Source organism: Portunus trituberculatus, chromosome 31 (genome assembly GCF_017591435.1).
Source record: "Portunus trituberculatus isolate SZX2019 chromosome 31, ASM1759143v1, whole genome shotgun sequence".
NCBI lineage: Eukaryota > Metazoa > Arthropoda > Malacostraca > Decapoda > Portunidae > Portunus > Portunus trituberculatus.
The window spans coordinates 1,594,122-1,696,621 of record NC_059285.1 but is presented as its reverse complement, the minus strand read 5'-3'; the positions used below and the strand labels follow the sequence as shown (position 1 = coordinate 1,696,621).

At 40.0% G+C, this 102,500-nt stretch overlaps 7 protein-coding genes and 2 long non-coding RNA genes across 18 annotated transcripts in view; 5 read left to right on the top strand and 4 right to left on the bottom strand.

Moving 5' to 3' along the window:
* The first annotated feature begins 2,503 nt into the window (after positions 1–2,503).
* LOC123511527 (glycosylated lysosomal membrane protein-like) lies at positions 2,504–7,510 on the top strand. The gene is made up of 7 exons (XM_045267501.1): positions 2,504–2,764; positions 4,007–4,258; positions 4,435–4,626; positions 4,928–5,043; positions 5,642–5,789; positions 6,521–6,810; positions 7,219–7,510. The coding sequence occupies exons 1-7, from the start codon at positions 2,693–2,695 to the stop codon at positions 7,397–7,399; spliced, it is 1,251 nt and encodes a 416-aa protein (XP_045123436.1). The 5' UTR covers positions 2,504–2,692; the 3' UTR covers positions 7,400–7,510.
* Positions 7,511–8,811: 1,301 nt separating this feature from the next.
* Positions 8,812–19,613, bottom strand: LOC123511526. Its single transcript, XM_045267500.1, has 4 exons — positions 18,455–19,613; positions 17,909–17,977; positions 16,577–16,663; positions 8,812–14,778 (listed from the first exon to the last, which is right to left on the bottom strand). The coding sequence occupies exons 1-4, from the start codon at positions 19,475–19,477 to the stop codon at positions 14,668–14,670; spliced, it is 1,290 nt and encodes a 429-aa protein (XP_045123435.1). The 5' UTR covers positions 19,478–19,613; the 3' UTR covers positions 8,812–14,667.
* Positions 19,614–25,573: 5,960 nt separating this feature from the next.
* Positions 25,574–29,977, top strand: LOC123511530 (oxidoreductase NAD-binding domain-containing protein 1-like). Its single transcript, XM_045267505.1, is given in 8 exon segments — positions 25,574–26,114; positions 26,978–27,193; positions 27,933–28,006; positions 28,009–28,073; positions 28,632–28,833; positions 28,872–28,918; positions 29,014–29,107; positions 29,316–29,977. Coding segments are annotated over 8 exon segments (951 nt in total). The 5' UTR covers positions 25,574–26,031; the 3' UTR covers positions 29,486–29,977.
* On the top strand, positions 25,623–29,977 carry LOC123511531. The gene is made up of 2 exons (XR_006676858.1): positions 25,623–25,656; positions 29,617–29,977. It is a non-coding gene; the product is annotated as an uncharacterized LOC123511531 (long non-coding RNA).
* A 1,987-nt stretch (positions 29,978–31,964) lies between these two features.
* LOC123511597 lies at positions 31,965–55,234 on the top strand. Its single transcript, XM_045267622.1, has 31 exons — positions 31,965–32,119; positions 34,571–34,716; positions 35,272–35,362; positions 36,501–36,573; positions 37,144–37,191; positions 37,451–37,594; positions 37,787–37,980; positions 38,469–38,617; positions 38,982–39,212; positions 39,524–39,653; positions 40,130–40,232; positions 41,880–42,878; positions 42,977–43,098; positions 43,622–43,852; positions 44,171–44,305; positions 44,754–44,907; positions 45,200–45,297; positions 45,486–45,742; positions 46,289–46,568; positions 47,308–47,493; positions 47,738–47,902; positions 48,153–48,388; positions 48,658–48,731; positions 48,891–49,080; positions 49,594–49,759; positions 49,909–50,018; positions 51,163–51,328; positions 51,547–51,678; positions 52,575–52,927; positions 53,960–54,080; positions 54,255–55,234. Exons 2-31 carry the CDS (start codon positions 34,604–34,606, stop codon positions 54,447–54,449), a joined length of 5,646 nt encoding a protein of 1,881 aa, XP_045123557.1. The 5' UTR covers positions 31,965–32,119; positions 34,571–34,603; the 3' UTR covers positions 54,450–55,234.
* Positions 48,077–63,411, bottom strand: LOC123511528 (chitinase-3-like protein 1). Of its 6 annotated transcripts, none has more exons than XR_006676856.1 (11): positions 63,215–63,411; positions 60,903–61,084; positions 60,517–60,626; positions 60,068–60,215; positions 59,442–59,533; positions 58,999–59,214; positions 57,892–58,093; positions 57,568–57,719; positions 52,767–52,898; positions 48,920–49,060; positions 48,077–48,363 (listed from the first exon to the last, which is right to left on the bottom strand). XR_006676856.1 is itself a non-coding variant. In XM_045267504.1 (9 exons), the coding sequence occupies exons 1-8, from the start codon at positions 63,306–63,308 to the stop codon at positions 57,576–57,578; spliced, it is 1,188 nt and encodes a 395-aa protein (XP_045123439.1). In that variant the 5' UTR covers positions 63,309–63,411; the 3' UTR covers positions 51,421–52,898; positions 57,568–57,575. The 6 variants fall into 6 exon arrangements, 3 of the variants coding, with proteins under 3 accessions (XP_045123439.1, XP_045123437.1, XP_045123438.1); XR_006676855.1 differs by having other exon boundaries at positions 48,077–48,359; XR_006676857.1 differs by lacking the exon at positions 52,767–52,898 and having other exon boundaries at positions 48,077–48,359.
* A 1,095-nt stretch (positions 63,412–64,506) lies between these two features.
* LOC123511524 lies at positions 64,507–66,154 on the top strand. The gene is made up of 2 exons (XR_006676853.1): positions 64,507–64,581; positions 65,245–66,154. It is a non-coding gene; the product is annotated as an uncharacterized LOC123511524 (long non-coding RNA).
* LOC123511523 (DNA polymerase delta catalytic subunit-like) lies at positions 65,497–87,371 on the bottom strand. Of its 2 annotated transcripts, XM_045267497.1 has the most exons (25): positions 87,230–87,371; positions 83,645–83,745; positions 83,134–83,233; positions 82,255–82,378; positions 81,612–81,784; positions 80,677–80,942; positions 80,239–80,341; positions 79,781–79,889; positions 79,430–79,459; positions 78,470–78,636; positions 77,783–77,928; positions 77,199–77,298; positions 76,867–77,003; positions 75,960–76,125; positions 75,004–75,212; positions 74,353–74,512; positions 72,122–72,223; positions 71,584–71,679; positions 70,990–71,127; positions 70,657–70,829; positions 69,665–69,920; positions 68,932–69,061; positions 68,075–68,214; positions 67,573–67,700; positions 65,497–67,132 (listed from the first exon to the last, which is right to left on the bottom strand). In XM_045267497.1, the coding sequence occupies exons 2-25, from the start codon at positions 83,698–83,700 to the stop codon at positions 67,036–67,038; spliced, it is 3,306 nt and encodes a 1,101-aa protein (XP_045123432.1). In that variant the 5' UTR covers positions 83,701–83,745; positions 87,230–87,371; the 3' UTR covers positions 65,497–67,035. The 2 variants fall into 2 exon arrangements, with proteins under 2 accessions (XP_045123432.1, XP_045123434.1); XM_045267499.1 differs by lacking the exon at positions 79,430–79,459.
* Positions 87,372–93,005: 5,634 nt separating this feature from the next.
* Positions 93,006–102,500, bottom strand: part of LOC123511521 (apoptosis-resistant E3 ubiquitin protein ligase 1-like) — a 53,365-nt gene continuing 43,870 nt past the window's right edge. For all 4 annotated transcript variants that reach the window (XM_045267493.1, XM_045267494.1, XM_045267492.1 and 1 more), the window contains 3 exons: positions 101,559–101,743; positions 100,880–100,960; positions 93,006–100,411 (listed from right to left, as the gene is read on the bottom strand). In XM_045267493.1, coding sequence (XP_045123428.1) covers positions 98,393–100,411; positions 100,880–100,960; positions 101,559–101,743 — 2,285 coding nt within the window. In that variant the 3' untranslated portion in view covers positions 93,006–98,392. The remainder of the gene's footprint in view (positions 100,412–100,879; positions 100,961–101,558; positions 101,744–102,500) is intronic.

Here is a 102,500-nt window from a genome sequence, read left to right as displayed (position 1 = left end):
ACTGAAAAGAGAGTTTAGCTCGTGAACCATCCTATTGTATGCACTATACAGCCCAGCAGAAGCGGTATACGTACAGCTGGTCATATACTTCCAAAGCATAAAACTTTCCACACCATGCCTTGTGCATACCACTGAGATGATATACCACTCATTGTTAAGCAAGTCACTGTTATATGTGCAATGGTTTGTTTTATAGTTAACAAGTTACAGGGAACAGCGTAGCAGCAGGTTTAGAGTTGTCTTTAAACCCCTGGTGTGCTGTGAGTCCAATTTTATTGCAGGACGATAGTTTTTGGATAGGAGTAGGAATCCCGTATGAATTGATTAAGCCTATGTGAAGGAATGAATATGTGTATATACTGTTAATCTGTTTGAAATAAACATAAATTTTAAAACCTACACTACACAATTAGAAATTAACACAATAAAACATATCAAATAAAAGATAAACAAAATACATACAAACCTGGCCTAATAGGTACTCACACTAGGGTGATGGCAGGAAGGAAAAAAAAAACGCGTTCCCAGCGCAAGCCACTGCCAGTGCCAGCGGTACGTAGTGCCACCTAGCCACCAGCCATCGCCGAAAGAGACACTCAGGGTATGATATCTGCGAAGGACCACAATATATGAACCTTCGACAAAAGATAATTACATAGAATTATTCAGATCTCCTGCGAAAGAAAATTAAGCCCCATGTAGACTTCATGTGAAATATACTTATATAGACCTCCTGCGAAAGAGAATTGCATAGCCATGTGAAATAATTATATGGAGGTCCTGCAAAATAGGTAAGTACCGAGGGTGGACTACCTGAGAGAGAAAATAACATAGACCTTCTGCGAAAGAGAATCATTACATAGACCTCCTGTGAAGGAAAATTATATGAAGATTTTCTGTGAAAGAGAATTATATAGACCTTCCGTGAAAATTATAGACCCACCGCAAACAAATAGACGCACCGTTGGAAAGTTGTAACTCAATCACCACCACCACCACCACTCCACCATATTGCATATTATCACCAACCCTCTTTAGCTTATATACAGAGGAACTGGCTGCTAGATTGAGGAGAATGAATGCAGGTGTAAATGTGGGGAATGATAAGATATGTGTGCTCTTGTATGCAGATGATGTTGTTGTTATGAGTGAGTCGGCAGAAGAGCTTCAGAGTTTGCTTAATGTTGTAGATGGGTATGGAAGAGACTTTGGAGTGAGGTTTAGCAGTGAAAAGAGCAAGGTAATGGTTGTGAATGGGTCAGAGGATGAGAGGAACTCAGTGTGGAGACTAGGTGAGAATGAGATGCAACAGACAGATGAATACAAGTACCTGGGGATGTGGATGAGTCCGGTTGGCTGCGTGAAGACAAAGAATGAAAAGATAAGCATGATGAGTCAGTGTGTAGGTCGGCTAGGAAGTGCAGCAAGGATGAGAGCGAGTAAATAATTATGACGTGCTGCGAGAAGTTTGGAAGAGCGTGGCTGTTCCGAGCATCATGTATGGTATGGATGTGACTGCATGGAATGAAAGTGAACTAGAAAAGTTAGAAATAGGGCAGAATAGAGTTGCAAGAATGGCACTAAATGCACCTAGATATGCAGCAGTAGAGGCCCTTAGGGGAGACATGGGTTGGAGCACTTTTAGAGAGGTATGTAAAAGCGACCCTAAGGTATAAGGCTAGGTTAGAGCGAATGAATGATGCTAGAATAGTGAGAAAAGTGTTTCTGTGGAATGTCAGGAGTAGCAAGTGGGGAAAAAGTGTGTCAGGATGGTGGTGAAGAGTGGTCTAATAGCTAGTTGGGCTTTTCAGCAGGTAGAAGGAAGGCACTTAGAGAAGGACTGGAGTATGATTGTTAGAAATGGAGAGGGTAGAGAATGGGGTGTAAGGAAGTGGAGGAGTGAGATAGACAGAGTAGTGAAAGGTGTGGGACTGAGTGACTGGAGAATAGGATTGAGCAAAAGAGTACCTTGGAATGGTATAGAGAGAAAGAGGCCCCAATGTATGAAAAGTGGTATGAGGGAAGCCTGGGTGGGGATCTTCTCTTCCGAGCTAGGGCACAGTGCATGGATGTGAATGCAAGGAATTATAGATGGTCTGAGTCCCGCAGCAAAGTGTGCCAGATGTGTGACATGGGGAGGATGAGACGGTGGAGCATGTGGTGCTGGAGTGTGTGAAGTATGCCAGAGACAGGTATGACATGATGCAAGTGGTGCTGAGTGAGCTGGGGCATGACAGAGTGGAGATGACAGGAAGGGAATGGATGGTGGTGCTGCTGGGACTCTGTGGGGAGACGAATGGAAGGATGATTGAGGCTGTAAAAGAGTTCCTGGAGAGAATGTGGCGTGCTAGATGCAAGAACTAGTGGTGTGAAAGATGATGATTGTCCTCCTTGTTGTTGTGTTTTTTTTTTTCGTATTTTCCTTACAGGCGCTGCCGATTCAAAGGCCTGAAGCAGAAGTCTTTCTTGCGTCACCTGTAACATCAAGATCAAGATCAAGACCAGTCCAGTCAGCTGATAGTGACAAGAGGCCCAGGAGGGAGTGTAGAGTAGCACGTGAAATCCCACCACTGCCTTCATTACACATGTGGCAGACACTCGCTCGCTGGCCCACACTTCAGCCTTCACTCAGCTCTGTCAGCGGTGCACGTGAAGGATTCTGCTGACGTCCAGGGAAGGTCAGCCAGTCAGTATGAGAGGAGGAGTGGTGGTGGTGATACTGGCGGCGATGGTGGTGGTGGCGTTTGGCCTTCCTCCCAGAAATGTGAGTGTTGTTATCGTTGCTTGGTGTTGCCGGTGGTGGAATTATTGCAGTTTGAACCAATACACCACACGTAACTGTACACTTTCCCACGGTCTAGATAACACTCCTATGAGCATTTCTAGCCACATTTTACCCAATCAGAAATGAGTAATAAGGTTAGGTTAGGTTAGGTTTCCCAGGAGGTCCCCAAGCTTGTTAGACATAGAGAAAAAGAAATATCGTATATCTGCAGGGTTGGACCTCCTCTTTATTCATTAAAAACACATTGCAATGTGATAGAGTACTTACTATAGAACATGTCTGTGATGTTTTTTATGTAAGTTTTTTTTTTTTTAGTTAATTGCTTTTGTTTTATTTGTTTAGTTGGTGTGTATGCAGCTGCCACCAGTCACAGGGTCTTGTGGGTAATTATCAAGACTGGCCACATGGCTCTGTTTACTATTATTACTACTGTAGCTGCTGTTAAGATGGCTGCCCTTTTTTATATACACTACAGAAAAAAAATCTCCAGAAATCTGTAGTCTATATTTCCTTGGAGACACTAACCTAACCTAGGCAAACTAACTTACCTAACCTAGCATTACCTAATCTAATCTAGGTTAGATAATATTAAGTTAGATTAGTGTCCCCAAAGGAGATATAGACTACAGATTTGTTGAGTTTTTTTCTGTAGCATATATCAAAGGTGGCAGCCATTGTAACTACAGCACCAGTAGCTCACACATGTTTTTGGTGGTAGGGGGTGATATTTGGCCATACTTCAGCTTCCCCCCACCTTCCCAACAGCTCCCCAACACTGGAGGGTGTAAGAGCCAAAAACAATAGTAAATATAGCTGTGTGGCCAGTCTTGATATTTGCCTTGGTTCGGTTTAATTTCTTGCGGTTGTGGCAGCTTGTTTTCTAGTTCACTGGTTGTTGCCTCATCACTCCTTTACATGGACATCATTCCTCTATTTACATCAGGACTCATATCCCTTACATCTCACAAATATTCTTTTTAAAGTCTTTTCATCATCTGTTGTTTCTATGTGTCTCTCATCACTTCATCTTTTTAAAGGGACACTTGAAGCAAAAGAACTAAGTAGCAAAGGAAAGGCCTGCTGAGACTACCAGCCCCAGAATGTCCAAAGCACTGTCCAATATTAAAGGATAAGTTTCTTCATGTAGCCACCATCCCTGCATTCACTTTCCTTTTGCCATCATGTCACACAGTACTCCTAAAGCCTGCCCATCACCGTCAGCTCACAGATCCTGAAGTGAACCCTGGGTGTGAGGAGTGTGAGGAGCCATGGCTGATAGTGACGACTGGAGAGGGCACCAATGACACGCTGCATCACTTGTGGGGGGCAAAGGAGGCTCTCAGCTTCCTTGTGGTGACTGGGACAGGAGGACCTAACATCTCCGTGGACTGGGACGCACTCCACAATGGAACTAATAGATCTATCACTTTCCAAAGCCAGCCTTCAAGTGTTTTTGGATTTGTGATTCCCAATGTAAGTCTTGGTTAGTGCAAGTGTGTCACCATCACTGGTTTGCAGGAAATTATGTCCAGCTTTTTAAACATCTTTTGCATTCCTTTTTATATTTTTTTTTCCAGTTTTGTTTTGCCTCAAATGTTTGACAGCTTCTCCTATTGCCAGTCAGTCAGTCAAAATCTTTCTCTGTGCAGCTGATCCTGTACAACGATCCCAAAGATGATGGAGCATTCAAGGGTCAGAATGAGTCATTACGAGTGCCAGTGTCAGACTTCACCTGGAGTGCAGAGGTGCTGCCAAACTCTTCACACCATGTGGCTGTGAAGCTCCAAACTACTCACTTCCAGGACACTCCACTCCCCAATGAAACCAGGATACTGATGCAGGTATGAGCACCTCCAGGGGCAATGAGCAACAGAGGAAAGGAAGAGGTGAATGTAGAGGGTTGGCATTACGTACAGGGAAGGAAACCAATTGACATGTAGAGTATAAAAAGAAGAAAACAGTGATAAGGACTGAAAGACTGAAGGACACAGGAGCTCTCAGGTCAGACAGCAGCCAAAGAAATGCTATGTAGTGCAATGTATGTGAAAAGTTGTGTCACAAGGGACTGGTAGTGCATGAAGCAATCGGAATTTGTGATTGTGTTGTGGTGCATTAATCCAGCATGCCTTTCCTCCCCTGTAGGTGTCAGCCTACGGGGAAGACGGGCGGAGCAGTGTGCTGCCTCACCTTCTGTACACTCCAAACTCAGCACAACTTGACCTTGTCCTGGATCATCTCATGCTTAACCTCACAGAAGAGTAAGTTCCATTCAAGATACTTTGCATCTTGGTGTTGCATCATTAGCATTTTGCAGTGTTTAATGTTACACATTAACAGATACCACCTCTGCTTAACTTAACATCCATTATCATGTACCGGTAAATTTTAGGTAATTGCTGATGTAAAAATCCCAATAGAATTCTTTTTTTATTTGTCAGTCTAATGATATGCATTGAAAAAAGAAGCTCCATTGTCTTATTCTATGGAGATTAATTTTTTGTTAAATGTGTGTCTATTTATATAGTAGTCTGGGATGAGCCTTGAGCCAGTATTATACAGGGAACATCTGTTTGGAAAAGTTGGCTTCTGTGTGATAAACAGCAACTCCTTTGTTGTACTGAGGATGACAGCAATACTGGAAATCTCTTTTTCCTCATGGCAAAATTGAGTTGTACATTTATTCAAAATCGCACTGAAAGTTTCATATCTCCTGGAGTGTGAGTTTAAAAGTTTGTACGTATCCATAATTGTAATAATCTAACTGCAATGTTCACTGTTTTGTTTCATTCAGCAATGGCAAATTTCTTATTATCTCACTTTTAACCTGATGTCAAAGCCTTTGTTGTGATGATGCAGGGCAAACAGCTGGAAGAAGACCCGCTGGGGCATGGATGTGGTGGTGTTCAGCTCAGAGAACAAGGTGGAAGGAGAGGATGGAGACCAAGGCCTAAAGTTTCACACTCAGAAGTCTTTGGACGATGAACACACCCCGGGAGTTTTCAATGTGAGTTTGGCCATAGTCAATGTGTTCTTCTTAGTTCTTACAGCTTACTTTGTTTCACCAATATTTCATTTGATGTGGCAAAAAGATTGCAGCTGACAACAATCAAGTATTGCATACAGAAAGTACCTCATTGCCAATACACCATGCAAATATTTCTTTTTCTTATCTATTTATCTATTATTTTAAAGTAAGAAGAACACTGGACAAGGACAACAAAAATTTAAAGAAAGGCAAAAAAGTCCAACTGAGAGTGCTGGTTTCCAAAGAGAGGTAAAAAAAAAGATGATGCAAAATTAGAGGACAAGTGTCAAAGCCATTTTCTTGAAAGAGTTTTAAGTCATAGGAAGGAGGAAATGTAGAAGCAGGCTAGGAGGTTCAGATTCTGTCATGTTTAGTGGGTCACTCCAGACACTGTACTACTTACATCAGGAGGCTGTACTGTACTCTACTCTGTATACATGTGTGATTGAAACATTAATCATTTCGCAGCTTCTCTCTTATCATAGCATAGTAATTATTTTCTCTCCTTCACCCTCCTAGTTTATTATTATTCGTTTCTTTACTATATGTTCATTACTTCACTATATGTTTATCTATTTATTTATTTTTTTTTTTTTATTTATTTATTATTATTATTTCATTTTTTATTTATTTATTTTATTTTATTTATTTTTTTATTTATTTTTATTTTTTTATTATTTATTTATTTATTTTTTTTTTTACTCGGGCAGCTTGACCAGCTGACTAATGCCGGGGCTTGGGCCGAAGGTGAAGGTGGTGGTTACCTGCAGTGGCGGCCAGTCAGTTACCTCAGCTCAGACAGGGACATCGCTAAAGCCACTGTCCCCAATCTCAACACCTCCCTTCCTGCACTGGTCAACTTGACGGAGCCTCTCAGGAAGTCATTGGCCTATGCCGTGATGGGTGACAACCTAACTTTGTCTGGTGTGGCAGTCACCTCAGTCATCAGCTTTGGCCAGTACAAGGATGGCTTCTATGCAGCAGAGAAGTATACTACCTGGTATGTGGCTGCTGGAATGACTTGTCATGTAAGAGAGGAAACAGCCAAGAGCAAGAATCTGAAAAAAGATCCACTAGTGTGCCAGTCCTCAAACAGTAATGAAAAACGATGGTAGAAAATTAGAATATAAGTGTCTTGAAATCTCCTTCTTGAAAGAGTTCAAGATATAGGAGAGAGGAAATACAGAAGTAGGCAGGGAGTTCCATAGTTTACTAGAGTAAGGGTATCTGAGGACCTTTGAGTAGCTTTCAGTGTGTTTGATGATAGTGTGCTGGTTGGTGTATATAAGCCAGGAACTAATGATGACCTCTTTTTATGGAGCCCACTGTGATTCTTAACTTATCTCTACTATTGATAATCCCACTGCTTATATTCTCCCTTCTCACAACACTCTTATTACTCGTGCAGGACAGTGGCAATAGGTGAGGGAGTGCCCCCCAAGGAGACGTTCTCAACCCTGGTGGTGGTGGTGATCAGTCTTGGTGTGGTGCTCCCAGCTGCCATGTTCCTGGTTGGATGTGTGGTGTTGGCTGTACGCCGGTGGCGTCATCATGGCTCATCAGCCTCCATCCTTATCACCCCAGAGTAGCACATCTGCCCTCAACCAAGCCACCCACCTAGCCAGGCCAGTATAATGGGGCACACACACACACACACACACACACACACACACACACACACACACACACACACACACACACATTGTCCCAATTTATAAATCAGGTAACAAGAGAGACCCATTGAACTATAGACCAGTGTCACTTACAAGTGTGGTAGCTAAGATGTGTGAGAGGGTGGTGAAGAATAGATGGACAGACTTCTTGGAGAAAAATGACATACTTTGTGAGTGTCAATTTGATTTTAGAAAAGGGCGTTCATGCACGACAAACCTGATATGTTACTATTCGAGGGTGATAGATGTAATACAGGAAAGAGATGGTTGGGCTGATGGAATATATCTGGATTTAAAAAAGGCCTTTGATAAGGTACCACACCGGAGACTGATCTGGAAACTTGAAATGGTAGGAGGAGTGCATGGCAGTTTACTAAAATGGATGGAAGACTTTTGGTAGGAAGAGAAATGAGAACAATAATTAAGGACAGACCATCAGAATGGGGCTTGGTGGAGAGTGGAGTTCCACAGGGATCAGTGTTGGCACCAGTAATGTTCGCGGTCTACATAAATGACATGGTGGATGGGGTGTCCAGTTATGTGAGCCTATTTGCAGACGATGCAAAATTGTTAAGAAAAGTGAGATGTGACAAAGATTGCGAACTACTCCAGGAAGACTTGGACAGAATATGGAAATGGAGCTGTACATGGCAAATGGAGTTCAACACGACAAAATGCAAGAAATTAGAGTTTGGCAAGAGTGAAAGAAGAATCAGGAGTATGTACAAGATAGGAAATGAAGACATAAAACCAGTCATGAAGAAAAAGACCTTGGGGTGACAATTACCAATGACCTATCGCCAGAGAGACATATAAACAAAATAATTGGAGAAGTATTGAACTTATTGAGGAACATAAGAGTGGCGTTCGATATTTAGATGAAGAAATGATGAAGAAAATAATTACTGCAATGATAAGACCGAGGCTTGAATATGCAACAATACAGTGGGCTCGAACTTAAAGAAACACATAAGGAAACTAGAGAAAGTACAGAGGGCTGCAACAAAATGGTGCCTGACTTAAGAGATTTGACTTATGAAGACAGACTGAACAGAATGCAACTTCCGACCCTGGAAAACAGAAGAGAAAGGGAGACCTGATAGCAATATACAGAGTGATGATTGGCATGGAAAAATGGATAGGGAAGATCTGTGTATGTGGAATGAAAGAATGTCGAGAGGGCATGGGAAAAACTAAAATGGCCACTTATAGGAGAGATGTGAAAAGATATAGCTTCCCTCATAGAAGGGTGGAAGCATGGAATAGTTTAGACGTGGAAGTGGTCAACGCAAGGAATATTCATGATTTTAAGAAAAAGCTGGACATTAGTAGATATGGAGACGGGACAGTACGAGCATAGCTCTTTTCCCGTATGTTACAATTAGGTAAATACACACACACACACACACACACACACACAAAATAGAAAAATAAAATTTAAAAAAATTTAATAATCCAGCACATGAGATTTTAACATTTTAATTAATTCCTCTTCAATGTATTCCAGCATTCTGCCAGTTACTTTTTTTTAGTTCACATGACCCAAAGTCATTATGGGTTTCATGTAGTATTTTTTATCCATGAATGCTAATAACTCCATATATTGATGTGATATTTTAAAGACTTGTCTGTTATTTATTAATTTGGTGTATTTTTCTAAGCAATATTAGCTAAAGGTATTACATTTATAAAACTAATGCTGTGAATATACTCCTGTTTGATAATGTTATATAGATTTCACATTTGTGAGTCTACATTATATATTTTTGTGGGGACATATTTTTTTAATGTGCGAATTAACAATGATGAGAGCCAAATATTCATAGTGAAGTTAGTCTAGGTATTTTATAATAATGTAGTTACTCCAGTTTGAGTTATGTATTAGTGTTAGTGCCTCCTCATATCTTCCAGACATTGGTATCAGACATCAGTATCAGACATTAATATCAGACATCAGTTGATATTCTTAAACGTGTGGCTCAGAATGCCTCATCTCTCCAAGACTTCCTCTCACTGCACTCATGTTGTGATTTATCTCTTTACCATTTTTCTCATGTTGTGTCTTTACTGACCTTATACTCACCTTATAGTGATCTTGCTCAGGGGATAGAGTACTTGGTTTTTCAGTGAAAGAAGTATTGTAGTTTAGATGCCATGGCTTGAGTGTTTTCTAGCCCAAAGATAAAGACCTCGTCAGTCCTGGCTTATTGATGCATCCTGACACTTGCATGGTCTCTGTGTGGTTGTCACTCATTTGCTGGGCTTTGTGCAGCATCCTATGATGTGGCAGCCCCCTCACCATCATCTGTTTCTTATTGATAAAACAACTGTTTCTGTGATTATTATAACAGATATATGTATTAAATTTTATGTGTAATATTAATTTATCAACTGAGCATATTGATAATGGCTTTAAAAATGATACATTCCTTAGGCTGTTTGAAACTTTTGAGACAAAGATCAATCTTCTGATTCACATTTGTAGTGCCAAGTTTTTCTCAGCATTGTTAAATTCAGTGAATAAACAGTAACTATGCTGAAATGCAAGCTAACTTGTTGAAGAAAATGCAAAATCTCTTTGGTTCTGAAAAAAGCAAGTGTTAAAGTTGCAACACAAATGTTTGGCTCATGATCACGTTATCCCATGCAATGCTCAACTCTTGAGACATGATTCAGTGTTATCATGTTTTTTTACTCTTTATAGTCTTGTCATTTTATAGTTATTATACAGTCAACCCTCAAATTTCCTTACTTCACCTTTCTAGACTTTCAGATTTCCAGACAAAAAAATATGACTATGGGCATATCAATAACCAAGTAACTAGTGTTACAAAATTATGTCCAATAGATGGCAGTACATGTGCCCAATGAAGTTGTTCTGCACCACATTTCACAATATTTCAGCACTCATGTAATTTACCATGCCTGCAAAGCCTACCAAACACCAAAGACTGACTTTGTTGGTGCAACAGAATGTAGTGTGCAGTAGAGTACACTACTGTACAGTACACTATATTGTACAGTATGTACTGTACTGTAGTTTTCTTATCTGCTTTATATTGAAATATAACACAATACAATCAAAGAAATCATAATCAATATTTAATATGTGAGCTCCTTGGGGAAAGTCAAAAATTATTTTTAATATACAGACTTTTTCTAATTCTGGACCATATTCCAACACAATTAGTCTGGAAATCAGAGGATTGACTGTAGTGTTAATTCAGCAACTTTTAGTGAACAATTTTTAATGTTACATTGTGAATTCAGCAACTTATGAGGAACCATTTGAATGAGGCTAGACGAACACCTGCTTAGCACCTCATTTCTGGGTGATGGTCATTTCAGTTCATAATTAAATTTCTAAAATTAGCTGATATGATTATACTGTACTTGAAAATACACACACATACACAGTGAGATATAGGATTACAAACATAGCTGAGTGTAATAAAAAGATTTATCACATTAGCCAATAATTTGATAACAAGAACCTTATTGTCAGTAACTGGTAATCAATAACTGGCAATACTCATAAATATGACCCCTGACAACTGATAACTGATAAATTGATAAATCCTAAATTCTTATACTATAGACCAGTTTATAGTGCCCCATAAGGAGTGGCCAATCCATATGATGTTACCATACCTCCCATTACTTCAAGGAAAATGGAATAACTCTTATGTATTCAATTTAATGCTTATCTCTACAGCTAATTATGAGATTAATAAATTAAACACAGTAAAAATATTGGTTATATCATGTTAACTGTGGCTTTAGATATTCCCACTGCTTCCACTGTTCTCTTTCTTGTTTGATTTGTTGATAGAAGTGGTCCTTAATATGCCTTCTCTCTTTGAGAAATATCTGTTAATTCTGTAGACAAATTCCTTGGTCTGGCTATGCAAGACAGTGTAGGATGGGGCAGTGTCTGAGTGTTCTTCCATTGTGGCAACCAGGTGAGAAACGAGTCGATTGAACTTGAATGTTGACCTGACTCACCCTCCTTCTCCCACGGGGAGAGGAAGCACTCAAGGAAAAGATACATGTCAAGAGGTTCAGTAATATGTTTATTTGCTTATATTGTTAGGAACAGGTTTAGATGTTAAAAAGAAGGTGAAGTATTATGAGGATGTCCCTCACTCACTCAGAGTGGCATGCCACAAACAGGTATATTCACTTCCTCAAACACAAGTCCACAGACTTACTGAAATCTGCAAGTGCAAAGTGTTCATTCATCTAATTTTGTTGTAGGTACTGTAAGAGTTAAAGCCAAGGATATTTTCCTTTATAAGAAAATTATCCATAGTTACTCATTTACTATGAATATGTCATTAGCATTAAGTGGGATGTGTGTGCAAGATTTCATCTACAAGAAAGTATATATTTTCAATATTATAATATAATAGAGTTTTAACTTTAACTTACAAGTAGGTAGATATTCTGATAATAGTCAGACATTATATTCCTGTATGTCAGGTGTTGGGATGTCTAGTATTATTTATGAAATAGTGTTATTTGGCAAATATTTATGTGGTAATTGTGTTTTGATTCTCTGTATCAGTATTTGCTCACTTTTACTTCAACAGGAAGTTTACATCTTCCCAGTGCATTTGTAAACTCTCAATATTTTGTTGTTCAGAGATATTTCTGGTCATGTTGCTGCTTTAATAGCACATTTTGTTTTGAAGAATCCTTCATCATCTGACAGATTGCTCAGGTGTTGTACATGAGGACTGCCTGTGTTGGCAGCAGCTCATTGCCAACACAGTGAGCTTTTGATGACTCAAATCTTTAAGTGCCTCTGATTTATTATTGGAATCTTGTGATATATATACGTATTTACATTTTTATACTGTTCAGAAGGTTATGGTTTCCCTCATAGGATGTACAGTGCTCTGAAGGAATTTTTGTTATTTTAAACAGTGGAACCTCAATTTTTTAACTTGTTAATTCCTCAAGTCTGTTTGCAAACTGAAATGGTCAAGAACCAAAAACTATTTTTTTAATTAGAATTTATGTAAAGTAGATTAATCTGTTCCTGAACCCTGGGGCTACATTTGAGAGAGCATCTCAGCATGCACCGTAGCTGTTGTCCCTGCAGCACAAGTCCTCTATCAAATGCTTCTCAGCAGGAATGAATAAAGGATCTGCATTGCTATAGAAACGGCATCTAACTGATAGCAAGACAGCATAAGCTGATCTTCTTGACAATGTTTATCATGCATTGTTAGCTGTACCAAAATAGGTGAGCTGCTTTTGTGCTGTGATTAGCTGTGATGACATATGGCAGCCCAAACAAACATCTTGCAGAATCTTGTGATTCCCAAGACTTGCCATACCAGCAAAGCATCTTAGAAATTATTTTTTCTAGTGTCCCACAATTGTAAAATAGTTCCTCTCTTTTCTATTTTTATTCATGTGCGTTGAACAATATTATTTCCAAGAGGCTTTGCTGGCATGGCAAGTCTCATGAATCACAAGATTCCACGAGATGTTTGTTTGGGCCGCTATATTTGTCATCACAGCTAATTGCAGCACAGAGGAGCTTCACCTATTCCAGGACAGTTAGTCAGGGAGATAAGTGTATGCTGTCTTGCTATCAGATGCCACTAATGTGGCAATTATGATTTGTCATTTATTCCAGCTGAGAGGCACACAGAAGCATTTGATAGAGGATGCATGCAGCAGGGAGCACAAAGTGCATGCTGCGTCACTCTCTCAAACACGGTTTAGGAACGCATTAATCTTTTTCTTTTGGATTGTTTGCAACCAAGTTATGGTGCAATAACTTTGGCTATTTTGAGCTCAAAATTTTGTTTTGCAACCGATTTGCTCGAAAAGGGAGGTATTCAACAACTCATTTCCTACTATTGTAGCACTCAAAGGAGTCAAGGATTTATCATTTTAACTTGGGAGAGGTAGATGTAAAAAATTTATTTTATCATAGGTTATAACTACTAGAAAGGACTTCCAGTAGTCAGCCATGGTTGTGAGCAAGTTGTGTGAAATTAGTCTTCATGAGGCCTTGGCTTTGTTTAGAAGAGTTAAGACATTATTTATTTGTTTTTCTTATAGTGTCATGTACAATCATCTTAGTAACTAAGTGGATTGTATCTCTTGCAACATGTCTACAAGTATATAGCAAAAATATTGCTATTGAATTCTATTAAATATGACAGAAACTGAATGTTTAAATTACCAACACCAAGTAGTTGACACGAGATATTCAAGGATTGTGGGGAGAATGGACAGTGAAAGTTATGAAAGATGTGTATGGCAGATTTATTACATCAACTAAAAGTACATGAGTGAAAGCACTGTGGAGCAGCTGAAGGAGTCAGGCACTGCATGCTGAGGTGGTGTGATCAAAGAAAGAATGGCAAGAAGTGAGACAGCTAAGAATGGGTATCAGGTACATGATGGATGATACGTACAGTGGATGTGTGCCATGAGAATACTGCTGGAACACAACAAAAGTAGAGACAGGAGGATGAAAGGATTGGAAACTGGGAACTCAAGAATTTAATAAAAAAAAAGTTTATTCTTCCAAGGAACAGGTATCAGATATAGATAAGTAAATATAGAAACAAATAACTAGATGATGTAACATTAAAAAGCTGCCTAAACTGTATACATTAGACTAAGAGCACCACAAAGAGAGATCACAGACAATAGGAGGTGTTATGTATATTAAAATTCTGATTACTTATTATTAGAATTGTATTAGTCTAAATGTAGTTGTAGTACATATGTGCTATTATCCTAGCATACACTGGCACACTGGATGATTATGATGTACTGGCTATGGTTTGCTTTTACTTTGGCCCAGCTCATTGGTATTAAGAGGTACTATAATTATTATTTTTTCTTCGTGATTACTGCTATTCTGTACAGTTATTCACCTGGGGAATTATCAATCTATCATTTGTTGTTGTTATACTTTTCCAATTGATCTGACAGTTTTAACCTAGTGTTTAGTATTGTTCCAGTTAAAATTAAGAAACCATTGTTGCTGGGTGAGAGATAACTTTGTGAAATCTTGCCTAAATCTCACAGGGACCTTGTTGCCCATATTTACAAGTCAGTTTAGAGCCTTTCTTAACTTTCCTCTCGTAATATAAGAAACCCCTGGTCACCTCACATGCCTTGTTTCTTACAATACATACAGAAAACAGAAATCACATCATGGGGAAATCCTTAGTCTGGGGTGACTGAGAAGTGGTACTGTTAGTTTCCCCAACATGAAACTGTAGCAGTACCACCAGATATGTTGCAGAGAAGCCCAGAATCTGAAATGACACATAATTGTGAAGCAATAGCAGGTGGGAATTAAGATGATAATCAGTTTTAGTTTTGAGTGATTATGGTAAAAACAAGTTAACAGTTATGCAAAATAAACTTTAAGATGTATAAATTGATATACTGTTATACGTACAGAAAGCTCCCATATCTTCTTCAAGCCCACTCCAAACCTGTGTGTGTGTGTGTGTGTGTGTGTGTGTGTGTGTGTGTGTGTGTGTGTGTGTGTGTGTGTGTGTGTGTGTGTGTGTGTATTTACCTAATTGTAACATACGGGAAAAGAGCTATGCTCGTGTTGTCCCGTCTCCATATCTATTAATGTCCAGCTTTTTCTTAAAATCATGAATATTCCTTGCGTTGACCACTTCCACGTCTAAACTATTCCATGCTTCCACCCTTCTATGAGGGAAGCTATATTTTTCACATCTCTCCTATAAGTGGCCATTTTAGTTTTTTCCCATGCCCTCTCGACATTCTTTCATTCCACATACACAGATCTTCCCTATCCATTTTTCCATGCCAATCATCACTCTGTATATTGCTATCAGGTCTCCCCTTTCTCTTCTGTTTTCCAGGGTCGGAAGTTGCATTCTTTTCAGTCTGTCTTCATAAGTCAAATCTCTTAAGTCAGGCACCATTTTGTTGCAGCCCTCTGTACTTTCTCTAGTTTCCTTATGTGTTTCTTTAAGTTCGAGCCCACTGTATTGTTGCATATTCAAGCCTCGGTCTTATCATTGCAGTAATTATTTTCTTCATCATTTCTTCATCTAAATATCTGAACGCCACTCTTATGTTCCTCAATAAGTTCAATACTTCTCCAATTATTTTGTTTATATGTCTCTCTGGCGATAGGTCATTGGTAATTGTCACCCCAAGGTCTTTTTCTTCATGACTGGTTTTATGTCTTCATTTCCTATCTTGTACATACTCCTGATTCTTCTTTCACTCTTGCCAAACTCTATTTTCTTGCATTTTGTCGTGTTGAACTCCATTTGCCATGTACAGCTCCATTTCCATATTCTGTCCAAGTCTTCCTGGAGTAGTTCGCAATCTTTGTCACATCTCACTTTTCTTAACAATTTTGCATCGTCTGCAAATAGGCTCACATAACTGGACACCCCATCCACCATGTCATTTATGTAGACCGCGAACATTACTGGTGCCAACACTGATCCCTGTGGAACTCCACTCTCCACCAATCCCCATTCTGATGGTCTGTCCTTAATTATTGTTCTCATTTCTCTTCCTACCAAAAAGTCTTCCATCCATTTTAGTAAACTGCCATGCACTCCTCCTACCATTTCAAGTTTCCAGATCAGTCTCCGGTGTGGTACCTTATCAAAGGCCTTTTTTAAATCCAGATATATTCCATCAGCCCAACCATCTCTTTCCTGTATTACATCTATCACCCTCGAATAGTAACATATCAGGTTTGTCGTGCATGAACGCCCTTTTCTAAAACCAAATTGACACTCACAAAGTATGTCATTTTCTCCAAGAAGTCTGTCCATCTATTCTTCACCACCCTCTCACACATCTTAGCTACCACACTTGTAAGTGACACTGGTCTATAGTTCAATGGGTCTCTCTTGTTACCTGATTTATAGATTGTGTGTGTGTGTGTGTGTGTGTGTGTGTGTGTGTGTGTGTGTGTGTGTGTGTGTGTGTGTGTGTGTGTGTGTGTGTGTGTGTGCACATGTGCATGTGCGTCCATGCGTGCATCTATGCGTGCGTGCATGTATGCATGCATGCTTGTGCGTGTGCATGTGGGCTGTCAGCAACACTTACGTCTACCAGTGTGGCTCGGGACAGTTTGAAGTACCCGCCAATGCTGAAGTTCGGATACGAGTCCACCAGGTCGAGCAGATGCATCAGCTGACGTCAAAGAAATAAGGTTATCTGTTCATATGAAAATAGACCAGGGATGCCACTCTTCTATAAAACAGGAAGGCCATTCTCAAAAATTCCAGCATCCCATATCAATTACTTCTAATGGGAATTAGTTAAAGTTATCAATTCAATGAAGATTTAGTGATTCTTGTGATAATAAGAGTTTCATATCACTCTCTAACTAAATTGTCTGTGCTGTAAACCTCCTATCTAACGTCTCTGACTATAAGAAATTCTTTGACTACTTAACTTCGAAAGTGGAGCACATTCTGTCTCTCTTTCCTTTTGTAGTGACCTTCATTCATGGAAACTTCAATGTTCACCAACAGCTTTAGCTTTCCTCTTCCTTCACTGATCATCTTGATGAACAAGCCTTTAACATTGCTCTCCTCAATGACCTCGAGCAACTGATGCAACACCCTACTCGTATTCCTGACCGTCTTGGAGATACGCCCAACATTCTTGACATTTTCCGTGCCTCTAATTCTTATACTTACGTTGCTACCATGCCTTCTATATTGGGCTCCTCCAATCTCAATCTCACATCTATATCATGCCCTGTTTCTCTAATCCCTCTGCAGGATCCCACAAAGCAGAGGCCCCTGCATCCGTATCAGAGATCCATCTCTGTGTGTTGAGTGCATAACAAAAATGATAGTGTCTGGCATTGGGGCATACATATTCCACACTCTATCTTTTCTTCTAATCCTTAAAACTCTTGGTTTCACACAGCATGTTCTCGTGCTATTGTTCTCTGATACTGTGCCTCCGTGCTTGCACTTTGCTGAGTCAAAATCTTTAAACTATATCTATCGAGTTCTAGCTTCTTTTTCTTGATGGAAGTTTCCGTAAATTCAGCCTGTCCATAAAAACTATGACCATTCTAATCCCTCAAACTACCGTCTTATTGCTTTAATCACTTGATTACCTAGTTTTTCTTTTCTTTTTTTGCCTTCAATAGGAAGGTTTTTAAACATCTATTACTGCACAATCTTCTATCTGATCGCTTTGTTGTCTTACTATAACTATTTTCAAAGGCCACAGGAATTATTAGCCATGTTCTCAAAAGTGGTTCTTCTGTCATTAATGTGGAAATATTGTTAACATGCAGAACCATAATAACACCCTGTAAACCTGCGTAACTTGAACTACTTTTAATAGAGCCTTTTAAATATAGTGGTAGGATTGTTATCTTGCAGAGAATTATATGGAAACACATCCTACTCTCACCTCTTTCTCTGTCTGGCTGTCAGTGGTCTCCAGCCTCCACTTGCTCATCACAAACCGTAGATCCTCCAGCTGCAGGCAAGCAATTATGTAGGAAAATAAGAGGACTTTTAAGTGGAGTCAGACGTATAATCAGAAACAGATAAGGTAAATATTGTATTAAATAATAAAAAATAATAAGAATAGAATACATTAATCATTAGTTGAATTATGAAAGTATGATTAAACACATCAAGATAGTATTTTAATACAGAAACTGAATACATTTCATTTCTTCAAAGTATAATTTTAAATCAGAGTATGTGTTAAAATCTTCCTCTTGAAAGAGTTCATGTCATAGGAATGTGGGAATACATAAGCAGGCAGGGAGGAAAAGATCAAGAATGTTGGGCATATCTCCAAGACGGTCAGGGATACGAATCGAGTAGTTGCTCTTCTAACTGTAGTTATACAGTAGATGAGAACATGGCGAGACAAGGACAAATCAGAGAGAGAGAGAGAGAGAGAGAGAGAGAGAGAGAGAGAACGCAATATAGTAAGTGCCCTTACCTGGTCATGCACCATCCCCGGAGCGCAGCACAAGTATATGAGGTTCAGGAGGTCAGTGAGACCATACACGATGCTATAGGCATTGACTGGTCTTGTTGAGAAAATATCATATATATTTGCGATGGTTACAAGGATCATTACTACCACTATAACCATGATGGGCGGGCCAAAGTAGGTGTTGAGTTGTTTCTGGGCACGCCACAAGCCACACACCACCGGACCAGCCACCTGACGCGCACCCCTCCCATTCCTTTTCTCCCTCATGACTTCCAAGGTGATCCGCAAGTCCCGCATTCGAGCAGCCAACACCACACACATCAGATACAGCAGAACATTATACGTCATCAAAATTATGAAAGCTAACAGCGATTGCCCTAAATATATTACGATTGCAATCAAACGGTTGGTTAAGGATTCCAACTTCACTCTCGGTGGGAGAAGCATCATGGTACAGATAGTGGTTGCCAAGATTGTCATCGGAATTGGAATAACACAAGCAGTGCGGATGGACGCCCAAGTGTGCAGGGACTGTCCTGGTGGCAGGATATCCAAGTGACTCACTAAGGTCACCAAATGATCAGACCTCATCACCAGGTGGAACAGCAAGTATAGCAACACTGCTCCCGTGAGAAATTCTATTGCTTTGTACAATACAGCACTGGAAATCAGATATTGGGGAATGTCAATCTTCAGGAAGCCATAAAGGATACTGGAAGCAATAACCAAATATGTCAGGCTTATGACCACCACCCACACTTTGTGGGCAAGGCCGCGCCTCAGCTTGGGACACAGCTGCTGACACGAGGGTGAGTAGTCCCTCTTTCCCGCCCAGCATCCAGCAGACGTGTTGTCTCCGTGATTAGTTGAACTGCCGGAAGTGATAGATACATCTGAGTGGGCAAGGTCGAATGGAGAGGGTGAAGGGGGAGCGTCGCCCCATGAGTAAGGGAAGCCCCCGAGAACCTTAAAGATATTCAGGACACCGCGCACCACCACCACCACTACTGCCGTCTTAGTGGTCATCCTCGCAGCACGGTGAAGAGCAGAGTGTGGTCACTGTGGTGGCACGTCCTTGCCACCTCTGCTGGGGTGCTTGTGGAAGAATGAAAATGTGTGCTGTTCAATTTCTCGTCAATACTTATCCATAATGTACACCCCACCACTTTGCATTATAGCAAAAACTCGTTAAAAATGTTGCTTATCGCTGTAAAAAAAAATATTGTATTGTATCAAATAATTAATAGAATTGAAAACATCAAATTTACTTATTATGTTTTGTATGGTGTACATATATAATCAATATCTATCTATCTATCTATCTATCTATCTATCTTCCTATCTATCTATCTGTCTATGTCTATCTATCCATCTACCACGGTTTTGCCATCACACGCAGGGCAAGGATGGGAGGAGCAGTCTACACGTGGTATAGGTACAGAATACATATTGACTTGTGAGAAATATGAGGAAGGTCAGGGTGGAGGAATGTGTGCACTGTGCACACTGCACACTGCAGCACATCGTTGTTGTGGCTAGTGTTGTCGGATCTCCCATTCAAACGAGTTCCATCCCAGGATTTATTGTCACCCTTTGACTTATCTATGTATCTATATTAATTTTATTCATTCACCCTATTTATTCATTTTATTATTTGATATGTTATCTATCTTCATTAATGCGTTCGCTGGGATCATGTCTCTCTCTCTCTCTCTCTCTCTCTCTCTCTCTCTCTCTCTCTGAAAAGCGTCAAGTGAGCATTCTGTCACGTTGAAAGTATATGATGATTTCGATAATGGTGATGATAACGTGTGTGCCCAGTCAACAAGGTATTATGGTATTAAGGGCGTGGTGTGCGTTGGCAAACAGACTGGCCAACAACAATAAGAGAGATCGAGTGGATAGGATACTAGAAAGAAGAAAAAAAAAAAACGTAAGTACTACGTAGCAAAGTCGTCCCAGTTCATGGATATCAAGATCAATTATCTTTTGGCAGTCCATGTTCAATTATCGGTTAATAAGCATATGTGTGTGTGTGTGTACGTGTTTCACTGTTTGATCTGCTGCAGTCTCTGACGAGACAGCCAGACGTTACCCTACGGAACGAGCTCAGAGCTCATTATTTCCGATCTTCGGATAGGCCTGAGACCAGGCACACACCACACACCGGGACAACAAGGTCACAACTCCTCGATTTACATCCCGTACCTACTCACTGCTAGGTGAACAGGGGCTACACGTGAAAGGAGACACACCCAAATATCTCCACCCGGCCGGGGAATCGAACCCCGGTCCTCTGGTTTGTGAAGCCAGCGCTCTAACCACTGAGCTACCGGGCGTGTGTGTGTGTGTGTGTGTGTTGGAGTTACTTATCTAGTTATTAACGTAATTTTGATTGTGAAAGTCTAATTAGTTTGCGAGTGAGTGATTGAATAAGTGAGTTCGTTAATTATTTTCAGAAATACCCACAACTTTCTAAAACCAAAATGAGGAGATATAACTTCTGCCTCATAACAAACAGTTCCCAAACACAGACGCAGTGCACTACGTCAAACTTGTCGGAATGTCATCCACCGGTCCTGAACACAATATGGTCGACCTCGATTAAACCTCCGGCCTATAATCTGTCTATTTTCCTCCAACCAGAGGGTTTCACACCACAGTGACCACACCACCCCGCCCACCGTCACACCATAACATACCACCGTCCAAACACAACACCACGCCAGACCACCACCACTACCATCACATACCATAACATATCACACAACACCACGCCAGACCACCACCACTGCCACACAACACCACACCACACCAGACCATCACCACTACCGCCACACTACACCATGCACCACGACCGTCACATCCCTTACCTCACCACAACTAGCACACCACACCACCACCACCACCGCAGCCATATCGCAACGCCTCTACTGTCACACACCATACCATACCACACCACCACTACCATCACACACCATACCACACCACACCACCACTACCATCACACACCATACCACACCACACCACCATTACCATCACACACCAAACCACCGCCACACTACACCACCACTACCATCACACACCATAACACACCACACCACCGCCACACTACACCACCAATACTATCACACACCATAACATACCACACAAGACCACACCAGACCGCCAGTGTCCGGTATCCTGGGCACCGGCAGAATCCCCAGAGTACTCTACATATCCCTGCTGGGTCTATTTTCAGCAAACGTCAAAGAAAGAGAAGTAAGCTCCGCCCTCTGGCTTCACTTTGTATGGACTATAGGGATTACAAGGATGCCATAAGGTCGAATGCACGAAGACTTCTTCATCCCGCTACTGTTCCCATAGAAAGTGAAGCCAGAGGGAGGAGCTTACATTTTCTCTTCTTCTCTGATGTTTGTTGTTATTGGGGACAGCAGGGTTATATATAGAGAGCTCTCTGGGGTTTCTGGTTGACCACATGCTTGTGATTTACTCTTTTTAGGTGGAGGAGTAAGGCGGGTTCACATGTGTCAATATGTGACTGAAATTGCAAGTCACTAGAAGTATCGATTGACCCCTTCTTGTCGGAACACGTTCACACATAGCGATTGGGAAATATCGGCTGGTTGGCAGGAAGTGAATGTAAACAAACAGCCACCCAACAAGATGTCTTTCTCTGGTGACAATGACGATTTTGATCAAATAAAATCATCATAAGTATTCAGTCCTCACCTCCAACAACATCCTGCATAGAGGGAAACAGTTCTTGTAGAGTGGCGGCTATCTCATCGAACGCCGATTTGCCTAGTTTTTTTTTTTTTTTTCTTCTTTTTGTTCTATAGAATTCAGCTCTAGGGTCCCAGATGTGCTCTTTTTCCCTGACCAACTCTAAAATCTTCTCTACTATATCGACACCACATTTTCAAACCTTTCTCCTTGACGTCACAACGTAAACAAAGTCACACACACACACACACGAAGCCTTCACTAATGAGAGCAGAGGAAATACGGCACTGCCATAGTTATAGCGAAATCGTGAACTAGACTGCACCCAAAACTTGGTGTTAAGAGTTGTCGGACTGGTACCTTTCCACTCACCACACACACAAGACGTTAATAACAGTGTGCATCCCTTCACCAAAATACTTCTCTTGGCATTATGACTGATGGCAGCGGACTAGCGGTAGTTTACAGATATACATATATTCAGTGGGGGGGAGAATTAAGGAGGTATAAGAAGCATGGGAAGAGGAACGTAAAGTGGGGATATAGAAGGGATAGAAATAGATATAAACCTAATACACATGTAGCCAATGACAGCTGCCATGAAAAAAAAAATAATAATAATAATAATAAAAAAAAAAAAAAAAAAATATATATATATATATATATATATATATATATATATATATATATATATATATATATATATAATTTTGTTAGAAATATAGGAAAGAAAACAGTTCATGAAGTAGTGAATCGACTGTAGTAAGTACTTCATGAAACACTTCAAACCTGACTCACCAAACTCACTGTATGAGTTCGCCATGGTCCACTGAATTCTTGCCGTGGTCCCCATGTTGAGAACCACTGTTCTAGGCGATCTGTATACAATAATTCTCTCTCTCTCTCTCTCTCTCTCTCTCTCTCTCTCTGACTGACTTTCAGCAAATATCAATCCTTTACTTATGATCAGTGAGCGGACTGACCGTACAAAAGCAATATATAATTATCTACCGCTCTCACCGCCAGGGTTCTCTAATGTTTTGTGAGAGGAGAAACGTTGTTGGGAACTCTGCTAGGCGATCATCTCTGTGGCCTTAGAACAGTCGTGGTGAGAGAGCAGATCGTTTCAGAATACGGCTCTTTAATAGTGCATGACAGGTTTGCAAAGTTTTTTTTTTTTTTTATGGTTCTACTGACATGTTAACGAGAGAGAGAGAGAGAGAGAGAGAGAGAGAGAGAGAGAGAGAGAGAGATTCTACGTTGAGCAGCCCCTCTCCCCCCCTCACACACACACACACACACACACACACACACACACACACACACACATTAACACTCATGATAATGATAATCACGCTGTTGCTGCTGCTACTGGTGTTGCCGTTGCTACTCCTGCTCCTGCTCCTGCTCCCGGTACTACTACTCCTACTACTACTACTCTACACACACACACACACACACACACACACACACACACGATAATAATGCTGCTGCTGCTACTACTACTACTACTACTACTACTACTACTACTACTACTACTATTGTACCTCTACTAATACTACTATACTACCTCACACACTTCTAATCTTCATCTCTTTCTCCTATCACTACACTTTATGTATTTCAGGCAGGCAGCAGCAGGAAACAGTGAGAACTGAAGGAACAGTTGACGAGTTGGCACTGGAAGGGAGGGGGACTGGTGGGGTGGTGTCTGGGTCCGGGTCATGGTGGGCTCCGGGCGGTCTGAACAGGGGGTATACATAACAATCACTTTATTTAACACAGTAATAGGCTATTTATCTATTTTGGTGGTTGGTTGTGGCTTAATTTGATTCACTGTCTGGGTCTGCAAACACAGAGGGAGTGCAGGTAAACATTGGACTGACCTGGGGGGAAGGCACGACTGAGATGCCACTGTGGCCCAATATTTACGTATATACATAATTCATTTTAAAAATCGCCAGAAGAAAAAAGGCACCCAGACTGAAATATACTACGTTTTTAGATGCGATAAATACTTTAATTGATAACCAAAATATAATATCCTTACCGAGTGGTTAGTTTACATAATGCGATCCAGCGAGCGGTTTGAATGACAGAATAACGGGGCCAAAAGACACCATAATGTCGAGATGGAAAGCTCAGCCAAACCTCATTATATTACATATTCTGAATACGAAAAAAAAATTGCTTTCCAGCCAGATAAAGAAAACACGGATTCCTCGTCATATAAAGATCTTCGTTTTCTATTTTGATACCGTTAACATTTTTGAATTTGAAAGTACGAATATTTAGATTAGATTTTACGGGATATTGTTACTTGAGTCATGTTTTTCATATCTTCTAGGTGTCATATCAAGCACCAAAACAACCCAAGCCGTACTAATTAAAAAATGTTATATTTTATGCAGTGACTTTAATGTTATTTTTTTCTTTAAACAAAAACAATCCTAGCCTCGATTCTATTGCGGCTTACAACTTGCTTTACTTTGTTAAAAATATATCAAACATCAAAACAATGCCAGTTCCATTTATAAAAGATATAAATGTTCTTACCCTTATGCCGAGATTTTTTTTTTTTTTTTTTTTTTTACGCGTTTGGTGAGTGACTCCTCCTCCCCTGCCCTCACTCTCACACTCCACTTCTCTCCTCCTCCTCCTTGCCACACACCCAGAGTTCCAAAACACCTAATAACACATGCAAAACCTGAGAAATATGTTTTAAAAAAATCGTTTCAGCTATTCAGTGATAGGCGGCGGAGCAGACTGGGGCGGAGCTGGGTAGGTGCAGGACGGAGCGGCCGGGGCGGTGATTGGTGGAGAGGTTGCTGGACGAAGTAGGAACGGGGCGGTGATTGGTGAAGAGAGTGCGGAACGGAGCAAGAGCGGGGCGGTGATTGGTGGAGCAGGTGCAGGTTCCAGCAAGTCTTTTAGGTCTAAGGTGGAAGAGTATGCGCGCTCCACCAGCTCAATTATTATTCACATAGAAGGTATAGGCCATTCATATAAGATTTTCAAATAGAGGACACTATTGAACATGAAAATACCTCTTTTCCAGCAGAACTGTTGAAGAATGTAGAAACATGCTAATAAAAGTACCTTCCTACCTAGTTATAGCTGAAACTGAATGGTTTTATATAAGGCAAAGTGCGACGCCTTGATAAAAAAGACAAGTGTAAGGTGTAATACATAAGCCATCGCAGCTTTACTGCCTAAATTTTTTAATGGATCGCCTCATGATCATCAACTTATGTTATTTTTTTCTTATGATCATTGTTGTAATTATTTATTAATTCAACAATAAAGGTATCAATCAATCAATCAATCTTATGATCATTAACTCTGAGGTGGAGTTAGGTAAAAGAACAGTCTTGCGACCCGGTTGCGATGGACCTGTTATCGGGACGGTCGCTTTGTTTACATTGTGGTGGTGTTACATCACGTGTGTAGGTGTGGTGTGTGTGTGTGTGTGTGTGTGTGTGTTGCGGGTGCTTATGTGTGGCAGTGTTGGGTAGGACTGGGTTGTGCTGGCGTCTCATACTACTACTGGCCCTGAAGTAGATGTGGGTGGTATTAAGGACGTAGGAGTCTTATTGGCGGGATGAAATTATTGATGGTGGAATGGTTGTACTAGTTTGTGTTTATCGGTCTTACGCAATTGGATGTGGATGAAGTGGAATCCGTTCTAACTTTACCTGACCTTACCTAGCCGACTGTAAACTGTTATAAGCCACTCTTATTCGAGAAAACTAAATCAGTACTCCTTTCTAACTTATTCGACAAAGACCTGTATGAACGTGATCCAATCTCTGCCCTAACTATATCCACGTAACTCAGTGTGTGTCTGTGTGTGTATGTGTGTTCGTTCGTCCATCATGAGGGTGTTAGTTAGAGGTGTGTGGTCACCATTCCGAGTCTTTCACAAGCTTAAGCCAAGGTAAGGATGTGGTTGTAATGTTAGTAGTAAGTAATCTAATGAGAAATCTTTATGTTAAGATTAGAGCTTATTTATGTGCATATTTGTGTGTGTGTGCTTCAAGTAAATGGTAACTTAAAATGTATACGTATACTTTATTTTCATTCTACATGCCTTTGATTCGTAATGTTTTGGCTGCTGAGGACACAGGAGTATGGTATATAATTCTACCATAGACTGATGCTCTCACTTGCTAATCTGTCTGTGTGTTTTCCTCATCTTTCTAATATTCAACAAATTTATTTTTATTTTCTACCTAAGATATTGTATCAGATTATTTTTCCTGGTTTGACAATCCTGTATTATAATCAGCTAAGAGTATTGGGACAGGAAGTCTTAGTTCACCACACACTTCAAAACATAAGTGGAGTACTTAGGGAGACGGTGGCGTAGTGGATAAGGTGGTGAGCGTGGGATCGGGCAGACGTCCACGCGTAGGTTCGAATCCCACCAAGTACAGCCTTAAAACACTTTGCCATTTATCGAGTAGTTTAAAGTTACCTACATGTCACCATGATACCCAGGTTCTAGGTGGTTACACTCAAGATGAGCTTGGGCGGTGATATGGGCCCTAATATGGGTACCACTATAAATAAAATTGCCTGCGCCACTAATGGGCGGAAGCCAAACAGCGCTTCCCATACACTCTTCAAGTGTGCCTACAGGCGCTATAGGTCTTACCATAAAAAAAAAAAAAGACCAATGAAACAAAATTTCAGTGAGTGCCAATGTAACCTTATTATCATGACCTCAGCCACCTAAACTACTGCCACACACTTGCATTACCACAGCACACCTTGTCTCACCCTTCCATGACTCCACAGACTCATGTCCACACTCACCCCAGAGGAACCTGCCCCTGCAGCACCCAACAAAGGGGCGGCAGGGCAGGGCAAGCATCTCATCATCACTGCAGAACAGACCCGTCAGTCTCTAGTGGCGGCGGCAACTGTCACGAGAGTCTGGCAGGCGTCCCCCAGTGTGAGGTGTTTGACCCTGGCTGTGCATGACCCCAGGGTGTCCTTCAAAGGGGGACAGTGGTAGGTGTTTGTTGTTGCTTTAGGGAGGTGACACATAAGCTGGCTATCCTGTATGTCAGAAAAATGTAACATATTTGCCTTATGAGATGCTTTATTATTATTATTGTTATTATTTTTATTCCTTGTTATTATTCCTTGTTATTTTTTCATCCATTTAAGGTCTTTCTTTCATGTGTTTATTGATCATCTATTTAGCTATTTTATTAATGATTATGTAAAGTCTTACTACAAAGTCATGGAGCAAGAATGTGCCCTTTTTCCTACTCAACCTTCCACTTTTTGTGATTCTTGGTGGACTAACTTACTGACAAGTAGAACTTTCCATGTGAAGGGCAGTGGAATCAATTAAAACAATTTTCTCTCTCTCTCTCTCTCTCTCTCTCTCTCTCTCTCTCTCTCTCTCTCTCTCTCTCTCTCTCTCTCTCTCTCTCTCTCTCTCTCTCTCTCTCTCCTTCCTTTCCCACTGATAGTAGGCATAGAATGGTTACACAAACAGCCTAATAAGGACCTGAAGATCTGTTACTGTTTAGACCTCCTTTATATTCCTTTGTAATTTTACTCAGTGTGGAGGGTGGAAAGGAAGAGAAAAGATTGGAAGCATCAAGAAAAAGAGGAGGAGGAGGAGGAAGAAAAGGCAAGAGTAGTGAGAAAAAGGAGAGAGAAAGAGAAAGGATGGTAAAGAAAGATGTACTACTACTACTATTACTACTACTACTACTACTACTGCCTTCTTTTTCAGGGTGGACCTCTTCATTCCTGGGCTGGAGGTAGTGGGTGGGTTCTCCATGTGCTCAGCCCCCCACCAGCTGGCCCAGGGGGAACACTGGATCTGGGGGTGAAGTACTCCAAATGGCCGCCTGCTCTGTGGGTGCATGAGGAGGTGAGGTGGTGGAGTGGTGCTTGGCCCGCCCTTCAGACTTTTAACCTGATGTGACTTGCTACTGTTATTGCTGTTATTATTGCTCTTACCACCGCTACTGTTGTTGTTATTCCTACTGTTATTATTTCTGCTGTTGCTACTACTTTTACTACTACTACTACTACTACTACTACTACTACTACTACTACTACTACTACTACTACTACTACTACTACTACTACTGCTACTACTACTACTACTACTATTCACTTGTAAGGTTATACTGATCTAAATAAAGAATATATTATAGGTAAATTATTGTTATTATTGTTATTGTTATTATTATTATTATTATTATTATTATTATTATTATTATTATTATTATTATTATTACTGTTGTTATTGTTATTATTTTCTTCATAATTACTATAACATTATAGTATATATATATTATTGTCATTGATTAAATTTCTCTCTCTCTCTCTCTCTCTCTCTCTCTCTCTCTCTCTCTCTCTCTCTCTCTCTCTCTCTCTCTCTCTCTCTCTCTCTCTCTCTCTCTCTCTCTCTCTCCAAAAAAAGTGCAAGGTGGGGTCAGAGGTCCATATTCGAGTTGGGGGTGACTTCCACTACCCACCATCACCCCCACCACAGAAGGAGGGGGCCAGAGGGATCAATCTACCTCCCTACCCCTTGCTACTAGTCGGGGGTGGGGTAGGGGTGAATCCGCTGGCCTCCATGTTGTTCCAGATTCACTCCCTTCACCGGCTGGGGGTCGCAGCTGGTAGGGATGTGGAGGGGCTCTGCCTGAAGGAACCAAAGGGGCACTGTTGTATTCTGTAAGGACATATGAAGATATTTTGTATAAGGTGAGATTTGCTACTACTACTACTGTTACTACTACTGCTACTGCTACTCCTACTGCCACTGCTACTGCCGCTACTATTACTACTCTCACACACAGGAGGAGCTGAACCGAGTGGCTGCAGAGATGAGTAACTTCAGTGTGAGATATTTCACCACGAGAGAACCACCACCAAGCTCATCCCTAGCTACCTGTAAGTGAGAGAGAGAGAGAGTGTGTGTGTGTGTGTGTGTGTGTATGTATTTATTTGTTTGTGTGTGTGTACAATTACGTATAAGCTAATCACAGACATTCTCTCTCTCTCTCTCTCTCTCTCTCTCTCTCTCTCTCTCTCTCTCTCTCTCTCTCTCTCTCTCTCTCTCTCTCTCTCTCTCTCTCTCTCTCTCTTCCCTCCCCCACAGATGGCCACATAACTGCCGACATGCTTGCTAAGGCAGTCTCCTCTCTCACCACATCCCACCCTCCACTCTGCTACCTCTGTGGGCCGCCCAGGATGTCAGAGGATGTCAGCCGCCACTTGCAGGATGCCGGGGTGCCTAGGGAGAGGATCCTGTATGAGAAGTGGTGGTGATAGTGTGTGGGTGTGATAGTTATGGGGATGTTAGGTGTCTCTGCGGGTATGTGATGGCATGGTGGATGGTGGGAGGGTCGTCTTGTGTATCATTGATTTTTGTATGATTTGATATTAGTCTTGTGGTTTAGGTGTGTGTGTGTGTGTGTGTGTGTCATGCCTTTCATTTCCTTTTGTTATTTTTATTCTTGTTCATTTTATTCTTCCTCCTCCTCCTCCTCCTAGTCAGTTCTAGCTACCTACTTTCATATCAGGGGACTTATTTTAATTATATATTTATTTTATTTTATTTATATATCTTTCATTTCCCAAGTTTTCTCATGTCCTGGCTAATACTGATAATGATGATGATATAATAATGTAAGAATCTTTATTATTATTATTATTATTATTATTATTATTATTATTATTATTATTATTATGTACAGTATGATGGGTGATGTAAATATTACTAATTTATTGAACAAAAATAATTATTGTTGAAGGAAAATCCAGCTTTCATTTTTATTAACCTCTTTTTGTTATACATATCTGTTTAAGTATTTTTTTTTTATTAAGTGTTAATGCAAATCAGTAGTAATAGCAGCAGTAGCAGTAGTGTGTAACAGATCTCGAAGCCTAACCTACATGCCATTCATTACGATATATATATATATATATATATATATATATATAGATATAGATATATATATATATATATATATATATATTTTTTTTTTTTTTTTTTTCCTACAATTGAGCACAGGTAAGAACGTGTGGAGATTTGCCCTGCATGAGAATCCTCACAGGAAATCCCTTAAACAGACCGGTGCACCTTAAAAGTTTGGGTTCCTTCCCTTTCCCAGCTGCATCAAAATCAAAGCCAACAAAATTCTTGATATACCAGCATTGCGTTTGCATGGGTAAGTTGTAAGCGAACTAAGATGAACATCCTGTGCAAGCAAGCACTGCGTTTTGTCAAGAATTCACGTAACCACGGACAAAGAAGCGGAATTGGGTAAGGTTAGAAGTTATTTCTAGTGTTTCATAATTTGGCAATAAAATTCTCTCTCTTTCTCTCATGATGTGCATTAGCCTCATGACGTAATTACCACTGCTTTCCCAATAGAAACATTATAGCATAGTCTCTCATTCGTTACTTTTCCTGCACCATTCCGTTGGTGTTTAGTTCACTGACCATGGTTCATATGATATACGTACACCCCTTCCCGTGGCGAAGGTTGAATGCACATTGATAACCCAAACAACGAAGCCTATCAGTTTAAAGAAAATTAATTGATCTCTGCCTGAAGCCATTGCAAACACCTTATCCATTGTTCAGTACCAAGGATAAAGAGTTCCTTCTCTGTACATGTACAGTACGTGCCTTGTTAAAATTTGATGAGGATCTATCAGTGCTCAAGCAAGACTTAATCGGCCGTTGTTGTCAAGCTAATATTGTTTGAATTAAGTAAAATAGTTTATTCACTGCTGGAAAGTGGTGCAAGTATAACAAAAAGATGATAGTTTTTACAGGTTGGTTTAAAAAGAAGGCTGAGACGCGGCAGGCGAGGAGCAGTGATACCAACTAAGCGGTGTTCATAACTTCCTGCTGTCTGTGTAAGGTGTGTACGAAAGCCGTTCAGCGGTTAGCAGTGCAATAGCATTAAGATGTGTACAGTACGTTTCTGTTATAGTTGTTCCCAGAAACTTAGAATAATATTGGTATGGTATTCAATTTAACCGATGAATTTCTCCACCAGGCAGGTTAAGTGAAACTGTGTGACGTTTGAATGGTAGTTTGTGGAAAAGATAGAAGACTCACCTCGGTTACTTAGTATATATAGCTTTATTTTCTATTGTATGGGTAGGTGGTACGTGTGCATAATTCATATTGTTTATACAGCATATCTTCACTCGTGTTTTGCGGGGAGCTGTAGTAAGGACTGGTGAAAATTAAGCATAATTCTATAGGCTCAGCATTTCTCAAACTTATATCTTTGTGTCAGCAATCCTCGCCACTGCCAACCCATTATCTGTTTTTTTCTTGTCTTTCTATTTTTTTCCCCTCTCGTATATGGTACGAGTTATGTATCCGTTTCTTTGCTGTATGAATAGGTAATGAAATCTGAAAATTATGCCCTATCCCTGTGTTCGCTCGATCTCATGTTGTGTTGTTTTAAATCTGTTTATCTGTCTCCTTCCTTCGTATGTGACACAAATCACATTATAATTTCTTTGCTTTTACCAGCTTGATAGTCATGAAAGCTAAACCATCTAACTACAGTGGTTAGGTAGTTGGTTTTCTTTCCCTTTCCTACCTACCGTACATTATTATCTTATCTGAAACTTGTTCCTTGTGTTTCCTCAATGTACCTATATTTAAAAACTACATCCCAATAATATTATTTCCCTTTTCTCTGTACCTATGGCTGTTATAAAATTAATTTCCTGTGTTCCTTCCGACAGACACCTTGGTTCATGTAGTGGCATTTCCCCCGAGGTGGCAACAGTGGCGGCGGGGCGATTACTTATTGTTGGCTCGCTGTTCAACTCACCTTGGCGCACGGCTCTTGGTTATGTTCGTATCACCGTTCCCTATTCCATAAACCCCCTATCTTCCAGAGCAGCAGCCTTAGGGAGTAGTCTGGCAAGGTTAGTGATAGCAATTATAAGCGTGACTTTCTCAACAAGTCGCCCTTAGTGAGGTAGTACGTTACGTGGGTGTCAGCTGTTCATGTCCCACACACCTGACTGACTGGTGACCTGTCCTGTGTATGCTGCCCTCCCTGCTATTAAGTGACATTGCTTACCTAACTGCTCTGTGGTCTGGGATTTGTGCTGTCTTCTGTATGAATGAGTATTGGTAACCAGTGGTCTTCGTTGCTGACCAAAACTGCCTTCACTGTTCACATAACGGTTCGTATTTCTGGCCTCGCTGCTCATTGCTCAGTTTTCTTTATGCTTTATGTTTTTGAAAATCTACATATTGTGCCAAAAAGAGAGCTAGATTAAGTTTAAGTTAGGTTAGGTTAGCTTAGATTGTTTTGCAAACGCCCGTGTTTGGTAAAGGAAGGACCTCTTATAAATATTTACCCAAATTGAATGTAAGCTAAGCTAACCCTAATCTAACTGTTTTTTGGCATATGCTCATATTCTTGGTACACCTTAATGAATCTTTATTCATCAAAAACAGCAAATTTGTTCTCTCTCTCTCTCTCTCTCTCTCTCTCTCTCTCTCTATATATATATATATATATATATATATATATATATATATATATATATATATATATATATATATATATATAGTCACGCACCATCCAAATTTTTATATATATTATTTGTGTGCGTAACTACCTGAACCAGACTTTTAGTGGAAGATGGATTGGGTGAAGAGGAGAGGTCCCATGGAGTGGCCACCCCGATTACCAGATCTATCCCCCCCTTGACTATTTCCTTTGGGGACATCTTAAATCTGTTGTGTACCAGAACCGTCCATGCACTCTTGATGATTTGAAAGATGCAGTAACAACTGAGTGTCAAAGGATCATCACTGAATCTCTCAAAAGAGTAAAAGACAGTTTTATAAAGAGAATTGATACATGTATCAATGCAGAGGGTGAACAATTTGGGCATCTGTTATGATTATGTTCAATAAAATTTATATTCATATGTATTTTTATAAAAATTTGGATGGTGCTCGACTTCTAGGACACCCTGTGTATATATATATATATATATATATATATATATATATATATATATATATATATATATATATATATATATAAAGAGTTGACGGGCTTAACGTTGTTGTGAATGATCTTCAGTGCTTTTCTTTGGCTTAAATATATATATATATATATATATATATATATATATATATATATATATATATATATATATATATAGGCTGAAGAAAAGCATTGAAGAAGATAATTCACAACAACGTCAACCCCGTCAACCCTAACTCACAAATTAAGCTCCTAATTTACTTCAAAACTAAATGCACATCCAGCCTCGTACTCATGAACAACTGCTTCCCACCAGCAGCAATGCTTCAAGAGGTGAATGTGGTGTACCAATACACATGCCATGATGGTGACTGCAGTCACTGACCCTCTCCATATATTGGTTCATCTATCACCACCTTATCCAAGCGCATCATAGCCCACCTGCAAGACAGCGCCTTCAAGAAACACCATGTCACTAACTACGCAGACACTCCTTTCAGCCACAAGAAGATAGAAGAGAACACAGTCATCCTGCATAAAGAACCTAGCAAAGCCTGCCTATGGATGAGAGAAGCAGTCTACATTCACACCAGGACTCCCAGCATCAACATCCAGTTAATTTCCGAGTCCTCCCTGCTGTCATCAAGGAGGCAGAATGACGTGCACTGATGTTCTGGTACGGCTCACCAGCCAGCCATGCACACACCACACAGATATATACTGGCACTTTCAGCACCATGAGGTCTTTGGTGATTTAGAAGTACTGACCCAACAGGCTTTAAGGTGTATCCAGCCCACAATAATTGTGGAAGCTGGACTCCTTTCTGCCATGGGGATTGGTATCTTCTCCCGTCTTGCTTGCTCAAGAAGGTGCAACCTTTTATGGGCTCTACATATCCCAGCTGACCTTCGTTTTAGCAAATATAAAACAACAGCAGCAGCACCACAGCTCACTTCTTTCGTGGAGATGGTCTAAGAAGGGCAAAAGGTACCTCGAAAGAGAACAAACAAACACACCAGCCAATCAAGAAAAAGAATATGGACCTCGAAAATCTCTTAAGATATCTTCATGGTAATATCCGTTCACTAGTAAGAAGCATTGAAGAAACATCTTACAAAGTAAACAATGCAATCACTGCTGTAGACTTTAACAGAACATGCATTCAGAATGGCCTCTTACCAAACTATATATGTGTGTATATATATATATATATATATATATATATATATATATATATATATATATATATATATATATATATATATATTGTACTACTGGGAAGGGTGGCAAACTTGAGGCCACAGGCAGCCATGAGCAGCAAAAACAGCTACAACACTGACTGAGTGATATTTTGTTCTTTGTGTGCAGGTTGATGAGTGAGGTGACCAGGAAGGTGTAGACATGGACACCATTTTGGCTGGTCTGGGATGCCAACAGAGGCTAATGGAGGACGAGAGCTCTTTGGATCTCACTGGACCTCAAGCCACCTCTACCGTCGCTCCCAAAGTGACCAGGTATGATAAGTGATGTGCTGGTGTCACGTGCATGCACACACCTACTTGTGTAGCTGGCAGGATATAAAGACATGTATTGTACAGAGAAGTACATGGAATTGGTAACTATAGAAATTGCTTGTAACTGTTGCATGATATGAACACAAGACACCCACATAAAATACTGTTTTACAGGTACATGCAATTATGTGAGCAAGGATTGAGTGATAATTCTCCAGGAAAAATGAGACCAAGAGTACTGGTGGTGGTGGTATTTAGATTTGATTTTAGATCATGTTATTGGAAAAAATAGATTTTTGAGTTATTTGACTCTTTCCCTTAATAAAAGGCTTATAAGAGACCTTGGGCTGATGGTCTTTATTTAGTGAGATCAATTAAATTGATAATAGTAGAAAGGGATTGCATGAGTTGGTCCTCCAAATCAAGGCAGCACTGTAATTGTGTGTTTGTGGGTGACCACGTGGCAGATGTTCTTCATATCTTATATTTGCATTTAGTAGCACATGGTGAAAGGTCACAGGTGTGAAGCCATTACAACATAGCAATACTCCACAGAGACCAGCTCAACAGACACTACCTCCAGACCCTGCAGGAGGCTAGTGAGGGTTCCTCGGAGGAGTTTCGATCCCTGCGCTCCACTTTGAAAGTCAGTGCTTGCTTTGCCTGCTTTGTATAATATATATATATATATATATATATATATATATATATATATATATATATATATATATATATATATATATATATATATATATATATATATATATATATATATATATATATATATATATATATATATATATATATATATATATATATATATATATATATATATATATATATATATATATGGATGCCAATAGAAAGTTTCATATTTCTCGTTTTATTATCAAAGGCTAAACATTGTTAATAAAGCAAGAGAAAAGTGAAGGCTTCTGCTGGTATCCTTGTTGGTTCATATATATATATATATATATATATATATACACACACACACTTGACCCTCGAAACAACGGACCTCCCATCAACGGATTTTGGAAACTACGGACAATTCTGGAGTCCGGTTTAATCTACGGACGAATATTAAAATGCGCACGATTGTCCGGTAGGTGGCGGGTTTGTCGCATCATCAGCTGTTGGCTGCCATGTTTAATCTTCAGTCCATGCGTTTTCAACCAAAAGTGAACATTGTCCAGTGCTTACCACGGCTTTTTTATGCATTTGTACTCTTCCCGCGAGTGCTTAACCTATCCAAAATGTCTCCTAAACCTAGTAAACCAGTGAAGCGTAATCGAAAGGCTCTTCCAGTGGCTGCTAAGCTTGAACTAATAGGAAAATTAGATAATTTTACATACATTTAATGCAGTTTTTTATGTACTTTTGCAAAGAACGGACTTTTGCAATCTACGGACAGGGTCGTGCACGCATTTGTCCGTTGTTTTGAGGGTCGAGTGTATATATAAATATATATATAGTGTGTGGGTATCTTGTTTTTATGGGTTCTCTCTCTCTCTCTCTCTCTCTCTCTCTCTCTCTCTCTCTCTCTCTCTCTCTCTCTCTCTCTCTCTCTCTCTCTCTCTCTCTCTCTCTCTCTCTCTCTCTCTATATATATATATATATATATATATATATATATATATATATATATATATATATATATATATATATATATATATATATATATATATTGTGTGTGTATCTTGTTTTTGTGGATTCACTCTTTGAGTAAATCTGTAGCATGCATCTAAATTACAATCTCAGCTCTTACACCATAATCTTTGCAGGAGGGAACTCAAGGGTCCTCAGGTATGGGCATGATGATGGCCCTGCCCCTCATTGACACTGATGCCATGAGTGGTGAGTCCTTCCTACCCTGTGTTGTATGTGATGAGTGAGCAGTATTGGCTTGACACACACACACACACACACACACTCTCTCTCTCTCTCTCTCTCTCTCTCTCTCTCTCTCTCTCTCTCTCTCTCTCTCTCTCTCTCTCTCTCTCTCTCTCTCTCTCTCTCTCTCTCTCTCTCTCTCTCTCTCTGTGTGTGTGTGTGTGTGTGTGTGTGTGTGTGTGTGTGTGTGTGTGTGTGGAGGCATTGAATAGAATGCGGCAATAAGACCAGATGTGAGAGTGAAGTCTTAAGTGTTTCTTTACAAAGAATGAGACAAGAGAATGATCAGAGTAATGTCTACCCAGAACCATTGATTGAGAGTTTTGTGTTCATTGGCTAGATTGGGGATTGGTTAATGACATGAAGCTATTACTTAGTGAAGTGTGTGCAGCAGTGCTGTTTACTGTCATGTAGATAGTGATGCTTGTTGATTATTTTGGTGGTGCAATAGCACTGCCTATATCTCTCTCTCTTCTGTTTTGGTACTGCCTGTGTCTATCCGTGTCTGAAGTATTGTTTTTCTATGCTGGACAGGTTTGTCATCCAGTAACTTCCTGGTGGAACACACACAATTTACTGCTGGTGAGTTGCTCTTCAGATATCAATGTATGTTTGTATACCAGGCCAGCAGTCCCATACAGACTAGTACTTCTATATAATCAACTTATTTTGCTTGATGTAATAGAACAGAGTTCTCAACTGTTATGTCACCTGTGGAGAGGACACCATGAAGAAAGCATAAAATGATGTAGCATTTAACATCAAAGGAGAATGCCCATGTTTACCCAAATTAGAATCTCATTTAATTAGATGAACATGTATTTTATCTACTTTACCTCAGAGGCAACAAAAGACCAAGAGCAAGAGCAACAGTGTAGGGAAAACCAGAGCCAGGATGTGTCAGATTTGCACTGGGATGTTCTGCGTGAAGAAGAGAAACACCCAGGCTTGGAGGAGGGAGGAGTCAGGGAACTACTTCCTTATGGTGAGGCCTTATTCTATGAGTTTTTCATTAGCCATGTATAGAAGTTGTCTGGGTGGCACTGTTAAATTTATGAAGTTAACGATACAAATTTTACACAATTCATTCTGCTAATGTTTTTCTCCCACTAGAACAATTTCATTATTTTTTTACATACTTAATTTAATTCCACCTTTATTTTTCTGCACCCAAAAGACACCAAAGAGAATGTTAATGAGACTGAGAGTGAACTTGCTACTGGCTTGCCTTCATTCCTGCTGAAGCCTCAAGAGTTAATGGAGGATCAGGACCAGCATTGTCTGGAGGGTGGTGATGCAGCAGACCTTATAGTCCTCACCTCACACCTGGAAGTGGCTGATCTTGGTCATGACGAATTCTCCACCAGTCAGGTAAAGTGGTGTGTGTATGTGTGCATGCATGTGTGTGTGAGCACAGGTATTCATGTGTCCTTTGTAATGCAATGGTTAATCAGTATCTTCACTTTCCCTTTTGTATGCATGGTGAACTCTCCAGTTTTCTGCCTGTTCCTGTTCCTCTGTTTCTCTCCTTTTACAGCTTGAACAGTCTTAACAAGAGGAAGGAATATTAAGACATTTCTTGAATTAAACAGGGAACATTATGAAAATGTTATCACTTACTTTTATTTAAATGTGTTTTTATTTATTATGTGTGTGAGTGAATGTCAGTGGCACATGAGTAGGCTTTTATATATATATATATATATATATATATATATATATATATATATATATATATATATATATATATATATATATATATATATATATATATATACTTTTGTGACCTTGTGCAAGACTTGTTCTCACATTGAAAATACAAGGAAATGTTGATAAGCTAAGCTGTTCTCTCATTACAGGTGCAGTTTGATGCCAGCCAGATCTCTGCACGCTCCACCATCCATGAGGGAAGCCACAAGGCACTGGAGGTATCAAAGCTGCTGTCCAACTCCTGCAATTCCCTTGGATCCATGGACGGTGCATCTGATCACTTCTTGACCCACCAACAGTAAGTAATGTACTTGTGCATGTTTGCATGGAATTTACATCAGCATCACATTGTCATTCTTGTCCACATTCTTCACACTTGTAAAGTGAATGATGCTGTTCCTGGATGGTGATGATGTCAATAAGGCTTCTAAGCAAAGATAAAAATTCAAGATGTGCAATATTTTGTATTCCTAGATTTATTTTAATGTGTTTAACACTCACAGCTTTTTCAGCACCGACAATGTTTCCTTTAGCATATTCATAAAGGAAGAGTAACCAACTCTTTTAGATTTAAATGGTGCTTTTATTCAACCGTTAATGACATATCATTGTTGCATGTAATGGAGCATCTCATTGTCAAGGCTTGTTCTCATGTGGCACAGGGCTGCCGGGGCACAGGATGAGGAGTGGCTCGAGGCCCACCAAGAGGAGCTGGCACACTGGATGGACAATGAACAGTTCTGCTCGCCTGATTCACTGTTTCTTGAGGAGGATGAGAAGAACTACCTTGAACATAACAAATTTTGTTTAGACCTGGGCCCTGCTTCCTCCAGAAATAGCCTTGACGCCTCCTGCTTCTCTGGTATTCATGGTGTCACTGAGATCACTGTCAGGTACTGAGCTATTTGTACTGGCCTGCCTTCAACCATCACCATAACCATGTGTCACTAGTTGAGTGTGTATAAGTAGTATAATTTGTGTAAGAGCAGCAGTTGCCATCACTTCGTGATACCAGCTGAGTCTCCATGCTTGCCTTTACTAACACATAGGTACACAGAATATCCATAACAACTTTGCATGAAATACAGTACCAAGAACAAGTAAAATTAAAACAAAAAAAATTACGATATGGCACATTATCTTTTGAAGTATGGTTTTTTTTTTTTTTTTTTTTTTTTTCATAGTATGTTGTTTTCAACCACAGACCATCATGGATTGGGAGTCCTGAGAGGGAGCTACTACGTCCTGGTAACCACATGCTGGTGGATGATTACTTGCAGGCCCACAGTGAGGCCCTGGGTACCCTCGGTGCAGATAAGGATCCTGCTAATAGGGTGAACATTCACTCTCCCACTCTCTCTCTCTCTCTCTCTCTCTCTCTCTCTCTCTCTCTCTCTCTCTCTCTCTCTCTCTCTCTCTCTCTCTCTCTCTCTCTCTCTCTCTCTCTCTCTCTCTCTCCATTCACACTTATTTCAATCATAGTACATGTGAAAATTGCATATTGTACATGAAAGTAAAACCATAAGAATGTTTTAGAGACATCACCAAACTTAGTGCAGTATTGTATAAATAAATGTGGATTGAAAGAGAGAGAGATAGATAGAGTTAATGCTTATGTCTGGGAAAGAACATATATCACATTGAGAACAGAAAAAATGGTGTTCTGTTTGACAAGGGAGTCAAGTGCTGGATGGGTGTAGTTCTACATGGTTTGTTTCAGAGTAGATGAGACAACAGGTTAGGAAGGATGGGTGATGTTGCTGAACCCAAAAGTTAAAACCAACCTAATACTAAACCTTTTTGCCATTAGCCCAATTTTGGGAATGAACTGCATTCACCTCCCACCGCCACAAGGACCCAGGCCCTTAATGACGCATCAGTGGGGGAGGAAAGCACCACCTTGGATGGCTCAGGTGAGTGACTCAGTGCACAGATTAATTGTGACTTTTCTTAATGCTGTCAGAGAACTTTGGCTTATTGAAAGAGGGAGAGAAACTATAGGAGTTTAAAGAACCTATGTATCTAGGAACAGTTTTGTAACAGATTTTTGGGGCAAAAAATGGGTCATCTTAGATGCTTCAAGACTTAATGTTTCATTCTCAGCCAGACAGCTTTTAGGACTAAGGCAACATCTGCAGTGAAAGCAAGAAAGCAGGTGAGAGGAAGAGTGAGTGAGATAGGATGAATTTGAGAGGCCACATTAGAAATGAATTAAGGAAAGTTGCTATGGTAATGGGCCTTCACCCATGTTGTGACTGACAGTTGACGCTTAATATGTGACAGATACCATCTTTCATCGAGTAAAGTGTCAAACTCATCACAAAACTGCTATATGTATTTCTGTTATTAATCCAGTCATTCTTAAAAAACAAGGATTAAACATTCAGAGAGGTATTTAGTTACAGCTTGGCTAGAGCAAGAAAATGTCACTTGTGCATTTGGAACAATGACTGCAAGATTTATAATTCTGGAAACTTGTGATGGAATGGCAGTGGCCATTACCAAAGCAGTTTGTATCACACATTAAATGATGATTGATGATAAGGAAGTCAACTCACAACTCAGAGAATGGAAGTTTAGGTGATAAAACTGATGAGAACAATCGATTAACACATGTGGAGGAAAATAATTCCAAAATTGCCAAGACCATGATAGAGGCATTCACTGAATACTTTTGTTCAGTTGGAGCAGTGCTCTGGCAAAACCATGTGCTTTAAGAGAGAGAGAGTAGTGGGATTATGAGTATGTATTATATGAAAATCAGTTTACCAGAAACTTGACTTTTCCCACTGTTCAGCTATAAATGCCTTGTTACTATTTTGTTTGATGCATCCCAAATACAGGATGTGAGGGACACTTCACTTAGCACTTGTTCTATATCCATGTCTGGGTATCAGTTCTCTCTGTGTTTGGATGTACTACTGAGGTGGCAGTTGCCTTAGCCCTCACCCTCACATCAACTGATTAAGTGAATAGCAAGTTCCAATGTCATGATTTACAAGTTCACCAAGGTTCTGCTTACATGCCATTCATAAAACTAGAAGAAGAGGATGTCAGTATGTGACATGAATAGCAGATAATATAGAAACATCTCTGCAGTGTCACTCATTCCCACCTGATGAACTGGCACAATAAAAAGAAACTTTTGACCCTTCTCGCTTTCATCCTCTGACTGCAACCAGTGCAGCCACCTGCATTGGCACTTGTGTATTAAAGTGTAGTTCTTGCCCACTTTCTTGCACTCAGTGTGGACATGGCCTGATGTAAAAGCAAAGCTAATCAACACACCAGAAAGTAGATGATGTTTAGAGATTGCATCATCTTGCTAGTAAAGAAGTTTGGAAAGCTGTGAAAAACAATGGTTTTCAATTAAGAAATTAATAGTGATTTTATTCATGCAGCTGAATGGACTGTATATAGGTAGATGCCATGTCTTGGCTGCCTTCCCTTGAAGGTACTTTTGTATTTACTTGGCATGTAGACTTTAAATTTTTTTTCAGTTCTTGGCAAAACTAAGAAAACTTATTCTTTAATTTGTAAAATGTTTCTCTAATTTCCAGAATTCTGCATAGACAATTCTGCCTCCTCAACCATCAGCAAAGATTCCAGAGTAAACTCACTGGTGTCTGAGGGAAGACCGGTTTCCACCACAGTCACTCTAGCCAGAGACCAGAGTGGAGAACAAACTCATGTGAAAGAGGTGGTTCATCAAGTTGAGGAACTAGAAGCCAGTATTCATGGTGCTAAGCAGCCTCTGGAAGCAAGTACCATCAGTTCTCTTCTGTATCGAGCACTGGCAACAAATGCACCCAATGATCTAGTGGGAAGGATTCTGCAACTTACCCAAGAAGCTCCTGTCTCATCTTCATCCCTCGAAATGACAGGACTAGATGCCAGTTTGGAAGTGATGAAACTTAGACAGATAAAGGAGGATATTGCAAAAGAGAAGCAGAGAGAGTCAAAAGCCTCTCATCCTCTTGGAAAAGAAAATAGAGGCAGGGAAGAAGGGATCAAGCCTACATCTGTTCCTGATAGAAAGCCCTTGCAAAGTATGACTCAAATTGATCAGTGCCCACCACTTGCACTATCTCACAAGCACACAAAATTGATGGCTTTTCGAACTAATTCTGGTCCAGAAACTATTTCTCAAACCTGTCAGGGAAAGAACGAATCTAATCCTGTGGAAACTCTGGAGGGGGCTCAATACGCATCCAAGCTTGTTGATGACACCACAAAGCTTATGTTGCCCAGTTTCAGTCAGGTCAGAACAACTGTCAAATCTTCTACTCCTTGCATCCCAGTCTCTGATTCTATATGCAGGGAACCCCTCTCCTCTGCCGCCAATAACCATCGTCCCCTTCCCAGGATGGGTGTCCGGTCTTCCACTAAAATGACAGAATTTGGAGTGTCAGTGTCCAGAGCAGAGAGTGAGATAGATTTGAAGACCACTACCTCTTGGCCAACAAGTGTGTCATCTCATCCAACCACCATCACAACTAACGCATATGCCAGGCCCAGTCACCACAAAGATGTACCTCAGTCTTCTACAAATCACATTGGTGAGTTATATCTCTTGGCTCAGTGAAAAATTTTCATTGTCTTGCAAACTTGTCATGATTCATTATTGGATCCCCATTATTGTCTTCATTGTTTCCAGGTATGAATGTTCCTCAGCATGTGATCTTCCCAAAAGCATGTGTGGGTATGGCCACCTACACCACCCTTCCCCTCCACAACTCTTCTTTACGCTGGCTTCAGATCTCCCTCAGTCTTATGAAGGTGAGCCATCATCTGAGTAGGTCCTGCCAGTTTTCTTGTCCAACTTTTTTGTAGAAATGCCATGCATAGAGTTATATGTTAAGGATGGATACACTATGCCCCTTGAGTCTAGTGGATGCTGGCACTAGGATGATCTGAATCAGTTGCTGTTTGTCCACAGAATCTAATTGAAAGGAGAGGGAGACCAATAGTAAAGGACTTTGAAAAAATGCATTGATTGAGAAATGTGGAAGTAAAAAGACCTGGTGCTGAGAGAGAGAGTTCACAGAGCAGATAGTGTTAAGATGCAGCAGTGTAAGACAACTGATGACAGATTCAAATTACAGGTTCTGAACTGCAAGGTGTAGGAAACTTAAAAGAATGTGCTTGTAAAGTAATGTTTGATGAGAAAGGAAAGGAATATTAAAACTATGCAATGTAAATCTAGTGATGCCACTCAAGAACAACAATGAGCTGGTGCTTCTTATTAGTTTCATTCCCACTTACATGTAAACAAAATTGATATAACTTGTGTTCTGCACAGGAAACCTTGGATGGCAGTGCATGTGTGGCTTCAGTGCTGCTCTTCCAGGAATCACATATGCTGAAGCCACAGGGTAAATGTGATGTGAGACTAGGAGTGTGCTGCCCAGTGGAGGGACAGCTAGAGGCCCTGTTAAAGATAGAAGTTGGGGAGCTGACACCATCTGGGACTCGTAACATGACCAAATCTACCCACACAGTTGTCGTTACTGCCACCATCATAATGCCTGAGGTAAGAAAGAGAAACCTTAAACATAACACGCTGTTACAAATGAATTTACTTAACATTTGTATGAGAAGATTTTTTGAGGCATTGTTGTGACCTCAGTACACATTTACATAACTGATAGTGACATTCATTCATTGCTTGTATCATTGACAAATTGTGATTGATTCCCTGCTCGATTACCACTTTATTCCTCAAAAACCTCACTCATTACACTTACTCTTTTCTTTCCTGTCAGTGCTCTGCCTCTCAGCTCCATCCAGTGCAGATAGAATCACCACACCCCATTGCAACTAAGTATTAATCCCAATCCTTTTGTCTCAGGTGGAGGTGCATTGTGAAGGTGGACTGGACTGTGTGGACTTTGGGGTGGTAGGGGAGAGCTGTTGTTTGTCCCATAACGTAACCTTGGTTAGCCATTTCCCGCAGCCTCTCCCACTCCTGTTGCAGCTCCATCAGGTAAGGAACTGATTACTATATCATGAATGTCTCTCTCACTACCATGCTGAATATTGTGTGGCTATAACTTTTATTTTCACAATTTTCATCATCATTGCTGCTGTCTGATGTTATTAACTTCAACTAAAGCTATTGAAGCAGAATTCAAAATTACATGATGACATTACTCACTACATTTATGTGGTCTATCATTTGTATTTTGTAAAAAGATTATAGAGTAAATAAAAAAATTGCATCACAAGTATCTCTGGATGAAATATTGGAAGCAGTTACTTTGAGAAAGTTTAATATTTCTTGATGAAAGTGTTAATGGTTATTTACTGTTCAGTTGTACTGAGATTTGGTACTAAATTTTCACTTTTATGTTCTTGAAAACATGACTTTGAAACTTACATTTTTCTACATTGGAGTTTTGTAATGTGAAATGACAAAGTAAACTTGAATGCAGGTGGCAGGAAGTGTCCCCATCTTTTGTTGGGAAGAAAACAAGAACAAGACAGGAAAGGTGGTATCGGCATCTCACTTATCATGTGAACTAGCTCCTTCCACCCCTACTACTTTCTCTCTCACCCTTAGAGCTCCACAACTTGAGGGAGTAGCAGGTGCGTGTCTAGGAACTGTGTGTGTGTGTGTGTGTGTGTGAGAGACTGGTGTGTATGATTGGTTGAGTGACTGTCAAACAAATGATAGAAGATAGGAAGAGATAAGTATTTTGATAGTTTCTTGCTCCTCAGAGGATGCAGGAGTTAATCTGGACATGAATGGTGTGTGTGTGTGTGTGTGTGTGTGTGTGTGTGTGTGGTGGGATGATGTGGTGTAGTTTGTGAATTATCATTATAGGGAAGAGCACCAATGGTCCTCTTATGTTCTGACTCCATGTTGATTTTACCTCAGTCCCCCAGAGTGGAAAGATACAAGTGGGGAGCATCTTCAATGTTCTGCTGGACAGCCCAGCACCTTCGTCCCTCACTCTGGCCTCCTACCCCATCAAGGTGAGTCGGTCTCCTCTCCACAAGCAATACAGGGGAGGTGTTTTATTTCATCCACATTATTTCAATCTACTGTGTTTTTTTGCCTGATTTTTTTTTTTTTTTTTTTTTTTTTTTTTTCATATCTATTTCTCTGTTTCTGTTATTTCTGTCTGTCACACTGCATGATAACCTTCCCTCTCCACCCTCAGGCTGCCATAGGTGTTATAGAACTGCAGATCCTGCGTACGCCTGAGCCTCTGGTTGTTGACACACACCCACATGAAAGTGGCACCACCCAATTCACCTTGAAGAATGCCTCGTCCTTCCCTCTCCACATCAGCCTTTCAGTCAAGGACAACTCCCAGGCTTTCTCTGTCCAGCCAGCCAGCCTCACCATGCCTCCTGGAGGCCATTCCTTCCCTGCACTACTCTTCACACCTGGTGCTTGTGTAGGCACACTCAACAGGTGTGCAAGTAGGACCAATTAAATGTGTATATAACAGCAGAGCAAAAAAGCAATTAAAAAGGCTGAGGTAGAGGAAAGGTGTGAAGATTAACTAAGATAATTATAATAGGGAAGGCACCTGGAATGAGGCTGGAAGCAGGAAGATATCCATGTTAGTTGTTAGTACAGAGGTGTGGGTGGTTCTGGGAAGTGGTGCCACAGGAGATGCTCAGGGCTGAGAAGTGTGAAGGAGACAAAAGGAAGTATTGGTGCTCAGGATGACAGAGGAGGCTGGGGTAGACGGAGGAGGAAGAGATACTGGAGGTAGATGGTGGTACTTTATAGGTGGTGATCTGGCCCAGCTATCTCAATGAGATTTTTTTATTATTATTATTATTATTATTATTATTATTTATTTATTTATTTATTTTATTTTATTTTATTTTATTTTTTTTTTTTCTCCCAAATTGCTTTTTGTATGCCATCAATTACAATATAGCATGTACATTTTTTTGTCCATTTGCATTCACCACTTCATCATTGTCCTGGTAACAATATCTTTCCTAGTGAATTGGTGATACAAGTGGAGCCAGAAGGCATGGAGTTCAACATAGCCGTATCTGGAGTCTGCCTTGCCCCGTCCTTGCCTCCGTCTCCTGCCGCGTCATCAGGCTCTAACTCATCCCACAGTACTGGAGCAAGCACCACTGCCTTGCCTCCTGAAGCTGCCACTGCTGCTGCTTCAGTTTCTGCTGGTGTCCCAGCCACACTGGCTTCCCCAACCAACAAACAGCTACAGAAGATTCACACGTCACTGGCAAAGTCCAGCAGTGCACCATTGTCTGAGGTGGGTTTTCTCTCTCTCTCTCTCTCTCTCTCTCTCTCTCTCTCTCTCTCTCTCTCTCTCTCTCTCTCTCGCTTCCCTAAAATGCAGATGATTTCATCCCTTTCATATTTAATTTTATCCAATCCTCTTCATATTTATAACTTAAAGTAAATTTTTGTCAAAAGTGTATTCATTTTTGCCATGGAACCCTTGAAAGGTGTTACAGAATCCTTGGGTTTCGTGGAACACACTTTGAGAGCCACAGCTGGAAGGTAAATTCATACAAATGTTTACCATCTTTGGTTTGTGCATTTGTGAACTTTCCACTTTCTGATTATTTTGCATTATAAAATGTGAAGAGCTTTTGCCTTGACTCAGCTATCCAACTTTTTATGGCTTTTATGATGTTTATTTATTATTTTTTTATGTAAGAGGAGAAAGCTGGCCAAGGGCAATAGAGTGAAAAAAAAAAAACCTACTTAGTTGCCAGCCCTCTTGCAGGTCTGAAAGAGTTATCCAAAAGAAAGAGATGAAACTTCCTTCTTAAATGAAGTCAAGTCATAGGAAGTTGGAAATATAGATGTAGGTAGGGAGTTCCAGAGTTTACCAGAGAAAGGTATGAATGACTGAGACAGAATAGGGGCCAGAGGAAACAGAAAGCCTTGTGCAGCAAGGCATGCGTTAGCATGAAAATAACCATAGAAGATGTGTAGATAGTTTTTAATGCTTGTGAAGTAATCTTATTCTTGGTATTTCTTAGGTGACCTCCAGCCCTCCTCTGAGTGAGAAGAATATTTCATCAGCCTTGCAGAGCAAACAATCTCGACTGGTGTTCGGAACAGTGGCTGTGGCCACCACAAGCTGCCTCAAATTGGTGCTGAGGAATAATTTCACCTCTCAGAATCTTCCTCTGTCTGCCACCATCATTGGCAGCCAGGCCTTCAAGGTGCAGTGGGCTATGTTCTTTAGAAGTGCTAAAGAATGACTTCTCATGATGAATTTTTATACATTTACTTGTTTTTTTGCAACCCTTTCATTCTTCATAGTATTCATCCCAGTGATGTAAAACTGTGTAGCTTTCCCAGTGTCACACTTGCCTGATATTGTTACTGGTGTAATGTTTGTCCCTACTGTGCTAAATGTGAATATCTTAAAAATGAGGGGAGTGTGATGTTGTGGTCCTAATTCAGGTTTGTGAGGATGGGAGTGAGAATGGCCAAGAGAAGATGAATATGGTATTGAAGCCATGTGAGGAGTTGGCTCTGTCAGTGCTGCTGCAACCCACAGCTGTGGAGTCGTTGTCTGCTACCCTTATTTTCCGCCACCGCAGTTCCAGTCATCCATTTAAGTGGAAGGTGAGGAAGATAAAGGATGTCAGGTTTTTGGGGGCTTAAAAAAAAAAAAAAAAAGTGTTACTAGTCTGTCATGAGTAGTTTCATGTTACTTGACTGACCAAGACTGGTTTGGCCCTGTATGATGCTGTGCCCTTTAGAGATGGTACTGTAGTCCCAGAATGATGGTAAAGTTGCTCCAGTACGTATCTTTATTTTCTGCATACAAATTGCATGATACAGTTAACAATATGCAAATTATTTTATTCACCAGATTCCACTGCAAGGATACGGAGGACAGGGGGAGTTGGTGGTGAAGGACAGCAGTGCAGGCAAGCCTTTCATCCTCAAGGATCTCTCCCCTGGATTACCAGCATCCTACAAACTTCCATCACAAACACTGGCCATCGTACTTTATTACTTATCCTCCAGATGTTCTCTGGTAAGCACCGTCAAACACCAGCACCAGCACCAGCACCATCTTGCTTGTAAGAGTAGAGAACATGTCAGGTACAGATACATAATTCATCTGATATAAAGTATGCAAGTTCCTCATGTTTCCTACGACTCAATTTTTATTTTATGAATGGCGGAGTTGAAATGTAGTGAATTTAATTAAGTATAGCTGGTGTTTATAGAGGAAACTAAAATGGAGAAAGAATGATATGGGTGTATGATTAGTGGAAGTTGATGAATCAGAACGAATTGATATTGAAATCTTTGGCAAAATTAATGGTTACAAGCTCATCATCAGTGATGGGTTATATTTCTGTGTCCAGAAATGTAGTAAGGTTGTTGGATGTTGAGAGGAAGGTGGGCGTGTGTCTGAACAATACCTGGAATAGGGGGAGTCGTGAGTAAGAGAAGAGGGAGAAGGGTGGAGAGCAAAGTAAATTTATTTTATTTTTAAGGAATGCTTGTAGTTGTGAAAGAGTTTGAAGATTCAGTATATTGGCTTTTGTATTCATAGAAGATGACTAGATGGATGGGATATACTCAAATATTTTTGCAGATAAGCAGTGTAAGGAAGTAGCAACAGACCTTTCAGTGCAGCCAACTCGAGTGGTAGTAGGTGCTGGAGAGACACATGAAGTGTACATTGTGGCCAACAGCACCCAGAGTCAGCTAGCGCGGACACCAGGCCTCATTGGGATGCTTCAGGTTGTTTCAGGGGAGAAGACCCTGTGGCATAGATACCAAAGGTGAGTGGAGTGGTGAACACTGAAGCATGTACTAAGGACTCCTGAAACTCAGGTGCAAGATTTTAGGATCATTACGGGATAGAATAAGATACTAGGCATGAGTGGTTGCCTTGAGCTTGAAGGGAAGTGTGGATGGCTCATCTCATTCCTTGCCATGATAGGTTCATGAGTAGCAAGCTCAGTGCTGCTACCTGGCCAGTCCTTTTATGAAGGGTGCGTGACAGTTAGGTGGTCAGGTGGTAATAAACTTAGCTGTGCGTGTCTCCTTGATAATTACCTGGCTGAGCGTATTGAAATCATGGATGTTAGTGTTCTGTAGAACACTTATGCTGCAAGTTCATTACCAGCCAGCCTAACATCTGCCAACACCATTCATGGCAAACTGGCCAGGTGGCAGGTGTGATCTCGCCCGACTGAGAAACCATGTCATGAGGTTAAAAAGTGGGAGGTCCACATTGTAATCATTTAGTGAGGTGCACTAATAAAGAAGTACTGATAATGTTGTTCTTTTAGGATGAAGAACAAGGAAGTGAAAGCTCGCCATATCAACAACCCTGACTTATTGAAAATCAACTGGTTGGAAAAGTTCAGTGAACAAAAAGGGCAGCAGGAGCCTGACATCCTGCCACCACAGCCTGAGGATGCTGTGGTGTTTTTCAATGCCTGCACTACTACACAGGTGGGGAGAAGACCAGCATTGGACTCTTTGTGGTTGCGTTAAGCATGTCATTGCCAGAGTGGTGTGGCTGTATAATGTTGCACCTGATAAGGATTATGAGCTGATGAATATTGATGTTTTAATACTGAAGCAAGTTAAATGCACTGCAGGTAGAGGTATGGGGTGAACAGCGGCCAAGTGAAGACCATTCACTCACTGTCTTTGCCAACCTGGCAGGGGAGCAAACAGTGGCAGATCTCACTATGACTCAGATTGAAAGGCAAGTGTCTCATTGTGTTTGTTAATTATTTTCGATGGAAACTATTAGTCTTGTGGAATTTGCATTAATACATCAGATAGCAGTAATAATTCATAAATGGAAGTCATTATGCAAAAAAATTAATACAATCATTTGCTGTTACTCTTTTTTATTTAAAATCTAAAAATGTAAATCTACTGTTGGGTTTCATTTACTTGAATAAGCATATCATTAATGTATGAAGATTGGTCAGAATTTTGCATGGTCTAATGCAGAGATTTTCAAATTGGGATTTGCAAACCATCAGAGGTTTGCAAGATTTCTAGGTGTACCTAAATGGCTGATCTAATAATATCTTTTGCAGTACCTTTGCATATTGAGTTAGAGGCAGTCACTAAATTAACATTCTGTAAGATTTCCAGGACTACTTAGATGGCTGATCTAATAATATCCTTTGCAGTATACAATTACATATCAGGTTAGTCTCAGTCACTAAATTAATATTCTGTTCAATGTCAGATTACTGGGGGTTCAAGTAGATGGTCTTATAACTCGGGGGTTCTTAACCTCTTCATTTTGGACAATAGAAAATAACTCCTGGCACCATATCTGGGCTGGAAAGTGGTGACTCTCTCTCTCTCTCTCTCTCTCTCTCTCTCTCTCTCTCTCTCTCTCTCTCTCTTCTTATTTCCATAGAAAGTTATTTTTCTTACTAGGCACATACATTATGAAATAAACCCACACAGATTTTAGAGAGAAAAATTTATAGTTTACCTGCTGTTGGCCATTTTCTGAAGATGATAAATGACACAATTTTCATATTTATGGTGAATTAATCTATAAGAAAATAAATGAATAAAATAAAATTATTGCTTGCAGGGTGCATTGGTACTTATCCTTGTATAAGCCAATCGTACACCTTTGTAATAATAATGATGAAAGTCAAGTAAACCATTGTATCATATATGACTTACATTCTGAAAGATTTCATACAGTATCTGGGAAAAAAATCACCATGTAAGCCTAACGTAGCCATGACACAGTGCGTGTCACGAGTGCTTCAATGACGCAAAATGTCCTTGTGTTCAAGGGGTTAATGAGAAAAAGGTTGAGACCACAGGATCTAAAGTTTACAATATCATGTTTTGTCTTCCTTCCTTTCCAGAGTGGGCAGCTGTGATTCTAATAAAATGCAAAGCATTCCCAGCCAGCTGTCATCCTCTTCTGCTACATGGGATGTCTTGCCTCAGACAATGAGTGTGCAGTGTGGTGACACTTCTCCACAAGTGTTTTTTGTTGTCAACTTCACAAACACACAGCAGATGCTCGAGGTATCCACCAAGATTTGGATTTGTCCATAGTTACTTTGTCTGGCACAAAATTGAAATACAAATATGAGGTGTTAGTGAAAGATTCTTGGAAGTGTATTACAAGTTTTTATTGTTTTGTAATGAGCAATCATGCATGTGCAAGAAAGAGCGAGATGTATAAAAAGTTCAGAAGTGCATTGATACTGTACATGTCAGTGATAATATTGTTTGTGTTCCAGGTGAGCAGCACCTGCAGCTGGTTACAGATTGAGCCTCAAGAAGCTGTGTTATTGGGGTACAGCACTGTGAGGCTGTGTGTGATGGCCTGTCCTCCTCATACTCTTGCCTCACCTGTCACTCATTCCCTCAAAGTTAGTTGAAAATAGTTCTGCAATGCCTTATCAATATATATGCCAATGTAGTTTCTTAAAATATGAAGGGGAATCAGTGATATTGCATCTAAAATGTATTCAGAGTTGGTGGGATGTCAGATATCAGCATAGTGAATTACTTGAATCTACATTGTCTGTGGAAAGTATGCATTTCGCTCCAAGAAAGACATCCAAGGAGACTGATACTGTTATGAAACATAAGGTTTTGAAGGATCTGCTTCATGCGAGTATCAGTCACCTTGAATGTCTCTTGGCTTCCATGATGTTGGTTTTCTTAGAAGAATGGTATCTGAAGGGAGATTGTGAGCAACTCCAACTAGGCAACAAATGGTGCTTTCATGTCACCCTTATACCTAGAAATATTTTCCATGCCAAAATTGTCCTTTCCTTCATTGCTGAGGTTGACTGGAGCCATCCAAATACTTGTACTATAGCAAAAAAAAAAAAATAGGAAAGCTGGGAAGAGAAAGAGGAGAAACGGCATAGTGGAATGGAAACAAGTGTGACAAATCCTCTCTCCACTACACCTCACAAAGTATTGGGGCTGGAATTGTCAGTTGCCTTACAGACCCCCACCCCACATGCTCATGACAGCAATGCCAGATGTATGAAAAATGTGTACTTTCTTTCCACAGACACTGTAGGGATAGACCAACACAAGTCAAAGCTTTTGAAATGAGAAGTGGCAAGCAGGGAAGGCATGAATTAGTCAGAGAGCAGGAGTATAGCTAGATCAAAGATCAGGAAAAGTCAAGAATGCTAAACACATGGGTTATCCTGTGATGGAATAATCATCTTGACATGTGTTTTATGCTAGCATGTAAGTAGCCTTGCAAGTAATGTAATGTTAACATGTTCAAAAATCTCCATACCAGGTCATGGGAGAGAATGAAAGCCGCAGTGCCACCATCACCCTGTTACCAGCCACGAGGAAGGCCACTGCAACTCATGTCAAATCAAGTCAGCCTGTCTCTGCTGCCACTCCCCCTCCTGTAACTGCCAAGCAAGGTCCAAGAAACCCCCAACAGTCCATGGCTAACAACCTACAGCCTGGTTCCATTGCTCACCTGTCTGCCACCACAACCATATCTCAGTTGAGGGCTTCTGGAAAGTCCTGCCAACCACCACCACACCAGCCATCCTCTGCTGCCAGTATTCCTCATCGCCACACCCAGGGCATCACTGCAGTCAAGACTCAGCTGCCAGTTTCAAACATGAAGAGTCAGAGGTGAGTGATGTAAGTTTTCAATGAAAACTTGGGCCTTTTTTCAGTTTATCACATCCATCAAGCATATAACACATAAGAACTGCCAACACATTCTCTCACTACTGGCTTTTCAGATTCATTATAACTGCATGCACAAACACATAGGGCATTCATTGCATACTTGGTCTATATTTTGCTCAAAAGCTATTAGTCCTGGACAGGTTTCCATTATTACATTCAATGTACTTACCCAAAATGTGTTTTCCTTTAGTGGATTTCCAATAATGAAACCTTCTTGTCATTCACTGCAACTCACTTCAGTTTTTAACAATATGACAACATTCTCTCTCTCTCTCTCTCTCTCAAACTCCTCCTTTTCATCTGTTTTGTGTTGTATTCTCCCAGGATGACATTGCCTCAAGTGGTGAAAAGACAGACTATATGATTATTAACTTGGTTTCTTGAATTGTATTTCATGGAACATTTTAGAAGTATTTGGATACAATGTATGTAGGACCAAAGTGCAGCAGGGTGTGTTGGAATGTTACTGATGTGGACAAAAATGAAACTGGAATGGGAAGTATATGTTTATGCTTGCTTATTAACCTGAGATAGAGATAGTGGGTTGTAAATATTCTGTAGGCTGGGCCTTTAACACATTCTCTGCGATTGGCAGCACAGCAAGCTCTCCCGCACTGTGATACAAATAAATTATCATGTCAGTGCTGGTCAAGCCAGCAAAGTGAGAAGAGCAGAGTGTTGTATGGGAGAACACCCAAACGAACTGGCAACCTCAGAGTGTTTGCCCATTGGTGGGTTGCATCACATACCGTGAAAAATCTGACTTTTGTAATACAACCCACTGATGGACATGCTTTATTTGTCGATATTCAGTGCGTCTATACTGTCCTCTTATTTGTCGATATTCAATGCATCTCTATATTTGTACTTTTTTTTTTTTTTCCTTTCCTATATTTTTGTTAAGACTATGTGCTGAATATTACATTTTTTGCATAATTTACGTATCTTTTGTATTTTGCCGTCTTCCTAAAGGCAACCTCAGAAGACCCTTGTACAGCTTGAATCTGATGATGTGAGCTTCCCAGACACAAAGACTACTAAGGAGAGCTACGTTAAGGTCACACTGAGGAATCTTGACAAAGTAGATCATTGTGTAAGTATAAACTTAAAGTTCTTATTGTCCTTGAAGCTAATGTTTTGTTCTCCATTTGTATTTATCTTCTTCTTGCTTGTATTTATTTTCTTCTCACATATAAATTACTAAAACTGTTAGTAATTTATATCTGCACTATGCACTACAAAGTCAACCTGTTTCTGTTGTTTTCAGGTGCAAGCAGAAGTAACACAGGGCCCATTTATGGTAAGACACACACGCTTCACCATAAAATCTGGTCATTATGCATGTGTGCCGGTGTACTTCAGACCAACCAGTGCAGAGCTGTGCACAGGTTATTTGCAAATAACTGTTGTAAAGGACAAGTTCATGTTGCCTGTTTGTCTCTCAGGACGAGCTCTGCCTTAAGGTAAAACGTTGCTTGTTGGTTAATTGGCCATATTAACTTTATGTTGCTTAATTCCTAAACAATCTGTGATAACTTAGTAATCCTTTTTACACACTTTTTTTTTTTGAAAGCAGCTGTGGTTGCTCCATTAGTGATGCTTTTAGAGGAACAGGATTTGGCACTTGGTTCTTAGTTAGTGATTTACCCATAGTCCGTTGGCTTGAATCTAAACAATTCAAGCTAAATATAGTTTATATTAAGTTCTGCAGCTATTTAATTAGGGATAGAGGCTGGATAAATTATCACAAGTAATTGAATGCACTAATTGCTCATATAAGAAGTCTACTTAAGAGAATATGTATACATATTTTGTGCCATTGGCAGGAATGAACTAATGTAAAATAACAGCACCCAGCCCCACTGTATATGCCATGAAGCCTGATTCTCAGTGCTTTATTGATTATGAAACAGACAGTAAAGGCTGGTTCACATGTATCAATTTGTGACTGATATTTTACACACGTAGAGTTTCTGACTCATCCCTTCTAGTCGGAAAGTGTCAGATGTAGCGCCTGGAAAATATTGACTAGTTGGCGCCTTGGCGGGAAGTGAATGTAAACAAACAGCTACCTGCCAAGGTGTCGTCCTCCAGTAACGATGCTGAAGCTGTGGTTGCTCTTCTTTTGGTGTAATGGAAGAGTCAACAGAACAGAAAATGCCTGTGGATACATCTCTGGCTAAATAGAAGGAAAGAAAGGAGTGTCTACCACACTCTAAAGTAGCCTACATTTCTCTCATAAGACTATGCACAATTGTGATCAAATTAAATCCTGACATGTCTTCAATCCTTACCTCCAACAACACCCTGCATTGAAGGAAACTTCTTCTAGAGTGGCAGCTATTTCATCAAACTGATTTGCAAGCTTTTTTTTTTACTGTGCAATTCATTTCTGGGGTCCCAGATGTTTTTTTTTTTTTTTTCCCCTCACCAACTCTAGCATCATCTCCATATTTGGAGACCACATTTTCAAGGCTTACTCCTTGATGTCACAACATAAATAGTCACAAATTGACTAGCAAGACCAACTTGTTGGTCTTGTTTTGCAACTGCTTTCTGCAGTCACAAGGTATCAATTCTGAGTCAGAAATTCTACACATGTAAAATATCAGTCGCAAATTGGCATGTGTGACCTTGCTTTAACAAAATAGTCCAACATTAGTATTATGGATGTTTCCTCTGTAGAAATGTTGAGAAACTCAAAAACTAAAATAGCACAAAAATGAGGTTGCTATAGTGGTCAGTGCAGTGACTAAATGCAGTTGCTATAGTGGTCAGTGCAGTGACTTAATGCATCATTGCATTGTTTAAAGAAACAGTGTGAACAAAAAAAAAACTTCCCTGCCACGTAGGTGCTGGGACCACTTAAGTGCAGGTTTCTTTTGTGGTCATTTTATGAAAATGCCTCTGATCCTATTGCAGGTAGAACATTCCTTAAGGTCCATGTGAGTGTCTGTGGCAGGGCCAAGTGCCAACAACCCTGAAATTTGATTAGTGTAATCAGTTCTATAATATCCCTGCTATTCTGGAGACTTCAGTAATGTTAGTATAGATGTTAGTGTGTTCCCTGTTAACATCAGTCATAGCAGCGTTAACATCAGTCATAGCAGCGTTATACCTCATCAACCACTTAGTATGAAGGTATTTATTTGTTTAAGCAAACAACTTTAAAATTTTTAATGTCAGTTTTAAAACTGAGTGTTATTCTTTGTAGATGAGTAGTTACCTATGCAAACACTTGATATTTACCAAAAGGTGAATGTGGTGACTGTAGCTGACAAGGTATATATACACTGCTATGACTTAATAAACAGGGTGCATAATACAGCTGTGCTCACATTCCTATATTCTGGATAACAAAAATTGTTGAATAAATTACACTATCAATTTTTTTGAGTGGCGGACACTGGACTCTTCTTGCTACCAACTACTCACACAGACCTGCTAGTATAAAAAGTAGAACTTCCTCTTGTGTAATTGTTATTGGTCTTGAGGATCAAAGAATGTATTATTATTATTACAATAAACATAATACCCTTTAATAGTATCATCTTACCTTTTATAACTATTTTTATTATTATATCCATTTCTAATCTGCTACTGAGACATAGATTATCACTGATTAAGCTGGTGTCTTCAGTCAGCCCCTTCTCTATTCACCAACACATTGGTTGACCTCTCAAAAGGCAGCAAGTTTTACTTCCCTTGGTTTTTACATCACTACATGAAACAATGATACAAGATTGTGAATCAGATTAAAAGAATACCAGAACTTAGGTTCTCTCTCTCTCTCCATTTTTTATCAGTTCCACTGCTGGTTTAGTTCTGTGATGTGTCCAGGTATTCACCATGTGTACTGCCAACATGCTGTTCCTTTGCATGGTGCTTCAAGCTCATTGCTAATGTGGAACTTTACCAGAAAGTATTATTTCCTAAATGCTTTGCTGGTATATTGAGTCTCAAGAGTTATGAAATTCTGCAAGATGTTTCTTTGGGCTGTCATATTTGTCATCACATCTGATCGCAGTACAGAGGTACCTCACCTCCAGAACAGCTAGTAATGCATTGATAAATGTCGTCAGGGACATCAGCGTATGCCGTCTTGCTGTCAGTTAGATGTCTTTATGATAACAATGTAAATAATTTGTTTATTCCAGGTGAGAGGTGAACAAAAGTGTTTTAAATAGGATATGTGCTGCATGGACCACAGTGTGTGTCCGACTTGCTCTCCCAAACACAGACCTGGAGTCCACGAACAGATTTAATCTATTTCATACAAAGTATATACAGTGGATCTTCAGTTACTTTTTTTTAGAGTATTAGAAGAGCTGTTAAGCTTCTACCCATTAGTGGAACAGGCAATTTTATTTGTAGTGGTACCCATATTAGTATATCACCACCCAAGTGCATCTTTGGTGTTACCACCTAGAGCCTGGGCATCATGGTGACATGTAGGTAACTTTAAACCACTCTAATAAATTACTTAGTTTCAAGGCCACTTATCAATTAGGGATAACATCACAAGACTAGCTTAAAGATTCATCAAAGTTGCAAACTGGTGAACAAGAAACAGTACATACATATCTGTTCATAATCCAAATCTGCTCAATACATCCTTGGCAGCCCTCAGTAGTGGAAATGTGGTGACCTCAGGGCACAGGCCACCCCAGTCATCAGAGTTCAAGTCAAGGACAGCCACTCCAGCCAGGCCCTCTGCCACCACTAGCTGAGCCTGATGTAACAATATTACATAAATGAGTACAGAAAGGAAAGGGAACCCACTGGGTTTACTGGAAGACAACCTCCTGGAGGAAGGAGTCAAATAAATATCAATGACTATAGACTAAAATCAATCAAATCCTATTGCATTTTTAAAGCTCAATTTACAATTTTATAAGACTCACCTTCTCTTTCACACTGCTCTCATCTTCATATGATATCCAATCACAGCTATTCCAGGCATATGGTACTCTGCTTGCTTCGTCCCAGTGCCATGCAGAGCCCTTCTGTACAAATGTACAGACCTGTGGGTGTGTCATCCGTCCCTCCATCAATCCCAGCCCTACAGCTGGTGCTCCTACCCGAATCCATGATGAAGAGAGCAACCTGAGGAGAATCATTGAATACACACGTACAAATAAGGATAAGGGGAGAAACTGCAACCGTATGTAGAATTTGTTTGTGTGTGGCAAAGTTGTGCGCTTGCACTTGTAGTTGTTACATAAGGGAGATCCAACTTACTCAAATGTGCGTGTGCTTCTGTGAATCCGATTTTATCCTTTTTATCTACATGCAGTCAGCTGGCTGTATTCATATATTCAGCAATAATTTCACAATACTCTGTTTATGCAATACATTACTACAATCTACCAGTATTCCTCAGCTCTAAACATTAGCACTTACTGTTAACTTTTAGGAGCTCTAACTACTTGAGGCTCTACCTCTGGTCAAGTAGAATCTTTATGGCACCATGATGTCCAGTGCCACAGAGAACACACACTTGACAGCATATAAAGATGCTAAACTAGACACTGTAGTCAAACCTTTACACCAACAGGCTAACTTTAGCACTCTTGTCTTTCTAGTGCTCTACTCTTTCCTTGCTCAATTATCTAAGCAGCCCATGGCTGGTCTCTCCTCATTCAGGGCTTGATGTTTTTCATTGAAAAGAAAGATTCTTTGTTCACCTCAGAGAGAGAGCTGTCTCTGAGTCAGGTATCCCCCCACCACTTCCCAGCCCAGATACGGTACCGAGGAGCTGTTTTCTATTGCCCAGAGTGAAGAGTTTAATAGCTTACTCTTTGGTCACTTGACATGAAAATAAAAGGCTTTAAATATTATGGAAAGTATCAAATTTAGTAAATATAGTATTAAATATTTGAATTAAATGGAAAGTATCAAATTTGGTAAATACATTATCTGATATTTGAATTAAGTCAAAATAATACACGATGAAGCAATAGCATCATGCTGAGGCTTCACACTGCAACAAAACACACCCCACCACTCACTTCCAGGTGTTGGCATATGTGGGAATAACAACCACCAGTTTCTCACGGGGTAGACCTTTGCTCAGCCAGTGCTTCACCGCCCATTCTGTGTTGAGAGTTGCCCAGTGGCCGTGCTCTGCCTTCTGCGGTTTTAGAGGAGAGCCATGGCCAGTGAAGGGCAAGGAAGAGCGGTAGGTGTGGAAGTCGTAAGAAGCCAAACTCACAAAATCAACTGTTCTGTGGAGAAAAGGACAATAAGAATAGATATGATGAATATCCCTTTGGTAACCTTACTTATTTTTTACAATGTTAACTGCATGATTCATCAACAAGTAAACAAGGCTGCTTCATCAAGTATGGAGCCAACTTTACATAGGTATTTATTAATAAACCCACACAAAAACTATGAATAAAGTACCACAACACAATACCAAGGACAAGCTGCATATCAGCCAGGTACTTACCGGTTTATGATTGTGACGTCATATGCATGATCGATGGGATCTTGTGAGGCTGACACTGCCATCGACAGAGTGAAGGGTGGATGCGAGGCCAGCTGTAAGAGGGAAATCATCAGTGTCAATATTATTACTGATACAGATACATGTGGGGAAACAAGCATGAGAAATATTTTCAACTCATTAGAACCTGAGGCTCCAGTACTAGTGTAGTCTCAAATGCACAAGAACTTTAGAAATGGCTAGACTCCTATCCAGAATCAGAGTGTTTGATATGCACATTGAAAACAAAACAAAATTGTGATAGCCATATCTGATTTTGGAGTTCATATTTCTGGAGAAGAACAGAAATAATACTCTGGCTACTCTTTCACATCATAAAAACATTATGTGATGACTTCTAAACTTAATTACAGGTGTTTAAAATGGGACACCTTCAGCACCACATTACAGTTACTATTGAGAAGTGTCATACATAATAAGCATAATAAACTTGTAAGCAGTTTTCAGCAGGACACTAAATACCTAACACAAAATTACATAAATTCATAATTACATAAAGACTGAGGCTCACAGAATAACATACCTAGTAAAGAAATAAGATTCTCATGGACTACAAGAGACAGACTAACCTGGAGGGCATTGTTGAGCTGAAGGAGGAGGAGAGAAACCTGCTGCACCGTGGCATGTCTCCATGGAGGCCACATAGGAGGTTGCCAGGCTACCTCAAGGCCATCAAAGTTCAAAGTATGCAAGAATTTTCTTGTATTATAGGCGAACCTATTGGTGGAGGGAGTGGGTGACCAAAAGATATTATGCTAGCCAATAAAGGAATTTAAACAAATTACACTGTACACATAGAGATCCATCCCTGGTCTAGGATACTTAAGCAATCAGTAAATTTAATCAGCAACAAAAAGCCCAAAAACTATTCAAATATGTGTTCTTCCATGTTTGTCAAGTATGGGGAAATCCTTCTCAATAATTATTCTACGCCGAGCCTTTTCTCTTTTGATCATGCAGCCCAATAATTCAAACTACATTAAGTCAATGAAAGAATGGAGTACACCACCACACTCACACAGCCACAGCTTGAGCATCCTGGATCAGAGTTGTCCAGTTCCCTTCCACTCTCACCATCACCTGAAGCTTTGGGTGCTGCCTCTTGAGGGACACCACTTCCTTGTACACCTGAGGACACAACACCAAGGATGAGATTACATTGGAAACACACACACACACTCAATTAACCAACCCATTCTTCACATATCTAGTCCTTAAATTCTATCACAAGTATACTTTTTCATTATGAATTCATCTAGATCTTAAAACTTAATCTTCCACTGTGAAAGTATCTACACAAGTCCTTCCTCGTATTCCTATAAGAAGGCAAACACGTGGCTCTTGAGATCCCTGTAGTATATAACTCTTACATAGTATAAGTCCTTTACTCAAAACACAAGTCACCTCAGTGTGTCCCGGAGTGCAAGGCTGGATGGTGGTGTTGTGCACGACAGCTGAGGAGATGACAATATGGGTGCACAAGCTGGGGTCGAGGGCTGAGAGGGGCAAGGATGGTGGGGGACGCTGGCCAGGGCACTGGAGGTTGTAGTGACACAGAAGCTTCTTGGGTGTTGTGGTCACCTTGGCTGCAATCAAGTGAGTTTATAGAAGGTGACACTGGAAGATGCTATTCGGACCCACTCCATACCAGTTAAATGATAACAGGTCCATCAGACTTTCATCCTCTTCAAACCTCATACAAATTGATCAGTCCTCCATTATATATTTGTACAATGCAAAAGATCATATTAATCATTGCTGTAGGCATGAAATCCTTTAGTACAAGATTGTTTTTGGGATTTTCCTGTCTTTCAATATATCAAATACATGCTTCATCTTTTCTCCCGTGGACTACAAAATGTCTTACTAGCAAACCAAACTACCTGCTATGCTTCAGTCTTGCTCATGTCACACCAAGAAGTTCTTCAAAACGGTGTGACTAAACATTTCAATCTAGTATGGTCTTCCTCCCCCTTAACACCCCACAAACTTGCCCCTCATTTAAGTCTCAACGATAATTGAGAAGGTTAGGCAGGGACACAGCGAACCACTTCTAACAAGCAATGAGGCCATATCTTACTTAATCACACTCTGACACAACTCATGTTATAAAGATTTGAGATGTGGCATTTTGTTTTACTACGCACTTAACATAATTAGCTACACCACCAACTATACATGGTTTTGAAATTAATAGCACTTCTCTGTCCAAAGTATAGTTTTCATATACCTATGTATATATTTATTTATATTTTAGTCTCTCTCTCTCTCTCTCTCTCTCTCTCTCTCTCTCTCTCCTGAGCGCGAGGGCACACAATCAAATAAATTGCTCAAAACTCCCTACGTGATGCATGACAAGGAGGTTGTATTCAGCCTCCTTGGTGCACGAACTTTGAAAAGGTTGGGAGCTATCTGGTCTAAGGCTCATCAATACCATGGAAGATGCCCAGGATTTCCATGCATTTCTGAATGCTTATCTGCAAAATACTGTGAAATGCGCCTCATAGTACAAACTGAAACTGTTCTGCGTAAAACTAAATAAAAACGTGAATAACTTTCATTTACAAATATTAACTGGTGAGTAATTTATGGTAGTACTGCAGTTAAGCCGTTAAACATCAAACACTGATGTTTCAAGAAAAACTAGATTATTACTGATCACGTGTTCTTGCGGCTCATCAGCATGCAGATCTGTGCTGTTATCTCCGGCTTACACTGAGTCACTGTTGACAGCACAGATACCACGATGGCGAAGTGACCCACCTACACCATATCACTCACTCCTGCACAATACTGAAGTTACTCTTACTGCATTATAAGGAACTGATAATCAAGTACCACTTTGATAAAGAACAATTATCATTTATTACTACTGCAACAACTGTAAACTATCATTTAACACGTATGGTACACATACCTATCTGCTACGTATATCATTACAATGATAAACTATCACCAATACAGAACAAAACAACTATTACAACTATCTGGCGACTCTCAATTAACAAATTTAAATTACAACTACGTACGCTTACGTCCCCTGACCATCACCTTTCAGAACACACGCAAAACAAGACACTTACTGAAGCACCACTCAAATAAGGAACAAGCAATGACATAGGTACTATCATAATTGTCTAGTAATTAAGTTAACCATCAATTAACAATTACCGACCGACCCATTCATTATACATTCGTGCCTAACTAATAATCACATAAAATCATATTAATACACCTAATGTAATCGAATACTATAATTACTACTACCATTACTACCTAACAACTATTAACAGCCAACTACCTATCTGGCAACTTTGTATTACCAGGCAGATAACGACGCACACTATCAAACAAACTATCTCTCAGTTACGCCGCAACTTCCGCGAGACCATTAATGGTACATTGTTATCATAAACAAATGAAAACTACCAATATAACTACCTGGCAACTATACACACAAACAAACACACACAACTACACCCACATTACTCAAACAGCTGATTAGGTCGTCTGATAACACAACTACGCACCAATCCTATCTTATAAAACTATTACTATTGCCCCATTATAAAAGAACAAACTATCACCACTATTTTAATCATCAGGCAACAATAATACAAAATAACAGTAATAATAATAACTACCCTTAAACAGTCGATTTGCTCATCTGATTCTACACTCAATGACCTTTAGTTAATTCAGTCAAATCCACGTACCTTGACTAGAGATGGAGTGGGCGGTGGCAGCAGCGTAACACCTCACCACCACCACCACCACCAGGACACACGCTGCTCGCCACATGGTCAACATGTCACGTCAACTTCATAGTCGCCGCCACACTACCACTCAGCCTCCCTGCCCACACCAGTGTCCTGCCACGCCTCCCCTGCTACTGGCGAGAGTCATCCCGAGATCTTGATCTTGAACTTGATGCTACAAGTGACGCAAAATTTCTTTGAGTCAGGCCTTTGTATCGGCAGCGCCTGTAGGGAAAAAAAGAAAAAAACACACACAAACAACAAAGAGGGCAATCACCATCTTTCACACCACTAGTTCCTGCATCTAGTACGCCACATTCTCTCCAGGAACTCTTTTACAGCCTCAATCATCCTTTCATTCGTCTCCCCACAGAGTCCCAGCAGCACCACCATCCATTCCCTTCCTGTCATCTCCACTCTGTCATGCCCCAGCTCCCTCAGCACCACTTGCATCATCTCATACCTGTCTCTGGCATACTTCACACACTCCAGCACCACATGCTCCACCGTCTCATCCTCTCCCATGTCACACATCTGGCACACTTTGCTGCGGGACTCAGACCATCTATAATTCCTTGCATTCACATCCATGCACTGTGCCCTAGCTCGGAAGAGAAGGTCCCCACCCAGGCTTCCATCATACCACTTTTCATACATTGGGGCCTCTTTCTCTCTATACCATTCCAAGGTACTCTTTTGCTCAATCCTATTCCTCCAGTCACTCAGTCCCACACCTTTCACTACTCTGTCTATCTCACTCCTCCACTTCCTTACACCCCATTCTCTACCCTCTCCATTTCTAACTATCATACTCCAGTCCTTCTCTAAGTGCCTTCCTTCTACCTGCTGAAAAGCCCAACTAGCTATTAGACCACTCTTCACCACCATCCTGACACACTTTTTCCCCCACTTGCTACTCCTGACATTCCACAGAAACACTTTTCTCACTATTCTAGCATCATTCATTCGCTCTAACCTAGCCTTATACCGTAGGGTCGCTTTTACATACCTTTCTCTAAAAGTGCTCCAACCCATGTCTCCCTAAGAGCCTCTACTGCTGCATATCTAGGTGCATTAAGTGCCATTCTTGCAACTCTATTCTGCCCTATTTCTAACTTTTCTAGTTCACTTTCATTCCATGCAATCACATCCATACCATACATGATGCTCGGAACAGCCACGCTCTTCCAAACTTCTCGCAGCACGTCATATTTACTCGCTCTCATCCTTGCTGCACTTCCTAGCCGACCTACCCACTGACTCACCATGCTTATCTTCTCATTCTTTGTCTTCACGCAGCCAACCGGACTCATCCACATCCCCAGGTACTTGTATTCATCTGTCTGTTGCATCTCGTTCTCACCTAGTCTCCACACTGAGTTCCTCTCATCCTCTGACCCATTCACAACCATTACCTTGCTCTTTTCACTGCTAAACCTCACTCCAAAGTCTCTTCCATACCCATCTACAACATCAAGCAAACTCTGAAGCTCTTCTGCCGACTCACTCATAACAACATCATCTGCATACAAGAGCACACATATCTTATCATTACATTTACACCTGCATTCATTCTCCTCAATCTAGCAGCCAGTTCCTCTGTATATAAGCTAAAGAGGGTTGGTGATAATATGCAACCCTGCCTAACTCCTCTTTCACTCTTCACCCAGTCTGTCTCTACATCTCCTAGTTTATACTTAGCTCTTGTATCCACATACATACTTTGCACTTTGCACTTAACCCAATCTTTTCTAGTTAACTATCTTTGCACTTAACCCAATCTTTTCTAGCACTCTACCTAGCATTTCACCCGAGTCTGTTCACCCTATCATATGCTTTCTCTATGTCTAGAAAACCTAAAATCAAGAAAACAATATAACTTGCTACCATCTTTCTTCTTTCTTTCAATCAATTCAATCACCGTTTTCATGATATTCCACCCCTCCTACCCATCTATTTTGTAATGCCTGTCTCTTCTTATTCTACAGGTCTGAGTAAGAATAAGCACCACCTTGCCAAGCTCTACTGTCATGACTTCCCAAGGCGGCACACAACCCACCACTCCCATAGGCGTCATTCACACTCTTGGCGCCACGATGACTTAACCAAGCCAAATCAAGCAGTGACATCACAGACACACTGTACACACAAAATGGATTTACTGGCTAAGAATCATTTATCCTAAGATCCAAAATCTAATATTTTAATTAATGATTAATTGGTAAAGAAAAGACATGGAAATTAAAAACAAGTCGATAATTTAATATCAAATACAAATATGATTACAATTATAGTGACACAATTTGTGATGTAAAGTTAGCTCAATAGTCTTACTTCCTGTGCAGCACAATGAACCCTTAATATATATTACTGCATACTATTCATAGTTCAAAGTCAATGTCTGAACACCATCATGCACAGTACACACTACAAGACAGAGCAACACTTGCATCAAGGGACAGGGACAATGTTACCTTGCAGTGTCGAGAGTCACTTTGCTATTGTCACTTCATCTCATGATTTGCTCTTTATTTTGTGTTTTCTGCTATTTACTAATTCTTTTCACTTTTTTTATTATTTTTTTTTCCCCTTCATTTGTCTTCAAAGCATTTATGTTTTGAAGAGGTACTTTGCAATACTAGCTGTTTGATGTTAACCACTTTTTCATGTAGTCTGAGGGTAAGATATAATGAGATATCTATTCATGATAGGACATGCTGCAATTTTGTTACAAATGAAATCTTATTACATTCAGGATGCCAACACCAGTGCAGTGAATCTCAACAATGGCAAATCCCAGAATCAGGTCACCATTGCATTCAATGCCTTGAAGACCAAAATATAAAAAAAAAAAAAAAATTCCAGTCCAAAGTACAAAAATAAGAGAGCTTCTGCCTGTATATACTACAATTTCCATCCACCCTTTTATAAATCTGATAGCATGAATAAAACAGATTATCAAGTGGTAATATATGTTATATGGTATATAAAACTTTTACATATCACTGTTATGATACTTATTACATTCCAAAGTATAACATAATTCAAGACATGCAATCATGTTGTGTAGTTGTAAGACAAATGAGTGGAAAGATGGTAAGGAAACCCAGGCTGGGTTAGAATATTTCATTCTCTAACGTTTTGACCTAGAGGCCTTTTTTTTTTGGAGAGAATTCTCTCTGAAGAAGGTTTCTAGATCAAACATTAGAGAATAAAGTATTCTAGCCCAGCCTGGGTTTCCTTACCACCTTTCCACATGCTCTCATATCACAAGTTAGGATACGGTATAAAAATATTTTATATATCTTTGTTCTTATTATAGTTATTAAATTCCAAAGAAATATAACATTTTTCAAGACATACAATCACATCACACAGAACAAAGGCACTTATTCCCTCTGCTGGGTGGGAGGTGTGGATAGCCACCACAAAATATTAGATACTACATGAAACCTCTCAGATCCATTTTTATGCCAGATTCAGATTAGCATTTCCCTTATGAGGAGCCACTGAAACAAGACATCCCATACTGTCTCAATAGATGTAAAAACAAAAGAGATGGTTTCACGTCACCTTATTCAACACTTCATAACTGTTTACGCCACAAACGGAATACAAATGTACTCACCTTTCAAAATCAAGCTGCAGTGCACAACTAAGTTATGGAGTCTCAGCAAAGTCTCTTCTTTGCAAAATTGCTCACTATTTTGTTTCCTGAGGTAAGTATATACACATTACATGAAAATATAGTACATACAATACAAACACACAGAGGTTGGCTACCAGGAAGGGATGCCAAACCTTTGTAGGACTTTCTCTTGCTCCACCAACTCAAGCTGCACCTTCCTCCTCATGTAGAAGATGGGACAGTCTCGGCTGTAGAGGAAACAGTCATCATAATAATTTCTCACAAGTTAAAGTCAAAATAAAGTGAAAGTGAAGCCAAAATATTTGCCAAACAAATTGAAAACTACATTTTCCATCAAATAAGTGCAACCCAGCACATGAACACAACATTCTAAGCTGGACTAAACCTATGAACATGAACATTTATGAGACTGTAATACATAGATTGAAGAAAGAGAGAGAGACAGAGACAGAGGGAGACAGAGAGAGAAAATGAAGAAGAAACAAGATAATTATCCTCTATTTTTGAGTGGCACTCTGAGTGAGACTTTTTTCCTTGCCTTGCCCTTGTACAAATTCCCTCTTACAAAAAAGATATGGATAAAATAAATAAATAAGGAAAAGAAGAAAAAAATATTAACCAAAATAAAAATAAATGAATAAAACATCTAAAGAAACAAGTGGCATACCTGGTACAGATGACCTCCTCATGAATGGAGCCTTGACATCTCTGACACTGAGTCCAGAGCTCTGAGAACTTCTGCTCCATGTCCCCCAGCACAGCAGTCTGCTTGATGTACACCTCACTCTCCCGCGCCTGAAGTGTACAACACCATCACATTCACTGTAAAAAACCTTCAACTCTCTCACCAGATATGACATTCAGCAACAACAACTGTGACTCATACCACCAAAAGACCAGGTGTGTGTGTGTGGGGGTAAAGAGTAGGACATCAAGAAAGAACCTCATTATTTATCCAGCAAGTCAGATTAGGTGGCTAACAAGGAACAGGTGAGTATGCTGCCACCATACAACTGACAGACAGACAGAGACTGATGGAAGTGGGTCGAGCAAGTTATTCAATAAGATCTCAATAAAATAAAAACAACAATCTGTCTCTAATTTGAGCAAGAGATTCTTTTGGGTAAGTGTGACATGAGGTGCAGAGTGATACAGACTCATCAGCCTACCTTGCAGTGTTTGCAGAGTGCCTCAGAGGAAGAGGGCACTGGCACTTTGCATCCTATACATGAAGCTTTCTTGGTGATGAACTTTGCCATTGCTCCCACCTTACTGTGGGAGATGATGCGGGAGCGAGTGTGGTCACCCTCTGTGGGCAGAGAGTGGGTTAAGTAGGGGAAGTAATTGACAGGTCCTACCACCTTTTTCAAAATGAAACCATCGCTTCCCATTACAAGCAGGAGAGAGAGAGAGAGAGAGAGAGAGAGAGAGAGAGAGAGAGAGAGAGAGAGAGAGAGAGAGAGAGAGAGAGAGAGAGAGAGAGAGAGAGAGAGAGAGAGAGAGAGAGAGAGAGAGAGAGAGAGAGAGAGAGAGAGAGAGAGAGAGAGAGAGAGAGAGAGAGAGAGAGAGAGAGAGAGAGAGAGAGAGAGAGAGAGAGAGAGAAATAAATAATTGCAGTATTTTCTTATATCAGTTTTTTTTTTTTAATGTTTGAAATGACTAACCAGCTTTTTGAAGGACTTAAAATGCATCTTAGAATGTGTGTTAATAACCAATAATTGATTGATCATGATGTCCCTGAAACTAGAATGATGACAACCAATGTCAATGATTCAATTCCAACAAGACTCAGGTAATTAATGCCACAACTCTTTGTAAAAACAAAGCTTGCTACAATAACTTCTCTGCACTTCTTTCTGTATTTTTTTCCTTATAGACATCATTTACTTCTTTGTTTGGACAGAAACATTTCATCAATGATGACAGTAATGAAGCAAGAACTGCACTGGATGACGGTTACACCAATATGTGAAGCACTGCTATCACAACACCATGACAAAGGTGTCACACTGAGCACCACACTTACTAAGAAGCTGAGACTCAGCCTTCTCCCCAAGTATGGGCTCAAAGATCCTGAGGAGGGGCTTGCTGAGTTGATTGGAGAGGTAGTACTCATAGTCAATGGGAAGACTGTTCTCCAGCACATAGATGGGGTCCTAAGAAGGGAAAATGCATCTCATATGACACTCAAAGTACTACGAATACCTCTAGTTCACAATCCTTAAGATAAATAACACAGTGAGTGAAACGGCTACCAACAACTTAATTTCTTCCAACACTTCAGCATGACCATGGCATTATCAAGGATCTAGGAAAAAAAAAATAATAAAAATAAATGAATAAATAAATAATTGATCAATCAAATAAATAAATTTCTAAGGAAATTTAAAAGAATAAATATATACATACATTTCTTCCCAGTTTCTTTTTAACTTTCGTTTCCTTTTTATTCTAGATCCTTGATAATTAATGGAAGTCTCTGTGCCACAATGTGAGAAGGAAATAAATATGTTTGCTGCTGCACTCACTGAGTTATTGAAGTTGGTCAGTTTCTCCTCAAGTTGCTGGAGCAGTTTACAGTTAATACCCATCAAATTATTATTTATATCATTGGCATACACTTAGTGAGAACAGGCAGAGAGATCACCTCAACTTTCTTACATAACATTTATAGCAATCACCATCAACCTCTATAGTTCAAACAGTCTGTGCAGTTACTATATTACTAGTGTAAACTTAGTAAGGACAAGTAAAGCCACCTCAGCCTTCTCATATGCAGGTGTCCCCTTCGCCCCGGATATGATGACATATGGCACTCGGTCACCCAGCTTGGGGGCCGTGCCGGCGTCCCTCTTCTTCATCTTGTTGGCCAGCTCCACGTGGGCCTGCTTGGCTGCGTACTCCTTCTCCGTCTTGGTAAGCTCCTTGGTGATCACCAGCTGGGATATGTCAATGCGGTTGCACAACAAATCTGATATGACCTGTTTAGCGTAGGCCACGGCTCCTGACGGGTTGCTGGATATGGGGATGGAAAGCCAACGTGGGTCACAGCACGTCATGCAACTGTGTTACAATGAATGGTTCTAACAAAGGACAAAAAAATAATAAAAGTACAGATAGAAGAAAGGTAAAGTCTATCATGTGCCTTCATATGTCTTAGAGAGTAGTAAAGGCTACACTACTGTCTCCCACAAAATGATAACAAAAAATAAAATAAAATAAAACTGATAAGAAATAATAAGAAATAAAATATAAAATAAAATAAATAAATGTATATAAAATAAAGGGAATATCTATCACACACTCTCATATGCATTAAGAACTAGTAGGAGTTACACAATGATACCCAACATCAAGACAATAAACTATATAAAACTAAGACCTCATTTTTCTTTGTGAAATTCAAGTTAAAAATCACAGAACCAGCAAAAGACTGGCACATGCACAAGAGTCTTTCTGGTCAACGTGGGTTCACAAACTTCAGGAACAAAGAAATCAAACCTTATGATAAAAGTATGATAGATTTGGTCACACTTTTTCAGACAAAGATACATACATACATATACCAAAAAGGGATAGACAAGACAAGGCACACAACTCCTACATTCACACTCATTCCTAGGCTCTCACCCCACAATGAGGAAGAGGAATTACTCCTGTCCTCATTTTACAGGGATCAGTCATACAGGTTGGACTCTAAAAAGACAAAGATGTAACCCAAACATGAACAAAGATGAGACACAATACTCACCGCTCAATCAGAATCTTCTGCAGACAGGTGTTGATGAGATTGGCCACGATGGGAGCATTATCACGCCGCACTGTCTCTATACCCTTGCAGTCCATCTTGTCATGAGTTTCAGCACGTGTAAAGTACAAGCCTGCATACCTCTTCTTGTTAATCAACAGGTACGGGAAATATACCTGAAAATACAGAAGGAAGAACTCTCCAATCATTGTGTATTCAGTGCATACAAACACTGTGCAAGACTTACTGGTGCAATACACTTTTGTATACCATTAAAATACAGAGTAAATATACCAAATACACTATGTAAACCAGACAGCAGACTGTGAACTATACCTTTTCAAACTCCAGCTTGATGGGCTTCACGAATTTCTCTGTCACATAGCTTGCTGCCTCATTCCCCAGCACCATCGCCTCTGCCACTGTCTCCACCCCGAACAAGATCATCACAGAGTCAGTGTCTCCGTAGATAACCTGCCAAGCCATAATGAATAACTCACTGTTCTACTCACACACTAGTCAAGCTGTGCACTAACATGTTGGCCCCTCTGGTAACATAATCTATTTCCCACTTTGGTTTTGATAGGAAAGATTTCAAAGCATGAGCGAGACAACCTTGGAACATTAACACAAAATTCTAGTGCATTGTAATAGGAAATACAAAGACCAGTTTTAATATGAAAATTGTGATCTTCAATCTACACATCACAATTACTTGTATATTTCATTATCCACTTTCCTTTGAGACCAATAATAATGACAAGTCCACAATGCACCATGAGAATGCAACATCTTTCCTTTTTTAAATCAATCCATCAAAAGCAATAAATTCATAACAATCATTACATAGCTATTAGTAAATATATCATAATACTGCATCCACTGCTATAAAGCCAGTAAAGAGAACACTAATAGGAAAAAACTGAGCACCTCAGCATTATGAGAGTAGCCATTGGCGATGGTGAACTTCTCCTCCACTCGCTCCTTGGTGAATGCAATCATGGTGCGCCCAAAGGAAGTCACACTCTAAGGAAGTAAAAATATACTCATACATACAAACATATAAACCATTGACATGCACTACTCTTTATGTAAGAGAGACACTAGCCAAGGAGAAAAAAAGGTAGCTATAAACAAAATAGACCCACTGAAATTACCAGTCCCAAATGAGCGGTCAAAAATTTTTTTTTGATGATTAGGGGATAAATGTTGAAGTCTCTCTCTCTTGAAAGAGTTAAAGTCATAGGAAGATAATAAGTGTTAAGTCTTTCTCTTGAAAGAGTTCAAGTCATAGGAAGGAGGAAATACAGAAACAGGAAGGAAGTTCTAGAGTTTACCAGGGAAAGGGAAAGACAACTGTAGCTACACATTTTTCAAAATTTTAGTTTCAACAATCTAAGCAAACTGATTAAGACCACAGCCTGATATTGACATCTGGTGCAAACACCCACACCTTACTAAAACTCACCTGAGAGATCTCAAGGCAGGGCAGCTTTCCAACCTGTGCACCTGTAAACCCATACACAGAGTTGGCAGAAATCTTGAGGGCAAGCTGACGGCCATCCAGCACCTGCCACACATTGTGTGCATAAAGAGACATGTAATGGTCCTCCTTCTCTATCTTTTCAGTTCTTTTTAATACACTAGCCTTCCTAAGAGTGACATTTTATAGATACACTAATCTTTCATCAACATTCAAATGCCTATCAGCAATTTATATCTTGCACTTTTTCAACTGCTATATTTTTCTTAATTTCTCTCTAGTTTGGTAACATTTTCATATTTATATATAGTTACACTCATGTACAAGTGCACATATTTATTTACTTGAACTGCTTACACACACACACAGAATGTAGAAGGAAATGTGTACATGGATGACATTAAGATACCTAAAAAGGAGTTATATAAAATGTTGGAGGAACTTAAAGATGATAAAGCGATGGGACCAGATGAAGTTTCAGGCAAATTATTGAAGGAATGTAGAGAAGAATTGATAGATCCATTATATGATATTGTAAGGTGCTCATTAGAAACCAGGGAAGTACCGGTAGAGTGGAAAAGAGCTGAAGTGGTGCCCATTTATAAGGGAGGCAGTAAAGAAGAGCCTCTTAACTATAGACCTGTGTCTTTAACAAGTGTGGTCGGTAAGATTTGTGAGAGGGTGATAAAGAAATATTGGATACGGTTCCTGGAGGATCATAAGTTATTATCGGATCATCAATTTGGCTTTAGGAAAGGGAGGTCATGTGTAACAAATCTACTGAGCTTTTATTCAAGAGTGGTTGACAAAATACAAGAGAGAGATGGATGGATGGACTGTGTATATTTGGATTTAAAAAAGCTTTTGACAAGGTACCTCACATGAGACTGCTATGGAAATTAGAGATTTATGGAGGACTGAAGGGAAAAGTGTTAAAGTGGATGGAAAACTACTTGAGATGGAGGGAGATGAGAACGGTAATAAGGGATGCAAAGTCGGACTGGTTGGTGGTGGAGAGTGGAGTCCCACAAGGTTCAGTGCTGGCACCAATACTTTTCCTTGTCTATATTAATGATATGCCAGAGGGAGTAAACAGTTATATTAATTTGTTTGCGGATGATGCGAAGTTGTGTAGGTATGTGAAGAGTGAAGAAGATTGTGAAATTTTACAGGCAGATCTGGATAGGATTTGGGAGTGGAGCAAGAGGTGGGAGATGGAATTTAATCTGAGCAAAAGTCATGTAATGGAGATGGGGAAGAGTGGAAGACGGCCAAGAGGGTCATATAAGATGGGTGAAGGAGTAGTGTTGAAAAAGGTGGAAAAGGAAAAGGATTTGGGAGTGATAATACAAGACCATGGACAGTTTGAGGCTCATATTGACAAGATGTTTGGAGAAACATATAATTTGATTAGAAATATTGGATTAGCCTTTCATTATATGGATAAAGATATGATGAAGAAATTAATTAGTATGGTAATTAGACCAAGATTGGAATATGCTGGGGTGGTTTGGTCCCCTTATAAAAAGAAGCATATAAGGAAGTTGGAGAGATTGCAGAGAATGGCAACAAAAATGGTTCCGGAATTGGCAGAAATGACCTATGAGGAGAGATTAAAAGAAATGAATTTGCTTACCTTGGAACAAAGAAGAGAAAGAGGAGATTTAATACAGGTTTATAAACTGTTGAATGGTTTGGATGAAGTGGATAATGAACAAATGATGTTGAGAGAGGAAAATTTAAATAGAACTACGAGATCGCATAGTAAAAAGATAGCCAAGGGAATATGCTTGAAGGATGTGAAGAAATATAGTTTCCCACAGAGATGTGTGGAGGTGTGGAATAGTTTGAGTGAGGAGGTGGTGTCAGCGAGGAGTGTGCATAGTTTTAAAGGAAAGTTGGATGTGTGTAGATATGGAGACGGGGTCACACGAGTATGATACCCAGACCCTGTAAAATTACAACTAGGTGAACTAGGTGAATACACACACACACACACACACACACACACACACACACACACACACACACACACACACACACACACTGATGTTCTAACTTTAGAATTACTCTTTAAATAAGTTCTAACTTCTGATGATCTGAGAACAGGAGTGCCTTTCCTGAATGCAGCAGCCAGTACCCACAACACTGTGCATCCCACAAGCCACATCAAAGTTCTGCACATTCCACAGCCAAGCAATGTCTCACTGCCTTACCTTCTTCCTCAGGGGGTCAGTCTCCTTCTTGAGGTCATTCTTGGCCTTCTTACGGGCAGAGAGCAGGGACTCCAAGATCTCTGGCAGCAGACCCTTCCGTTTGTGGGATTTGACAAAGTAGTTTCCTGTAGGTGTCTTGATGAAGTCTTCAGGTGTCAGTCTTCAAGGCAGGAAGGAGAAATAAAGATTTACAAACAGGTACACTACAAGGAACATAATGAAAATTATGTGTATGTGTGTGTGTGTGTTACCTAGTTGTAGTTTTACAGGGCCCGGGCTTTACGCTCGTGTGGCTCCGCGCACGCATGCATACGTATCATTTTCTCTTTAAAAATTCAAGCATACCCTGAATGGTTTGAATTGCAACTTTCTTTTCTGTCCAACATTTAAACTGTGTATCTTACATTGATAAATTGTGGCAAACAATGAAGTTTTCTGTGTTCCTCTCCATCACTTTATTCACCACAAAGACCGTTACTTACACCAACACAAATTAGACATCCTTCATAGGGCTCAGGAAAATCAACAGACCATTGTTAAACACAACTAAATAAATGAAACACCTGCAATGGCTTCACTCTATGGATGTAAAACAAAAAATATTCCAATCATGCAGACCACAGGAGATATAACAACTTCATCCCAACCTACCCATACTCCTGTGCCCTCTCTGGACCAGACAGCAGAGTGGTGTAGCACAGGTTGTGAGCCATCATGATGGACGGGTATAGAGATGAGAAATCCAGGGTGGCAATGGGCTGACTGTAGTAACCCTTGCGAGGCTCAATGACTGTGGCTCCCTCAAACTCATCATCTCCAGTGCCTTTGTGAACCGGCAACACCAAGTTCTGTTCCATTGCCTGACATTGAGAGAGCATTGTGAGACCCACACTTTCAACAGGCATCACCACACAGCCTGCCACCATAACACACTACACTTTTTGCATGTAGCAGGGACATTGATCAAAGGAAAAAATGCCCACTGAGAATACCAGTCCCCCAAAAAAAAAAAAAAAAAAAAAAAAAAAGATAATTCAGAATTGCAGGATAAGTGATTTGAAACCTCCTTCTTGAAACCCTCTCCCATGTTAATAAGGGATCACTGTTCCTCACTAGTCTGGCTCCACTCTGCTCAAACCTTCTCTCTAACCATTTAGTATGCAGTCTTTTCTCTCTTGTCAGAAACAGATGAATAGTGGAATGTGCTACCTTATGTCCCATTATACAGCTAATTCACAGCACCATTGCACCATCCACCACACAATCTATGGGTCATACTCCCCATTACTGCAACTCTTCATGTATTCTCCAATAATCAATGTTTCAATGGTAAAGTTATCACGAGACACACACTGCACACTAAAACTTCACACTACATCACTTTAACTCACATGCTGTCCCATCTCTGTAACTTGATGATTCCTCAATATAATCCCATCCCTTTTTTGCCCTTCTTGCTCCATCTAAGTAATGATAATTTTCCACCACTTCCAGCTTCCATCATTCAGAATTATACATTTCTTCATACTTCCCAATAGAAAAACAGCCTTGAAAAAAATGCTGATGGTCAGTGGTCACAAATGCCAAAGATGAATAGCCTGGCTTACCTTTCTCAGGAGCTGTGAAACCACCTTGATCTGCTGGCCCCGTGTGAGCAAGTAAGACAGCGGTACTCCCGTCACCCTGGCCATCTCCATGTAGTTAATGACACACATCAGCTTGTCCAGGAGACGCAGCGGCAGCAGTGTGTCCTTCAGGCAGTATACAGCCAGTCTGTGGGTGACCTTCACACTCAAGGAGAGCACACCACAGAGGTACAGGAAAAGCAGATACCACAAAGACTGCCAGATCATGCTGTGATTGCATGTTAAGCAAGCCATTCTACATATATATTTGAGACAACAAATGAGAAGTAATATGTTTTCATTTCAAAACAAACTTTCTTCTGGTATACTGCTAGTGCAAAAATAAAAGTGAGAACACAACATTTCAAAGGGAAGATCTTTATAAAATGGGAAAAAATCTAATTACAACTGGCTCTCCAATGAATGCAAAATCAATACATAAATTAATATAGATGATTTATAATCTTCTTAGTCCAATTACTACGATGAATCAATGACTAAATGACAGACAAGAAGAAGCAGAAATGAGAATATGATAACTGTGCTAGTTTTGAAAAAGACCAATTAATCATATGATGGCACAACACAGTCCTCACACTCCTCACCCAGACCAAATATTGCCACCAGATTTCCTATTCATCATTGAAAGCAAAGGAGGGAGATAAGACATGGTGACTAGAAATTAGTCAAGGTGACCCAGCCAACAGTTCCTAAGTAAGCATCAAAAATAGAATACCCAACATTGAAAATTGAACTTACGAGAAAGATTCAGTCTCCATGTATTTCACTGAACATCAAGCACCTTCCCTACACCAAGCTATGACTGATTTGTTGATGAAAAGTGAGGAAAGACAAAAGAGGTGAGAATGAGTGGCTGATCCCCACTCACCTTCTACGGGTCTGAGGGTTTCCTGCTTGTAGGTCTGAGATGATGGAGTGATGAACATCTTCTTTTTGCTCTTGCAGGAAGTGGTAGGATACTGCATTGAGGGTGTATGACCGCAGCTTGTAGTCCCTGACCAGCACCTGTCATGCAGGAAAAGGAGGTGCTCATGTTGCTGCAGGAATAGTGCTTCAACAGTACTGAGTGATAAGATTAAAAGTGATTTTCAAAGATTTTCTAATTTCCTTCTTCCATAGAATACCACAACATTCCCTTTTCCTTCACCCATCTTCACTGCCCAGCATTCCCCCTCTCCCTTCACCTCCCCTGCCACTCACCATCAGGAGGTCAAACTGGCAGCGACCCTCAATGTTGATGGACTTGTTCTCTCGGCGGCCCATCTGTTTGCTCTGCAGCACTGCCTCCTTGATGGCCGACCTGTGCCATCCAGGGAGAGATATTCAGTGTGGAGGGAAGCATGTGTTGGTTTGCCTTATAATTGTTCAGGGCAACCTGCCTTCACTTACACAGGCTCAAGTTGGTTGGCTTGATTTGTATGAGTACATTCATATTAGAATTATATGAAAACATAACAGTGTGACATTAATGATTAAACAACCAACTCCTTCATTCTCATAGATATTGTTCAAAACATACACTGCTCCTTACTACAACACTGCAGCAGTCATCCAACTTTCTTTTTAAATAAGAACAGATTCTAATGATCATTATAAAGACTTTCAACTGTTCATTGACACAGGAAAAAAATAAATAAATAAATAAGACTATGATGGATCTAAAAACAAAAATAATACAATTTAGTTTCCAGAATAGTTCATCACAAGAGCTAAGAGGCTGGATACTAGAATACAGAAAGTGACAAAATGACAAGATGGGGAACATGACAAAAGGCCCCACACACCTGGCATCCTTGATTCTCCCCAGGTAGGAGAAGGTGGAGGACTTGAGGGCATTGGCACGGTTCAGGAGGTATGGCAAATCAAAGTTGTTTATGTTGTAGCCCGTGATGATGTCTGGATCAGTGACACGTACAAACTTTGACCAGCTCTGTGGACCAACACCAAACCATACTCAGGCTCAACACCTACACTATGTCAACACTACACTCAGGAACACACAAGGTTACAAGGAGGTAACTAAATGCAAATAGGATTCCTCTGAGGTTTACTGTTAAGTTTATTCAGCCTGTTGCAAGTGCTTACACTGGATATATGTGCCAGCTGTCCTCTAATCTGTTGGTAACACTGTTCTTTTCTTCACTGACAAGCAATGCAAGTCACTGTTTATCCCTTTTGGCTGGGTTCTAGCACAACCAGCATTACTTTATACATTTTTCACATCATAGTATAAACAAAAGAATTAAATATTTTAACACAATGTTCTGTGTGTGTGTGTGTGTGTGTGTGTGTGTGTGTGTGTGTGTGTGTGTGTGTGTGTGTGTGTGTGTGTGTGTGTGTGTGTGTGTGTGTGTGTGTGTGTGTGTGTGTGTGTGTGTGTGTGTGTGTGTGTGTGTGTGTGTGTGTGTGTGTGTGTATGCATCACTGAACACATTCCAGTCCACAGCTAGAGGAACAAAGGACACACTCACCTCCAGCATGTCCAGCTCCTTGTTGAAGCACTGCACTTGTGTCCCCACAATGGGAGCGCACTCCTTCAGGGTGAAGATAGTGCGCACAAAAGGTTCTGCCTCCCCCTGACGGATGACCATTGCCCCGATCTGAATGACTGGATCCTTGTCTGCCTCCGGGAACACACCTGACACACACACCGAGGCAGTTACTTTCCATCATCACCGCAAAGCAACACATTGCTTCACCACCACCACCACCATCAGACAAACTTCTATATGTAAACTGTGGAACTCTCTACCTGCTTCTGCTTCTGTATTTCTATCTTCCTATGACCTGAACTCATTTAAGAGGGAGGTTTCAAGACATTTATCCCATTCTTTTGGCTGCCTCTCTCGGACCTGCTTGGCATCTAAGTGCATCTTTTTGGTTGATTGTTTTTATTGCCCTTGGCCAGATTTCCCCTCTTACATAAAAAAAAGTAAACTGATTAATTTTTAAAAAATAATAAAAAAATAGAATACGTACATCACAGTTTTAGATACTTACCTTCAACTTATGTTTGTGCATCTTACTGCACCTTACAATCAATACCTTGTTCATTTTACTTTAAATAACATCTTTTTACATGTCAACAATTTACAATATAAAAAATATGTGTTCTATAAATATATATGTATACCTCAGTATATACATCCGAGGAAGACCATAAACATTAAAACACCCTTAGCCAGCCCTCCTTTTACAATAAAAAGTCTGCTTCACAAAAACACGTGATAAAAGCCACAGCAATGCACAAAATAAAGATGAGAGCACCACTACATGAGTCTGTATGTCTCAACTCTCACTGGTAAGGACTACCGGTTAACACTCACACTGACAAAACCATCCACCATAACACTGAATGGAACAAAACCAAATTAACAAAACCGACGTGAAATTCACTGCACTAAAACCACACCAAGTCACACGCTACTCACAGTTAATGACTCTTCCCTCTTGGTCCAGCACTTGGGGGCAAAACAAGAAGTGATTACTTTGGTCACACATGTACAGTATAAGCAGATTTCAAGACACTTATGATGAATGATGTTTTAACCTCTCTTCAAGGACTGGCCCTCTTTTTTACTTATTGTTGGCCCTGGTCAGTGCCTCTCCTACATCAAAAACAAAATTTTTTCTTATAAATGCAAAATTTCTTCCTGCATTCATGAATAAGTAAGTATGAATTCTAATAGAATTCTGTACAGGATGCTGTATGGTCTTTTGCTTTATACATCCCTCCCCTGCTGTGCCTTACTGTGTGGCTTGCCACGGGCCCCACAACTCACCTTTGCGTCCTGCACACTCAATGTCAAAGGAGAGTATCCTGAAGGGAGCCACACGTCCCCACTCTCCATCTGGCTCGTGTACAATGAGCTTGTTCCATGCAACATCCACCTGCAAAAGAACAAGAGATGGTTTCCTGAAGAGTACACATAAATAAACATTTCCAAATTCTCCTTTATCTACACAATAGCTACTGCAAACATCTAAAGCAACTGTCAAGTGGCACAGAAATGTGGCAACCCCACACCCACCAAACTGTGGCATGAACTACTTCGTGGTGTAGACAGCCTGGGTGGTTAACCAACAACCAGTCATGGAAGTGATTGCACCTCTCAATACTCTGACACACTGCTGAATGTATTATACAACTAAACAAGAAAACTGTTACACCAAATCTTAAAAGATTATGTTCAAAGGATCCTGAGCCTGGATATAACAGAAACAACACATTTCAGCCCACCTCAAGTTGACAACGAGTCTGCAGGTCATTGTTCCGGATAGTCCAGCTCCCAGAGGGAAGCTCCACCCAGCAGCAGCCAACCAGGTGTGTGTCCACCATGAACCTTCAAAATACAGAGAAGTAAAAGCTCAATCTTTAATACTACGCTACTTTCTAAAGTAATAGTAGTATTCTGAAAGGAAAATCTTATCTATCTAAAATTACCAACTGAAAAGATACATATCTTTGAAAGAATAAGAAAAAAAGTACTGGGCTGAGCAGCACAGGTTTCTTTACTGATTCCACTAGTCATTCCAATTAGCTGTGCACCACATCTGCTAACCACACTATGTTGCCCTTGCCACTCTCTCTATTCATCACAACATGAGTAACATCCTAACTACACAAGATGACACACCACAATCAAATAAATATGTACATATACATAAACTTCCTTACCTGATCTCAAAGTCAATGTTGGACTCATAAGCCTCATAGATTGGTGTGCCAAGGTTGGGGACAAACACCTTGCCCTCCCCTAGCAGCCTCTTGGCAGCGGCAATGAGGCGCGGCAAGGCCAGGGTTATGCGCAGGAACCTGGAGGAGCGGTTGGCATGGTAGCCATAGATGCTCTCCCGCTGCACTACCTGCACTGCAAGCACAGGGTCGCTGATCCGCTCACGGTTGCTCTTCATGTCTTCCAGCAGCGCACGATTCAGGGCATTCTTGCCAGAGAGATGATATATATATATATATATATATATATATATATATATATATATATATATATATATATATATATATATATATACACACACACACACACACACACACACACACACACACACACACACACACACACACACACACACACACACACACACACACACACACACACACACACACACATAAAAGAAAAGATAACACAAATTTATGGATGGCCATCATGGGTGGATATGTTTCATGCAGAGACTGCCACATGTAAGCCTGATGGCTTAGTGCAAATTCCCCCACTTTCTTGTGTCTTGATTTTATGATTTTAGAGTAGATCACAGGCAACAAAGGTGTTATTTTACAGCCTTCAGTGTTTTGATTAGCAGGTCTCATATCCACATGAAACAACCTCTGTCATGTGAAGACAGCTTATCAAGGTTCAAGTTATCTTTAACTTGTATAAAATCCTCAAGTTTATAGATCACTCTCCAAAGACATCTTCCCAACACCTCTTTGGTCTACCTACTGACACCTGCCTCTGCCTTCAACCTGTCCTCCTCCTCTCTCTGCACCAATACATTCCACACATCATCACTACTTCCCTGCTGCACTCAGTCCAAATATTATCATTAGTGACACCATCACAAGAGACCAAGAGGTGGGAGTAGCATGTGAGTCACCTTGAAGTCTGCCAGATGAGTGTCCTTGAATACAGCAGAACAAGTGACATAGAAGTAAGGGGAAAATCCATGCACATGACAGCACACTGAGTTGCCAGCATCATTGACCCCAAACAAGCGCATGACAGGCACCCGACCCGCTTGCTGCCCTGGCATGCCCTTCATGGGAAACCCTGGCGACAAGAGAAGGCTTGTAAGCGATAAAAAGGTTAGCAGATGGAAAACTCCTCCACAATATCATGTACAGTAAGTTATGATGATAATTATGAGAAGAAAATGCAACACTGATCTCCAAATTATGCAAAAACAGAATGGCCGAAATGTGTAAATTTTCAGCATGACTTCTCTTACAATCTGTTCATTGCTTTTTTCCCTATTCCTGTCATACATCATTCTAGCCTTTCAGTTTACAACTCATATCCTACAAGCTTCAATCTGACAATATTTTAGTGAAGTAAAGTAACCATGATACTTGAGGAAAATGGCATATTTCAATCTTCAGAATTATTCTCAAGGATCCAAAATGTTTGTACATAATTGCACTTCTTTTATTCATGCATATCTTTTCTTACCAACATATTTTCTCAACAACATAGAGATCATATGTTTTCTCTTAACATAATGATCATAAAAAGTCTCTTACCAATGTAGTGGTCAATCTCTATCTGCTGAAAGACAAGGGACTGTTGCTGTGGGTTGAGGGGTGGCAGTGAGGGGCGCACCCAGGTGTCCTTCCCATCCTCATCATCCACTGCTGCTCCTCCATTCTGTTGAAACACATCAGCAAAGCTAAGACAATACAAATGCTGTTCCTACACGCAGACTCATCTAGTCAGACCTGAGACTTACTGAGCTCCATGTGGTCATAAGACTCAAAAATTTTGCTCAGCTCCACTAGTTCAATAATACCATTTCACTTTGATGCTTTCCTGTGCTTCACTCACTGGGTAATTTATATTCTCCTGTCATTACTCTCTCTCTCTCTCTCTCTCTCTCTCTCTCTCTCTCTCTCTGTTTGTTTCCATGTCTCCTTCTGTAACAATTTATCATCAATGTGTTTTGAAGAATTCAGTGTTATCTTGAATTTTGAAAATCAACACACTCCACCACACTACATCACACCTGTGGCAAACTCACAAAAAACCTAACCATATACTGTTATCTCACAGCTGATGTACTCAATATGAATAAAATCTGCAGGATCATATACTTCCCAAGAGCAAGATGATGACAAGGAGGAAAATGTATTTAGAGAGGAATAGCTACATTGTGTATTTGATCTGACGTACACAAAAAACAGACATTCTTGAGATTTAGAATACACATGCTGCAACTCACTATCTTCAGCACAACAGCAAATGGGTTAAGGAGTGCACACCCACCATTCATATCCCTTTAACTAATACATGAAAATCAAATTTACATTAATTAACTCACACAGTATTCTCACAGGTATTTCCCTCTATTTGCACCAACTCATCATTCCTCAATTCACACAGCATCTACAGAGTAACTCTCCCACCTGCAGCAGCTCTTCACTCTCCTGGCTGGTCATCTCTTCATCAAAGTCCACGCCACCAAAGTCAAAGTCACACTCCATGTCGTCTTCCTCTTCCTCAACCCTGGGCAAAAGAAAGCATGATCAGCTCTAAAGGTGATTTTGCTGCTGAGTCTGTGAGAAATCTGTCATTTAATTATGAGCTTGTGTGAAAAAGTGTGAGATTTTGTCTTTAGAAAGGATGTCACAGCTGTTCTCCATTATCAGTGACTTGTAAAAAGAAAAGGTAAAGGAAAAATCAGGTCAGGCTATGCTGATCTGCTGTGTTCCTAAATTCTTGTAGGTTGTTTCACTGAAATTTTGAACCTTTACAGTACCTGATTGTCTTTTTTGTATCTGTTTAACTATTGTAGGTCATGATATATTGGATGTAGAAACCAGAGATGAACAATGTAAACACACACACACACACACACACACAGACACACACACACACACACACACACACACACACGTGGGCAACAGTGGCATTTACCGTGACTTCTTTGAGGAAGCATCATTGCCTTTTTCTTGCTGCCGTTTTTTGTCCATCCTGGAGGGCACTTTGGGCAATCTTGTGGAGAGTGTTCGAGAAGTCTGTAATTAGACATAATGCAAGTTGGAATACATGTATTGCTGTTCAATATCATAACTTACATAATAATACAATTAACTGCTGCATTAAAGAATTCAATCTAAACTCAACCTAAGTCTTGGATAAAAATGGAGATAATCTAATCCACAGAGGCTCTACATGGAGAACATTGTGATAAATGCTAATTGTGTGTTGGAGTTTTTTTGGGGGATCACACACGGTTACATTAAGGACATAATCTGCCTTATGCTGCATCACGAGTTCAAAGTCCCAGATGATGACATCTTGTACTGTAGCTAGTGCGTATGTTAATATTTGGCTTTCAGTATGGAATGACACATTCAGCCAATGAGGGCTGTCCTATTAATAAAGTATGACAAAAACATGGAACATCATTTACTCCTGGCCAATATGTGGGGTAGGGCCAACTCGGCCCTTTTCCATCTCGGCCCATTGTGAAAAGGCAACTCGGACCATCTTGTGGACCAACTCAGACCATTCTCATTTTCTGAAATACCAAGTCGGACCACCATGTTTGCTGACTCGGACCAACATAAACTATCGCACAGAGAAGAGTGTTTCACACATTTGTTAGAACTCATGAATCGAGATTCAAACCTTATAGTGAATCATTAGAATTTTCTTCATTCACTCACTCAATGCCCAGGCCAGATTTCACTTGTACACTGCAGAAGGCAGTCCGATCATGGACAAATGTTTGGTGTGCAAAAACTTAGTGCGTCCTCGACAGGTGAGATTACAGGATTTAATTGTTAATTAAATTTATTGTAACTATTTGTTGAATAGTTTTCTGTTATACGGATTTTATCTACTGTACACTAAAATATCGACGTGAACCTCGGAATATGATTTTTTACAGGAGGCATTGTTGTGTGATGTGTGTAATTCGTGGCAACACAGAACTTGTAAGACTGGGATTTCAAGGGAGGACTATAGAAGAGTCGTAAGGAGGGTCTTGACGTAAACTGGAGTTGTACAACTTGCTCTTCTGTACAAGACTTCTCTGTACATGACTGCCCTGAGGATCATCTACCTACTCCGACCCAGGCGTTAGTGGATGATATCAATTCTGAAAATTATCTAGCTTGGACAATGACACTTTGGACTGCTCTGAGGATCATCCACCTGTTATAACGTATGAAAAAATATGTGCATCTTCAAAAAGGGGCAAGCAAAAACTTGTGGACAGTCTGGGATTTTCATACACATTTAAAAGAAAAACAAATGGTGCTGTACAATGCGTAATAAAACGGTTACCTGTAACATGATAATAAAGGAAGTGAACGGAGTGTTTATCAGAGGACCCAATGAACATTCCCACCCACCTGAAGCATGCACTTTGACTACTAGCAAGGTGTCAAAGTTAATTAAAGACAAAGCAATGGAGGATGTATTTCGGCCAGCTTTAGAAATCGTGGAGGAAGTACTTCTTGAACACGTTGATCCAACAAAGCCTACTGCTTCACTACCTGCATCTGTAAATCTAGCTCGCCAAGCAAACAGGAAGCGGCGAGCTAACAGACCTGCTGAGTCCAGTGACCTAACTTTTGGTATTAGTGAGGAGCACATTCCACCTAACTTTCTTAAATCCGATATAAGTGTACGGGACAGACGCCACCTATTGTTTGCAACTCAAGAACAGCTTCAGTTACTTGCTAAAGCAAGTAACTGGTATATTGATGGAACTTTTAAGGTAGTGAGGCAGCCCTTTACCCAGTTTTTTAGTATTCATGCATTTATGAAGTGCGATGGTAACGTAAAACAAATGCCTCTGTTGTTTGTGTTAATGTCGGGTAAGAGACGTAAAGATTATAAGAACATTTTTTGTAAACTCAAAAAAATTTTAGATGGACAATTAAAAGTAAAAGAAGTTATCTTTGATTTTGAAGCAAGTATTTGGTGGGCTATCCCAGAGGTTTTCCCACATGTAGTTATGCGTGGTTGTGCATTTCACTGGGGACAAGCATTTTGGAAGAAGGTGCAAGCTCTTGGCCTCCAATCTGCTTAGACACACGATAGCAAAACCTACAAAATTGTAAGACAACTGCTTTCTCTGCCGTATGTACCTGATGATCACATCGAAGGACTTTTATAAGATTCTATAGGAAAGCAGTTGGGTCATAACCACTCTTAGATCTTTTAGAGTACATAAACAGTACGTGGATTACGTAAGAAAGGTGGCCTCCCAAAGTTTGGTGTGTATTTGATTGAAGTGTAAGAACTAACAATGACGTCGAAGGCTGGCATTATAGACTTAATATGAAAGCACGTAAAGGCCAAATGAACTTCTATACTTTAATAACCCTACTACATACAGAGGCTAGACTTGTAATGCTTCATGTAAAGTTTATAAATGATGGAAAGGTGCAGCGTCAACAAAAAAATAAATATACAAAACAACATAGACAACTAGTTACACTTTGGGAGGAATTTTCTCTGGATACTAAATCAGCAAAAAGCTTACTGAAAGCTGCCTCTCATCATATTGCTGTGAATATGTAATGACTTGATTTTTCAGGAAATAATTGAGTCTTATTTTTTAAACTGACTTTTGCATGTTTTTAGAGCATACTTTTAATTGTATTTTCTCGTGAAGTAAAAGTCTATTTTGAGCTGCTGAATTTTTATTTAACTTTTAAACATGGTCCGAGTTGGCATATAGTGGACCGAGTTGGTTATCGTGGTCCGAGTTGGTATAGACCAGGGCCGAGTTGGTGATGATCCAAGTTAGGGGTGAACCCAAGATGTTAATTGTTTCTGTCCAATCACCACATGTATACATGGCGGCCATGGCAATCAGCCGGCTAACAAAGGTAGCACAGTGCAGTGGATGTATAATTTAAATACCAATATTTGACAACACATTTCCATAAGCAAAATGACGTGTGTACATTTCTTAAGATCACAGTGTTTTGCTGAAATCAATCAAGTGCTGAACATTCAGCAGCTTATTAATTGAGGGGTGTCCAAAGGTGGCAAGGCCTTTAATCATGTTAGGTTAGGTTAGTCTCATTAAGGGAATCCAGCTGGAGCATGCTCAGTTAGGATAGCTAAGATTAGGTTAGTGTCCTTAAAGGGTAAAACCTCCAGATAAGTTTAGTATTTACAGATAGACTAGCTTAGAAAGTATCCTAGCTTTTAAAATGTGGCGTCTCATACTTGGAAACCCTAGGCTGGCATGAGACACTGGCCTAAACATAACGTGCTAACAGACTAACACCACCCTTTGTCCCCTACCGCCAACAAATAATTATCGCCCTAGTTTTCTATCCTAGCGGTGCTACAATACGCAAAACATTGAAATTTCGGTGACAAAGTTGTTTGAGTCAGAAATTAAGAAGCAAATATTATGAACTTTCTTGCAAGATTTTGTAATAATCATTAAAAGTGATTGACCTGTGTGTGTGTATGTGTGTTTTTGATCCTCTATGCTAACGTCATCACAATACCGTAGCTCACACTCACTTGGGTCACTTCTCTGTACAACTGTGGGTTGCTGACACACCGCAATTATTAGTGGCACCAACAATCAAGTAGACGAGGACCACGGCAACGCTGCCTTACACTCATCCACTGCCTCAGTCTGATAACTTTGGCGCTCGATGGTTTGTTGACAGCCAATTGATAATCTCAACCAGGGGATGATTATCTTTTCACTCATAAAGAACTCAGCATATATGACATATTTTTAGTTGAAAAATTAGAGATAATACACAATATCTTTTAAGATGAAAACTACAGCTCATAAACCTGATTATTTTCTTTCTTCTTTTTCCAAGTAGTCCCGCTTGCAGAATTCCTTTTTCGCAACGAATTTCCCGCGCGCGCCAAACAAACGATTTTCCCAATAATCCCATTAGGCTGCCTGAAAAGTAGGACAGTGTTGTGTCAATTTGCTCTTCAGTCGAAATTTATCCCGGACGACAGCACTATAGTGACTATTTGTCTATATCCTGGTGACGCCGACCTAAGCTACGATATAATGTATACCTACTATAACATCTACGTACTGACTGTACTAGTACTAGTTACTACAAATACGATACTATTTTCCTCATTTTATCCTCTCCCTCTAAGTAATTTGCCACCACCAACACCACTCCCCATCATGCAGAGGGCAGGGAGAGACAGGCATGAACGCATCCATGCACGCTTTTTGGCTTGTTTAGCTCGTCTAAGTTTCGTAATACACAGTATTACAGGCTGATAGCATGGGCAGACAGGTGGCAGATGGAGTTTAATTCTAAAAAGTGTCAGGTTATGCATTTAGGTAAAGACAACACAAACTTTAGCTATGAGATGGAGGGATGTTGGCTAGAGGCAGTAGAGGAAGGAAAGGATTTAGGAGTAGTGATAGACAGGACTATGAAATTTTCAAAGCAATGTTTAGAAGCAAGAAATAGGGCAAATAGGATCCTGGGTTTTATAAATAGAAATGTTAGTTATAAAAGTAAGGAAGTGGTGCGTAGCTTATATAATTCCTATGTTAGGCCCCATTTAGAGTATTGCATACAGGCCTGGTCACCCCATTGTAGGCAGGATATCAACATGTTAGAAGCTGTTCAGAGAAGAGCAACTAGGATGATACCAGCATTAAAGCGCCTGGAGTATAGAGATAGATTTAAGGAATTAAACATGTTTTCATTTGAGAGGAGATGTATAAGAGGGGATTTGATAGAGTTATTTAAAATGTTCTCAGATACAAACTACATAGATGTGAGATCTTTCTTTACCTTAGAGGAGGGAAATAGGACTAGAAATCATGGCAGGAAGACTAAAGAAAATATTTCTTTAGTCATAGGGTGGTAGACTTCTGGAATGCATTGCCAGAGACGGTTGTAAATAGCACTAGTTTGACAATGTTTAAAAACAGATTAGATAAGCACTTAAATTTATTAGATTTATAATTATGTATAGCGCTGCATGATAGTTTTTATAAGAAATTTACTATAGTTAAACAAGACATGATCCCCATGTATGGGGACCACAAATTGTAGAGGATTTCGCTGCAGGACTTAGCCCTGTTAATGGGCCAAATATTTAGAATTAGTATATAATGTATTGTGTACTTGTAAGTGTATCTTTAAGTACTGATGACGAGGTCGCTGTGCGACTGATACAGGATAACCTAGATGGGCCCTGGTGGCCCTTTGTTATCCTATTATTAATGTTTATGTTTACGTTCAGACCAGCGTATCTTTGCCGCACCTTGGCCTCCATGTTTGTGTTTACATTATGTTGGCGGGAAGTGACGACGGAGAGTGACGACGAAACATCGTTTGTGTGTGACAGGCCGCAGCCAAAATATTGTCGATTTTCTGAAAAACGACGGAAAAAATGCTAGTGTGACACCGCCTTTACACATCGATAATGATGATAATGCTGCTGCTGGTACTACTACGTACGACACGCCCTCACACACTTCCATTCCTCATTTCTTTCTCCCATCACTACACTTTGTGTATTTCAGGTAGGAAACAGCAGAAAATACCCAGGAAATACTGAGAAGTGAAGGAAATTTGACGACTTCACAGGGAAGGACAGGGTTTGGTGGAGCGGGTTCTTGGTCAGGGCCATAGTGAGCGCCGAGCGATCTGAACCCTGGTATGCATAACCATCGCCTTACTTAACAGAGTAATGGGCTATTTATCTATTTAGATAAATGATTCTGGCTTTGCTTCACTCTCTGGATCTGGAAACACAAGGGAGTGTAGATAAACATTGGCGGGCTGACCCTGGGGGGAAGCATGGCTGCGCTGCCCGTGGCCCAATATTTACGTACCTAATTCATTTTAAAATTCGCGAGAGGAAAAAAGTCGCACATACTGGAATCCACTGCATTTTTACACGCAACAAATACTTTAACTAATAACCAAAATATAAAAACATTACCGAGTCATTTCTTTACAAAACCAAGTCCAACAAACTGTCTATATTTCAAAATAAAGGCACCACAAACACTTAATAATGTAAAAAAAAAAAAAAAAAAAGTCACTACATCATGTTACATTTTCTTTATACGAAAAACATTTGCTTTCCAGCCAAATAAAGAAAACACAGATTCCTCGTCGTATGAATGTTTTAGTTTTCTTTTTTGGTACCGTTCAAATTTTTTATTTTTTTTTATTTGAAAATACGGAAACCAAAATTTTATGAAATAATAAACTTGGGTCATGTTCTTTCATATTTTAAAATCTTATATCAAATGCCAAAATAATCCTAGGCGTGATATTTAAAAAAAAAAAGTTAAAATTATAGAATACCTAGTGTTATTCCTACGAGAGAAAAAAAACCCAGCTAGATACTATTTTGTTATAGATTATAACTTAATTTACACTCCTATCAATAAATAGAATATAAAAACAATGAAAGTGTTCAAAGCTCCAAGGGAAAAAGCATGATGTAGGAGTTGAAGTAGGTCATCTTTTTTTTTTTTTCTTTCTTTCTTTTTGCACCTTTTCTCACCACCTCTATCTCCCCTGATTGAGTCCCCTCCCCTCCCACATTCCTGACCACCCCTCCACCTCCATTTTCTCCACCTAGTCCAACACAGTGAGCCTTTAAAACACCTGCAAAACTCTCAAAAAACTCCTTAAATCACTTGTCTGCAGGATGAAATGGCAGTATATGCTGACAAGGCTTGGTGGATTGGGGTGCCCGGGTTGGTGTTGGTGTGTATGTGTATTTACCTAGTTGTAGTTTTACACTACAACTAGGTAAATACACACACACCAACACCAACCCGGGCACCTGACCCACCAAGCCTTGTCGGCATGTACTGCCCTTTCATCCTGCAGACAAGTGATTTAAGTGTGTGTGTGTGTGTGTGTGTGTGTGTGTGTAATTTTTCACCACGGTCGTCTGCTGGTCACCCAGCCAGTCTTCCCCATTACGGAGCAAGTTCAGAGCTCATAGACCGATCTTCGGGTAGGACTGAGACCACAGTGTGTGTGTGTGTGTGTGTGTGTGTGTGTGAGATGGCAGTGATGGTGTGGTATATACTGTTAAGAGAATGGAGTTGTAACTTCACAAGAGAGAGCGAGAGAGAGAGAGAGAGAGAGAGAGAGAGAGAGAGTGTTTGGTGTTTAACTTCATCACCACATCACCAATGAAAATAAGGAAATAAAATACAGTATTCTGATGTGTTTATGTTAACACTCCTCACTCCTCCTGTTCCTCCTCCTCCCTATGTTGTTTATCTTCCGTTAACTTTGAGTAAGACTACAATCTTATTATGTCTTTGAATTATCCTGTGTGTGTGTGTGTGTGTGTGTGTGTGTGTGTGTGTGTGTGTGTGTGAGACAAAAGAGAAAGAGAGACAGCTCAAAAATGCCCTCAAAATTGCTAAGTTTTCAACAGATTTCTCAGACTTATAAGGTTCACTTTGCTCAAAGCAGCTCACCACCAATCTCAAAGGGTGTCTACAAGAATTCAGGTTATCCTCCTAAAGCAGTTGCCACCCAGTAAACCATTTTCCATTCCTCTCTCCCACCATTTCAACCTATAAATATATGGCAAATTTTTAAAGCAGTTATTGATGGAAGCTGAAATTTCAAGCATTTTAATAATTTTTTAAAATCCCTTCTGGATGCAGATTTCACCACATGAATTCTAGACATCTGGTTTGCTGTACCTGTGGTTTGTGGTGCCTTGTGCGTTTACACACACACACACACACACACACACACACAAAGAAAAAGGATACTGAATAGAGCAAAAGCAATTAAACAATCAATTAAACACTCTTTACAAACAAGTCAACACTAATTGCATATTCAGATAATATCTGAAGATGCAATTAGTGTTGACTCGTTTGTTAAGAGTGTTTAATTGATTGTTTAATTGCTTTTGCTCTATTCAGTCTCCTTTTTCTTTGTGTGTGTGTGTGTGTGTGTGTGTAAACGTACAAGGCACCACAAACCACAGGTACAGCAAACCAGACATCTAGAATTCATGTGGTGAAATTTGCATCCAGAAGGGATTTTTAAAAATTATTCAAATGGTTAAGAAATAGCAACATGTGTGATAATAACATCAATATATTATATTGATGTTATTATCACACATGTTGCTATTTCTTAACCACAGTATTTATTCATTTATGTTGCTATTTTTTTTTCTAAATCCATGCATTGAAAGATACTTCTCTCTCTCTCTCTCTCTCTCTCTAGGAATGAATTGCTCTCATAACATGCTATTGTACTGCACTTGAATGTTCTTAGTGCACCCTTTAACATATCTTACTAAAGCTCGGCACCATAACATTATACTTCTACGACCCAAGATGGATCTTACCTTTCATGCACTGGTGTCTGCTACAGTTGCTTTTGTTCTAGTGGTACCTCTTGTGCCAAGATCACACAGATGAATTATGTTGGTACACTGTAAAGACTAATTTGTTTTCCAGTGTCATTATCTTTGCTTTGCACCCAACACTCTTCAGTTTTATTTTATTTATTTTCTTTTTTTGCACATGATACAAGATATCAGATTACTCAGTTACTAGTTCAATGTATTTAAGTCTCCTCTGTCCACCTGACCACTACAAATAAAGAATGGATCTGTCACTCTTTAATAGTACACATGGACATAACCTCTCTGTGACACTTTGTTTTAGCAACCTTGATTACATTATTATCTCTTCATATCTTGTTTCCCATCTTCCATTGTTCTGCCATTCTAGATAAATCATCTGCATACTACATTTACCATGAGCTGTTCAGTCCCAGTCTCCTACAGTGCCTTTAGGACTGCTACAAGGCTGACATTCAACACAGACTCTTGATGCATGCTGTCATTTATTGTTAACTTCACACTTCACTGATATTTCTTCTGACTCTGATAGTCCTCAATTATTGAAACCCGATATGTACTTTACTAGTTATTCAATATTATTTTGTAACTGAAATAGTAAAATTATGATAATGTATTGCTTGTGAAATTGTATGAAAAATTGGAATATTTTATAGATAAGGGTGTCGCTGATCTCCACTGGTAGCAAGACAAGATGGTGCTGCGGAGCATTAGGACCAGTGGGTGTCTGCCAGTCCATCACTTTCTCACTTTTACTAAAAATTCAGGATTGCCTTTCCATTTTCCTCTTTCATAATCCTTTCAATCTAAACTGACATGAGACTGAGTTCCAGTTTATCTCCTTCGAAAACTCAAGTAATACATGTCTTACACAACCAAGAAAGGACCAAATTTATATTCTCTATAAGTGGTAATTCAAATACATCACTAACTTAAATTTTATATATTTTATAAAGTCTTACAAAAAAATCAAGCCCTTCCCTATAAATGAAACCTTTATACAAGAAATAAATATACAGTATACATCTATGGAATATACAATTCATATATACATGACTCGGTTAGTGAGTAGTATTTTGATGAGCCTCAGACACATCCACTAGTAATTTCTTGGGTTAGCTAAGTGTTGGTTGGCATGCGTGTATTTACCTAGTTGTGTGTGTGTGTGTGTGTGTGTGTGTGTGTGTTAGGCATACAGCAGGTACTGTACTTGTATATGAATATATGTATGTGTGAAATGATAAGCATGAGTTTGTTATGTGCAATTGTTGTGATACAATCGTAGTACACAAATCATCTTAACACATCACATTAGAACACAACAATGCAAGTTATGTCAATACAACAACAAAGAAATGGTCAAATTTAGTCCCCTACAGACATAACAAGAGATCCTTACTCCATACACACCTACTGTAATCATGGCCCCTGGTACTCAGTCATATAATAAACATGCTACTGTCATCATTCAAAGTGATAATTAACAACAAACATATACACATATAATCTCAACCCTTAAGGCTTCAAGCCTCTCATGTTTTCTGTATGAGATAATGGTACATATACTGAATCTGCATATTCATATTTGATCTTCACACAAAATAAGAATAAAGATATAAATATTCATCTACATTAGTATATGTATTAAATTCCAATGCCTTGCACAATAATTCTCTAATGAGTGCACTGGTACCTTGATTTCCACATTAAACATCAGAAAATGTATGCAGATTCTATTTGCAATTTCCATAAACATACCTAGATCACTTTCTTCTTTGAATTTCACACAATGTGTGTGTGTGTGTGTGTGTGTGTGTGTGTGTGTGTGTGTGTGTGTGTGTGTGTGTGTGTGTGTGTGTGTGTGTGTGTGTGTGTAAGCCTACATAACTTTCAGTGACTAGATATATGCTTACTGAATAACTAATATTGTCTTGCAAGTAAAAGTGTGCTGAGAAAATGAAAATAACTATCAGACTGATCAAAAGGCATAGGAAGTTAGCTCACATTTGTCTGACAAAAGTTTCATCCTCTGCACTCAGCAAAAACTAAGGTTTCTATTTTCAATGTGTTCTTCTAATATTTCATGATCATGAAAGGTTTAGTTTAGTACATCAATTTCAACACAATAATAAACAAACCACATTACAATCTGACAGCTTCAGCATTCATACCTACTATGTGCTTTCTTTATCCTGATGCCATTGTACTCTGCACACAATAAACATATTGCAACACTGTGAAATGGACACAGTTTTCCTTGCTGTTTTCTTGAGAATTTCACTACTCACTACACTTCACTCAACATTATGCAAAAAGCTGGAGCTTGGAACAGACTCTTCTAGCAACAACTAAAGTATTCAGAAATTAGAGCATGCATACAGAATAAATCCTGTGAACAGAGGCAACAATGACAAGGATTGCTGTAATCTTTGGCCAGAAATAATGAACTGCAGCCGTGAAACATCGACAACCAGAAAAACTTTAATGACGTGCTGGATTGGCTCACAGACGCACAAGCAAAAAGAAGATATATGCAAAACTCTACACAACCTGACAAAAGGTGGGAGAAAAACACAATAGAACATCTTAGAAGTGGAATACATATCTACTTCATACAAATAGCAAATATAGAAATAATATAAAATGCCTATAACTGAGGAATGGTGCTTTCCTTTCCAAAAGACAACATTAGAGCAAATCAACACAAACCTACTGCTGTGGCTTCCTCTTTGTGGTACATATTTATCACACAGAAAGTAAAAAAGGCAAAAGCATTATTATTCACAAGATTTTCTGCATGACAGTTAACATAAACAATGTTTCAAAATTAATAGCACTATAAGCACTTGGCACTACTACTCCGAGCAGTGTTCAACAATATAATGACAACATGCTAAACTTCAGGCGTGAATGCTGGTGTTTATGATGCTCATGTACACAAATACACAGCCATATTTGAAACCAAACTGTGAACCATATACATTTCTAAATGCCAAAAATATCACAGAAGTTAGGCCAAATGGTGGTCATAAATGTGTACTTCAAATACATGACAAATTCAGTGAGTTGTTCTGCTGCAGGTCTGCTTGTAAGAAGGTCAGTTTCATCTCTCAAAGCTAGCAAATGGACTACAATCTCATCTATGAGTCATGTAAATATTGTAAGTGCAAGCAAAGATAAAAGTGATGAGAAGAATGATATTACACTTTGATGATCAGAAACATGCATTTTGTGATCATAACTGAAAAAGCATTACAATAAAACAAAGCACACAAGCACATACCTGTAGCACTTGGTAGCATTAAATGTGTCAGACTTTGACAATGCTATGGTGATGGGACGCTCGATGAGGACATCACCTGGCCTTGGCCACTGGATGCTTATCTAGGTACAAGATGGATGCTCACTAGTTCAAAGACATTTCTATCCTCTCAGTTGTTCATAACATAACAGCATAAACAACTATTTGGCATTGAGTGAGAGGGATAGCACACTCTCTTTCTCCTAGCTACCTACTTCAGTGGATTTCTTTAATATTTTCTTCAATAATTTGGCAAGCATCAGGAATTCACACAGAAGTACAAGTAACTTTTCTTCACCTGACAATGCTATTATTTAAGGCTTGGATCATGAAAACATAATTCTTTTTAGGAAGAACATTCCATACATTTCCTGATATCAAATTTATACAAAATTAAGAACATTGCACAAATATTGACTTAGTTTACCACCAATGACTCTTGTACCCACAACAGCCACATGGGTCAAACTTCCTCACAACTGCACTAGCCAAGGACCTCCCACTTTTCTGTTGTATTCTCAAAGGTCATGTGGCCTACTCAGGGTAGCTGTGTTATTGGCCTTGTGTTTAAATGATACACCGCTAGGTAAGGTCCATTGCCAACTGGAAGACACAAAGTACACTTGATCAAGTGGAGTAACATGATGCACATGATCAGTAGAATGAAGCACAGCACTCACTCCCTCATCACAGTGTCCACCTTGTGGGTAGCGTTACTTTCACTCTTTGTCTTGTTACATTACAGCATGTGTCAGCTTGAAAAATTTTTTCATTAGAGACAATGTTTTCATACTTATGAACCATTGAGAGCAACTCCTCACAGAGGTGTATATGGCAGTGGCTGTTGTGCCACTCTTGTCTTTAGTCCTCAACTGAAGTCACACCCTTCCAGATAAATGTCCATCAACATAATGTCTTATTGTACTTCTAATGCGAGAAAGAAAGACAAGATCATTACCTCCATATTCTTGGAATATGAGTGGCAAATTCATAGCATGTACTTGCATAAAATTGCAAGCAGTCCAACAATGAAGAATCACATACACAATGCTAGAGATGATTCCCTACAGTCAACAAAGTGGAATGTGATCTACTCAAAGAGAGAGAAAGAACTCTTGAGTCGGTGCTGAACAAGGTCAAACTGTGAAGGGCTGAAAGACGAGGTTGTGGCCAGCTGATGTTTCCCAACCTTCCGCCACCAACTCAGCTTAGTGTTTTCATGTATTGTGCTGCACCATATGCCTATTTCACATACAAAATATATCTCACCTTCTGATTTTTTTGAAAAAAAAAAAAAAAAAAAAAAAAAAAAAATTAAGCACATGACGTTTTAGACTCTTTGTCAGTGCGTTTCATGTACACACACGTACATGAATAAATCTCCTGCACATGTAAAAGTGTTGCCTGAAAGGCTTTGATGTATTTTTATTGACATTACACAAAATGGCCATTTCTTCTCTACTGAAGTTCCCCTATAGATTAAGTAATAAGTGTGGGTAAAACTGAGTGATTTCTTATGTGCTGGGAAGTCACATATTTTCTTTCAGAAGTGTTTCTAATCTGGCAAATCACTTGAGGCACAACAGACTTGCTGTGTTGACCAGGACAGTGTGACAGATACATTCACACTTTCAATGTACTCTCCATAATTTATCCTGACCAATTACTCCCCTCATAATCATCCTGCTGTTCTCAAAACCACGTGACAAACAAATATCTAAAAGCAAGGTTGGTGCAAATGAGAACTAGCATATGGAAATATCAATTAAAAAGAAATATGTTTTTTTTATCTGTATGAGACTTGTCTGGTGTAAATGCTAATTATTAACATATATGTGGTAGTATTTCCTTCATTATTAGTATACTATTTACAAAATTTTGAAGTTTTGTTTTCCAGATTTCATGAATCACTGTATTATGTAATGGCATAAGAAAAGAACACTACCATGGAAAATGTTTCCTAATTTGATTTGAAGTTTTTCCTTCTAAAAAATGATGAAACATAACTTTTTAATTCAATTATTTAAATGTGGATAATACATAGTAAGAGTGTATACAACAACAATCAAGCAAGTTATCTGTCAAGAAGGCTCCTCATATTGATGTCTTTGAACTCTGGCAAGATCTAATGCATTTCTATCAAATCAACAAATTCCATCATCTGAGAAATCAAATTGCTTTCCATATTTTGTTCAAACACTAAGTAATACCCAAATATTAATGATCAATGTGCTGAAAGATGCAAACTAGATCTAAGAGATTAGTTATCTACAAAACATGTACTGTAATGAAATGGTGAAAATGTAATTGACTTATACTTGAGGCTTACACTCCTCAACTGCAGCTTCTAACTTGTCATCCCAAGCACAAACGTAACTACACCTTGGACACAAAAAATCTTGTAGCATGAGGAGGTCAGCATGCTGTGTGCCGAACACATGCCATCCTCATCATCACTTAGCAGTGTCACAAAGCAGCAGTGTTTTCTATTCTAACCATTGTCTACAAAATGATAAAATGTAATGTAAGTAAGAAATATTGCAACAAATCTTTGTATAAGATACAATGCATAACTTCTGGACCAACCACACACTGGCTTAAGTACTAGAGATTCACTGTTTTTGAGGTAATTATTTCAGATCCTTCGATATTATGCCCTCAATGAGAGTAAAGTCTGCTATCACAGCACTTAAAACTTTTGTTATAACTCTGTTTACACTTTGTCTATTTCCCCCACACACACACACACACACACACACACACACACACACACACACACATATATGCAATGCATAGATGCACAAAACTGCAGCAGATGTGAAGCAGCAGCCAATTGGAGGGCTCACAGTTGATGAATAAAGTTAAGAGTGTTGATGACACAGGACTTGGCATCCACAGCTCAGTAAACAAGATAATTTCTGAAAGTGTGAAGGTTTGCTCTTTTGCCCTGTCTGCAATCCATGGTCAGTCAGAGAGGAGCAAAAGATTCTAGCAGTTACATAGTGAAAGGGAGATTACACCATGCCAAAGCCTTCAGATCCTTCCTTAATGGCAAGCAGAAGGGCTCTCTCAAACTGCTCATAGCTGTCGTAATCCGGTAAACACAGTTGGTTGAAGCAGGTATGGGCAGTGGGCAGAACTCCATAAGTGTGGGCAGAAGATATCTGGAAGTTTGGATATAGCTGGGAGAATCCTCCTGGAGGCAGACGGGAGCAACCTGTTGTGAACTGAAGAAGGCGAGCCATCTCTTCTTCTGTGAAGTTGGATACAGCCGTCCAGAACCAGTAGAGGACACGACCAAACTCAGACGAAGAGCCATTGACTGTGTGGTTTGCTCTAAAGTCTGCAATGCTGTACTCCTCTGTGCCACACATGAGCAACTCCAGCTCATTCTCATCAAAGATACAAAGCAAGTTGTCAGGGATAATTTCATTGAGGCCAGAGAGGAATGCTTCCACTTCATGTCTGACCCGAGCAGCCAGGCGATGCTGTGCAATGGCATCCAGGTATTGCAAACGGTTGTCGTTGGTGACGGAGCGTGATGCTCCCCCCGGTTCCAACTCCACTGAGCGCACTTGGCCTGTTGGCAACAACACCTCATCTGTGAAGAAGAGCTGGTCATCCAGACGGTCCACACCATGCTCCAGTAGGTGCTGCACCTTACCTGTGTACAGCTCAGGGTCATCCTGTGCAAAGTGTTTGTAGTGCACCCGGAGACCAATGAGCTGCGCCAGGAAGGAGCGAGTGAATCGGGCTCGTACGGTCTGCCTGTACCCGCTCCCCAGAGCCGACTCATACAAACATTTACCTACTACCCGTCCTGCAAATTCATAGTGTTTTAATTTGAGGTGAGGTGGGCGATCTGGGTTGGGATGCACCAAGGCCTGTGGTCCCTCATGCAAGCTGAAAAAGAGGCCGTTATCACTGTCAAATAACTGCGCACATATCAACTCGAACCACTCTCGTCGCAGTCCACCCCAGTCAAGACCTTCTTCTCCTTGGAAGGTCACTTCAAAGTTCTTACACCAATCAGCTACAGTAAAACCTTTGGTGGCTTTCATGGAAGTCTCCAGCAGTCTTTCACGTGACACACTGACTGGGATGCGGTCGTGCATGCGCTTACTGTGGAATTTTCGTACTTCATGGTAGAAGTGATCCTGTTTGTCCTTGAAGGTCTCTGAGCCACCAATGTTCTTCAACATGAACTGCGTGAAGGTGGCAGCAACAACATTGCGGTCACGGCCAGCCAGACACACCAGGGGCTGACACCCATCATCAATACTCATGGTGGGCAGCCCACTCTGGTTGTTGGTGCCTGTGAAGAGGAACTTGGTGGAAGGACACAGTCTGAAGGTGCATACTCGCTTAGGGATCAGTTTCAACATAAATTCTTTGATGATAAGCTGCTTTGGTGTCACATAGCAGTACACCTTCTTGGGTTTGGTCAGCAAGGTCCCATTATAAGCAAGGAGCCTCGCCTCATGGCCGTCGTGTGCCCGACGACTGACTGTGCGCTGCACTCGTTGGGAGTCCTCTGCAGTCAGCACAATGATGTCAAAGGTTCCATTGGTGAGGGTGGTGGAGCGGTAAGTAAGGTGTGCTCGGTAACAGCCAGGGCGTTGCAGGGTCACCTGGATGCTCACTCGACGAGAGGTGTGGTCATACAGGATCACTGCCCCGGGATCCACCGTCCAGCCACCTTCCAACTCCACCACAGAGATGGCATAGCTGTGGGTGTCAGGACGCCCTGGCGGGAAGGAGCACACATTGTGGTATTGGTCTCGGGGTTCAATAAGGATGTGGTGAGGCTGTCCTGCTGTGCACACTACTGTGGAGCAGTGCTGCACCATTACTATCTTGCTGGGGTCTGGAGGCCCAGGCAGGAACTGCTTCACAAAGGGGCTACCCCTTACATGCTGGTTGGCCAGCAGAATGGACACTTTGTACTGGCCCGCCTGTCTTGCTGTGAACTTGCAGCGAGCACTGTTGATTTCAGCTTCTCCAGTTCCCCCAAGTTCTGTTACCACTCCCACCTGTAATAAAAGCAAGCAGACCATTGTGACATGGAGATACTCTAACCAGTCTATTAATGACCAATTTTGAATTGAAATATGTTAAATCAGTCATGAAAAATGAAGAGTGATATAATAGTATTTCTTTTTTCCAGAATACTTCTTTCTCACTCCATCCCTCACAATATATGCACTGAACACTGAAAGCTCTTGACTCAAATTTACCTTTTATTGACACAAGTCTCAATGAAACCTTCAACTGTAACATTGCCCTTCTGCTCTTCCTCTCTCAATCCTCTCATTCATTCACCACTGTATCTTTGTTCCACAGAGCTAATGCATCCAACTTTTTCAATGCATAAACATTACCCTTTATCTCTTTATTTTCCAGCCTCATTTGCACCACACCTGCATAAATTAAGCAATCAATTACAGAACTAAACCTCACAGTGTGGTCAATCACGTTTGCAGGTCCTGGAAGAGACTCACCTTATGAATGCCCTGTGTCACCTCCACCAGCACCCCGTCTGCATCACTGATCGGGTATGGCCTTCCATTCTTTTGGTAGAACTGTAAACAGAGACTTTATCATGTAAAGCCTAAACCTCTGTAAGCATAAGACTAAGAGAATGTAACAGAAGATACCGAGGTACCTATGTCTTCCTATACTAAACTATAATATCCAGGCACTTTTTTTTACACAATGTTCACAAGGTACATTTTCTTTGACTAAATTCTGGCTCATTGTCTCCCCATCTTAATGTCAATGGCAAAGCTGCAGTGGAGGATCTGTTTGGTGCTGAAAGGCTTCAAGGTAAATGATAAATCCTAAGCAGACTAATCAATATGAGTCATCATTAATAAACTCTTTCCAGCACTGAAGAGGAGGGAGGAAGAGGAAGAGGAAGAGGAAGAGGAAGAGGAACAGGAGGAGGAGGAGGAGGAGGAGGAGGAGGAGGAGGAGGAGGACGAGGAAGAAGAGGAGGAGGAGGAGGAGGAGGAGGAGGAGGAGGAGGAGGAGGAGGAGGAGGAGGAGGAGGAGACGACGACGACGACGACGACAAAAGAAGGAGAGGAGGAAGTGAAGACAGGGAAAAGACCTAAGTAAGAGAAAGAGTTAAGAGATATACTAATATTAACACACACACACACACACACACACACACACCTGCACCGTGAAGGAAACGGTGGTGCCAACAGGGGCCGGGTCCTCCCAGTGGAAGGTGGTGGTGCAGCGTTGCGGATAGAGGTACTTCCCAGTGAACAGGTGGAACAGACCCGGCTTCGGGGCGTTGCGTCGCGTCATCACCCACGCCACGCAGAGGATCACCACACTCCCCACACCACATAACACTGCAAAAATGGACAGGACGTTAATGTTTAGTCTGACATCACACGGCACTGAAAAGATGGACAGGACGTTTACGTCTAGTCTGCCACCACACTTCCCACACCAAATAACTCTGCAAAGGCCAGTGTTCTGAAATGCTTCGCTCTCTCACTATGACTATTTTCAAACACGACAGAGATGATTAGCTCGATTATCAAGTTTTTTTTTTCCTTAGAGTTCACAATGCAGAATTGTCGTGAATAAGTAAAAAGGAGTAAATAAATAACTTTAAAACAACTGTCTAGATTCAAGTAGCAGAAGCTGGTTAAAGTGATGTGGATGCAGGACTTATCTTTCAGGTATAGTACGTATAGGTTCAAAGATGAACGTGATATTGTTTAACTTGCTACACCACAAACACATCATATCACGCCAGACTGGGAGAACATGCAAGCACCTCGCAGTCGTAGGCTACACCACGTCAGTTAGGATAAACATGTGAGAAGTTAAAAACACACGACACATCACCTACACCACGCACCACGCAATACAGTCTCTTCTTCAGCGGAAACATAATTTAACACGTTCCCAACATCACAGTGATGTTACGAAAAAAAAAAAAAAAAATAAATAAATAAAATAAATAAATAAACAAATAAAAAAAAATAAAATAAAAAAAAAAATAAATAAATAAAAATAAAAATAATGCAGTTGTATGTAAAGCAAAGCCATAATACTTTACGGCCGGGAAGAAATAATACTAAGAGCGCATCACAGCTT

Excerpts from the sequence above, each read along its gene's own strand:
- LOC123511528 (XM_045267504.1), bottom strand. The coding sequence starts at position 63,308 with ATGTTGACCATGTGGCGAGCAGCGTGTGTCCTGGTGGTGGTGGTGGTG. Across the intron at positions 61,085-63,214 it reads CCACTCCATCTCTAGTCAAG|CCAAGGTGACCACAACACCC; the intron begins GTACGTGGATTT and ends ACTTGATTGCAG. Across the intron at positions 59,534-60,067 it reads AGCTCAACAATGCCCTCCAG|CTGGCCTCGCATCCACCCTT; the intron begins GTTAGTCTGTCT and ends TCCCTCTTACAG.
- LOC123511527 (XM_045267501.1), top strand. The coding sequence starts at position 2,693 with ATGAGAGGAGGAGTGGTGGTGGTGATACTGGCGGCGATGGTGGTGGTG. Across the intron at positions 4,627-4,927 it reads AAACCAGGATACTGATGCAG|GTGTCAGCCTACGGGGAAGA; the intron begins GTATGAGCACCT and ends CCTCCCCTGTAG. Across the intron at positions 5,790-6,520 it reads ACACCCCGGGAGTTTTCAAT|CTTGACCAGCTGACTAATGC; the intron begins GTGAGTTTGGCC and ends TTACTCGGGCAG.
- LOC123511597 (XM_045267622.1), top strand. The coding sequence starts at position 34,604 with ATGGACACCATTTTGGCTGGTCTGGGATGCCAACAGAGGCTAATGGAG. Across the intron at positions 38,618-38,981 it reads CACTTCTTGACCCACCAACA|GGCTGCCGGGGCACAGGATG; the intron begins GTAAGTAATGTA and ends CATGTGGCACAG. Across the intron at positions 45,743-46,288 it reads TGTGTAGGCACACTCAACAG|TGAATTGGTGATACAAGTGG; the intron begins GTGTGCAAGTAG and ends TATCTTTCCTAG.
- LOC123511523 (XM_045267497.1), bottom strand. The coding sequence starts at position 83,700 with ATGGACAAAAAACGGCAGCAAGAAAAAGGCAATGATGCTTCCTCAAAG. Across the intron at positions 81,785-82,254 it reads AGAGATTGACCACTACATTG|GGTTTCCCATGAAGGGCATG; the intron begins GTAAGAGACTTT and ends TCTTGTCGCCAG. Across the intron at positions 67,701-68,074 it reads CACTCTGCAAACACTGCAAG|GCGCGGGAGAGTGAGGTGTA; the intron begins GTAGGCTGATGA and ends TGTACACTTCAG.
- LOC123511526 (XM_045267500.1), bottom strand. The coding sequence starts at position 19,477 with ATGACCACTAAGACGGCAGTAGTGGTGGTGGTGGTGCGCGGTGTCCTG. Across the intron at positions 16,664-17,908 it reads ACAGCCAGACAGAGAAAGAG|CTGATGCATCTGCTCGACCT; the intron begins GTGAGAGTAGGA and ends CTTTGACGTCAG. Across the intron at positions 14,779-16,576 it reads CCCGAGCCACACTGGTAGAC|ATTCTGGGCTTCTCTGCAAC; the intron begins GTAAGTGTTGCT and ends GTGTCATTTCAG.